The following is a 141044-nucleotide window of genomic DNA, read 5'->3' on the forward strand; positions in this document are numbered from 1 at the left end:
AAGGTAGACCTAGGGTAAGGGATACAACTGCTGAAATCAGTGATGTTTGTATCATATTCAATTTCACCAAAGCCTATTCATTTGAAACGGAATTAAATCAATCCAAGCTACCCTAGGTCTACCTCCTTAAATGTACATTATGTAGAGAACATCAAACTGCAAATTTAAGTAAATCCACTTAAATTCTTTTGTTTGCCATAAGCATACACGCGTATCAGCAATAACGATTTCGTCCGCTATATGAATGTTCACTAATCAGCGTTTACGACTTACTCTCTACTGGCTAGCCTATTTTTGTCTTCAATAGTCTTTTTTCGTATTTATCAGTCATTTAAGCATGTTTTAAAAGAGACGTCACCAGCCACCACACAACATCCTTACTGGCGGCCTTATTGGGGAAAGGAAAAACAGTAAAGAATTTCTTACAACCTTAAACTATTTTACTTTCAGTAAGGACCTACATGGTTTACTCACCGCAGATCCAATAAATCTGATATTTAAATTTGAAGTCCATTGTTGTCTATTTTTCTAAAGGGACAGTTAACTAGTCTGCTAAAATATATAAAAACTGAAATCAAACTTGGGAATTTGAAACAGGATTTTTCAATGATTAAATTATTTTTACTGAAAATAGTTACATCACAATATATTTTTGGCATATACTGATATTTTCGAAAATGGATAAAAGTCCAATCTCCAATCGGTGTATTACTTCATATTAAGCATGACAAATGACTACCTGGGTGCATTGTCATTAGTCATGTCAACTAAATATTCTTACTAGAAGAGAGTTTCAGAATTGCGACCAACAACATATTTGCCTATTGTGATGGACGTGTTTTCCAACAGACCGTGGGCATTCTAAGGGAAACATTGTCCTCCGTTACTCGCTGACGTATTTCGTAACTGATATAAGGCTGAGTATATAGCTGATCTTTTACAAAAGAAGAAATCGTTTACGTTTAGCCAGATTTTCTGTTATCTCCGTTTCCATCATGAGATGACGTTTTGTCCATAAACAACCATACTTTCGGGGTTTTACATCGTATCTACTCAGAAGAATTGGAGATAAAGGACACTACAGACACTATGAAGTCAGCCTCATATCTTGACATACACTTAGAGATCGATAAAAAGAGAAAACTTATTTCCAAACTATACAACAAACTTAATGACTTCTCATTCCGTATTGTCTTTTCTTTCATCTGTGGCAATATCCTTTCAGCAACTGTGTATGGAGTTTTTATTTTGCCAGAACTTGCCGAAACTTAGTGGACGTTTGTAGGCTTCTTTTTACAATTAGGCTTCATGAACAGGGTTATGTTACTATAAGATAAGAGTCATTACTACAGAAGTTTAATGACCGTCATCATGAACTCGTGAATCGTTACGGTGTATTCATCTACCAATTTAATGACCATGTCATAGTTTTAGATGACATTAGTAACTATTCGTTTCCAGACATGCAGACAAGCAGAGGACGTTTTCCCTATCTAGTCTGTACCTTGGGTTATATTCTTCTGAATTCCGCTCGAAACTTGGTTCCCTTGATTACTCATTATAAATCTGTAACAACTAGGGATTGAAAAATGCAAACCGAAATTTAGATATTTATAAAATTGGCATTTTTCGTTTTCCATTTTCTTACAAAAACACCGTCCTTTTTGTGTAAAGGGATGAGTGCATAAATATGATCTGAAAAATAAAAATCAAACTCTCTTTTGATTGAATGTGACAGTTGTCTGTACATTTGTATAACATGTGGTTAATTGGTTAATCCATGGAAATGGATTTAAATGTATGATGTGTTTACAATCAACTTTTCCATTAGAATACTGAACTTTGCTATTATGATATCGGCAATATGTTGCGAAATACTACGTAAAATTATGTCAAATATTCATTCCAATTTCACGTATTTTGCGTTTTCATAAATCACATGCATCGATATTTCAAAAAGATCCATCTTTTTATCAATTAATAATAATAACATATATTTTTTTAGTTTTTATACATCAGTAGTGATCTTTAAACCTATTAAGAGAAAAAGTTCGCGTTCACCGACCATAAATTTTTAAAGCAGGGAATTGTATCATACTCGGTCTATAAGCAGTCATGGCAGAAATCATAAGTGCAATATCCTTATATTCAAGTCACAACGTTTTAAAATGTTGGTTCTGATGTTGAGATATACAATTATCTCAGTTTTTAAATACTGTTAGCATATATCGATATTACTTCTTTAAAAAGTCAAAAAGGAGGTTAAATCATAATAAGAATATTGTAATATATGTTTTAATTCTAACAGTTATTGCTGAATACAGGTGGTGACTACGACATGTTTGACTGTACAAGTAAAGTCAATTTAAAAAAATGTTTAAATGTCTGATATTTTCTTCGGAATCTGTAGAAAAACCTCATTCTTTAAAAAAAGAAATGCACATTTCTGAAAAATTAGAAAGAGGAATAGTACAAAAATTGGCAACGAGACTGTTGAAAATGCATTTGTGACATTTTTTTATCCAAATTAAATAATTTGAATCGAGAATTTACAAAGAAGCACATTTGCAACCATTACGATGTACTTTGTTTTGTGTTTAGCATTTAAGAAAAATACAGCGTCTATAAGTGTAAGATGATTGGCAATGTGCTTTCAGTGGGAAATGTAACTTTTTGATAAGAAAATAAAACACATAAAATTTTAAATAGCTAATTACGAAGAAGTTTGTGTGTAGTGTTCGTGACCCAACTGACTTTAACATTGTGTTATTCAGTAACTCATAACTTAAATGAACAATTGTTAGTTCGAGCCTGACCCTAGCAATTTTGTTTTTATTTTCTGTGTGTTATTCCAGGTTAGAGTAATCACAGGAACCACGGTTATAGTGGTAATCAAAAGAATGTAATCAAGGGACAAACTCAAGACATGGAAAACAGAAATACACAACAAAGAACATAAAGTAACTAAAATCATACATACAAGGTAACAAAAGCAAAATGTTTCTGAATTAGAAATTTTCCGACAATACTTATTGAATTCGATAAATTGTTAGGAATTGAAACATTCAAAAACAGCTTCTGCTACCCTTGAGAAACTTTATACAACTTTCATTGTTTGCTTTACAAATACTGAATTTGCTGACAAAGCTTTCATTATGAAATTATTTCTTCGCATAACAAATTTTACGCGTTAGGATTTACCTCTATCTAAAAGACACTGCCAATGTAAATCATACTCTTAAAAGAACTGTTTGTTTCTTTGTTGGTTTTTAACGTCCGAGCAGCAATATCTCAGCTATATTCAGACGACTTAAAAGAACTAAAATTAGACATTTTCCGTGACAAAAAATCAGACAGCAGGCGTTGCATGCATGTAAAAATACCAAACTTTTTTTCTAATTCAAAAACATTTACAGAACACATAACCAATCTTTTATTATCATTCAATTGTTGCATTTCGAGATAAAAACTACCTTTACTGTTCCTTTACTCAACTGAAACTTTATGTTTATAAAATCGTTGTTATATTAATAGTCAATAAAATGTGACTGTTACTTGTGCTGCTTGTTACATTTACACATTGTCATATCGATTACAAATTTGTTGAATATATTATCTAGCACGCGAAAAATGTCATATTAGTAATATACTTATTCGAAAAACCATCCACTTTTCTGAATCTTAATTATACCGACATTACTTATTGAGTTCGATAAATTAGTTTCGGAAATCAGAAGGATCTTACCCTATCGGAGCAACTGGATAATTTCCAACGAGTCTAAGTAGTATGAAGTTTGCTTATTTCTTTAGTTATTTCTTCCTTTGGGGGAGTGGTCATTATTTTTTTTCTTTCATTTTATAGTTTGTGACTTTAATTGTTTTAGAACTGGTTTGTTAAGATGCAGATTAAATTGATTGAGATATAATTGATGATATATCTGGATTTGGGGTATTAAAAAACAATGATTCGTTTGTTTCTTTTTATATTTGTTCGTTCACAAATCTATAAGGTATTTCGTGTTCTTCTTCTCATACAATATCATTTAGGTCTGATTGTTTATTTTGCTAATTTTGATTGTTTTTGTCGTGTTTGTTTGTTTTTGGTTTGTTTTTGGTTTGTATTATTTTTAGTTTTTTCTCGTTTTGTTTTACTTGGTTTTGTATTGTTGTTACAGTTTTTGTATGTTTGTCTCATTGCAACTTTTATAGATTGTTAAAAGAATTCATGTACTATTCAGAAGAAATGATCGCAAGCGGACGGATAAAATTTATCATCAAAGGTATTGTTTTACTTGCCTTGGGAACACAGATCATTTTACTTGTATATCAACCATATCGCCAACATCGTCAACATCGGATTCCAAATGCATCAATTAATGAGCGATACCGGTGTGTTACACATGACATTGAACGGGCAAATATCGTAACGTCAATTGATGGAAAATTCTTCCTGTTCTCGGCAATTTTCGTTAATATATCAGACGAAGCCTTAAATACGTATCAGTGCAAACAAGGTATTTCAGTGCAACTTTGGGAGTATAACGTTCCTAAGGAAGAAAATGCTTTCTGCTGTTACGTATTACAAAACAGTTCTGAATATTGCGATGAGGTACAGCACCGGATCGTAGACTATGCATTTGATATACCACTGCATTCAGCCCATTATATATGTCGGACTTCTGAGCCTGAGTCAAATATCAGAAGTCTAACAATTATATCGAATGCGACATTACGTAAGAAAAAGAAGGTAAATAGCTTGTTCCACAAACAGTACAGAGAGAATTATATTTCCATTTCTCCGTCTTTAATTGGACATAAAGAAGGATTAGCTATTTGCAGCCAGATCACATACAGGGATACAAAGGCTGCAACTTTAATCGAATGGTTTGAGGCACAAAAATTACTCGGTGTGGACAAAATAATGACACACTCCTACAATTTAAACTCAGATGCCATGCGAGTACTGGAATACTACGAACAGGAAGGGTTTTTAGTTCTGATCAGAGGTTTCGCTTTTCCATTGAAAGGTAATTAATACTTATAATATCTAACATTATGAAATAAATCACAGAAAGTCCCTTTTATAATTTTTTTTCCACGGGCTGACCATTAATGTTGCAATAATTTAAAATATCGGCAAAAATGGTCAGCCCGTGGTAAAACAATGATAAAATGGAGCTATCGTGATTCCTGTCGATGCTAAAAGGACAATTACGAGACTTTTGTACATTTTCGTGACCTATTATGGTAGCCTTATATTCACCATATTTGTCCATATTTGGCTGTACACTTTACGCTATTGTAGTTGAAATTCTCGTTAGTAATCCTTTGCTTGGTATTTTTTATAATGAAGGAAAGGGTAAATAAAGTAGAACGATGTTAAATATGGCAATAGTTGTTGGCATTATAAGGTCACACTGTTACAACATTGACAGATACAATGTTTCTTTCATTGAAGATTGTTATCGTTTGTTTTGCACATGTCAAGTGCTACTGTGTACGTGTGTAAGTGCTTTTTACGTAATATAATATTACGTTTCTAAAACATAAAGTTTTATATTTTTATTAAATATGAATTTGATGTTCATTGGCTCTACTGAAGTGATTGAAAACAGGTGATACATATTGCAATGTTGCGTGTCTTTGCTCATATGATTAAGGTGGGCAGTAATTTAAAACACACACAAGCTAGGTCGCGTTCTTCTATTATAGCGATAAATATTATTCACTGTTGTGGTCTCAAAGCCTTTTAATGACGTCATTTTAGAATAAGGGTAAGGCTTTGTCCAACAAAGGTGAAATTCAATTTTTCCACAGCAAAAATACGAAGTGATCTAATCTTTATTTTTTTCTGAATTAAAGGCATTAAACTAACGACTTTAATTTGATTTAATGAGAGATAAATAACTAGATAAAAATATTTTTGAGGTTTTAATTTTCATGTTCCAAAACACAAATGATTAAACTGAATGAATAATTATGCAGTCACAGTTTTTCCAGTAAAAGCAGTAAATATTTCCTTGGAGTACAGTTTAGTGTTTTTTTTTTTTCAAGGTCGTTTACAAATTGTACTCAAAACTTTTGTATATTTTCTGTTGATTAAACTCCATTAGAATGGAAGAGTAATCAAGGGAACCAAGTCAGTTTCATTATATAGTGTTTGAATAAATATGTATAAATTATGTAGAGAATATAAAAAATAGGACACACCTCTAGCAAAGTTTTTTAATACTTTAATTTATTACTTCAAATTAAATAAAGCTTCATTACTGCAATGCACTGAATTGTGTATACTTCATCAACATTTTATTTTAACAAATTGAATATTCAAACTTATCTTTCTTTGTTTTATGTACCAACCAATATAAATTCAGACACTTCCGATTGTAGAGGTTATTCGTGGTATACAAAAACTCAACGAACAATGGATGCTTTTTTCGATTTACATATGTTATGTCTTTTCTGCATTCATGTTTTAGATCAGATTTTAGAAAAAGAATATATCGTCTCCCACTTAAACCAACCAAAGGAACCTAAATCAAGGACGATAATTCTTGCAAGTGCCAATTTCATACATAGTCTATAAATTGTTATCTCGAAAGTGCAACAACTAAAAGACAAGCTTAGACATGTTTTACGGTGTGTAACGATTTCTGAATTAGCCCCAAAGGTGAATTGTTGGGTTTTTTGACATGCATGAATTACGAGTTATCATTATGAGTTTACCGCTATAAACGTGGTTCCCTTGATTACTGTCTGATATAAATAAAGACTGATACTTCAGTTTATGAACGGGCATTGTACTAATAAGCATCAATAAAACTTTTTTCTTTAGATAAATATAAAAGAGACGTTGGTGACGCAAACCCATATGCTTGGACTGACAAACATCACGTCATCCAACATTGCCAGTCAAGGTTCTACGGTTACAAATACATAGCTCTGTTGGATAAGGACGAATTCTGGATGCCTAATCCAGATAAGTTTAAGTTTTCCATGAAATCATACCTGGTATTCATTTATGTCATTAAGTGATTTTAAAGTTTGCACGGTGAAGTCTTTTGTAGTCAGTACATATGCCGTTAGGATGGCGTCCATGCGAAACAAAAACAGGCAGGGGTGGCACATGGCAAAGTTTATTTAAACAAATCATCTACATATGTATTTCATATCGCAAATGCATCCGTTCTCAAAGTTGAATGTTGGTTTTTGATTAACTGTAACGGTTAAAGAGAAATAAATTACATAGAAAAAGTAAGATAACTCTTTCAATTTGTGCAAAATATGGTTGTTTTCTTATGGAACCGTGAAATAATTTCAGAGCCATCCATTGTCGATTAAAGGCATCTTTGTACTACTGGGGATATCTTTGATATAAACATTAAATTGGAACATAATATACCGTGGGATAAAACTTACCATGTGCTATCCATATCAAGGGAACTACTATGTTTCTGAATGGACAATCTCTTTAATTAATACTACTGTGAACAAACTTATGTAATATATTTGTAAATCGATGTTTTGGTTGCAAACATCTATAGATATAAGGCAACTTTCAATAGTATTAATAATGTTAATGTTATCACCCGATTTAATCATCACCAAAAAATCATGTTTTATTGGGAATGAATATGTCCTTCAAAATCATCAATGCGACCAGTTTCTATGTGTGTCTAAAATCAAATGAGAGCAACATTTATTCAAATTTAGAAATATGACACCCGGGATGCCGAATTCGATCAAGCAAGCTGATTCTTTATGTGCACACAGAAGAAACTTGAAAGGACGATAAAAAAAAACAGATAGAAAATCATGTTCATTAATAGAACAAAGTATTCATAATCATAAGTCAAAAACTAGATCAGGAAAATAGATTCAATGCCATAAAAAACACAAATAAATGCAAAAATAATACAAACACAGAAACTAAAGAATAAATGAGATGCCCAGTCTCTGCAAGAAGTGGATTTTGGTCCATGTACACAGAAAGGGCGAATGTTCCTTGTTATTTTTTAAATGTCCGTCAAACATCGCGAATAATCGAATATTAGAAACTCGCGAAAATGCCCCGCTATACTGTATAATAATAGTTATTTGTATAATGTAAATACATGAAAACAAATCAGCTTAATAATAATAAATCTATACGTAATTATTATACCTGAACTAGACTGGAAGACTATTGTGTTTACTGCATTATAAGTGTAAAATTATTTTTAGGATGCCAAATTTGGAGAGAAAACGGTTGGTATTAGGCTAAATGTAAGACTTCATATCACGAATTGGGGAATGACGAATAAATCTAGTTCGCTGTTTGTAGAGCAGTACATAAATGGAACCGTAGCCGTACCCGATCGAACCAAATATATCATCATGCCCAATCGAGCTAAACTTGGAACTATGGACAGTCACTATTATAAATCACTAGACGGATTTGTTGAGTACGTTTTGGTATTAGTGATAACATATTTCAAACATAGTGCCTGCAGTTGAGGGTGGTTTACTTGATGACCATACAAAAGAAGAATATTTATCGAGAAGAAGTTGGGGGTAATATTTTTTTCCAATTGTGGTGATCTAGTATACCTCCTTTAACTAAAGGCAGGATGTATTATATTGTACTGAATATCATTAAGTTCGTGTTTTGATAAATTAGCAAAACGATCTGATGCACCGTTCTTCAAAAGAAACTGAAACTTTTGCACAACTCGTTGTGATCCCATTGCGTCCTTATTTGCCAAATAATTTTCGAAAATTTCTTTAAGTACATTAGCATAATCCATTTTTGAAAATTTACATCTGATGCTTTTGTGTATTGGCGGAAGTATAATTAAACGGAGAACCGACCGGAAAAGATACGAAAGATTTCTAGTTGGAGTGGATGGTATACAGATGTTTGTTTGTTTGTTTGTTTGTTGGGGTTTAACGTCCGAGCAGCAATATTTCAGCTATATTCAGACGATGAACATGAAAGTGATGATAAAATGAACATGAAATGATGATGAAATGAAAAAGGGATGGGACACAAGGACAATGGGGTCAACAAATTTTGATTGCCACTGTAAATAGGGAGAGTTGGGTAGGGTCGGGCAATTTAGCCTCCTGTGGCGGAGCCCTATGGTTCCTACTCCAGGAGAATACCACAGTAGGGTTCTTTCACGTGCGAGGAACGTGGCATCTTTCCCAACACGTTGCACCACTATGGTTTGCGGTCAGGTTTTCCGTATTATAGCCTGACAACCCCAGCATGTAATACGCCAGGGGTACCCCATTCCACCACCTGGGGCACACATTCCAGTTGCTCTGTGGGCAGAGCGCCCTAGCCCCCGGCTAGGGTTCTGAGCACTATTTAGTCGCCTGTTACGACAAGCTTAGCGCTGCTGCAGGCTTATTCTTTTAACACCCGGACCTGCACGGGGCTATGGTATACAGAATAATTTCAATTGTTTATATAATGATACAACTCATCATTCATTTATGGTATCCAGTTTGGATGCCTTTGTTTTAGTTATTAAACAATCATTTTCTTTTTTTTTTTCAAAAATAATACTTTCTTACAAAATTAAAACTTGATTTAAGAACAAAATTTCTTTTCGTTTTGGTCAAATATTTGACATCTCAGAACGAGTTTTTTTATGTTTATGTTTAAAATTCTAAAAAGAAAATGTATGTCATTTTTTTGGATAGTAAACATAAATTAAATAAAGGTACAAACAAATATCGAAACAGAACATGCTTAAGATTGACAAAACAAATATTCATAGTTTTCGTTTCCTCTTCCGTCTACCCAGGACTTGACTTTTTATGTGCAACTCGGCGGGTGTTTCTAGAAAAGCAGAGGACGCTTACCTACCGGTGCACCTTGTCCATGTTCCCAGTTTTTAGTGGAGTCCGAGTTGCTCATTTGCTTTTGTTACTTTGTATGTATGATTTTAATTGCTTGATGTTTTTTGTTGTGTATGCTGTTTTCCATGTCTGGTCTTTGTCCCTGGATTACATTCTTTTGATTGCCGCTCTAACCTTGGTTCCCTTGATTACTCTTCCACAAGAACGCAAAGTATGAAACAATCAGCTTCCGAATGGATTTGTTGAAATATTCCCATATTGCCATTTGTCTTTTATGTAAAACACTACAAATATATACCTGTCATAAAAGCGACAGTGGATCCTAATTTTTTGCTTGATTTTTTAAGACGATGGCAGCAGAAATTCTGATGGTTTGAGTTTATGTAGGTTATAAAGTTGAATTTTACTAGTGTCCCCTTGAAAGAAGACATCACTGAAACAAAATGGAACAAGATAACACGATTACCCTTGTTCCGTCCAAAACAGTCATAAAGGATGTTCAAGTATACTAAGTGCAAATATTTCAATCGGACCAAATCAGTCATAGTATAAAACATAATTGGAAAATTGACATATCTAATATTTTGTCACCTGTTCGTTCTCCACTAGAAACAGGCATACATATAAGTATGACGATGTAACATGATCAATCTAACTGGAAATACAATCTTTGATAGCATGAATTAACTTGTTAATATAAACGAAGACTATATATAATGGTATCAGTCTTTCCTTTCTTCATTACGCAGAGGAGTAACAATCTGTTACCTGTTTCATCCCCTTCACCATTGAATAAAATTTAATTAAACTTATGCAGAATTTTATTTCATATTAATATTGTACAATTTCATTTTTTTTAATTTGATCTAAAAGGTGCATCAAGTAAGTAAGCATTGACTACAGTTTTCAAGTTTTAAATTGACTTTCTAGATTAAAATTAGTTTAATTGTACTTATCAGAGATCAAAAACAATATTTATAGTATCAATATATATATTTCTTAAATGCAAAACATACACATTCAATAGCAACTTTCATTATAATCGATATGTAATAGACATAACATATAGCAAATATAAAATTGGTTACAAAAGGGTAAATAATCAACATAAACTATATGCTGGTAATTAATGAACAACTGCTTGATTTTCCAGTAATTGTAAGAAAAAATTGATAACGTTTCTATACGTTTTAAAATTCTTTCTAAAAAATGATGAAAATTTGGACAAGGAAACTTTTCCTTTAATCTTTTCTTGCATTTATTATTCTGCTTTATTATGATAAATTGAGCATATCGTATTTATACATTGCAGGATAACAGTTGATCCGAATGATTTGGTGATACATCATTATAGGAGATGCCGACCTTCATTTACAATAGGCAGTACCAAAGACTTTTTCTTTAATAAAACAATGCCCAACTGTAAGGGCATTAAACGATCTTACCAGCAAAATATGAAAAAATTGATCGATAAAATCAGGGATAAAGTCTTCGAGGTACGAAAACGTCTCAACATACAATAATTTATATACTGTATATATTGTTAATATACAATTTAAATTATATGTTATAATATATTTATATATGTTAATAAATATGTAATTTCCTGTGGCCCTGTTATAGGTTTGAGGTCTGTTATATTGGTCGTGTCGGTCGTATATGGTCCCGAGGTAGCGCCGAAGGTCAATACGGCTGTCGAGGCCAATATGATTGATATAAAACTAAAATTCTAGCGAAAGATATTTTATGCATGCAGAAATCGTTAAATTTGTATGTTTGGATATGTTCAAATGTTACAGCACTTCTATATATGGCAATTAATGTCATTTTTTCATATGCTACAGTACGTGTATGGAGAAAACTTCCAATTCTATGGTATATGGGGGAGATAGGGAATGTGGATGATGTATGGATGAATGGGTATTTTGAATGGGGAGTATGGGGAAATAGTTTTAGAATATTTATAGGTATAAAACAATACAAAAATATATTAAATTTAATTAAATGATGAAGAATTAAAAATGCAAAATTTAATCTGATAATGAAAATATTTGATCAGAAATATGAATCATATGGGGGATGGATATTTTCTATGGGTAATTGGGAATGGTAAATGGGAAATTTATACCATTTAAGTGCTGTAGTAATGCTGAGTCTACAAAATTTGTATACTGTGTTCTTATTTACTGTTCATGGCTGGACATGTAGACATAAAATGAACTTAAATAAACAGGAGCAAGCAATTAAAAAATGTTCAAATATAAAATGCTTTTCTAATTTCCAATAGGAAACGTTCTCCTGAAGTCTAAAGGAAATTGAAGTAAAGTAATTTCACAAATGACTGAGCTTATTAGATATATCCTTATTATCTTTGTATTCAATCGATGATTTATTTGTTAAGCTGTGGCATTGCAAATAAAGCAAAAAAGGAGTGACATTTCATACAAGTAATTAAAATCCTCCAATCGTCAATAATAAAAAAAAAAGTTTGACTTTGCACTGTATAGTTAAGATTCACAGTGTGGATAGATGTCCTTTGATAAGCCGTTTGTTTACGATGATTTATTCTGTTTTTGTCTATTGATTCTAGTTTTTCGCCGATTATGTTTTGCATTACATATCATACATGCAACAGTCATGTTAAATTATTGTTTTATAATTTGCCAATGATTACTTCAGTGTGTTACGAAAGAAAATCATTATTATTTGTTCTTGGTTTTCTCCGATGAAGCAAAGAGTAATCAAGGGAACCAAGGTTATAGCGGTAATCAAAAGAATGTAATCCAGGGACAAAGACCAGACATGGAAAACAGACATACACAACAAAGAACAGAAAGTAACTAAAATCATACATACAAAGTAACAAAAGCAAATGAGCAACTCGGACTCCACTAAAAACTGGGAGCATGGACCAGGTGCACCGGTAGGGTAAGCGTCCTCTGCTTTTCTAGAAACACCCACCGAGTTGCTCATAAAAATTTTGTTGTTTTTATCTGATTTGTTCTTATTTTAGTTAAAAGTCTTACAATACACTAAAATCAATAATTTCGAAATGTCTTCGGTTTACTGTTATTATTATTATTATTATAATCATTATCATTATTTTAGTTGTTTGGAAATCACAATACTTCTTCGTAAGTATTTATCGAAAAAAATGGAACTGAAAATGTACATTTAAAATTTGCGAACTCTTTTAAATTTGACCTCTTACTCTGAGAGAAACTTGATTAAGATCTATAGGTTTAATTTCAAAACAAAATGTTGGTTCATTCTAATCAATACACCTTTCAGCAACAATATTTTTCATTTCTGAATATAAAATAATATTATATGCATATTGGCGGTACAATTTGTCTAGTGTGTAGCAATTAACATAAATGGGAAAAGGAAATATGTTATTTTGCTCCAAAATATACATCCTTGGATTTTTCATATTTAGTTACACAATACAAAGATATTTTCTACATCATACAACATAATTAAAAGCATAAAGTTCGGTACATGCACTGATAAGTTTCAGTTGACGTCAGATGGCTAGTATTTATATAGTAGCACTTGTAGGTTCTTAATGAAATGATGTTTGCTCACCACATTTTTACGGAAATATAGTCTTTCAAACAAATTCCGATGGGTTTATCCCTGTCTATTCTTTGAACCTTGTTTTCACAAAAAGAGATATTTGATCGCTGATTGCAACCCCATACAAAAAAATTGTTAGGCTAATGACAAGCATACTGGGTGTAACAATTCCCTTAAAATTTGGGATGAATATTTTTGTCTTTCAATCCATCAATCTTGATTATGAAAATTAAAAGGTATATTTTTGTAGTACCTTTAAAAATGAATATTTATTTAAGACGTTCTTAAAGTTCGCAAGACAAAAGGTCATGGTATCTTAGAATTAAAGCTCTTAACGTTCGCAAAACAAAAGGTCATAGTATCTTAGAATTAGAGTGACAAATTAAAGTGAGGAATAGTTTGTGATGCATTCTATCGACACATTTAAAACTAACGTTATGTTGAATAAATGTGTAATTTTCAATTTCTTGATCCGAAAAAATGAACACTTTTTCTACGACAAATCGAATGCAAATTTGATTTGTTTTGTCTGTAATGCATCTTCAAACTGTTTTCACAGTTTTCATTTTCTACAAAAAACCTTTCCTCTTATTATCAAGGTCTACTAAAACAATTGTGGAGTTTTTGATATGGTTTCTTGTGCATTTCTACAAACTAAATACATGTCAACTTTTTTTTTTTTGTTTTTTTTGTTGTTTTTTGTTTTGTTTTTTGTTTTGTTTTTTGTTTGTTTTTTTTTTGTTTTTTTGTTGTTTTTTTTTTCGATTATTTTTTTATTTTTGTTTTTGTCAATTTTTCGTTGGTTGCTTTTTTTACCCAAAATGAAACAACAAATGTTAAATGACCCCTATCATTATTTGTGGGAAAAACATATTACATCCCCAGATTCATCATAACTCATTTTGGATTGAATATTAATGGAAATGACTATAATAAACTATATTATAGCTCAGTTGCTCACACTCAGATGAATAGTCAGCCCTCATTTCGTGTCAGATTTCTATCAATCTTCATCTAATCTCATTTCTACTTTGGTATATTTTCCAATGTTGCATGACTAGAGAGTTCGTCTTTTAGACGACCCTGGAACAGACTTTGTCGATCCTTTAGACGACCCTGGAACAGACTGTATCGATCTGGTTGTGACACGTACATTTAATTCACTTAATTTCTGGTTTTGCACGGATTCCATTCTATTTCCTGTAGTAGTACGTCTTTGTTGATGTATATGTTTCAGAACTTTTCGCTGTGTAATATACATGTTGATTCTAATAGCCACTGTGACAAAAATAAGCCACTGGCTGTACCAGCAAGTATGTATGCCAAAAATATCTTAAGAGTCTAAAAATGTATTTAAAAGTGTTATCTAATGTCAAGGTAATGGTTTCCGGAACATCTTTCTCGCAAAATATATCGTATGTTAAAAGTCAATATTTCCGTTTTAACGTCTTTTTGTACATATGACGCCCCATGATAATGCGGAATTTCGCATAATCATCACTTGTTTCCCAAAATGAATGTTCCGCTTTGGTTATAATAAAAGTTATGCCATTTATAAGGTATTTCATAAAATGTATACATGCATTAAGATGCTCATTAATGATAACAATTTAACTTGGCAGGTCACTGTCAACTGGTCTTAAGACATGTCACAAGATAGGACTACAAAATGTATTTTGAAGCGGTTAATTAGCTATTGATTTCACCTGAAAAATATTTTGATCAGTTAGATTTCTTTGGGCAACATGAGTTACATAAACTAACTGGTGTCATTTGCTTGAATGAGTCTGCAGTACACTAATTCCTAATGGCATAACGTATTGATTTAGAATCCAATCTTAATTTGGAGTTATTACACTACCTAATAAAGGCTTTATTGTTCTGTAAGCATGGACCTCTCCAAAAATGCAAAAATGGTTCAATCTAATGAATAAGATCTCGCACTTGCTCCCCGTTAGTTGATATGTCGCTTGACATATCAATTAACGGGGAGCAAGTGCGAGATCTAATTTTAATTAAATTGAAAATGATTTTAACATGGTAAAACATATTATGATCGCGTATTTTAAAATTTAATGTTAAATCAATTTTCCAATATGACGTCCTTAAGAGTCTTTAAGACCAGAACTGTAGTCGATTTTCGATTGCTATGTGAGCAGCACGCGACTTATTGGGCGTGGCTTGGGTGTATAAATCACTGCCCACCTTTATCATGTAAACAAACACACGTTACACTTCGATGTGTATCAGCTGTTTTCATTCATTTCAGTAGTGTGAATGAAAATCAAATTCATATTTAATATAGATATTAAACGCTATGATTTAGCCGTAACAGGTCACGAAAATGTTAAAAAAAAAGTACCGTTTTTGTCCATTCAGAATCGAAATAAATCAACAGTAAAATGATAATTATCTATAATATAAAAATATTTCAATGGACCAACGATGAGTAATGTAAAATTGCTAGGATCATCCATCTTTCAAACTAATACCAAGACTTTACTTATCAAACTTTTACCACCTCTTGGTATATGAACAAACTATCAGAGAAATATTTTCAACATCTTTTGCAAAAATTCAATTTAACAAGTTATATGACTTGTATATCGTTCATTGTTAAATTTTTAAGATTTTCAAATACTAACGTTTAAAGAGATAGACCTAGGGTAAGGGACACAACTCTTACAAATCATTGGAACGTTTGCATTCACCTTTTTACATCAATCTCATGTAAGCATCAAAGTAACAAGGACTGATTTCATGCTGATTCAAATGAAAGCTTGAAAGGCTATGGTGAAATTGAATATGATACAAACATATCACTGATTTCAAGAGTGATGTCCCTTACCCTAGGTCTACCTCCTTAATCCAAAAGGAAAGTACATTGAAAAAACAAACGGAAATACAAAACCTTTATCTAAATACACTCGTGATTGCATAATTTGGAAGCCACATGAAATATATATATATATATATATATATATATATATAGAAAGGTCTGAAAAATTCCCAACGATGTTAGAACTGTCAAATTTGCGATGCAAATTTTTGGTCGTTCCCTCCGCGGGACTCGAACTCGTACCGCTGTGACATCTATGGCAACACCGCCTGCACTAAGTCCAGCGCCCTAGGCCAGTCGACCAGCTAGGCTATATAAAAAATATAGCTTTCGCTGGCCGGGTCATTTCTCCTCGTATGATTAATCTAGGGCTGTAACTTAGTACACGATGTATGGTAGTACGGGACAGTTCATTTAGATGTTATTATGTAGGATACAGGATCAAATTAATGATACACGTCACAACAAATCAATATTATACAACGTCTCAGAATGTGACGACTCGTTTCGCTACGCTGCTCCATCGGATCAAATTGATACAGGGAAGATATGTAAACGTATAGAAAGGTCTGAAAAATTCCCAACGATGTTAGAACTGTCAAATTTGCGAGATATAAATTTGATATATAGATATGTGTTTGTTTATACGAGTTTTATTTTATTTTATTTTTTTTAACAGAAGACAAGGTATGAAAGGAATCAGTAACGATAAAAAGACCGATGTAGTTTCATCAGATATGAATAACGGAGTGTGAATACATTTGACCTATAGTCGTACGACAAATATTGTGAAAGTACGCCATGTTATTTAGTGGAAATTGAGATGGAAAAAAGACATGGTTTACATTACTCGTCTTAAAATAATATCAACTACGTGAGAGATTTAAAATATTTTTTGACCAATGCGAAAGCAACGTAATTGTTACAGCCAAAAAAAAATACTTCGAAATTAAAATCAATTTACCTGCATTTGAAAGCCGCAATAATTCAACAATTACCGAAACTTGTATCATAGCATCTATACCCATGATGTTGAATGAATTGGTGTAGTTTTTATTTTCAAAATAAACTGTTCTTTATGTTAACAAGGGCTTTCAATTTAGTATAAATGAACTTATTAAGTATAAATGAAACTTAGTTACAACTTCCCGTTGATAAATCAAGGAACTTTTATCATTATTTGAGTATATCAAAATAGTACTGTCACTTGAATTAATCAATTAAAAAAAATACCTTTTGTCAAATTTGCAAAGCCAAGCGACAAATTCTAATTGAGTGTTTTGCAACTTATGTTGCAATTTCTATGTTGCAAAAATGTAGAATTAAATAGAAAACTAGGTGACACACACGTATTTTGGATCGTTATGTTGCACCATGAAGACTGATTTATTCAAAGGGTCATAGTTTTCCTTTCCTCGTTGGCTACCCCGGACTTGACTTTTTATGAGCAACTCAGCGGGTGTTTCTAGAAAAGCAGAGGACGCTTACCCTACCAATGCACCTGCTCCCAGTTTTTAGTGGAGTCCGAGTTGCTCATTTGCTTTTGTTACTTTGTATGTATGATTTTAGTTACTTTTATGTTCTTTGTTGTGTATGTCTGTTTTCCATGTCGGGTCTTTGTCCCTGGATTACAGTCTTTTGATTACCGCTATAACCTTGGTTCCCATGATTACTCTTGAAACAGCGAAAACACCCGCATTTATGTTTACTTGGCAGAAACCCGTGAAAATTAATACGTTTACAGTATTATTATTATTAACATTGTCATTTATATTTGTTATGTCTCAGAGACAAAATATATTAAAGACATTTACTATGTCCAAGCTGTGCATTGTTTCAGTTAAAAATTGCAGATATGTTGTACAGACGCTGACTCTAAAGAGAGAGGTACGAAGAGGAGACAACTCCCATGAATGAACACGTTTAAGTTAACACTATATTATGTGCTGACTTGTAATCGAATATATTTAAACATGGAAATGACCAGCTGAAAAGCATTTATAGTAGTATAAGGATACCTAATTACTGTCCGATATCTGCAAGGAAGATAATTTAACGTAACGGTTTTATATGCCCAGACGTTGTACGTTTATTTTCTTCAAAACTATTCAATGGGTTTCAATTATGTTTTATGTGAAATAGGCATCGTATGAATGCGTTCATGAATGAAGTATTAAGAAAATAATTTTCTTGAGCCTCTAAAGGGTGATGGTATAATGTAAATAAAAGATTTTCATGTTTAAACCTCGTAAGCAGACCTGCGTAATAACACCTGATTGGGTGGCATCGAAATTATCTTATAGAATGATAGGCATCATATAAGTATGGGATCCGTCCCTGTCACATTGGTTGCTCTAAAATATTATTTAGCAATAATTAAAATCAAACTGCATACATTAACTAAACAAATTTTATTAAAAATATAAATTCAATATAACAAAAATAAATCATGGTGACCAGCACCAACAGTCAAACTTATTTTAGTATACAAAATGTAGCACTAAACATTACTGTTAAAATAATAAGTACCAGTCAATGTAAAAGTCAGACACTAAATGATAGACATGAATCATGGCGCAAAAGATAAAAAATGAACAAAGACATTTTTAATCCTATATAAACCATTTGTTTACTATACGCCATTCTGTGTACAGATCTGTACTTAAGAGAAAACGAACGTTATCACCAAAAACATGAACACTAACTCCTGCAAAGTGTCAATTTCATATACAACGTGCAACAACCAAATGACAAGCTGAGACTCAGGCTTTTACCTTTCTAAGCTACTGAAAAGATGCCTCCTGGATTTTAAATTTCATATGTTTATAAAAGAAAATGATGAAAAGTACCTCCTACAAAACCTAAGGTCCCTGTATTGCAAAAATATAATGAAACCCCGGATTAGACTGGTTATCTGGTCAGTAACATTTTTTAAATTAAGATATATCATTTAATTGTGTGGATATTTTTATATGCATGTATTAAGTAGTGTCTGGTATTTATAAAAAACTGATATTTAAATAATTTAAGCATTATCTTATCACATCAGTACACTACAGTACAGATTAATATATCCCAGGCATTCATTTCGGGATGTTTAATACCAATATATCACAACTATCCAAATATCAGTAATATTTATAGTTTACCATAAAGGTGTGTTATTTTGGCAGGTGTTAAATTTAGCTATTTTAAGACAAAAAGGTTCACGAAAAATTTTGGCTGATGCCATAACTGCTTTGTTATATATTTTTTTAATTGGAATGCACTGCTACTAACCAATGAAAGGGCAGGTAGCTCTTCTAAAGAGCACAAGTTTCTGACAATTTTTAAATTTCATCAGGCTTACAGAGATATCAATTAAGAATGTGATTACTTTACAAGTATTTTGTCATCATGAACTGGTGGACATCACCAAATTTACCAGAACTGTAGTGTAATAAACATTGTGTAATTCTTGTTACATTGTATTTAAATTATATTTGTTGTGTGTTGCCTTCTGACTCCCATAGATTAATAATAGATTAAGTTTTTAAAAAGCATTTTTGAACATATCGTAAGTGTAATGTATTGAATAATTGTCAAATTATGATATTTTTAGCAGCATCTTGGGTGTATGATGGGTGTACACTGTATATAGTTTCAGACAGAGGTGAGTAGCTGCCAAATCTAGTACCCCACCCTTATTACCAAAACTTGTACCTCATTATATATATATTAAAATATGGAAATTAAGCTCACCCATAACAATAAAGACTTGTTGATGCTTGTTTAAATAAATTCTACAAGACAATTATCATGCATTCACACCACTATTATATGCATGGTGAATTGACTAAGGCCTGATACACACTTCAGATATGTAAATTACAAATTCCTATCCCAATACTTCAGCCTTATCATATATATTAAGAGTCAGATTTTGCCTATAGGAAGCATGAAAAGGTGACAAATTCCAGAGACTCATCCCTATCACACTGTATATTGGAAGTGATTCCCTGAGGTCAGTATAGTATGAAATATTTCACTAGTAAAAGTAGTTTTTTTTTTTTTTTTTTAACTTTTACCTTCTTGTATTCTAAATTCAAAACTTCACATAATGCTAACACTGACCTCAAAAATCAAATTTCTTTAACAATATAAGATATTCTGATTAGGTGCAATTTCAAATGGCACAATGGCAACACCTCACATTTTTTTGGTTTTATTTTCAGCTTCTTTATTGGTGGAGTTAAAAAAAAAACAGGGTTTAAATGGTAAATTCATAGCCACATTAGTTTTACAGCAGAAACATCATTTTAGTCGCCAAGAAATGAAATATTTGTGTTATAGTACCCTGACACTAGAAACTAATACAAAATAAATCCTGATTTTGAAATTCTTGCCCAAATTTTTTTTAAATTTTTGTCAATTTTTTAGGGGTGACAGCGGATGACAATCTACTAATTAACTTTATTTGGCCTTTATCATGCAGATGTTCTGATGCAACACAAGTATTTAGTTGTAATGCAAGTTGTATCTGGAATAATCAACTGTACTCTGAAATAGAAAAAAAAAATAAATACTAGACTTGGTTATAAGCTACTTACTGAGATCTTTTTAGTGATTTTTAACATAGGTACCACAAAATTCAGATTCAACTGGCGGCTGCAAAATTCAAACAAGAAAATATCTTAGAAAAGCTATACTTTGATTTGGATAATATAACCAGTTATATTTTTTCAAGGCAGGTTAGGTTCTTGACAACAGCAACAGTGGAACAGCAGAGATACACGTACCTACTTCCACATGTTTTCCGAACTTTTTAAAAACATCATATTCACTTCATCTAATAAGTAAAAAGATAGAGAAAGACTCGAAAACTATCAGAAAAGATTAATTTATTTTTACTGAAACCCTGAAACCCTGTAACCTATATATTTTTATTTGTTTGATTTAAGGAAGCAATGAATTTTCTCCGTACGGACTGTCACTTTTTGTTACTTCAGGGAAATTATTTTATTTCATTAGTATTTTGGGGAACCTTATGGGTAATTTATATAGTAGATGTAATAACCGTAAATCTCACACTGCTAATAATGGTGCTCGCTAATAATGTTTAGAATGAAGTAAAAGCAGTTTGTATAAAGTGTTTTAAATGCATTTTTAACATAAGAATTGGTATGGTAAAACTACAAACGTTAATAGTAAAAAGACTCTTTCAATGGAAAATAATTGGTGGGAAAATTTTGCAAACGGGGTAAAAATTGTCGGAAAATGTCCTACAGACTAAAATGTAAAGGGAATTTTTTTTTTTTTTTTAATATTACAAAGAAAAGTTTTCAGTGATCCCCAATTTTCTTTTTGAAATATGACATAGTTCTTTACATACATGTAAGAAATTCTACATACTATTTTTATAATAGTGAAAATTTCTTACTGAATTCATGTAAAATGTTGTAAAAAATTTTATTGGCTCAATTATCTAAAATAAAGTTTGGTGACCTATAATTCAAAAGTATATTCATTAAAGGTCTTTGTTGAAAAAACTATATAAATCTATATACTAGAAATATCAAGTATGATCTACCTTAAATATTTTATACGTGAATAATTTTTTTTATGAAATAATAATGTTTTTATTTATTAAATATATCTCTGAAAATTTACAAGGAAACATAAGCTAAGACCAACATCTATTCTATATACTGATAATTAAGAGAAGTCCACGCAAAAATCAGGCAAGTCCTATGAACATAACTTTTTTTCCAGTGCTTTTTTTGTGATGAAAATTTTCTCTTCACACAAAAGTCTCAAAAATCTAAACTTGGGCCGTAGGCAAGTTGTCCCAACTAAAGATAAATGACATGTATACATGTATAGGATCTGTTAATAAAGGGAGTCTTAGAAATTGGAACCAGCCCACCAGCCCATGCAAGTAAAAATAGAAGCAGGCATGCAGAAATTTTGCTTCCAAGCCAATGTAGCCTTTTCAGATTAAGGGTAAGGGCTTGTTGTCTGAAATTTAGATGGCAAAGGTTGTACAAAGGCCTATTATATAAGAAAAACCTGTCACATATTAATCGATAATAAAGTATAAATGAAGTTTAAGTATACCTCAACGAATGATGGAGATCCACCCATTACCATATCCAGGTTGTTAGGTCCTAAATCCATTACTATAGAAGCTGAAAAATATCAAAGAGCTGAGATTGGTACAACTAATAGAATAAATTGTCACCATTTATAGATACAGTTAAACCTGTCTAAACAACCACTTGTATTCAGCAATAACCTGTCTTAAAAGACAATGATTTGTATCCCTATGTAGCTATGTGAAATTAACCTGCATACTGAGACCACCTGTCTTATGTGACCAGGGTTTTGTATTATAATCTGACATAGGAAGTGCACAATGAAAATATTTAATAAAGATTCTATGAATGTTTCATTAAATTCCATTTAGTGGTGTTGAAATAGTAACAAATAAGAGATCGGTACCGCTCTTTGTAACAGAAGGAAGTACAGATATGAGAATTGACTACCCTATGTCACAATACACTCCACATTCCAAGTATGTGAGGGGATAATAAGCAACTTTTCATGACAATAATAAATTTTCTCAAGATTTCCACTTTTCTGACACTAGTTTACTACATTCAGAAAGTACTGTTTGCATGCAGTTTTATTCTAATTTTAAACATTTTGGACAAAAATATGAATTAAATATTGCAATATAATTTCACACTGATTTGTTATAAGCCTTTTGATTGGTTGAGTCTCATTGGGCAACATAGATTATTTTGTATAACATACTACTTTGATATTGTAATAGACCGTAGATTGGTCTAAGGTTCAAATAAATCCAATGTAAATACCATTTTGATTTTGGATCAATTTTGGACTGGAATCAATTAAACAGTAAATTATAAGGCATGTTTTCAACACATTTTTGACCATGTATAAAAAAAAATCTACAAAAATTCAAGTTTTTACCTACAAATATACATTCTCCATTCCAAAATTTAAAAGGGGTATTACTCCTACAAATTTCAATTATCCCAAATTCCTGGTAATATGCAAAACTATAAATCATGGCCTAACTACAAATGACATTTCATTAACATTTGGTGCAGTAGTTTAGGAGGAGCTACCCTTACAAAGTGTGACAGACAGGTCGATAGATAGCCAGACAGACAGAAGGACAGAGCAAAAACAATACCTTTCCCCACCAAAAGTCAGTGGAGATAATTATACCTACCATCAGTCTGATTATTCATGTTGTAATGGGCTGACAGCACCATCTTATAGTTTTCTCTCTCCAGATTTACATTTTGCCATTGTCCATCTAAATCAGTTCCTGGAACTTGTACATTATATATTCTTACCTGAAAAAAAAATTAAATTAATCAATATCTTGTAATTGCAGGCTTCATCAAATTTAGAATATCCAAGTTTCAAATATTTCTGCCAAATTAAGTTGTACGGTGCATTTAAGAAGATAAGCAAGGGACCTTTTAAGGTGGGGCATGATGCAAGTCATCAAGTGAAAACAATATGTCAAATAGTTTATTCTGGCTATTCCAACATTTTTAATTTACGATAAAAACTTAAAAAAATCTATGCTGGAATAGCCTGAATTCTTGTGAAAACAAACCATTAACTTTGCTTGTACATTGACAACATGTTTAATTGGTATGAGGAAAATACGGGTGATTCTCTATCCATAAAGAAAAAATCAAAACTGTTTCTTGAAATATATAATTTATTAAGTACCAGTCCATATAAAATTCAGACACTGCCTAAAGTAAAGGTGATTCATAGTGTATAAAATAAATACCCTTCAAATGATGCTTTTTTTTGGTCTACATATACTTTCGAGTAACAATAATCATTTCTGTATTCAGATCTGTACTTTTGAGATATGATGAATCACACCCTGCCTGGTGTTCAGGCAGAACCATACTTAAGATCAACAAATTTAAAATGATTTAAATCAGATTAAATTTCCATGTTTCAATAACTTAATTCAGTACTGGTAGATTTCCTTACATTATACCAATCTATTTCAATGAAAATTTTGCATTTCTATTGGGATTTGTTTTCAGGGTTTGACCTGAAAACTAAAACTTCATTAGAATGAGTTCTTTCACATTAAAAAGCCTCAAAAAGATAGGAAATTTCTGTAATTTTTAAGCCGAAAGAGATCCCACAGTGTAATGAAAGTGGCATTATCAACTAACAATGGCCTAAGGTTTTCATTAAAAAAACTCTCTACTCCCAGAAATCATAACTGAATGCCCTAATAGTTAAACATACATACATCATCAACTTTAACATTCAGCATATAATTGGTCAAGTCTGTACCTAAATAAAGAGTTATGCTGCCATCCTGTAAAAAAAAGCTCATTTTTAACACATGATCACAGCCTGTTAACCTATTATTCCTTAACAAAACCCAGAATTTAAAAAAAGCAACCCCAAGAGCTATGTGTTCAGAGCTTAAAGACAAGATCAGTGGAATTTGAAAGATCTTTCTGAGTATAAATACTGAGAAATGTTGGTGTGTTTTCAAATTTAAGGAAACCTGCCTCAAACCCCTTTGGACTGAAAGATTTGTTCAGTTACAAATTGTACTATTGTTCATGGTGTTCCAATTTTTGTGGTTTTCGTGGTAAGGCCAAACCATGAAATTTAGTTCCCAATGAAAAGGAGATTTCCATTGATGAGTATACTAAACACTTAAAACCACAAATTCAAGAATCCACAAACTTGTGTTTTTTCCCTAATCCACGAAAATTGGTATCCACAAAATCAAGTAATCAATCACAGTATGGCAGTTTTTTTGTTCAAAATATATTGAATCTGATATGAGGGAACGTCAGAAGATGCCTGGTAAACATATAAGTTCTCCCTCAGCAATGAGTGGTTTTACTTATTTCTCCACTTATGAAGGTAAAATTTAAATTTTTAATGCATTAGCTGTAGTGAGCATTTTTTTACCATAGAGAGTGGAAAAATGATTCAAATCAAGAATAAACTTAAGGAGAATGGCTTACTCCCATGAAATCTGTAGAGACCCTTGAAAATGTGAAATGGCAGGAAAACTGTCACAGAATTTTTGACAACGCCCTCTGGTTAAAAAGTTGCATGCACTTTTAACCACTGGCTTAGAATTGGAGAAAGGGATTTCTAGTTTATCCAGAGTTCTGCTTGTAGACAAATTTCACTGTAGGCAGAATGATGAGCATGGATATAGGAGTAATGTAACATATTGTCATTAAAACAGTTTTTCAATTTAGAATATTTATACAGCTTTCTGTACGAAAGAAATCAATACCAAGAGTTATGTTAAATTCAAGTGGAGTCATTACTCATGGGTTCAAATTTACTTTCAAGAGTGGAAAGTCTAGAAATTTTCAAAGTTTCAAATCAATGGTAACCTCGAGGAAAACTAAAATTCCTAAATTTACAGTAAATAAAGGGGTTGAAGGTCAGGACTTTATAAATTAAATGAAACTACTAAGGTCCTCTACTTGAGGTTAAACAGTGAGGGCCCTTGATCTCAGACCCACACTTAAATGAAAACATTGAAAAAAAATGAAAAAAAAATAACAAAATCTGAAGTTAGTTTTTGCCTATAAAAGCATACATCTTTCACTGTTGCAAAGTTCAAAGAGGTAAAACTCCCACAAAATTCAGTGGATAAAAATTTGACAGTATTATCAACAACTACAGAAGTACATATCATGTCTTAAAACTAACAAAGATTAATTAGTTTAGGAAGACATGCTCTTACAAAAGTGTGACAGACAGACAGGTGCACAGGGCAAAAATAATGTCTCATTTACTTGCAGGATTTGTATAAATGAGGGGCCTGATGAGTAATTTTAGTTCTTCGTGATCGGCACATTTTTGCTATCGTGATCCGTTTTTCTACAGATTTATTTTTCATTATTCTTGATGAAAGCATTGTTCATAAATCGTTTTCATTAGAGCTTTATGTTTGTTCTTCATGATTGAGACATATACTTCGTTCTCGTGGTATTTTTTCCATTACGGAAATAAAGAGTTCCATTCAGTTGTCTTTCTTGGCTTAAAAAGTTGAAGTGGCGCAATATTTTTAAAAGTGCAATTAGAACCTGGGAGAATTCAACACGTAAACAAGTAATGAGCCAGTAATGTATTTGATTGTACCTTAATTGAACCAATCTACAACACAAACAACCAGCTTCTGAATCTTTATTACAGAGATTGATCGGGGATACTCTTTTTATATTTTCATGATCCGTGATCATGGAAATTTATTTTCTGTGAATTGTGACTGACAAAAAAATCAACTTGTGAATCGTGATGAGACCCCCCCCCACCCCCCATCAGGCCCCTCATCAATGAGGTCTATGATATTACCAAAGTGATTTCTGTGGCATCAGTAACCTGTACATCCAATCCAGCTACACCATTTACATACAATGTTACAGTGGTTTCTAAAATATAAGCACAATACACATGTAGTTATTTTTTTGTGAATTTTTGTCAAGTATAATGACATTTTTGAGCAATACTGTAAGAACATTACCACAAATTAAATTTTTGTTATTTTAAAAGAAAAAGAAGTAGAAAAAATTTACACAGCACAAATGTGTACATTTAAAATGGCAACATATTGAACACGAGTTTTATTCACGAAATTATAATAACAAGAAATCTGTGAGTGATGATCTGTGATTGATGACTCACTATTGATAACCCAGCTTTTAAGGCAAACAGGAAGCAGATATTATCCGAGTAAGAAAATGCACCCAAGGATTCAGTATATGCATATAAAACTTTGTATGAAATATCAACAGCCTGTGATTTACATAAGGTGAAACAGACCACCTAATAATTATATAACTCCATTTCTAAGCAGGGCCATAATAGGGTACCAATAAAAGCTAATTGAAAATTAAGGAGGTAGACCTAGGGTAAGGGACACAACTCTTAAAAATCATTGGAATATTTGTACGCAGCATTTCCCATCAATCTTATGTAAGCATCTAATTAACTTGGATTCATTTTATTCTGCTTCAAACAAATGCTTGAGAGCCTTTGGTGAAATTGAATATAATACAAACATATAACTGATTCCATGAGTTATGTCCCTTACCCTAGGTCTACCTCCTTAAATCTTAAATTAAAATATCTTACCCTGAGCATTATACACACTGGCAATGTGTGTCCATGTATCTGCTGCTATAGAAGTAGTCCCTCCAACCACCTTGCTTCCTACCTGGGTGAACAAGTTTCCATTTTCTATGTAAACACACAACTCACTAGAGTTAGAGCACACAAATGGTGTCTTAGTTGAAGGATAACCAGATGGAAGATTGATCCATCCTTCTACTGTGAAACTGTAAATTTAAATAAAAATTTTAAAATTTGACCAAGTTACAGTCTCATGCCAGTATTCACGGAAAATGGCGGATCAGGTTTACGAGTTGTCGCGCTTCCATCGGAAAAATGAAAATTGTAGGGAAATTATCAAACAAAATTCTACTTTGAGACTATCCCCGGAAACAGTGATAAAAAAGTTTTTTTCCCATTTATTCAGAATTCAGATTAGACAGGATTCACTCTTATATTATATACAACTTGAAGGTAGTTGAAAATAATTATTTGGATGGGTATAGACCATGGATGTATAACCAGCTAGTACATGAAAATAAAATCTTCATTAACACTAGAATTGATTATAAATTAACGGCTTGCCTCTTTTCTATTCCAAGAGCTGACAAATTTCCAATGGTGCCATACGTTGTCCCATCGAAATATATGGCCTTGTTTTGTCTTAAAAAAAAAAAACATCAATTTTAATATAACTAATGAGACAACAGCACAATGTTTTTAATCTTTGCAATGAAATGAATTAAGAATTATCCATCACAGTCCTTGAACCAATCCGCACAACGATTTGATGGATCGATAACCGGTGATAGATCTGATCAGTTTTGTTATGTAAAATGACGCAAGATGTGTTTGAAATAAAAGAAATGTAAAATAAAAGTATAAATTGAAGTTTAAATGTAAATATGTGTAAAATTCACAAAGAAAACAACAAAAACCATAAAATACAGTGACCACTCCGTGGTAATGTGATGCAACCACCGGTTTAATGCATCGGTTTGAGAGATCAATGACTGACCAGAAACTGATCAGTGATCAATGACCGATCACAATTTTTGTTGCACAGACCAGTTCAGGTACTGTATCATGCATTGATAGGGTTTGCCTCTGTTTTCGCTGTCTCAAATGAACAACAGAAAAAGGCTAGAGTCTAGAAAGCAGAGGAAAAAAATATCATAAAACCTAAAATTCAAACCTGAATTATGTGTAATTTTTCTACAAAATTTCTTTAAAATCTATTAAGCAGTATAGGAGGAGTTGGGTTTATGAGGTTTCAACATAGAAAGCCCTTAAGAAAGATTATATCTTTTTGAAGGTAGCACACAGTAATGATATTTCAAGCAATACCTACATGTAAATTGTGTTCCTAACCAACCTCCACAATTTCAAAAAGCGCTCTTAAGGGAGTTGTTTTTACAAGACAAACAGACAGACAGACAGACAGACAGACAGGCTGATTCCTTTACACTCCCTAATATTTTTGTGGGGATATATAACTGTATATAGGGTAATTTTAGCAGGGTGCTATTTTGGCATATTTTAGCAGTCAGTCTAAAAAGCCAAAATAAATTTTGACAAAAGGCTCTGGACTTAAGTACTTAGTGCACCACATATCTGCCAAAATTAGAAATGAAAAATTTTTTTTTATACCTTTTTGCTTCAAAATCACCAAATTTTACACCTGAAAATTACCCGCTATATGGTAACATTCTAACATGTGCATCAACATATAAAGTTCCATCATGATTAATAAAACGTAATAGGATTATACTGACAAGGTTATATGGATGGATGGTATGATTATGGGAGTAACAGATTCCTGTATACCCCTGCGTTATAAGTGAGATTATGGAGGGTATAACTTAAAAGCTGACCTTACCTTTCAGTACATTTGTATTGTAGATTTGACCAGATGGCACCCGTCTGGTTGTAAGCAAACACTCCTAGTCTTCCACCATTGATGGCTGTGTTATACACATATCCTGAGTCAACTATCAGTGTCTCCTGCTGTTCTATCTTCACCCTTTAAAATATACCAATAGGTTTTTTTAGACCACAGCTGTGGTAAAATGGTGATAAACATTAGGTTTTCATCCATTAAACCATGACATTTCTATTTTAGGGAGAACTATCACATGTACCCTAAAGAAGGGAAAGACAGACGTTACATAAATAATTGGCATTCCATTAGTTTAATACTGACATAAAAATAGCTTCAGCAGTTATAGTGCATCGTAATAAAAGGGTAATACCCCTCATTATAAGTGACACTCAAGAAGGATTTAATACCAATGAAAGGCCCATGTGAGGAATAGTGATACAAATATACAAATATAATTAAAAAATTAAAGAGATGTGTTTCATGCCTAAAACAGTTACGAACTTTACTTCAAAATTAAAGTCATATTTCAATGGAAAAAACTGTGCAAAGCTTTGTATGTGATACCACTGCTCCCCTCCAAGACCGTTTTATTGGTGATAAACATGCCCTTTATATGACTTAATGAACTATGAACTATGAACTATGTGGAAGATAACAATCAATTGGACTGTTGTTAATGATTGATTTTGAAAAGGCCTTTGATTCTATTGAATGGTATTGTTAAGAAAAAGCTTTGGAAAGTTTTATTTTTGGTCCATATTTTTGTAAATGGTTTGAAATTTTTATAGTGAAGCATCAGGCTGTGTGATAAATAATGGATTTAGTATCTGTCCGGCATTCGTTTTAAATACACACTATTACCATTTGTCTATTGCGTATTTATTTGCACACGAGGAGCGTTTATCTTGTATTTAAACAAATAAGTGGAGTGTTCATTTATAGCATGTTTAGAACACGTTCGAAGTGGTCATTTATCAAACCTTTTTGCGTGTATTTGAAGAACATTGAGTCTAGGTCTAGATATCGTGCATGACTGAAACCTAAACGTTTCAGAGAGTGCACATTGTCACTTTTATATATTAAGCAGGGAACAAATAGGCCCAATTAATGAGAAAATCATAAGAATATTCCTTTTGTTTGAGGGGATCTTAGACTCATAATATGTATGTGTACTGAGATAATCCAGATCATCCATCCCCCCAAAAAAAGAGGATTTATATAATGATCATACTGTATATCAGTTCCCACGGCCAGTTCCATCCCAAAACTCCTCTAGAAATGCAAAGTGGAATTTTATAAAACTTTCACGCATCACATACAAAGCTTTGCACAGTTTTTTCCATTGAAAAAATTGAAGTAAAATTCTTAACTGTTTTAGGCATGAAACACATCTCTTTAATTTTTTAATTATATTTGTATATTTGTATCACTATTCCTCACATGGGCCTTTCATTGGTAATAAAGCATTCTCCCTATTATTATTTCATTTTGTACAAAAACTACAAACCTCAGTAGACCAAGAGATGGTTGGTGCTCAATGAACCACCTATAACTGGTCCTACAATTCCAGCCTGCTAATTCTGGATCCTGCCAGATCAGAGTGGTGTAATCTGTTACAGTGTTACTATGGTACAAGGCCTCAGCTGTGTTGTTGCTAGGTAAATGGGTGGAATCAACCAACTGTTCAAAATAGATTTAAGTAAATTACAGCACAGACAATGATGATGTTCAGAGTTCACAGGTATAGATGAACTCCTTTAGGTTAAGTTAACTGGACAAAGGATCCAGCTGACTACCCAAAGAGGTTAATCAAATTTTAACTTTAGTCATTATGATAAATTTAATCACAATCCATTGAGAAATGTAGAGGTACGAGCACTTACAAAATAAATTCAAAATATATATATATATATATATATAATTTTTTAGGGGGGAGGGGAGGTTAGGAAAATACATCTCAATGCATTTTCTTGCCATTGCTAATGCATTCATTCTAAAAATATCTGTGGAATTCAGGGTAGTATCTGTTGAGAAATGTAGGCACGAGAGAACCTACTGAGGTTTGACAGATTGACACAAGAATGCATAGAATTTCAAGTCTTTATGTAATATTATAGCAAGAGATTCTTGTCATATAATGGAAACTTTTGTATTTCTTGTCCTTTTGAGAATTTTTACCTCTTTCCAGGTCAAACAAATTTTATGTTTGCTTAAGGAGGTAGACCTAAGGTAAGGGACAAAACTCTTACAAATTATTGGAACGTTTGTATTCACCATTTTACAACAATCTCATGTAAGCATCAAAGTAACAGATTAATTGCATTCTGTTTCAAAGGAAAGCTTGAAAGACTTTGCTGATATTGAATATAATACAAACATTTCACTGATTTCAAGAGTTATGTCCCTCATCCAAGGTCTACCTCCTTAACTGATTGTTTTTGAGCTAAAGGTTAAAGATCAGTGTAAATATTGATGCGATTTCTATTGTTTGTATGTTTTTAATATAGCACTCTAGTTAAGAATCATGCAAAATGTGATGCATGTTTGGAAAGCCTACATATTTTCATTTTTGGTGTTTTGTTTTAAAGGCTCAAGTAAACAGAAAGTAACATGTGGCTTTTCATATATATTACCCTTGTTCATAAGAGATTTAATTATATAGAAGGTACTATAGAATTCAAAATTAAGGATTTAATTCTGTAAATGACACTGAAATACAATAGAAACAGTTGGATTTTCAAATGTGAATTATCTCCTAAGAGCAGAATATATTGGAATGGATTATTATGCATTTCATCATACAGACCTACACAGCAACTTATTAACAAAAATAAAAATATTTAGCCTTTTTTGGGGTGTACCACCTATTACAGAATTTGCCTGATTCTTCCTAAGACTGTGACTTAATGTTATAGATTTTTAATATTTTAGTAAAAATATCGCAATTTCATTAGTATTAGCTTTTTGTATACCCTCATTTAAGCTGAAAGAGGCTGGCATAAATAAAATGGAAACTTTTGAAAATCAGAAAAAAATAAAGTATAGTTATAAGTTTACCCTTATCTGAGCCCCCTTGGTGCCTCCTCTGTCATCTAAGTTAGTGTAACGATGTCTCCAAAGAGCCAAGTAGTATTTCTGTGTCGACTGGTACCCAAAAATAAACCCCATATATCCATAGCAACCATCATCTTGGACATAAGTGGTACCGGAATACTCCACATGATCAAAATAGTTGCTCCCTACAATAAAAAAATAATGCTAATGGAATGTAGTTTGAATCCCATTTCATGTCCACTCCTATTAATACCAACAACATTCCATCAAAGGTCAAAGGTTCACCAGATTACATTATAAACTGACAAATCATATGATTGTTTTATTTAATTATCAAACAATTGCACTTTAACTATACTATATCATAAGTCAAAACTTTTATAACAATCAGGTTTTGTTTCAAACTTCACTGGAAGTCAAAGTCAATAATGAACCCGTTTTCAAATCTGTGGCCCATATTCCATATTAGTTGGGCCTTTTTCCAGTTTTGGGCCTGTCGTTTTTTAATGGAGCCTGTAAGCTATATTTGTCCCGTAATTTATTTTCATTGGCTCTTATTGCTTAGTATAGAACAAGGTACCAAATACATACAGTCCCTATATCGGATAAATTTCCCACTTGCCCCATACCCCATTCCCCATAGCCCTATCCCCCATTGCCCCATATCCTATTCCCTATAGCCAAATTCCCCATTGCTCCATCCCCCCATTTCATCGACTTATTTCCTGTTGTCCAATGCCTTTTCCTATTCCGGAAAGAAAAAGTAAAGTAAATGTTTTATCAAACACATATAATGCATTAGGATGTAGAAAGTTTTGTGCAATCAGTATTGATTTTAGAATCTTGCCAGCGAGTTCGAGAATTACCAAAATCAAGCGATATTTGCATTGTTTACATGCATTATCGCCACTCCAAGCTGCATGAGAAATAATCATGCAAAATATTCTTAAAACTATAGACATATGTATAAAATGTGAATGAATTTGATTTCTAAAATCATTCTTAAAAATGTTAAAATTGTCCAGATATGATTTTTGTTGATACATATATTTCAAACCAAATACTTGAAAATAAGAAATTTTTTTGCAAATTACATGAGTGCAAACACTTGAAATTACCCTAATGGTCCTATATAATTGTTTAAAATGCTAAAATTGTCATAATAAGCATCATATGTGTGGCTGTTGTACATTTATTTCAATCAGATTTCTCAAAAATGACAGATTTCTTCAGATTGTAAGGGTGCGAACAATTTTAATTTCAATAATGTTCCCAAATTATTGTTAAAAATATTAAAAATGGCAATATTAGTATCCGGTTGGTGGCTCCGGCATTCATATTTCAGTCAAAAATCTTCAAAATGACATATTTTTGCAAAGTGTATGTGTGCAAACACTTTTAATATACCTATTAGTCTAAAATTATTGTAAAAAATGTTAAAATTGTCCATATGTTGATGGCTGTGATACATATACTTGAGACCAAATTCTTGAAAATGAGATATTTTTGCAAATTAAATGAGTGTGAACACTTGAAATTACCTTAATGGTCTTATATTATTGTTTAAAACGTTAAAATTGTCAAAATAAGCATCATATGTTTGGCTGTGACATATTGATTTCAGTTAAATTACTCAAAAATGACATATTTCTACAGATTGTAAGGATGCTAACAATTTTACTTTCAATAATGGTCTAAAATTCTTGTATAAAATATTAAAAATGGCAATAGTATTATCCTTTTTGAGGTTGTGACAATTGACATATTTCTGCCAATCGTAAGGGAATCAGCATTTTATGTTTTTAAATGGTCTTATTATTATTACTCAATGTGTTTAGTTTGTCAATATTAAAATCATACGAGTGTCTTCGACATTTATTTCAGTATAAATTTTCAAAAATGATTTTTGTGTGAGTGCGAACATTTTCAATCTATAACAACCAGAAATTAAATATTGTATAAATGTATTTCCGGTTGATATTTAAAAATATTTTTTTAAAATGTCAATGAATAATGAACTGTGACACCTGTAATTATTAAAAAACACTCTAAAACAAGCTAAAACAAGAGTGTCTTCGGCATTTATTTCAGTATAAATTTTCAAAAATGATTTTCGTGTGAGTGCGAACATTTTCAATCTATAACGACCAGAAATTAAATATTGTACAAATGTACTCCTGGTTGATATTTAAAAATATTTTTAAAAATGTCAATGAATAATGAACTGCGACACCTGTAATTATTAAAAATCACTCTAAAACAAGCTTGTTTAAAAATTATTTTAAATGCTGTCATAGAATTATGATAGGTACATTGCTAGTGGAAAAAGGCAGAACAATTTGTTTCATTGACCAATCAAAATTATTCCCTCTCCCCATTCCCACTGCCCTATTCATTTACCTCATTCCCAATTGCCCATTGCCCCATACCCCATAAAATGGGAAGTTTATCCCATACAGGTACTGTAAGTCTGACTACTGGGTTGATGAATACCCCTCGGGAACCTTCTGTCCACCTAAGCATCAACACAATGGTTTCTTTAAATTAAGAAAAAAAAAACAATCATAAAGATCATGCAGATATTTCAAATTTTGGTATAGTGCACATATGTTCCAAGGAGTAACCTCTCATCAACACATCTGGTCAGTAACTACTGATAATGAAAGAACCTTAGTTATCACGCTCCCATACCCAACACCGTCCATGTCAAAAAGTTTCAGAGGAGATACCCTCACAAGGTGTTAGGCCAAAATGAACTGCTGAAAAAAGTCTATTCCCATAATTATTACAATTTTGTTGAACCAAAAGGACAGTAAAGTATGCACATTTTCACTCCATTATAAAGTTACATCTGACCAAATTTTGAAGGAATCTGTCAAGCATTTTAGAGAAGTTGCCCTCACAAAGTCTTTAGCCATTATGAACAAGTGAAAATAGTCTAACTCTGATAACTCCTACAAAATTTGTCAACTCAAAATGGAGTTACAGTTACTACAATGCACATCTTCATCTTCTTACAAGACATCTCACAAAATATGGAAGGAATCATGCAAGTTGTTTCAGAGGATTTGCGCTCACAAGGCCTTTTCCCATTATGAACTGCTGAAAATAGTATACTAATTTACATACCAACATAAGCCACTGGTTTAGCTGTGTTAGCCACTTGTCGTATTTCCTTGCCACCATGAAGTACCATCCAGCTCGGAGCAGGTTGAAGAGTCAGTTCTGGATTAAGGTCTAATGATGTGTAGGTACCAAAATCTGACTCATTGATGTTCTTGTTATTAGGACAATTGTCAAGTGTGTCTACTGTTCCATCTTTATCATAATCACTCTCACAAACATCTCCTCTATGGTTACCTGAAGGCATATTGAAACATGTATACCCCTTACAGGAAGTTGATACTGGACAACACTCAAAATTGCTAAAAACATATGCCACACACCAAATTTTAAATTCATCCCTCCATTGAAAGCTAAGATAAATGCAATGAAATTCAGACAGTAAAATTTTACATCTCATACATCAGAATCTTAAAATTTGTTAATGATAGAAGCGAGAGCTTCCTACCTTCCATGATAACAGAAGTTGTAACAAAAAAATTTCAGATAGGCATTGTAGAAAGGGTATACCATCCACACCTACAGCACAGGGGTATAATCAAAAAGCTGATAGCACTGGAGGTTTTTGATTCTTATGAAAACTGTAGCATGAAAAAAATTTCCAAGATTATATGATGTTAAATAAAATAGTGATCATAAATTGCACTTTTAAATACTATTAAGAACTGCCATTTTTTATATGTATAAACTGAAAGTCAATCTATACTACTGATCGAACTTCACACACATTTACATATTTTGTTCCATTTCACCTCTTTCCCCAATTTTAAATCTATCAAAAAGTTAATGTGCATTTACATTCCAAAGCTATATTACCATTTTTACAATTTTAAATCTATCACAAAGTTAATGAACATGTACGTTCCAAAGCTATATTAAAAGAGTATTTATCCTACATAACAATTATACTCAAATAAAACCAATATCAGCCTAAGAAAATAATTTCCTTAACACAAGATTTTCAAAAACCAGACACTTTTATCAATTTGAATTGTCCCGCCAAATTTACTTCGTTAAAATCACTGCTCTTCACTTCCTGTTTATAAATGGTATAATATTAATGATGGGATGGATAATTTGACTTACAAGTGTGTTAAAATGAAAATATTGAACACATTTTATCCTTCCAGACTCATTACTACAAGAAATTCCCTAAATGTAAATTTATTACTAAATATTTTTCAAGGCCAAAAAGGGGGTCCCTCAAATCCTGAGTCGATATGAAAACTAGATCTTAGTTTTATTTGCATAAATAATAGAACATTATTGAGCTGATAAATTGCAAGAAACATATTTACTTGTTATAAAAGAGGTATTGAATGATACAAAAGGAATACATTTGGACTATATTTTTGTTTAGTGTTCAGAAATGGTAAGGAAGTTCCAGTGATAGACCAGTGACAAAAGGTATTTTGATCCTGAAGGAACAAGGATTAATTTGCTTTATTGTGCATTGTGCAGATTAATTATCAACAGTCATTTCTATAGAATTTTAAGCCTAAATGAAACAAAACTATTTCATGAAAATTGTTAGCTAAAGAAAATGTATTAATGCTCTTATAACTGATACATAGACGACATTAATAGGCCTTTCAAAATTGATTTCTTGGCTCTTGGGCCAATTCTATGGAAATCAATGAAAAGAGACATTTCTATTGACCTCTTTACTGCCCTCAAAGAGTGATAAGCAGACTTTTTATAGATGATGAGATGTGTTTTTCTATTTTTATTTTATTGATACAGCAATAACAATAGGTAATGAAGCACCCTAATATCAGTTGAGAAAAGACCTACCAACCAATTAATGAACTTTTAATTAAGTTAAAGTCCCTCTAAACTTTTTATCATTGTGGTCGTTACAGTCTAGATTTGAGATGTACACATTCATGATGTGAGTGACAGTAGTGATGATATAAACTTGGAAATTCCTCTCCAAAATATTCAGCTCTACTAGCCCTTTCAATAAAAGAAGTTATATGGAACTAACCCAGGCTTAATGATGACTGAAAAATAGAATAGAGCCTTGATCCAGGCTAAACTTTCTTAGACCAAATATTTACCATCTAAGTCAGTCTGTGATGGGTTAGAGTAGTACACACAGTTATCTTGATCGTTCTGTACTCCATCTCCATCTATATCACTGTCACATACATCACCTACAGTAATATAATAGGATAATTAATCACAAGTTCAATAAAGTATTAATCATGCATGGGGGTGATTGGAAACAAGTACTATCTTTTAAAAAAATAGATAGCCGATGCAGTAAAATTTTGTTCTTTTTCTAAGTTTCTACATTTCTTTCAAGAAAATAACACATGGCACGCAATGTCAAATTTTCGATACAGTTTTTTCTAACACGATTTCAAATTTTCGATACAGTTTTTTCAAAGGCCACTAAATTAGCAGTATCTGACCAATCGGGAATCATTATTACGATCAGGTGATTTGCCATAGAAGAGCATCCTTAAGGTCAAAGGGTATAAAGCGAAACTATACCGACTGCGTCAGAAAAAAGACCACAAATTATCTCCGTTCTATCTGCATGTCAGTGCCAATAAAAAGATCCCCATTTATCTCACTTTACTAAAGGTACAATCTCTCTACACAGCAATTCCAATAATAGACCCCCTGAATTACCTCCCTTATAAAAAGTACATTCTCTCTTCATACCTGTGCCATCTCCATCAGAATCAGCCTGTTCTCCATTGGCTAGTTCTGGACAGTTGTCATCAGCATCCATAATACCATCACCATCCCTAAATGGAACAAAAAGTTATCAAATTTATTCTTATGAAAGATCGAAATATTATAAACTGAGCAAGCAGTTCATTTAAGATTCAAACTTTTTGGGCTGGTGTCAGAATATTAAAATTTTACTAATGAAACAACAGAAATATAATAATTAACTACTTTAATGAAAGACTGTCATTCTTTACAAATAAAATACTTGAAAAATTTGTAAAATTGTAAGATTCTTTTCCTCATCAATATGGCATAATTCAACGGCCAAAATCAGATGACTTTTGCAAAAATAGTAAGGGATGGCAGCTTAGCTAATGTGACACACTTAGTAATAGAAAAGACGGCTTGTTTAAAGTAGACAGGTGATACCCCTAACACTTTAAGGTCAAAACATAAACAGTCCTCAAAGAGAAAAGTGCTGTCACTCAAGACAGAAATAGAATTCTGCTACAAAGCAAACATATCTGGTTGTTTTGTTCATATTTTAATAATTTTTATACTAAAAACAAAAAGAAAGCTGTGAGCCATGATTCACTAGTAATGCCCCCGCTTTCAATCACCGAATAAAGAAAATGAAAGTCCTTGGTAAACAGGAAGTTGTCAAATTTTTCCCGAAAAAATGAATCCTACCATATGGCATACCCAAATTGTATGTGTTAAAATTTCAAGCCCCTGTGATGAGTAGTTGCTCAGAAAACTGACAGAAAAAATTGTGAGGGACAGAAACACGAACAAGGGTAAAAGAGTAAACCCCCTCTCCTTAGAAGTGGGGGTATAAATACACCATACAAATTGACCACATAACACCCAGTCTGTCTCTCTGTCTGTCTGACAGTCCAACTCTTCACAACTACCAACACATACTTATCATTGCCATCACAACTATCTCCTATCCCGTTTTCATTAACATCTGTCTGGGCTGCATTGGATACTGAGGGACAGTTGTCACATACATCACCGATATTGTCACCATCTGTGTCTGCTTGATCTAGAGTGAAAGGGAAAATAAAGGACATAAATTAATTTTAATCTCCTACATGATACACAGACAACAAAATTTGTGCTACATGTAAATTTGATAATCATATGTTCTTCCATTTATATGATAATCATATGATCATATGATTCTCAAATGTAAATATTGATTTGTTAAGTAGCTGTCTTTGTAAGAATCATGCAAATTCTGAAAAATGTGATACACCCTAAAAAAGGCTATATATTTTTATTTTTGTAATTAAGTTATTTTATGGGTCTATACTATGAAATATGTAATTATTCATTCCAATCTGCCTGCTTTTAGAAGATAATCAACATTGAAAATCCAGTAGATTCTATTGTATTTGAGCGTCAATTACAGAGTTATCTCCCTTAATTTTGAAATCTTCAGTGCATTCTATACAATTTTTATCTCCTAAGAGCACAGGTTATATGAAAAACCACATGTTAATTTCTGTTAACTATGACATTTCAAACAAAATATCAAAAATAAAAACATGTAGGCTTTTTACCCATGAATCACATTTTGCATGATCCTTAGCTGGAGTGCTACTTAACATGATTATCATATGTTTCTCCATTTATAAGACAAACCATACAATCACAAATCGTTTGCAAATATAAATACTGATTTGATAACATATCATTATTATATGTGATAATTATTTATAAAGTGTAACAAATGTTAATCATAGGACACTCAATAATACGATAATATGATGATAATATATCACACATGTGTGGCACTTTAGCAAGTGTAGACAGCAGTTAAAAAAGACAATACAAACTGTATTATAATTACATTTTTTATAATTTGGGCTTTCTAAAAGGTGGTCATAATATAGACCAGATTGGGTATTGATTCCACAATATTTAGATATAATCTTTACCTAAATTGTAAACATATGGACAGTTGTCTGATCCCGTAGCTATCCCATCACCATCTGGGTCTGTGTCACACACATCTCCCATTCCATCGCTGTCTGCATCAGCTTGGTCAGTGTTCACATCATTCACACAGTTGTCACAGGCGTCACCAACACCATCACCATCAGTGTCTGTTTGTTGGACGTTACTTATCAACACACAATTATCCTAGATTGATAGAGAAAAAATGCATTATATTTTGAAAAAAATCTGATGGCTTGATATGTATTTATGCTGAGGGGTGGTGTTGGTTGTAGTCAAGGCATTCACAGGCAGTCCAGCAATCAGAACACTGAGGCATCGTAATCATTTGTTTGTTTTCTGATATCAACATTGTACTTTCAGAACCAGTCTTTATACATGACAAATAGAATATGCCAAAATCTGCTGACATTATCTAATTCAGAAACACTCACAGATCACATAACCAGTCTCTCCAAATATACATGTTTTTTTTTTTTTTAATTAGCATTTTTGTCATGAAAGAAGGTAATTTTTGTCATACCAAGATATACCTTAAACACATCAGGAGGAAAAAACTTTACAATTGTTTGAGGTAGTCCTTGAACTGATCTGCGCAACAATATGACGGATCAATGACTGGTGACCGATCTGATCGGAGTTTGGTTATGTAAAATGAAGTAAGATCTGTTTTATTTAAAAGAAATGTAAAATAAAAGTATATATTGATGTTTAAATCTGTAACATTTTGTAAATATGTGTAAAATTGACAAAGAAAACCAAAAAATCCGTAAAATACATTGACCGCTCCGTGTTCACATGATGCGATTACCAGTTAAGGGACCAGTTTAACAGATTGATGACTGACGGGAAACTGATCAGTGATCAATGACCAATCACAATTTTTGTTGCATGGATCGGTTCAGGTACTGTAATCATTTGGGTGTGTTTATTTTTGCATCACCTGATTTAGTGTTAATCTAGAATTAATCAGCCATCAAGTTGAACCACATCTTCCTGTTTTATTATTTGTTTTAACAACAGTGGTTTATAAAATAATTATATTATTTCAATACAAATATAGCTCTGTCCCTTATATCTCCAATTCATCAAAACATTTTGTGGGGTAAAAACAACTTAAAATCGCTTTAACTTTTTTTGTAAATAATTTGATTCAACAGAAATTAACAACCAATTTGTATTTTATGATACTTAATAACTGTGCAGTTTTAAAAAGATCCTTTGATGTTTTCTACTGTTATCTTCTGGAAACTGGTGGGGAATGGACAGAGGGACACTCAACAACAAATTTGTTTTAGGATATCACAAAATACCTCATCACTTCCTGGGTCAGGTACAATAAAACCATTGTTCAATATTCAGACTATGCATATTTTGATATTTTTTGTAAGCTTATGATAAGTGTAATGATAGACTAGTGTCGGTAGTGATTTGTAAAATATTGGAAATATTTCAACAAGTATGTGTTTACAAAAGAGTTATTCAGTTCAAAGAAACATAAAGAATTTTTCATTTGACTTCACAAATCTTAAAACCACAGAAAGGAGATCTAAAATTACTTTCTCAGAAGCAACCAAGGCATTGAGGTATTTGACTATATCCCCTCCCCCTTTTTTCAAACTTACATCAACATCACCAATTACATCATTATCATCATCTGAATCACAGGCATCTCCCATACTGTCAGAGTCATTGTCCTCTTGCCCACTGTTAGGGTCATTAGGACAGTTGTCCTGGAATAAAATAAACAAAGGGATTCTAATTTTACACATAAAAAAAACTGTTATCCTTCTGGTCTCAGCACTGTAAAACTTGGAAAATATACTCAAAGATGGAGAACATTCTTATTCTCCATGATAACACAAATATCAGATTTTGTAACAGTTTATGGTATATTTATGTTATTTTTCAATTTTTCTGGGGCCCCGGCCTGGCCTATCGGAAATGAATTCCTTGCCCTTCAGATATTTTCTAATAGTTGACAAATGGACATGATATTTTAATATTGCCTTTTTACTATGACTGAAACAAATTATGAAGATATGCTATGGAAGCCACAATTTCAAATCATCTATCAGCTTTGGAATAATGTTTTTATTTGTTAATTCAAAAACTCCATATTTCCTTCTGCAACTTTTTTAAACCTGGCAATTTCAATTTAATCAAAATTTTAGTACTACATTTGTAATTAAATATCTGATATTATCAGGCATGAGATAAAAAATGTTTGAGAACAGCAAATTTTATCAAGACAGATATGTAATAAGCCATCAATATTCTGTAAAAACTGTTAAAAATTTTAGGTGCTTCAGTTCACTGAAGTCAGTGGCAGATCCAGGGGAGGATTTCAAGGATCAAATCCCCCTTCTTTAACTTGTGTAAATTTTGTGCAAAAAGTTTGCAGAAATTATTTAAACACCAAGCCACCTGTCTTTGTAATTTTCTGGACCAGATTCCTTTCTGCCTTTATGAATGCCTGGATCTGCTCCTGGAAGATATCAATTTTATTGAAAAATTTCTTATAAATTGACAGTCTCTATACTTACCCTCATACAAGGGGATCCTGTACATGATATAGTCAGTGTAGGCACACCATCCTGGTCAGCATCTTCTCCACATATATATCCATTTCCTGCCCATCCTGTCTTGCACTACAAAATGAATTAAAATAGAAAAACTGAGCAGAGCTCACTAAAGCACACCACCTGCCCACATCACAGCAAAGCTCACTAAAGGATACCACCTGCTCCCATCACAGCAAAGCTCACTAAAGGATGCCACCTGCTCCCATCACAGCAAAGCTCACTGAAGGATACCACCTGCTCACAGCAAAGCTCACTAAAGGATACCACCTGCTCCCATCACAGCACAGCTCACTAAAGGATACCACCTGCTCCCATCACAGCAAAGCTCACTAAAGGATACCATCTGCTCCCATCACAGAAACCATATAATCAAAATTTTTAAAAATTCTCAAACAGAAAAGTGGGGTGTCGTTTCAGTCTGAAACCCAGTACCACTATAAGGCATACCTATAAAAAGCTTCTGTCCAAATATCAAGTTGATTTGATAAGTAATTGTGGAGATTTAAATCAACGGACAGACAGAAAACATGACCAGTATACGGAAGAAACCAACAAAACTGGACTTAAAAGCAAAAGTTGCACTCAGGGTTTGACACTAATTTTTTAGCTAGGTAGCCCAAAGGACTTTCTGATCAATAAATTAGGTAGTCCTCAAAATAATCTTGTGGTCCTGTATTTAGGTAAAGTAAGATTTTAAGAATAAATTTAGGTAGCCCAAAGGACTATCCATTAAAATTTCTAGGTAGTCCTCTCTCAAATTAGGGTAGCACAGGACTACTGTTAGTGTCGAACCCTGATACTGTTGGGTCCTACAATCACTTAATGTAGATCATACCTATTAAACAAAACATTTCTTTCTCTCATCTTGAAATCTGTATGTATTTTCAAAGAGATAATAGAATCAAATAAAATTATTTTCAAATCATCTAAAAAGTAGTCCCGCCATGAAACAGTGAATGGTAAAATTAAAACAATTGGTTTTAAAAAGTCTTCCAAGGTGAGATAATTGGCAGGTAAATGTGTTTTAGAAATTTAATGGAATTCTAGGTTTTTGAATATTGCAAGAAAAATAGTTTTGCAATCCCAAACTTTCTTTTTTAAATATGAAAGAATATTAGATAAGCAGTCCTTATACTAATTTTGAAAAGAAATTCTTTCAATCATTTTTTCTCAATACTTAGCAAATTCATGAAAATAGTGTAAATACTATGCAGAATTATTATGTTATAACATAAAACACGCCTTCATTAAGGCCTGGAAATCAAGTTCGAGGATCTATGTTTTTTTTATATTCAAGTTTTACAGTATGTCCATTCAAGGTCACCTTTGAGAACAAAATTGTGAAAATTTATAGAAAAAATTATTTTTCCAAGCATTTTCCCATCAAAAACAGATAAAGTTGTTTTTTCTTTTTAATTAAGACAAGACATAATTCAAAGTTGAAATACAACAGCCAGCTATAAAATCTTATTGCAAATGAGTTAAATATTTATTACACCCCTGAAGAAGTTGTGTAATTATATAACTCAATAAAATGCACTGGTTTTATTATTGATTCCATTACAAGTTCATACCTCACATTTATATTCTTCAGGACCAGTATATACACAGTCAGCATTGACATCACATGTGTGGACTCCAGAAAGACAAAAATCAGCTAGTGTGCAGCCTGTTCTAGAATTCCCAACATATCCTTCCTGACAAAATCCACAATAATAACTTCCCTGGGAAAAAATACAGCAGAACTTGTTATTTATTAAGATACAGATTCAATACAACAAACTAGCACAAGTTTTACAACAAACTAATAGTTGTATTATAAAAAAAAACTTACATGTGTCCTATGAAAAACTTACTGCTGTATTAAGACAAGCTTACATGTGTCCTATGAAACTTATAGGTGTATAATGAAAAGCTTACATGTATCCAATGAAAAAAATACAGTTGTATTATGATAAGCTTATATGTGTCCTATGAAAAACATACAAGTTTATTATGACAAACTTACAGGTGTCTTATTAAATATTTACAGGGGAACTTTGTCAAGCTTACACATGTCCCATGAAAAACTTTCAGGTGTGATATGACAAACTCACATGTATCAATGTAAAATTTACAGCTGTATTATGACAAGCTCACATGTGTCCTATGTAAAATTAACAGTTGTAATATGACAAGCTTACATGTGTCCTATGTAAAATTTACAGTTGTAATATGACAAGCTCACATGTGTCCTATGTAAAATTAACAGTTGTATTATGACAAGCTGACATGTGTCCTATGTAAAATTTACAGTTGTGTTATGACAAGCTCAAATGTGTCCCATGTAAAATTAACAGTTGTATTATGACAAGCTTACATGTATCCTAAGAAAGACTTATGGTGGTATTAGGACATTCTAGTATATGTGAAAAACTTTCAAAAATATTATGACAAACTTACACCGTGTATTATGACATTCTTTACATGTGTCAAATGAAAAAAATCATGGGTGTATTTAGGCAAACTTACAGGTGTATTATGACAATACGAGTTAGAATCACATCCTCCATGATTTGTAGCACATTCATCAATATCAATACAAGTCTGGTAGTAAAGTGGATCATGAACAGCATTGTAGAGCTGGAAAATTCTCCTAGTATTGTTCCAAGCTAATGCATCTTCAAATGTACCTACATAACCATAGGGACAGGCCCTACACTGGTATCCAGGTTCAGTATTAATACACGCTGAGGTATTCCAGCAGGGGTTCCCAACATAGCACTGCAAAAAAAAATTTTGATATTCAACTTAGTCAAATAACATTAGCATATTTAAGTAACAATTTTTAAATATTAATTAAGTTAACTATAACATTATACATACATATATATACCTTTATTGTATAGCAAAATATTTTCCCTGTATAAAATAAGGTAAATTTAGGCTGCAATGTTCCTATATCATGAGTATGATATAGCTTTAAAATTATGACTACAAACTACAATACCCCATTTCACACAATTTTGTAGCATGCGCTATACGATAAAAAGGTTGATACATTAATATTTAGAAATATCATCCCTCATAGAATACATATTGAACTTGTAAAATAACCCTATATATGTACCATTATTGCTTATACACAAGTGATTTCTTCAAAATACTAGGTCTAAAGAGAATATTAACTTTGTTTTTATACAAAAACATTCTGAAAAAACGAAATTTTAACCTCATCAATATCAGTACATGTGACCCCATTGCCTTGGTAACCATCAGGACAGGGGAGACAACCATAAGAACCATCCATGTTATAACACAATTCTTCAAGATGACACAGAGTTGATGATCCAAGACAGGGACACTGTGTTGTGTCAGCACATCCTTGGCATCCACTACCATCAGCAGCAGCATAAGTTCCTGCCTCACAAACATTGCAGCGATCCTTCATTTTGGAACTGAAGTAGCCAGCTGGACAATTCACACAAGCAGATTGACCAGTCTGGTCTTGGTAGGTGCCTGGTGGGCACATTTCACAATATTCTACAAAAATGAAAATTATTTACTGCTAATCAATGGTGAATGAAGCTGATAATGATGTTAGGGTATGGTTTTGGCTCACAGATACCAACTGTGTATTTCACAATTTGAAAGTAATCAGGAGAAAACATAGCAAAGAGAGAACATGCCATGAATAGACCACAAAGCTAAAGCAAATATTTTCAGCATCCTAGGTCTGGCTCCCAATACTTTCTTACAATATCTGTTCTTCCTTTTATGAACTATAATATCATGGCTGTTCTCTCGAAATCCTAATTCAAGTATCATATGTCTTATATACAGGCAATCATGATTGGCTTTATTTTGTTTATCTTATATCCTTCATTTTTTTCATAATTCTGTTAAACTTATATGGGAGACAAGAACTCATCAATTTCCATGTGCAGACAATTATGTTGCATCATCAACATTTCCCGGCAATTTTACGCTCCTTGAAACATTCACATTTCCCATTTTAGCTTTCATACATCATTTATCGCATTTTTACACATTGTTTTGCATTAAATTAAACGCACAATAGAAGCATTCGTATAAACGCACAATACTAGTGTTAGTTTAAACGCACGATACGTGGGTTCGTTTAAATGAACGATAGAAGCGTTTGTTTATTTTTTGTACTTTGATTATTTCATTGATTTAACTGTTATTTTTATATTTTTTGTATTTTTTATATTTTCATGAATTCCGTTTTTTATATTTCTTTGGTCATTATTTGGTAATATAATTATTTTTCATCACTCGCTTATTTTGCATTTGAGAGCACACTTTGAGCATTCATTAATCGTGGTTTTAAATGCATGCTGTGAGCGTTTGTGTATCTTGTGTTTAAATGCACAATAGGAGCATTCGATTAAAAATGCAGGATAGAAGCGTTTGTTTATGGTCCGTTTGGTGACAGTTTAGGTATCGTGCATGTGAAACCTGAGCGTCTCAAGCAGTGTACCTGCATAATGGGCAATTTCCAAAAAACATTACGTTATGGGCAATTTCTAAACAATATTTAATACATACATGTATAAATTGGTTAAACAGTAATGTAACATAATACCATCAGCTTTGAAAACTTCAATACAAAATCACATCTTACCCTATCAGGCTTAATTTCCATGATACTCTACAAGACATTCTATATTTATTGTACCTGCTGACAGAAAACATACCCAAATTGCCATCAGAGAAGGTGCCTACTTGACAGAGATACTTTTGTCCTCCTCGGCAGGCATATCCACTCTCACACTGGGTACAAGTGTCTGGACAATATGTGTCATTACACTCTACATAATGGAAGTCTTCACATGGTGTGGCATACCCATCTTTGCATATCTACAGAATAATTGTTTTATTGATGAATGTATTATATCAAGACTTTGCTATTTTAGCTGTTATCCAAGACATTATTATCAATGAACATTTTCAGGGTCCCAACAATTATACAATAAAAACTGTCTAAACCAAACCACTGTTAAACTTTCAAATTTGACCTTTTTAGACAGGTGTCCTCACCTGTATACAGAGCTTCAAAACACATTTTAATTGATGTAAAAGGACTTTAAAAGTGTTTGGCACATTTTAATTGATGTAAAAGGACTTTAAAAGTGTTTGGCTTTGACAGGTTTTCTGATTATTAAAAGTTAAGTTCAGACAAATTTTGGATTATTCAGGATTTGGTTCAGCCAATTTTCTGATTAATAAATTTTTTATTCCAGGTCAAAACTATGCTTTAACTTACCCATCCTAGTGGACAAGTTGTACACTCTGTAGCCAAGCCAAAAGAATGTTCAGTTTTAGACCGACCACACGTTGAATTGTCCTGGGGAGGATCACAGCGTCCACAGGGGCGTTGTACACTATCACCTGTGCAGTACCAAGATGTCAGACATCTCTGACAGGTTGTCCTGTCTGCCAATTAAAAAGAAACATTTTAAAGAATTCCTAAATTCTCATCCACCTTTGTTCAACATTTCGGGAGGATGGGCTAATGTTGTTTTTTTTCAATTTATGTGAAAAGTGCTGTCAATTTGAAAGAAAGTGAGCTAAATTGGACAAAAAATTCAAATAATTTTTTTGTGGGGTTGAAAATAAACTGGACAAAAGAAGATGAGAATCTAGGACAATTTTTTACTTTTTGGCCTAATGAAACTTCGTAAAGTTTAAAAGCATATAAATGAAGAATCAATCAAGCAAGAACTAAAATCAAAGATAGACATAAACCTCACACCATGCATCTTTCAATGTTATCACAGTGAAACTTGTCTAAATCAAACTCCCTTCTGAACTGAAGAATTGGTTTGGTATAACAGGTATTTGATTAATCAAGGTTCAAAATACATTTAAACTAAAATATGAAGGACTTTAAAAAAATGTCTGGTTTAGACAGATTTCAGGCTATTCAAGGCTGTGTTTAGACAGGTTTCAGGCTATTCAAGGCTGTGTTTAGACAGGTTTCAGGCCATTCAAGGCTGTGTTTACACAGGTTTCAGGTCATTCAGGCTGCGTTTACACAGGTTTCTGGTCATTCAAGGCTGTGTTTAGACAGGTTTCAGGCCATTTAAGGCTGTGTTTAGACAGGTTTCAGGCTATTCAAGGCTGTGTTTAGACAGGTTTCTTGAATCCAGCAACCCCTACTACCCCATATGTTATTATTATTATTATTTTCTCACCATTTTTTCATAGAGCATTTTAACTAAATTTGACCTATCAATATCTTAAAAAGGCAAACTTTACAAACACTTTGACAGTAATTTCTAGAGGTTACCAGATATAAATACTTGGATAATGCAATAAAGTATCTGTGTATTTTTTCTTCATGTGCCACACCTTATACACATTTTGCATGATTCTTAGATTGAGGAGTACTTAATTATACATATTTCATAAAGTCCCATGAATAAGGATAACTTACAATACATGAGCTGTGCATGAGAACATCCGACAAGTTCAAATCTAAGACCAATATTATTGTTCCATGTTTGTGGTTGAATCCTAATGTACACGGCAAATACAGGTGGGTCGAGGGTAACATTCACTACACTATTCTGGTCATAAGTTCCCTCGAATATCTGTTGAATAATAATAATTGAATTAGAATAGATGGAATGATGGACAGAGAATGGTAGACAGATGGATGGATGGGTGGGTGGGTGGACAAGTTGATTCCAGAATACCCTTCACTTGTTGAGTGGAGGTACAAGTATATTTTGCCATGTTGTGACTGGTGTTGCTATTTTTGTCATGGTAGTTCAGAATTCTCTGTACAATAATAAATAAGTTCCTCATCATATTACAAACTAGACCAATTATATAGAAACTTTGTTTTTATTTCTATCAAATCTTTCATTTGGACCATTATAAATTGCTTAAAAAAATAAATTTGAGAAAATGGTAATGAACTTTGATGTAAAACTTCAATGTGAGACTTTTTTTTACACAATCAGTGCCTGGTTTCATAAACTGTCTCAAATTGAGATTTTCCTCAAATGTTTCCTCAACTCAAATTTCACCCAATCAGATCACTTGAAATTGAAGATTTGAAGAAATTCTCAACTTAAAATATTTTTATGAAGCCCAAGCCAGGCCTTGTAATGGATATCAACTTACCGCGTGACCAGTTCCGTTAGTATATGCTGCCCATGTGACACTATCGTTACTACTAGATACTGAGAAGGATGTAACCCAGTTAGCCTGGTCCTCCTGTCCTTGTATCTGTATTGTATGTATCCAATGCTCCTGAGTTAAGTATACCTGTATCCACTGACTGGTATCCTGCACAGATGGTACCCATCCTCCGGTCAGTCCACCAAAGTTGACTAAAATTGAAATTTTGAAATGAATAATCTTTAAATGAGGAATGAAGTACCTTTTCTTTCATTAAATATACTACATCACACATCTAAAATTATTTCTACATTTTTATAGGGATATCTTGACAGTCTATTCCATTAAAAACATGACGCTGAATGCATTGGCATGCTAGGTATACCCCCACTCATACAGGATAACAAGTTAAGCTCAAATGTTGACAATTTAAATATGATCATTAAAAGGATATCTTGAATAGAATGTACAAAACTCCAAGCTGAGAAGTAGGATAAGTCTACATCTAATAACCAAATTAATATTTTTCCATCAATTTTGAAATTAATCTAAAAATTGTCTTTCACTTAACTACTGTGGAAGGACGGCCTGCCTGCGTTGTAGTAGGTAGTGAGATTTAAATAGCCAGTTAATTCTTTAGCCGAAACGGTTTGTCGCTGGATTGTCACCGAGCGGTCTAGGATTCGATTCTCGGTGGCGGAGTATAATTTTGGAAGTCAAATCATGCTCTTCTGTTACACTACATTTAATTCATTTTGATGTTTTCATCTGTAGACAGCTGTCTATTTGAAAACTGATATGTACAAGACAAAGTAATATTCATTATGGGGTGTGTTTGAAAATCTCATATCCCGACCGAGTAATATTCATTATGGGTTGTATTTGAAAATCTCCAATCACGACCAGTAATATTCAATCCTGGGTCTATTTAAGAACTTACTATCCAGACTAGTAGCATTCAATCTTGGACCTATTTGAGAACTTACAATCCAGACCAGTAATACTCAACCTTGGGTCTATTTGAGAACTTACAATCCAGACCAGTAATACTCAACCTTGGGTCTATTTGAGAACTAACTACCAGTAATACTCAACCTTGGGTCTATTTGAGAACTTACAATCCAGACCAGTAATACTCAACCTTGGGTCTATTTGAGAATTTACTACCAGTAATACTGGACCCTGGGTCTATTTGAGAACTTACAATCCAGACCAGTAATACTCAACCTTGGGTCTATTTGAGAATTTACTACCAGAAATACTCGACCCTGGGTCTATTTGAGAACTTACAATCCAGACCAGTAATACTCAACCTTGGGTCTATTTGAGAATTTACTACCAGAAATACTCGACCCTGGGTCTATTTGAGAACTTACAATCCAGACCAGTAATACTCAACCTTGGGTCTATTTGAGAATTTACTACCAGTAATACTGGACCCTGGGTCTATTTGAGAACTTACAATCCAGACCAGTAATACTCAACCTTGGGTCTATTTGAGAATTTACTACCAGTAATACTGGACCCTGGGTCTATTTGAGAACTTACAATCCAGACCAGTAATATTCAACCTGGGGTCTAGTTGAGAACTTACTTGGTATTCTGTATGTTTTTCTTCTGATGTTTTTTGAGAGAATAATTATCATTTCCAATTTTCCCTCATGTGTTCATTGAGATTTTCCACATGATACTGTCAGTATCATAATCGAAAGTCGAAACTATTATTCTTTATATCCAGACCAAGTAATATTCAGCCTGAGGTCTGGCTCAGAACTAACAATCCAGACCAGCTATATTCAATCTTGGGTGTATTTGAGAACTTACTATCCAGACAAATGTTATTAAACCTGACGTGTATTTGAGAACTTACTATCTAGACCAGTAAGATTCAATCTAGCTCTATCTCCGCCACTTATATAATTGGCTGATGATGTGGTCATCCATTCATCTAATATTGCCCCACTCTGTATTCCTAGAGCATCTCTACAACCTTAAAAATAAAAACCATATGGTATTAGATGATTTTTCTGAATTTAGGCATTACAGCACATACAATGATGCCGTTCAAGGATATAGATGGTCTCCTTTTTATTAATTCACATTCATTTGATGAACTTCTTCAGGTAGTTAACTGGATTCAATGAAGAATAATAGACATTTTAAATTTCCTTCTTAATTGTCCCAAATAACCAAAAGAAGTTCATCAGATGATTGTCATTTAAACGAAGAAAGACCAACTCTATTACCTGAACATCATCAATGTATGTGCTGTAGGACTATGCAAGTAGGCAATATTTATAAGTACTGTCTGAGTAAGTCGAAGCTTTGATTCATTCTATCAAAAAAAAATTTAGAAAATTTTATTAAAGTAGGATTTAATTGCAAAATATGAACATAAATAAATGATAAAGAAAACTTAAATAATGGAAATGCAATTTGGATATCAAATTTGTGGGATGGCTTCATAAAAAGCCTTCAAAAGGGAGGATTCAATCTTATTGTGAAACCTTAATTCAATCAATTCTTTTCAAAAAGTAAAAAATTGAAATACCATATTCAAAGTAGTAGTAGCCAGGAACTCTGAAGAAAACTTCACCAGTTGTGTTATCTATACTCATGGCATATGGTGTCAATCCAAACTCCACATCTACAAGGCATGAGTTATCCACCAGGAATGTTACACTAGCTGTGGCGCCACGTACAGGGTTACCATGGTCTGTCACTATGGCAGTGAAGGATAAGGTTGTGTTGGCTGCATAAACTTCATTGTAGAGGTCGTGTGTGGCATTGTAATCCAAAGGTGGACTAAAATATTCAGAAAATATACTTTGTATCTCTATAAATAATGGCCATTCAAAGTTTTTCATGAAAACTATGATGGAGGCATTTCTTCTCACTGCTTGATTAAACACCCTCCCACCCAACACCCCACCGCCCCTCCAAAAAAAAAATTATGAGGGTGCTTTTTATAAGGTTCACAGCCAGAAAAATGATGTGGTACATATATATGTGACAATAAGAAGGAGATGATGGAAGACATGAGGACTACAAAATCAATTTCAATTGGCTTAAAACATGTTTAATACTATTACTAGCTCCAATCATTTCATTGGACATATAAGAACATCAGAGCTGTAAGCCAGGATATTTTTTTTGTTAAAAAAAATACAAAAAACAAAAGAAAAAAATAGTAACCAAGCCTGAAATCCTAAATCTAGGTTTTTTAAGTTGATATTTTTGCTCTAGAAATTTTCAGGGTGAATTAAATTTGCATGATTATTTTCCTAAAATGCCTCCATGAAATTAAGAAATTTCCTCTTAAAAAGAAAGTTACTTGCATTTACTGCCTCAGAATGTTTAACATATTCAGAAAGAACACTTTGTCATTCCATAAATATCTCATAGGTTACATTATATTTTAAATGTATGTGCAATGTCACTGCATTACGTCAATGACAATTTTAATGATTTCTGGAAGTGTATAAGTTCACCTTAGGTTCTGACAAGAGTAGTGATAGAATTCTAAAAGTTACCAGATAAAGTGAAAAAAAAACAAGAGAAAAGTATCAATAGGGCACAGCTTCCTAAACCATCAATAAGGTATAAAGGTACAATCCACTAAGCTTAAGCTCCATTACAAGTTTCAAATGGTTCCAATGAATAGTTTTTGAGATTCATGCAATGAGATTGTAAGGAACAGACACACATAATAACTGAAGTAAAAACTTGAGGCAAGGGAAACAAATTAACACCATACAAATACAGTGGAACCTGTATAAACCAAACCAGTTTTGAACTATAAAATTTGTATAGTTTAGACATGTATTCAGTATACCCAGGTACAAGATTGATGATAAAAGGAGTTTCAAAAGTGTCTGATTTAAACAGATTTCTGTTTTTTTTAGGGTTAAGTTAAGACAGGTTTTGGTTTATTCGAGCCTGGTTTAGACAGGAATTGTGTTATTTAGGGTTTGGTTTAGACAGGTTTAGGGCCTAATTTAGACAGGAATTAGTTAACCAGGGCCTGGTCTGGACAGGTATTTGTTTATTTAGGGCCTGATTTAGACAGGTATTGGATTATTCAGGGTTTAGTTTAAACAGGTTTACTGTAAATTGGTCAACTTTTACAGTAAAGAACAACATTCCTTACTTGACAGATATAGATGACAGAGAATATACAAGTAGACTGTTATAACTGCTGTCAGCATCAGCAGCAAAGAGCTGGGCTACAGGATCAACCTGTAAGGATGGAATAGCAGTCAGGTCAAAGGTCGTCTGTGTCAGTTCTGGACAGTTGTCATTCACATCTTTGACCTTGATCTATAAAGAAATAATGATTCAATAAGCATTTGATGTTGCAAAATAGTAAATCAATAATTTTAATGAATGAGTTTTATTGATTGATTTTATGAATATATCAAATTTAAAATCAATCCATCCAATGGTAAGCAATATTTTTGTGATGAGAATTCTATTATCATTCCATATATGAAAAAAGTTCAACAAAGCAGGATGTTATATCAGATTACAAGTTGAATCATTTACAACATATGCCCTATCTTTATAAATCTGCATACCAAATTTGAAATCAATCCATCAACTGGGACTCAATATAATAGCAAAGAAATTCAGATTCCTGGCCAACAAATTGATTAGTTCCTATGAATTTTACATGTACTCACTCATTGACTGGGAATATAAAAATAAATGATTAAAAGTTAAGCAAATTAATTTTTATAATCATTTTGAATTACATGGAATCTAGAACCAACCTTTCCAGAAGTATTCAAACTCACCTTTATTGTAATGATTCCAGTAGTAGGGGGAGTTTTTATATTATCTTCAACTTGTACCACTACTGTATACAGTGCTGCCACCTCATAATCAACATTTAGATCTAATGTAAACAATGCTGTCTGCGTTCCAAGGGTAAAGGTCTCTACTGCTGGGTTGTTACCTTCTGGCGTAACTGTTGATGGTGAACCACATTCTGAAAAAAAAAAAAATTAATGATATTACAGAAAAGCCTATCCATTTGAATCATAGGAAGAACCAGTAATCTCTTTTAACCAAACATAAGAAGACCCTTTATGTCAGTCTCAATTCATTGTTAACTTGACTCATCTTTAATCACATACTTCAACTGAACAAATCCACCGGTCCAAAAGCAGTTATGTTTATCATTATCAAGGTTTCACTGTCAAAGACATTGTAATTGCCAAACTTGGACATGCTCTACATTTCTAGTATTGTGTAGGAACATCCTCCATTTTACAGTTTAACTAAAGCTCAGATGGGACTGCCAGTAAAATCAAACTCCTTATAAGGCTTCACTTATAGAGCTATCCATTTTCAAGTTTTTGAAGTTTATTCTGAAAATTAATTTCATTTTTCGAATAATTTAACTTATAAAATGCTAAAAAAACTGTCATCTTTCTACATTTTCAATGCTGCTGGAGACTGTAATGGATGCTCAAAGGTAACTTATATCGACTCACCAACAAATGAAAGACCATCAATGGTAGTATATGTGGGCGTAACAGGAGCTGGGGCAATAGCAGCTGTCCTGGCTGCTGTCGTGTCGTCCTTCAAAGTGAAATGTCGAGCCTCATTTCCTATTAAGATAATGTTTCAGTGACGCATAAAAATAATAATGAAATTATATAAATATTACATATATATAGTAACAATACTCTCAGTTTCAACTTTTTAAAAGAGCAAAATAAGAAAAATTTTAATGTCTTGATATCTTGTGATTCAATCCTGCATAAAAAATGGAATAATTTTCCAATTTACCTACATACAGGTACCTTCAGTTTATAGGATTATTTTGATAAACAAACTGAATCTCAGAAACTTCATAGGAACCATTTGAACCCTTTAAGAGGGCGTCAATGAAAAATACCAGAAGTGGGTGGTACATTTGTGCAAAACAATTTTTTTTTCAAAAATTTCTCAAAATTATATGTTGTTTTTTGACTAACTGCAATGTTCAAAGAGAAAAAAAACATACATAGAAATCATTGAAATTCTTCGTAACAATTGAACTCTTTATTTTTTGTGCGAAATTTGTTGCTTTGTTTTAAAATCATTTTCCGAGCCATTCATTGTTGCTTTAAAAAAAAAAATTTTACCATTTGACATACATATGACATCAACACCTCTATTCTATATTCAAATTCAGCATCAGTTATTACACTCTCAAGAAAAAAAAATATTTCAGATTGTGATGACATTGGCACTTTGCAAGTATTATCATTCTTGATTTTGTTAGATTTTGTTGATCTAAGTGGAAGACAAATGATTGTATGCTTCTCTCAAAAACACAGATCTAAATACAGTAAAGACTATTGCTACATGAAAATATAGCACATATGCAGACTGAAAAAGCTTCGATTTCTACACTATGAATAGCCTCTGGCATTGGTAGTGTCTGAATTTTATTTTATTGGAATTCAATGGTTTTTCCACTGTTCTTACTGCCTGATTGTATTTTTTTATCTCAAGCTAATATGCCTTGATAAAAAAAAAAAAAAAAATATATCAGTATTTTTCCACGACAATACATTAAATCCACCAATTTTTGGCATCGCTGATAAGCAGAATAATATCAGTCATTTAAATATTGTGAAACAAACCTTATATACAGCGCTGTATTCATGAAAATGATATATAACTTCAGTAAAACATGGTATGCTCCAAGATTTGGACCTTTAAAAAATCTCAAGCCGTTAAATGCTTATCTTCCAAACTTAAGTAAAACGTCAACAACAAAAAAAACAGCTCATTTTTTTCGATATCAGCTCTTAAACCAATTTGTGTGAATATTGTTCATACCTCTGAGAATGCTAACATCAAAAGGAGGGCCTTGGGAGAAAATATCAGAGAGAGCAAGCTCTGCTACAATTCCATTTAGATGGAAATCCTCATCAATGGATACAACATAATCCCTTGGTGGCTCATCAGCAGGGTTGGTTATGAATTGGAAGTTGGTTGTCTCTATGAACAGGCTGGAGGCACATGCCAACCTTTCTACATGAAATATACTAAAATGATATCTTTCTCCCACCTGAAAAGTAATACCGATACATCTTAGTAGAAAAATATCAAGTTATGGTACTGTGAAACCAGCCTATACCAAACCCTCTTTAGAGTTTGCACAGTTTAAAAAATATGTTTGGTTTTCCCAGGTTTAAAATACATTTAAACTGATACGAAGGAACTTTAAACACAAGTGGTGGTTTTATTTATGTTTGGTTTTAACAGGTTTAACCATAGTATGACAGTTGTTCATAATGATCTAAGCTTCCAGTTTTTTAGGGGTTTATTTTCTGTGTGCATGTTACTTTGTTACGTATAGCTTTCTATGTTGTTGTTTTTTTTTTCTTATATGCCTTGTCCATTCAAAGGAGAAGGTGCGATAAAGGGTCATACTGGCCTAAAATTCAATTTAATGATTAATCATGAAGTGATGAATAATTTAATTGTTAATTTGGAAACTTGAATCCATCACAAATGAAAAAAACATGAAGATTGAAAAAAATTGCTTCAAATTTACCAATGTTCACATATTTTGTCAAAATTTGTACTTTTTAGTCACTTCTTCATATTTTTGGCAAGGAAATGGTGTCCACAACAAAGAAACAACTTCATATTTAATGAATACATTCATTATTACATAGTTTTGTCATTTGTGAAAATATAAGGTTGTTTCTGGGGTGTGGACACAGATTTCTGGATGTAAATATGTCCGAAAAAAAAAACAACAAAATTTACAATTCTCAGCAGTTTTTGAGAAATGACATAAAATTATAGCACCATTATGAAGTCATTACAAAGAACTAAGCCACAAATTATATTTTTTTTCTTATATTTACATTTTTTACTATGTTATGAACAACTTTCATGTTATTACATAATTTTCAGGCAATATTTATAGCTTAATGCTCCTACACCTTTGAGTTGCAGTTCATATCAGGTTATCTGGTTAAACCTAATTTGGTATTCATATAAAACTGTCCAGAAATTCCTGAAATTATAAGCATTATAAGGTTGAAAATGATTATAGTACCTATATACAGTCTGATAAACCTCCATTGCAAGCAGTATTCCTGATTTTTTTATTTTTGTTTTTTTTCTGCAAGGTGTTTTACCAGCTTGTCATATGCATGCACAATTTATATGCAATTCTTTCAGATATCCTAAAATTTAAAATATGAAGACAGACTACTAATACTAATACTACACAGTGAAGCCAATCTAAAACAAGCCTTGATTAATTGGAAACCAAACACTTTTAAAAGCCCTTTTACCGGTATATTAGTTAAGTGTCAGTCCCTGTAAGAATCAGGCAGTAGGTGAAAACTGGTATAAAAAACCCACTATTTTGATAGTTTAATTTGACTATTTTTACCATCAGAATCAAGGAAAAGGAACAATATTTTCCATATCATGCTGGACCAACGAGTTACAATTCTACTGAACTGCACTGAAAATTTCAAGGGCAGATAACTCTGTCAAAAATCTCATTTTTCTAAGAATCTATTGAAAAATTTCTGCACAAATCCAGTGATGTAGAGATCAAATAATGGTCTTTTCAAATACAGAAATTATTCTAGAGTGATATTACATTGTCAGATTGGTGGGGTTTTCACATGCATGTTTCTGATTTTTCCCATTCTGCCTGATTCTTACAAATACTTACTTTAAATGTATCTTGAACAGAACCATTTTTAGAGTCTTAAAAGTGTTTGGTTCAGACAGTGTTTCACTGTGATTTACTAACCTCTAATTCCAGTGAAAAAGCATCAGAAGGAACAGTGTTAGATATGACGCAGGTACTCCCTGATACAATACCATACTGTGGAGTAATTGTGGCACCACCTGAAATTTTAATAAATCTTTTTACTTATTGCTGTAGGCTGTATTATTTAATTATGTTATAGTCTTATTGGCATGAGCATAATGAAAAAAATCCTAATCAGGATCTGAAGGAAGAAATTAATACTACAGCATTTCACCTTTAGAACAAAAAAAATGATAATCTCTATACGTTACCCATTAAGGTACCAATAAAAAAAATTTGTCACTGCGATTGGTTGTTCTGTGACTAGGTTGCATTATCTACAAAATCTGATTGATCAAAAGCGATTTTGTGACATTGGTGTATATTGTTCTCATATAACAACTGGTGGTGTCATGGATGGACAATTGGTAGAATTTCTGCCACAATAGATATTAAATGTGGAGTGTCAAAATATTCTAAAAGAATCATAAAGAAAAAAATTTTAATAGTCACGAAACTTGACTATTACAACATATCAACTTGCTTTATTTAAATTTCAACGTCATAACAAAATCACCATGGCTTGTTTGTAATGATGTTGACACTAAATAACATGAGTTGATATTTTGTGATATTTAATTTTGAATACATTCTTGATGAAACTTATAAATATTCTCACCTGTTGTAGAAGCAGGAGAGATGTCTATCTTTTTACATGGTACAGAGGTTCCTGCATCTCTGGTTATCAACTCTAACACCAGTACACCATTCAAGTATACCCAAACATCATCCCCTCCCCCAATTGTTAATGTCTCCGTTCCCTGGTATACAAAGCCTGACCTTATGGCTGTTGTAAATCTAGAATTAAAAAAATACATTTACTTGTATAAAATTATCATTAGATTCAAGCCGTGATGCCATGATATTTAGGTCTGCAATAAATCTGAAAAGTTTGTGATAGTATCAAATCTTTAAACCATTATTGGAGCTACCATGGAACTAACTATCTGAGACTAATGCATTATTCAAGTGCATAATGGTACCATGTCCATTTTAGTTACAATGATGGGCTTTGTCACAGTAATATTCATAATTTAAAGAAATTGACAAGAAATCTGTAAGCAATCCCTCACTAGTGATATCCCTGCTTCCAATCACATTATTAAGAAAAAAACAAGCTAGACCAATAGATGTCCATCATACTGCAGCTGTAATTTATGGTTGATGAGGAAAATGTGACGAGAAAGCGTTATGGACAGATATACAGAACTACAGAACATAATTCCAATAAAAATAACAGAATCAAAACTTAATGATAATATGCACAACTACACAGGCAAAATTATTTCACATGATTTTCACACAAATTTCACATGGTTTTCACCTGAATTGAGCAAATAGACTAAGTGACAGAGTTCACGTGAAATTCAAGTGAATGGAGCCTTCACGTGAAATTCGCATGAAATGTTCACATGAAATTTATGTTTAGTGAATTTCTCATGAAAATCATGTTAATTTCATGTTAATTTCACATGAATTTCACGTGAAAAATATTTGCCTGTGTACAAATAGTGTTCCTGCTAAAAACCAAGTTTCATGAAATTTTGTTGGGTAGTTTCAGAAGAGTTGCTATGACAAGTTGATACATGATGATTGTCAGTGAATATCTAAGTTCAAAGGGAATTAACTCCCATAAAAATTAGAGAATCAAAATATCCAAACAATATGCACATTTACATAAAAAGTTCTTGCTAAATACAAAGTTTTATCAAATTTTGTTCGGTAGTTTCAGAGGAGTCGTGATGACAAGCTGGTAAAGGATGATCTATGGTAAGTTTGTAAGTTCAAAGGGCCATAACTCTCATCAAAATTAGAGAATAAAAATTTCCTGATTATATGCGCAACTATATATATGGTCTTCTTGCTAAATATCAAATTTCATGAAATTCTGTAGTTTCAGAGGAGTTGCAATGGCAAGCTGAAGTTTTAAGGATGGTCAGAGGGATGGAATGACCCAACTCCAAGTAGTGCTTGCCACCTTTGACAACACAGGTGAAAATCCTCTGTAAACAGGAATTTGTGGTCAAATTCTTACAAAAATTGATTCCACCATACAACAAACCTACAGGAAGCATGTTTAAAAATTCAAGCCTGACTGTGAAAAGAAGTTGCTAAGCAAAACTGACAGAAAATATCGTCAAGAACAGAAACACGGACTGCGGTAAATCAGAAAATACCCCTCTCCCTTGAAGTGGAGGTGTAATTAATTTTAGTAATTAATTTGAGTATTGTTGTTTACCCACTACAAGATATTTTTGTGTGCCCTGGTATATATGTTCAGTTTACTGAGTACAAGATATTTTTGTGTGCCCTGGTATATATGTTCAGTTTACCTAGTACAAGATATTTTTGTGTACCCTAGTATATATGTTCAGTTTACCGAGTACAAGATATTTTTGCATGCCCTGGTATATATATGTTCAGTTTACCGAGTACAAGATATTTTTGTGTGCCCTGGTATATATGTTCAGTTTACCGAGTACAAGACATTTTTGTGTGCCCTGGTATATATGTTCAGTTTACCGAGTGCAAGAAATTTTTGCGTGCCCTGGTATATATGTTCAGTTTACCGAGTGCAAGAAATTTTTGTGTGCCCTGGTATATATGTTCAGTTTACCGAGTGCAAGAAATTTTTGCGTGCCCTGGTATATATGTTCAATATAGCATGTCTTAACTAAACCCTTTTTGAGCTGAGAATTGTTCAACTTAGGCAGGAAAATGCATTGAAACTGATTAAATAGTTTTGGTTAAGACTGGTTTCACAGTATTTATAGAATTTCCATTGAGCTGCAGTGAAACCAGTTTCTACCAAACCCCATTTAAAATTAAAAATTGGTTTGGTTTAGACAGATGTTTCATTTACTAAGATTTAAAATACATGAAATACATTTTAATTGATATATGGGGCCTTATATATCTGGTTCAGACAGATTTTTGGATTATTTCAGGCTTCATTTTAGACAGGTTTATGAAGTATTCAGGGTTCAGTTTAGACAGGTTTTGATATTATTCAGGGCTCTGTTTAGACAGTTTTTTTGATTATTCAGGCTTCATTTTAGACAGGTTTATGAAGTATTCAGGGTTCAGTTTAGACAGGTATTGATATTATTCAGGGCTCTGTTTAGACATATTTTTGGATTATTCAGGGTTGCGTTTAGACAAGTTTTTGGATTATCCAGGGTTCAATTTAAACAGATTTTTGGAATATTCAGGGTTCTGTTTAGACAGATTTTGGGATTATTCAGGGTTCAAATTTAGAAGGTTTTGAGATTATTAAGGGTTCAGTTTAGACAGGTTTTGAGAATATTCAGGATTCAGTTTAGACAGGATTTTAAGATTTTCAGGGTTCAGTTTAGACAAGTTTTTGGGATTATTCAGGGTTAAATTTAGACAGAATTTTGGATTATTAAGGCTTCAGTTTAGACAGGTTTTTGACATTTTCAGGGTTCAATTTAGAAAAGTTTTGAGATTATTCATGGTAAAATTTAGACAGGTTTTTGGATTATTCACGCTTCAGTTTAGACAGATTTTTGGATTATTCAGGGTTCAGTATAGACAGGTTTTGAGATAATTCAGGGTTTTGGATTATTCAGGGTCCAGTTTCGACAGATTTTAGGATTATTCAGGGTTCAGTTTAGACAGGCTTTGAGATTATTCAGGGTTCAGTTTAGACACGTTTTGAGATTAGTCAGGGTTCAGTTTAGACAGGTTTTGAGATTATTCAGGGTTTGGTTTAAACATGTTTTTGGATTATTCAGAGTTTGGTTTAGACATGTTTTCAGATTATTCAGGGTTCAGTTTACACAGTTTTTTTGATTATTCAGGGTTCAGTTTAAATAGGTTTTTTGGATTATTCAGGGTTCAGTTTACACAGGTTTTTGGATTATTCAGGGTTCAGTTGACAGGTTTTATTGTATAAATTTTTATGTAGTTTCAAAGGAGGAGCTCAGCAAATACAAATTTAATCATATCAAGAAAACAATTTTCATATTTTTTTTAATCCTTACCCAAAATTGTGCCAATTGCCATAGCAATCTTTGTCCTGGTTACCATATCCTGTATCATCCAAGGGGAAGTAACTGTTGGTGGCATATCTGAATTAAAATACATACAGCTAAATAATAGTTTTAACATCCAGTATAAAAACCATCATATATTGACCATTTCTAAATGCCAACTTTAGACTGAATCAAAATCATTTAGGACACAAACATTATACTTTATTTTTAAAGTATCACCTGTCCTAAAGATTGCATATAAAAATGATGCGAGTTTCTTCAGAGGCATTATTCTTAAAAACAGTTTAAGCTAGGAAAGAACCCTCTGTCCCACCCCTTTCACTATTCATTTTAACTGTCTCATAACTAACTATCAGGGAATGTAAGGGGAACTAACCCTTCAAATGTGCATAGATTTTCCTAAGACTTTCCCCTTACCTGTGTGTAGGAACTGCTGCTCCAGTGTCCACTGCCAATATAATGGTATCATTATAAGCCATATTTGTCCCTGGATTGTCAACAAACCAGCCAGAAAATGTATCTGAACTTGGATTGGTTGATCTTTTCAGCCATGCACCATATGGGCTTGGTACATAGTCTGGTTTACTGATGGTGGTATCAACATATCCTGTGAAGTCAGAGCTTGTCACACTGGAAATAAAATAGAATAAGGCATTTTTAAAGCAATAAGTTATTCCTGGAATAATTCTGGGCTTTTGGAAAGGACTGAAAAAAATGTGTTCTGATCAACCTTTACACAAGAAGTTTTATGGTTAAAGTTGTCACTAATTTTGCTTCTTTATTTGTCAATTTAAAGACCTTAGAATATACCATTTGTCTCACATGCAAGTCTCGACCATCCCCTTATAAGAAATTAGAAAAATGTTCTCTTCACTCAAAATCCAAAATCTATTGATTAAAACAATATTTTATTTTAATAATAAGTAATATTCACGATCTCCCTGTACTTTCTGCCATATAAATGTTGACCTTAAACTTCTCATTTTTACCTGAAGTCATAATATATTATCGGCAAGACCCAATCACTGACTCCAGCGGTTCCTCCTGGGGTAACTATAAATATAACGTAATAATAAACATTAACCCTTATAACGAGAACAGGTATGGTGTATATGTAGAGACAACAACCCCAACCAGGATGAAAATGTCAGCCATAGATCTTCACTGAATGACAAGGAAATCCTCATACCCAAGTGCAGGCTGGAGCTTGCTCCAAAAACATCATTATACACAGGTACAACGAAAGAGCTGCCCCTAATTTATACTCAAGTAATGCAAAAACAAAATAAAAGTGAAAACGAAACAAGACGTAGAGAGGACAGAAATTCCTGACTTGGGACAGGTGTAAAAATATGGCGCCATTAAATTAAAGTACTTTGGCATTTGTTCATTTTTGTGCATACCATGAAACCTGTCTTAACCAAACCCATTTTGAACTTTAAAATGTGTTTGTTGTAGAAAAATGTTTGGTTTACCAAGATTCAACAACATTTACATTGATATATATTAGGATTTTTAAAAGTGTCTGCTTTAGACAGGTTTTCAGATTTATCAGGGTTCTGTTTCAACAGATTTCACTGTAATTAATCCAACATTGCGACAATTAATAAAAATTCTGCAATTATTTCTATCCTTGTATTATTCTGATAAATGTATGTATGTAAGTTGTTACAACAAAATAACTAGAAATACTGTGAGTAAGCTCAAAAAGAGAATACCCTGTGCTTTTCAATTGAGTTAAATGATAAATCCTAAGATGGCTTTTCTCCCTTTGACATGATCCAACAAAGAATCATACGCTTTCATGCACATACCAATCCAAAGATTCCAATAAAATTTCAACAAAATTCATTCAGCATATCAAGGAGTTGCACTGAATAGAAATGTGGACAGACAGACAGAAGGGTTAAGTTCTATTTAACCTATAAACAAGAATTTAACAATAGAAATAAATTGACTGTATATAAATCTATACATACTAGCACCAACTTGTGTAGTCACTAAGGAGGGGGAGCTGTAAGCACTGAGATCGGAGCCAGGGTTAACAGCTACAGAACAGGTGTATTCTGTCTCTGCCTTTATACCATCTGCTGATGTAAATGTGTAGGTGTAAGCTCCAGTAACTGTTCCAGTAGCTGGAGTGGTGCCATCAGTACATAGAACATGGTATACCCTGAAATATAGCACAAACGTATGGATTTCATTTTAACCACAAAAAATTGGCAAGACATGGAAATACACAAAAAATGCAGGGTTCTCACTAAAACACAAGCTTTTATGTATTGTTTGATTTGAAGAAAAAATGAACCACAATTGAAAAGGACAACCGTAGAAGGAATAAACAGCCACATCAACACATGATATATTATTTTCTCATTTTATCTATCAAGTGCCATAACTCTGAAACAACAAATCAGAAAAACAATTTAAAAAAAACCAACAGAAGCATTCCATAAACAATGACAAACCAATACCCAACTAAACTTTTTGGGATACTGCACCTTGTGCAGAGTGACAGACTGGCAGCAGTATTCAAAAGTATTCAAAAGTACATTTTCTTAAAGACAGACATATACAAAAGTCATGTGAAAATCAGATGTCCTTTGTTCACCAATAGATACAGATATATGCACGTATTACATTAAAGTATATCTAGTTTTTTGCTGCTTCAATATAAGCATGTTTAAATGAACCTTTTGAATAGACAATCAAAAGGACCAATTTGATTGACAAAAATTTCAGACAAGGTAAATAATATGATTAAGGCTTTGCCTATGAGGGATAGAGTTCTTTTGTACTCAAACATCTTTGAAAAATGTTGACGATGCACATCAACATTATTATATTTCAATCAACGACAATTTGCAAGACTTCCAATAACATGTGCTGTGCATCTGTGTTAAGTGTCAGTATCTGTAAGAATCAGGCAGTGGGTGAAACATGGTATGAAAAAACGCAACATTTTGATAGTTTAATTTGACTATTTTCACCATCAGAATCTTAGTAAAAGAGCAAGATTTTCAATATCACTTTGGTAAATTGAGATATAATTTCACTGAAATGCACTGTAAATGAACATATCAAGGGCAGATAACTCTGTCAAAAACCTCATTTTTCTAAAATTCTTTGAAAAAATTTCTGAGTAAATCAATTGTTGCAGAGACAAATAAAGAAATCAGCCTTGAGTGAAATTAAATTGTCAGATTGGTGCATTGTATCAGATTTTTCCATTTTGCCTGTTTCTTACAAATACTTACACAAAAGTTAAAACAATCACAGCCTAACTGCATACATCATTTCTAAATTACTTCACTTCCAACAGTACAATTTTGAGCCAATTATGTTTCATGCCATCGCTGACACTCCATCCCTATCATTAACCATACCTACCATGTTGTAGTAGCAGAGTCTGGCAGATAAGCAGTAGATGATACAGTATTGTTTGGTCTGACCCATGTCACTTGTATGCTGGTATCAGATAGTGCTACAGCATTCACATTTAATGGTGCTGAAAGAGAGCAAGAAAATATAAAAGTTCTGATCGATGCAACATTACACTTTGAACTGTTATTTGCCAGACAAGTGTGTGTGGTCTCTATGCTGATGGAATAGTGATACCCTTAAAATCAGACAATGATGACAATTTTTGCTGTCCTTAATTTTACTTTTGACTTTGTTAATGCCATGACTACAACATGCTAAAATTAGACTGCTAAATGTAGCAATCCTATTTCAGAGGTAGACCTAGAGTAAGGGAAACAACTCTAACAAATCATTAAAACGTTTGTATTCATCATTTTACATCAATCTCATGCAAGGATCAAAGTAACTTGGACTGATTTCATTCTGTTTCCAATGAAATTGAATATGATACAAACACATCACCGATTTAAGAGTTATGTATGTCCCTTACCCTAGGTCCACCTCCTTAAGTATAGCAAAAATCCAATAAACTGTTTCAGCGGAGATGCCTCCATGATGTCTTCAGTGATTTGGAAATGTTGAAAAAGTCTAAGCCCCATTGCTTTTATAGAAGAGTGGTATAATGTAAAACACTTAATCTTACTACCAAATTTTGAAAGAATCTAACAAATAGTTTTAGAGAGATGATTGAGGGATGAGCAGACTTATGCAGACCATTACTAATAAAATGTATGTGTATGTCTCTTGGAAATGACATGGGAAAATAAGTATCACACAAATTCATCTTGTTTTATTGCAAATTTTTTTCAAAATATATTTCTACACTTACAGCACAAAAACATTGAGGGATCTGCACTAAGGAAGTGAGGCAGTGATCCTGAAGCTCCAGAATCCAATACTATCCCAGCCGCAGCCACTGTCGTAGGTGGACTACCACACTCCCCTCCCGTGATGAGTTTCTTTACAATGGTCATGGTATCCAATAGGTAACAGTCACATCCTATATCATTATTACCAGTAAGAGTTCTGAAATATTTTTTTTAAGTCTTCAAAATCTTGTAATTTAAAGCATTTTGACAATTAGGTCTGCATATCTATTTTCAATTCAACATACACAAGCAATTATATATATTGTTCATGTGGAATTCATGTGATTAAAATGCATGTGAACTTCACATAAAATTATCATGATTTCTCAATGAAATTCACTTCACAAGAACTTCATGGGAACATTTTATGTGAAACAATTTTGCTTGTGTAGCAACCGGTAAGTTACGAACTCATTTCAAAATTAGATACATAAAAAAAACTGAAAAATAAAAAAACAAGGGCAAAACAGTTTACCCCTATCCTTCAGAGTGGATGTATTATAGGTCTTTACTATGATTTACCATTCATTTTACATAAAGACTTCTTCATATTTTCACATGTTTCATAGTACATGTATTGAAGTTCCCAGTTTAAGATTTCTGACTTTCTAGTTTTATTATTCATTGCATATTAAAGATGTTAATACAATAATTAATTTAAAGGTTTCATTTTCTGTGATTTGTTTCAATCTCAAATAAATTTAGTCAAAATAAATTAGTTTGAGATTGACAATTATCAAACATGAACTTGTACCATCTGAACAATTCAAACAAAACAAGTACCACATAAAATTCAGACACTGTCAATGGTAATGTGATTCATGGTGTAGAGAAAAACCCACCAAAAAAATGAAAATTTTTCAATCTATAAATTCCATACTTTCACATAATAATAATAATTTCTGCATTTTTTAGAAAAGCTTACATTTGTCTACCAGTAACTCAACCAAATGAAACCAAATCAAGAACAATAACTCTTTCAAAGTGTCAATTTCATGTACAATCTATATAATTTTAATCTCAAAAACACAGCAACCAAATGAAAAACTAAAAATAGTTGTGTGATCTATAACTGTTTCTAAACGAATAAAAGTGAGTTCAGTGGGTTTTTGACATGCATGAATCACTTTCTGTCTGATTTTTAGAAAGATTGTTACTTAAAACATCTACAAGTCAAGTTCTAAAATATTCGAAGTTGTACCTTAAATTACACAATACAATTTTACTTACAGAGTTTTGAATTTCTTACTGCCACCAAACTCTGTAAAGGCTTCAACTTCAAATGAAGCAATAAGATTATTACTAAGATCAAGCGACTTCAATTTCGTCATGTTAGGTAGTTTTGGGAAGAATATCAGTTCATTGTCTGCCAAGTCAAGTGTCTGTAGATTTCCCAGCATGGCGAAGGTCAGAGGCTCTATGTAGGTTAGGTTGTTATTACCGAGATCCCTATAATCAGTCATTAAAATGTATATTTTTTCCACACTCTTTGAAGGTTTTTATTTTGGAGAACAAATATCAATATTGTGGTTATAAATGATTGGGATACTGATAAATACAGAAGATTACTGAATATATAATGGAAGAAGCAAAACAAGTGCATCATGAAGTGTGTTCATTGTGTAATTAAGAAGTAAATGACTAAATATGTACATCCATATAAAGTAAAATGTAAATATCAAGTTAGAAAAAATAAATTCAATAAGCAATGTAAAAATTTTTAAAATACCAGTATTGTTACTGTTTGAAAATGACAAATTCAATTGATACACTTATGAAGTAAAAATAGAAATACTTACAGAAAAGTTAAATCTTGCAGAGCATCGAGTGTTCCTTTCTGTAGTTGTTTAACTCCATTACCAGACAGATCCAATATCTGGACATTACCATGGTTAAGGAAGGTAGTACTTGTTATCTCTGTCACTTTATTATTCTCCATGTATCTGGTAAAAAAATGATATTCTCAATGTAGTGGCATCTATGGTAGCTAGTGTACAGAATAAGTTGTCTTTCCTTTTACTTGCCAAAAAATTAAAGGGAAACAACTCTGGCCAAAAAAGAAAACGGACACAGACACAACCATGGACATCACCATGGCTCAGGAAGAAGGTGCTTGTTGTTTCTGTTACTTTGTTACTCTCCATGTATCTGGTAAAAAAATATATTTGCAAAGCAGTAGACAGAAACAATTTTTTGTCCCCCACTAACCAAAATTATGAAAGGGGAAACAACTCTGATAAAAAAAATGACAGGAAGGTGGTACTCTGTTATACTCCATGTATCTGATACAAACATGAACATTTTCAATGTAGTAGACAGAAATACTTTTCTGTTCCCCACTAACCAAAAAAAAAAGGGGGCAACAACTCTGGCAAAGAAATGACTGACACCATGGTTCAGGAAGGTGGTGGTCTGTTATACTCTGTGTATCTGATATAAAAATCAATATTCTTGAGGTAGTGGGCAGAAATAATTGTCTGTTCCCTGTTAGCCAAAAAAATTAAAAGGCAACAGCTCCGGGCAAAAAAAAAAAAAGAAATACAAACGTAACATGTATATGTACTTATACACCAAAAATATTGTTAACTTGTTGCTCAATGTTTCTCTTTTGTATTTAAACCTATCTTCATCTTTCTCAGGCTCTGCACATTAAGCTTCATAGTTACAGCTACAAATTAAAGAGTTTTATTGATGTGCAGCAACTTTCTTTCAATTTTTCTTATTAAGTACTTACATAGCAACCAGTCCTTTGTTTCCTAGAGCTACAGATGGATACTGGTCAATAGAATTATCACTCAAATATCTGAATTTAAAAAAAAAGAAAAAAAAAACAAGTGATATATCAAGGCGGCAACATGCTATGATGTACAGACGGACAGACTTATGGGTCAAAATTATTAATGCAATTTGTGTGGGTATAATAATTTAATAATAGGACATCGTTTATTCACTTTTTGAATATACCATAGTTCTTTGGAAATGAAACTTTTGAAGTTTAATGCCCATAAATTTTTATTTTGGTTGAATGTTGTGGGTTTTTTGTGATTTTTTTTTATTGCTGACAGCAGCAAACCTTAAATAATATATTTTTTTTAATTTTGAGATACTTATGGTAAAAATAAACTGATATTATATTTTAATGGTTATGCATCTCAGCTGCACGTAGTTGTGTTAGACATGAAAAAAAAATATTTTAAATGAAATTTGCAATTGCTCTTCTATAACTAGAGATTCTAATTGAACAGAAATTTCTTAGCATTTGTCTGCTAAATTTCTCTAAGATATCTTCTTAGATGCAATTAATTGTAACGGTACGTATAGAGATTAACTTCAGGGCAATTCATCACATGCAAATCTATAACAGAATGCTTCATGATGTGTTGAGCAGTAAAAAAAATGTATGTACTTACATTTGGTTAACCCAATTTGAGACATCCAATGCTGTTATTGGTATCTATCTATGAACTTACATTTGGTTAACCCTAGTGAGGACATCAAATGCTGTTGTTGGTATCTATCTATGAACTTACATTTGGTTAACCCTAGTGAGGACATCAAATGCTGTTGTTGGTATCTATCTATGAACTTACATTTGGTTAACCCTAGTGAGGGCATCAAATGCTTCATTGGTATCAATCTACCTTTGAACTTACATTTGGTTAAACCCAGTTAACAATCCAATGTTGTTATTGGTATCTATCTATGTACTTACATTTGGTTAACCCCAGCGAGGGCATCACAAGCTATTAATGGTATCAATCTATGTACTTACATTTGGTTAACCCTAGTGAGGGCACCACAAGCTGTTAATGGTATCCATCTATGAACTTACATTTGGTTAACCCTAGTGAGGGCATCAAATGCTGTTATTGGTATCTATTTATGTACTTACATTTGGTTAACCCTAGTGAGGGCATCAAATGCTGTCATTGGTATCAATCTACCTTTGAACTTACATTTGGTTAAACCCAGTTAACAATCCAATGTTGTTATTGGCATCCATCTATGTACTTACCTTTGGTTAACCCGAGTTGAGACATCCAGTGCTGTTATTGGTATCTATGTATTTACATTTGGTTAACCTCAGTGAGGGCATCAAATTCTGTTATTTGTACCTAGCTTAGAACTTATATTAGGTTAACCTGAGTTGAGCCATCCAATGCTGTTATAAGTATCTATCTATGTACTTACATTTGGTTAACCCGAATTGAGACATCCAGTGCTGTTATTGGTATCCATGTATTTACATTTGGTTAACCTCAGTGAGGGCATCAAATTCTGTTATTTGTACCTAGCTTAGAACTTATATTAGGTTAACCTGAGTTGAGCCATCCAATGCTGTTATTAGTATCCATCTATGTACTTACAATTGGTTAACCCCAGTGAGATCATCACATGCTGTTATTGGTATCTATCTATGTACTTACATTTGGTTAACCCCAGCGAGGGCATCACAAGCTATTAATGGTATCAATCTATGTACTTACATTTGGTTAACCCCAGTGAGAGCATCAAATGCTGTTATTGGTATAAACTGCATACTGTTAGACTCCATAAATAAAGTACCAGCTATAGAGGAACTGTTGGCAAAGATAGAACCATGAAGGGTCTTCAAACCATTGTTATTAAGATATCTGAAATAGATTGAAGATGGCATAAGTAGCCTTAAAACTGAATGCTTAAGTCAACATAAACATATCATGAAAAATGAAGCACAGAATGTAAATATGGTGTATTTTTTTGTGTATTACTTCCAATCATTGTATTAAGTAGCTGTCTTTTTAAGATTCATGCAAAATCTGAAAAATATGATACACCCCAAAAAAGGCTACATATTTTTATTTTTTGTAATTATGTTGTTTTGTGGGTCTATATTATGAAATGTGTAATTATTCATTCAAATCTGCCTGCTCTTAGGAGATAATCAACATTGAAAATCCAATAGATTCTTTTGTATTTGAGTGTCATTTACAGAGTTATCTCCCTTTCTTTTGAATTCTACAGTGCATTCTATACAATTTTTATCTCCCAAGAGCATGGGTTATATGAAAAACCACATATTTATTTCAGTTTACTATGACATTTCAAACAAAATATCAAAAATTAAAATATGTAGGCTTTTTACCCATGAATCACATTTTTCATGATTCTTATCTGTAGTGCTACTTAAAAAGATAGCAATGAAATAAGAAAAGGAGCTTCTATCTATGACGACAAACATACTTGTACCAAAACAAAAAATAAATTCCACTAAGCAATTTTTGAGTAAGGATTGAATAAAGAATGTTTACTCTAGAAAAGAGCAATAAAAAACAATAAACACATCAAAGAACGGCAAATAAATCATTCTATTGTGACGAATATGTCTGCCAAGTTTCATGATGTGACCTAGCTCCTATTTATTTAACAAACACTGTATATATATGACCAACTTTGAGACAGTTCAAACTTTGAGAACTGTGAAGCGGTTTATGAACAAGCAATAATTGTCTCTAAACTAAATTGTTCTTTGTGCTGATGTGACCGCTGATTTACTGATAATGACGCAATAGCATGCAAATGCTATTCAATCACCACTGGTATATTCATGCTGCAATGGAAGAGGAAGGTTTAACACTTGTAAAAAAATATGCCAAATATTAAAGCATTCCTAACAGTAGAAGCTGTAAAATCTATTACAGAAAAGTGTAAAGGATGAATGATAGCTCCAATGCTAACGAGTGGAGGTAAATGATAAACCCATCATCTCAGGGGTTTCATCATCAGTTTGCAATGCAGGTACCTTTGGTTTTCTAGGAAGTCCTTTTCATCATTTTGTTTCATAAAAATGTATGAAATTTTGAAATTCAGGAGGTACCTTTCAGTAGTTTAAAAGTGTAAAAGTATCTGGTACCGCCTCTTAATGAAAGGCCTGTCATCTACAGATAACTTACAGATCATCAGAAAGTACTACTTTATCAAAAGCATTCTCTTCTATATATTCTATCTTGTTGTTCTGTAAGTATAAATCTCTAGCTTGGATATCAACAAAAGCTGATGCAGGTATATGTGTGATCTCTAAATTACTCAACGTACTGAAAAAAAATATAGAGAGAGAAACTGAATTAACTGTAATGAACAAATCTGTTTAATATTGTTTTGTGGACTAGCAACTACAGTACCTGAACCGATCCATGCAACAAAATTGCGATTGGTCATCGATCATCGATCAGTTTCCGATCAGTCATCGATCTATCAACCGGTGATCGCATCACGTGACCACAGAGCGGTCACTCTAATTTTACGGTTTTTGTTGTTTTCTTTGTTAATTTTACACATATTTACATAATGTAATAGATTTAAACATCAATTTATACATTTATTTAACATTTCCATAATTTGAAACAGATCATTCCTCATACAGAACAAAACTGCGATCAGATCGGTCACCGATCATCGGTAATCGATCTGTCATCAATCAATCAGTCAGTGGTCATTGATTCATCAAATCTTTGCTTGGATCGATTCAAGGAGTCTATAAGAATACAGTGGAAAAAGAGTCAGGGTGCATTGCTCAGATTTGACCCTAAAACAGGAAACATTAAAGAACTGCACAGAAAAAAAAGGAGGCATAATATTGACAAATTATAATCAAGAAATGAGTCCTTTTTCATTGCAAATTTAATGAGTTGGCAGACAGATAAACGGGAAGATGAACAGATGGCCAGACAGACAAGCAAATTTTCTAAGTGTATCACATAAAACCTCTCCACTTCATGTTGTGGGTATAAGAAGCAACAAAAAAAATCTCTTGATAATAAAACCAAGTTTCATATTTAAAAAGTGTCTGGTTTAAAGATTTCAGATAATTTAGGTTCCACTGTACTAATACTTACAAATCTTTGCTTAATGAGATACCAACAAATGATCTACTTTCTAATGTCTTCAACGGGTTGTTAGCTAACGTGATCGACTCATAATTTACATTGTCAAATGCTCCACTACGGATCACTGAAATCTGGTTGTTGGATAAATCACTAAAAAGAATTCATGGTATGATTTTTTTTTCATGATATTACGGTAAATAAGTTGCATACTTTGTAATACTGTGAAAATACTACTGTTCATGGGGTACCAATGTTCATGGTTTTCGTAGGTAGACCAATCCACGAAATTTGGTTCCCAACGAAAAGTAGATTTCCACTGATGTGTATACTAACCACCTCAAAACCACGAATTCAAGAATTCTAGAACTTGTGTCTCGTCCAAAAACCACGAAAATTGGTATCCACGAATAAAAGTACTTTCACAGTAGGTTTACCCCCACTATCATTCTGTATAGTTGAAAAAAGGAATGTCCAATCAAACAGGAAGTAGATATTGGAGAGCAACTAAAAATAGCTTACAATCTTTGTCCTATCTATCTAAAGCCACATACCAAATTTTAAATCAAAATGTCCAGTGGGAGCCAAGATTTTTTTTTTTTTTTTTACAAAAAATTTGGATGGACAGAAGGATGGACATGGTGAATCCAATATATGACTAATTGGTTGAGTGGGGATATAAAATTTATTGTGTGAAACTGAGATAAATCAATGATTAATCCAAATATATACTTAATGATTATAAAAAGTTGTGTTGGTTATAAATAAGCATTGATGTGTAAAAAACCAGCTAGATAAAATAAATGTAACACTTACAAATATTGACCATTCATATTTTTAAAGGTATTAGACTTTATCTCTGTTACTCTGTTGTTTCTGGTATAATAGTATAATGCTGTTAGGTCAGAAAAGTCACCAACAGAGGGCAACACTGTCAACTTGTTGTTTTGCAAATAGCTGAAAAAAGACAAGTACATTGTACAAGCTGCGTCTATGTCATGTAATCACAAAAACAGGGCATCAAATAAGACATCAAATGACAGCTCTCTACTGTGTTGAATTTAATATCAATGATAGGAACATCAGATCCAACTCAAATCATTTAATATTCAAAGAAAGATAACTCCAATTCATTAAAATATTTTGGGGGTTAAAAACAACTTATAATGACCTTAACTTTTGTGTAAATAATTCAACCAAACTGAAATTCAAACTTGATCAGTACCTTATGACACCCAATAAGTACACAAACCACAAGTTCTTATTTCCAACAAAATGTAAACGATGTTCAAATGAAATCCAAAAATTTTAAAATTCCAAACAAAAAATGTGAGATTTAGACAAAACTCATAAAATATATAAAAGTGTCTTCACAGAACATGCAACTATTTAAGTGCAAATCCATAAAATGTTCTGACACAGTCAATGGTGCAGCTGATACAAAGTGTCGAAAAACCATCAAACAAGCAATGCTTAATCAGTCAATATATGCCATTTTTTTACCAAAATATTGTTATTTTATACACAGATAGATCTGTACTATAAAGAAGGCCATACATTCATCACACTCTCAAATCTACTTAATCAAGAACAACAAAATGCAAATTTGAAATACGATTTACAATTGTTATTTCAAAAGTACATCATTTACATGACAAATAAAGTACCAGAACTGATTCGTGCAACAAAAAATGTAATTGGTCATCGTTCACTGATTTCTGATCAATCATTGATCCATCAAACCAATCTATTAACCCAGTGATGGCATTACTTACCACAAAGCAGTCAGTATATTTTAAGGATTCCGTTGTTTTATTTGTCCATTTAACACATTTAATTCACACAATACAATAGATTTAAACATCAAATAATGCTTTTATTTTACATTTGCTATATTTTTAACGGATCATCTGTCATTTAACTTATCAATACTGCAATCAGATCTGTCACTGGTCATCAGTTATCGATTCGTCAGCGATCAATCAGTCACTAGTTATCGTTCCTTCAAATCATTGTGCAGATCAGTTCTGGGACTATATCACTCCAGCCAAGAATCATGCAAAATGTGATTCACGGTTGGAAAGCCTACATATTTTTATTTTTGATATTTTGTTTAAACCGTAAGAAACACAAAGTAACATGTGGCTTTTCATATAACCCTTCTTCTTAGAAGATACAAATTATATAGAAAAATTTACTGAAGAATTCAAAATTCAGGGAGATAACTCTACAAACGACACTAAAATACGATATCAACTGTTGGATTTTCAATGTGAATTATCTCCTAAAATCAGACAAATCGGAATGAATAATTATATATTTTATCATATAGACCTACAGAGCAACTTAATAACAAAAATAAAAATGTGTAGCCTTTTTTCAGGTGTATCACATGTTACAGAATTCGCATGACTCTTACAAAGACTACTACTCAAATTAAGTGTTTGTACCTGTTACTGCATCAGTTAAAGTCAAGTTGGTAATTATTGACAGCCTTATCTTTCAAAAGACTACTAAGTAACTATCTAACTTACAAATACTCCAGATTAGTGAAATGATCAAATGTTCCGTTTTCAATATAAGCAAGATCATTGTTCTGAATAAAGAACCAGTAAATATTAGGACTGTCTTCAAACATCTTCTTCGTTAACCATCCAATGTTGTTACCATTTAGTGAACTGTAAAATCAACATGAAACCTGTTAGCCAATGCCAACAAATGATAGGCACACATTCCAACTTCAGTGTATGGTCAAATTATTCACTGATTACTGTATGGCAGATAATCTTCTCTGGGTGCTTATTATAGAAGTCTAGATCTGTCTAAAAACGGCAAAATAAATTCCAAGAAATATTTTATATTGGTTTAAGTACATTTTACACCAAAAACTTCAAAATTTTTGGTATACCTTTTTCCCTAAAAGTTGTGAATTTTACACCCGCTAAAAATAACCAGCCATATGGTAATCAAACTGAATTTGTCTGAAATCAAATTCAACAATATGGTACACCTATATAAAGCTCGAGTCTAACTACCACCTGGCTGCATGCCTGTGACAGGCAGTTACAGCAACAACTAATATTTCAAAAAAGTGTGATGGCTTGTATGACAAACTGATAATGTTTAAACAATACAACTCCCTTCCCTTCTTCTGAGAAGGGGTATAAAAACAGTCTGAATGATAGTCAGCAAAAAAACACCATCAATATTCACTTTTCACAATAACGTGAAAGTTGATTACTTCCTTATACTCGCATTGTTTTAAGTTAGTCGGAGGAGAGGGGTGACACATATAAATACTTACAGCTCTCTTAAGCTAACACAGTTATCAAAGGCATCTTCTGGTATGACATCTATATCATTATTTGCCAGGTTCAGAATTCTCAGAGCTGTCAAGTTAGTGAAGGGGTTCTGATGGGTAAATCTAAACTCATTGTTGTGTAGTTTTCTGCAATAAAATTTGAGCTTTTGTTAATCTGACCTCGTTAAGTCATTTGTTTATACTTTGTCTTACCTTTGCCTTGCCTTATGTGTCATTATTTGTTTTTTGTTAAATAATGCGTGATCGTAATTTGCTTTGAAGTCCTGACAATTAGATATTAATTGTTAGCATAATGGCATGTCAGAATAACATGTAACTTTCATTTACTTTTGTTGCATTGTACGTATTATTTTGCTTATTTTATGATCTTGTTGTGTGTCTGTCTTCCATGACTGGTATTTGTCCCTGGATTACCTTCCTTTGATTTCCGCTAGAATCTTGGTTTCCTTTGATTACTCCCTCAAATAAAGTTTGATTAAAATCCATTGAACAGTTTAAGGGAGGTTGCACATACAAAGTACCTGAAGGAGGAAAAGTTTGTTACAAGGCACTTCAGAATTTAATAGATCAATATTTTAATATAAAGACAAAATAGTGTACTTACAGTTCCCTCAGAGTATCTGGAAAAGCTCCATTTTCCACAACTAATATTTTGTTTGAATTTAAATTCCTGAAAATCAATGCAAAAAAACATTACTGAAGTTAAATAAGCTTTTTTTTTCATGCCAAAAAATATCTGTGTTATATGTTTAAGTAAATCTCTGCACTATATTATTTCAAGTCCATAAATAATGCTGAAATTTGAAACATTGTTTTAAAGCCACACTTCAATATAAAATTGGAAAATCAAGCAAGGCAAACATCATTAGCCAAATTTCACAGTAAAACATCAATATATGAAGTCTTTAAATACATCAATATTCACTTACAGACTAGTAAAATTGACAGTTTTGAATGTGCCTTCTGGAATGGCTGTTAACTTGTTGCCTGCCATATTAAGTAGCCTGAAGTCCTGTAAGGCAATTGTCTTGGCAGCTTTGGGAACATATTTGAAGAAATTGTAAGCAATATTTCTGCAAAATAAATAGGAAAAATGGTTCAAAGACAGAAATGGCAGAATTTTTTTTTTTTTTTCAAGAAGTTGATGTCAAACAAACCTATTCAGATCTCATAATATGGGACCCATAACTAATGCTGGATACCAAATATCAAGAGGCTGCAATAAGTACAGTACCTGAACCGATCCGTGCAACAAAAACTGTGATCAGTTATCTATCACCGATCAGTTTTCGATCGGTCATCAATCGTTCAAACCGAACCATTAAACCGGTAATCGCATCACGTTGCATAGATCGGTTCAAGGACTGTACTTGTTGAGAAAATTGTTACAAAAGTAATTTCCATGCCCTCAATCCACTGCCTGCCAGACCAACATTTACCATACGATAACCTAATTTTCGCATGAGAAATTCAGCTAAATATAATCTACTCAAGTATTTAAAAACTGTACCTTTAAAAGAGGACCATGCAAAAAAGTTTGAGTTATCCAAGGTTCGAGTAATCTGAGGTCGAGGATAGACCGGAAATACTAGTAGTATGGGCCATGATTGTTTCTGTATTTACATCATTTGTTATGCTTGTACATGTACATGTACTTCACTTTACCTAAACTGTTTCCTTTACTTTTTCTTATGGCCTTTGCAATTCGATTAAGCCTTTTTAAGGTGACCATTTAGATTACACTGAAAAAATTTTAAAAAATGGTCTACAATTTTGGCTAACAATTTGAACCAAAGGACATCTGGCCATTTCTGATTTCCAGACAGATCTATTGGATTCATAAGTCAAAGATGTACAGAATGTGCTTTAAGATCAATAATAGTAAAGTTTCATCAACCTTCTTAAAATTCAAATACAATGCTATATTTTAGAAGTGACAGATCAATAATCAATAGCTCACAGACCAATAAACTTTAAATCCCTACATGTATTTATAAACAAGGCAAAATTAAAAACTTACAATTCAACAAGACTAGTAAGACAATCAAAAGCATTATCAGGGACCACATCATCATCCAGCAGGTTACTGGGCAAGTGAAGCACAGTCAAAGACGTCAAGTTACAGAACTCTTCTGCATCTACAGCCGGTATCAAGTTGTATCCAAGGTATCTATAAATAAAAAGAGATTAAGATGTGGCAATAAATATTTTTGAATTTTTTATTAAGGCATTAAATCCTTCTAAATTTTTTTACCTAATTTTCAACTGGATATTTATTATTATCTTCTTATAATCATCTTATTCATGTATTTCTTTATTATTTTGAAAATACTATCCAGAGTTCAAGAGAATGCAACCCCTCATTTTTTTTTATTTGTCAATTATAGTAAAAGAGTAATCAAGGGAACCCAGGTTATAGCAGTAATCAAAAGAATGTAATCCAGGGACAAAGACCAGACATGGAAAACAAACATACACAACAAAGAACATAAAGAAACTAAAATCACACATACAAAGTAACAAAAGCAAATGAGCAACTCGGACTCCACTAAAAACTGGGAGCATGGACCAGGTGCACTTGTAGGGTAAGCGTCTTCTGTTTTTCTAAATACACCCGCTGAATTGCTCAAAATTAGGGCAAAAATAGTAAATAACAACATGAAAAAACCCTTATGAAATTCTATGGATCCACGCCTGCACTTGAACTTATGTCACAGTGAAATATTTTAAACTTTGTGGTTAGCCCAATGCCATTATCTTTAATCAAAATAAACTTTTGTGCTAAAACAGATGAAAGCCCATCTCCATTTTTTGGTGATCAACTTCCTATACCTATGAAGCAATATCACTGTAGTTCTTAAGCAGAAATGGAAGGGAACTTCCTTCAATGAAGACAAATATTGCTATCAAAATAAATCAAAATCCCTAAAAAATTATTTATTTATTTATTATACAATACTTATAAAGTGCCTTTCTAATACTAAAATTACTCTAAATAAAAATAAGTTACAAATAAACACAATTTCCCCTTAAATAAAAATAATTATATTAAAAAAAATTGCAAGATTAAAACAAAGAAAAGTGCATGTGAATCTAAATTATTTAAAGAAAAAAAAATCACATACATTTACAAGTTAATACACACAAGTAAAATTTGGAATTTATGAAAAAAATATCTATAAGATTAATAAAATAGGAAAGGCAGCAAACGACATAAAATATTTAAGGGTTAATTTATACCTTTAAAAAATTTATAAAACCGAGATTCAAAAAAAAAATTATTTGCATTATTGTAAAATTAAAAATGAAAAACAGAAAGACAGACAGTGGTATTCCATAATGTGATTGTCACTGAGACAGGCATATAAAAGCATCAAGGAAAGTTTAAATTTCATCCATTTCTGTCAAAATTCAAAGGGGAATAACTCCCACAATAGTTCAGGGAATCAAAACTTTCTTGTAATTTACACAATTAAATATCAGGTCCTCACTACCTTAAAAAATTATGAATTTCAATGCAATAGTTTCCGAAAAGTTGCCCATAAAAAAGTGTGATGAACAAACAGACAGGCGGATGGTTATACAGACAGCCAGACAGGACAAAAACAACATGTTCCCCCCCAAAGTTCGGGAGACATAACAATATCATACAAGGTACAATTTTGTACATATAAATTACAAAATCAACCACTTTAACCCCTAAATTTTTATTATATCTTAATGTCAGTATCAAGTCTTAGGTAATGAACCAAACTCCTCAAGACATCAATCATCATTTCTGATTTAATATGCAGTTGCAAGTGTTGTCGTACTAGGCATAATCCCACTATATGATTGCAAACAAGTCCTTTACAATGTATGCCCCAAGTATAACCCCACTATCTGATGGCAAACAAGTCCTTTACAATGTATACCCTATCTATACAAAATGGTACAAGGTATAACCCCACTATCTGATGACAAACAAGTCCTTTACAATGTATGCCCAAAGTATAACCCCAAAATCTAATGGCAAATAGGTCCTACCTATATAATGTGGCAAAAGGGACAACCCACTATCTGATGGTAAACAGGCCCTTTACAATTTATGCCCTATTTATATAATGTGGTACAAGGAACAACCCCACTATCTGATGGTAAACAGGCCCTTTACAATGTATGCCCAATCTATACAATGTGGTACAAGGGACAACCCAACTACCTGATGGTAAACAGGCCCTTTACAATGTCTGCCCTAAGTATAACCCCAATATCTGATGGTAAACAGGCCCTTTACAATGTATGCCCTATCTATATAATGTGGTACAAGGTATAACCCCACTATCTGATGGCAAACAGGTCCTTTACAATGTATGCCCTATCTATATAATGTGTACAAGGGACAACTCAACTATCTGATGGCAAACAGGCCCTTTACAATTTATGCCCTATTTATATAATGTGGTACAAGGAACAACCCCACTATCTGATGGTAAACAGGCCCTTCACAATGTATGTCCTATCTATACAATCTGGTACAAGGGAACAACCTGATGGTAAACAGGCCCTTTACAATGTATGCCCTAAGTATAACCCCAATATCTGATGGTAAACAGGCCCTTTACAATGTATGCCCTATCTATATAATGTGGTACAAGGTATAACCCAACTATCTGATGGCAAACAAGTCCTTTACAATGTATGACCTATCTATATAATGTGATACAAGATATAACCCCACTATCTGATGGCAAACAGGCCCTTAACAATGCATGCCATATCTATATAATGTGTACAAGGTACAACCCCACTACCTGATGGATAACAGGTCCTTTACAATTTATGCCCTATCTATATAATGTGGTACAAGGTATAACCCCACTATCGGATGGTTAACAAGCCCTTTATAATGTATGCCTTATCAATATAATGTGTACAAAGGACATCCCCACTATCTGATGGCAAGCAGGTCCTTTACAATGTATGCCCTAGGTGTAACCCCACTATTTGATGGCAAACAAGTTCTTTACGATGTATGCCCTATCTATATAATGTGGTACAAGGTATAATCCCACTATCTGATGGTTAACAGGCCCTTTATAATTTATGCCCTATCTATATATGGTGGTACAAGGTATAACCCCATTATCTGATGGCAAACAGGTCCTTAACAATGCATGCCCTATCTATATAATGTGGTACAAGGTATAATCCCACCATCTGATGGCAAACAGGTCCTTTACAATGTAAGCACTATCTATATATTGTGGTACAAGGCACTATCTGATGGCAAACAGGCCCTTTACAATGTATGCCCTACCTATATAATGTGGTACAAGGGACAACCCCACTATCTGATGGCAAACAGGTCCTTTACAATGCCTTTATCTACAGTCGAACCTCGTTAAGTCAAAGTTGAAGGGACCATGCAAAAAAGTTTGAGTTATCCGAGGTTCGAGTAATCTGAGGTCGAGGATAGACCGGAAATACTAGTAGTATGGGCCATGATTGTTTCTGTATTTACATCATTTGTTATGCTTGTACATGTACATGTACTTCACTTTACGCGGTACTTCGTAATGTCATGCGTTTCATATCGGAAGATATTTTTTGTATGTTGTAATCATGTTTGAAATACTGAACAGCACCGAATGTTATAGCGAAATTTCCTTTTTATTTTTTCTATATCAAAAATGTCATATTTCATAACATGCTACTTTGTTTAATGCACAATCAGGAGTATCATCAAACCATGTGCTCTACATTATTACGATAAAATTTCAGATTCACTAGCAAAACGAACGTAGTCATTGAAATATCCTTACTATCGCCCATTTGAAGTTTCATTAAATAGTCAGATACCATTACAATTCATCTGTATTTTTTAAATTTTTTTTTCAAAATATCAAAATATCTGATATCACTGTTAGTGTAAATTCGGACGTGTTATTAATACAATTCGTTTCTTTTAACAACACATGCAATTTTAAATTAATTAAATAAACAAATCAAACCATAAAGAGTGTCAACAAATTAATTTTAAAAGCCACACTAATTGTTGTTAAAACACACTTTGATCATGGTTTGTAATAAAGCAATCAGTTTTCCACTAATTAGTTCACTTCAAGACATCAGGTTTAATTAACCTCGAACTCCTATCGAGGGGACTGATTGATTACCTCGAGTTATCCGAGGTTTCGATTCATCCGAGTTCGAGTCATCCGAGGTAAAATTGTATTGGAGGGGAGTTTTGCTGGGATTTTCTAATTAGTTCGAGTTATCTGAGATTTGACTAATCCGAGTTCCACACATCGAGGTTCGACTGTATATAATGTGGTACAAGGTATAACCCCAATATCTAATGGTAAACAGGTCCTTTACAATGTATGCCCTATCTATATAATGTGGTACAAGGGACAACCCCACTATCTGATGGCAAACAAGTCCTTTACAATGTATGCCTTATATATATAATGTGTACAAGGGAAGACCTACTATATGATGGCAAACATGCCCTTTAAAATGTATGCCCTATCTATATAATGTGGTACAAGGTATAACCCCATTATCTGAGGGTTAGCAGGTCCTTCACAATGCATGTCCTATCTATATAATGTGGTACAAGGTATAACCCCACTACCTGATGGTTAACAGGTCCTTTACAATGTATGCCCTATCTATATAATGGGGTACCAGGTATAACCCCATTACCTGATGGTTAACAGGTCCTTAACAATGTTTGCCCTATCTTTATGTGGTACAAGGTATAACCCCATTACCTGATGGCTAACAGGTCCTTTACAATGTATGCCCTAAGTATAACCCCATTACCTGATGGTTAACAGGCCCTTAACAATGTATGCCCTATCTATATAATGTGGTACAAGGTATATCCCCACTACCTGATGGTAAACAGGCCATTTACAATGTATGCCCTAAGTATAACCCCACTACCTGATGGTTAACAGGCCCTTAACAATTTATGCCCTATCTATATAATGTGGTACAAGGTATATCCCCACTACCTGATGGTTAGCAGGTCCTTTACAATGTATGCCCTATCTATATAATGTGGTACAAGGTATAACCCCACTATCTGATTGCAAACAAGTCCTTTACAATGTATGCCTTATCTTTATAATGTGGTACAAGGTATAACCCCATTATCTGATGGTTAACAGGCCCTTTATAATTTATGCCCTATCTATATAATGTGGTACAAGGTATAACCCCACTATCTGATGGTTAACAGGCCCTTTACCATGTATGCCCTAAGTATAACCCCACTACCTGATGGTAAACAGGCCCTTTGCCATGCATGCCCTATCTATATAAAACAACATATCAACTAATTGAAATAAATCCATCCATTGGGAGTCAAGATGTAATGTGACAAATATTGGATGAACAGAATGACAGACAGAGAAACAGACATGGTCAGCCTTTTCTTTCCAAATCCTCAACAACCAGACAAAATAATAGAGGACTGTAAAGGATTCAACTATCCAAAAAATAAATGTACACATCATTTCACTAGCCTAAATCAATTTTTACCAGCAGTGGGCTTCGTGCTATTTGCTGAAGACGAGCAGTGCAAGGTGATTCAAATAAACCATCGAGTCACTGAGTGGGGAAATAATACAGATTTATGGACTACTTACAGCTTGTTAAGGTATCTAAGTGTATACCAGGACTTGTAAGCTAGTTTTTTATTGGTGTAGGCATGCTGCATTGTCACTGGGAAGCCATCTTGAGTGTATTCCGTAGCATTCACTATCTTATTGTGATCAGCATATCTGTAAACATGACAATATGTCCTTTAATAATACATAATGCAAAAACTATCAGATCAATTTCCAATACTACTTTTCAGCTACAAACCAAATGAATCACAGATAAGCATCTACCAGTGAAGAGCTTCCTTAGAATGAATTTCAATATACATATGAATATTTAAATAAAACTTTAACTTTAGAAATGAAAGTTTCAGAACTGTTGTTGATAATACTTAATGTCATTTTTTTTTACATGCATACTGACTGTTCTTATCAGACTGGTATTATAATTTATTTCAAACTGATTTATTTGTAAACACTCATGGTGCTTTCCCATTTATATCGCCTGAACATAGCTGAAATATTGCTGCTCGAGCGTTAAACCCCAACAATCAATCAATCAATCAATCCGATTTATAACATAACATCACGCTGACTGTGACATCAAAGTAGTACATGAACTACAACTCCCCATATTAGGGTTAGTATAATACTAGAAAGAAAGTATGTCGTAATTTTTTAAACTGATGTTATTCTTTCAACATTTATACCATACCTTCTCTACCCTATTTATAAAGCATGCCAGTAGTAGTAATCAATACAGTGAGAACTGTGATCAGGAACATCCCAAGACCATACAGAAAATCATGACAAATAGGACAGGTAGTTGGAATTCACAGGTTAAAAAATGTAATTGCAAATTTTGGTATCAGGTGCCGCTGGCAGAGCAGGACATGCTTACCCTTCTGGAGCACTTGATGACACTCTCGGTCTTTTTGTACTAGTTCATATTGGTAATGCTAGTTTTTTGGCATGACGTTTAGTTTTTAAGTGTAATTTTTTTTTTATTCGGTTTGTTACATTATGAATGTAGATCATCTCTGTTACGTGTGTTCATGTTTAGGCAATGTTTTTTACGTTTACATATTTGAATCATCCCACTGCTTATGCTTCTGTATTTTTTGCCCATATTAACAGAGTAATAGATAACACTTTAGATATGACTATAATTCCTACCATGTAAGGTAATCCCTAATACAAATTTCAGCAAAAGAATAGACTTACATTTCTCTCATGGCTAAGTACTCCTGTTCTGAAAGTACTTGGTGTGGAAAGTAAGGCAATTCATTATCACTTATCCATCTGAAATTATTACAGATACGGTAGTAATATCATTAAAACATTGTCTAGTTTTCATTATTATCTGCTTCCTATTGTGTTAAAAAGTATTACCATCACATGTTTTACCTGAACAAAGTTTCCAATTAAACTCTCAATTCAATAGTGATAGTGAATTTTGTCAGACATTGAGACCAGGGGAGCAGAGAAACTATACACATTGTTAAAATAAATTGGGAAATTTTGTATGTATCTCTTTATTTTGGCATGTCTTAAAGATGCCAAAATTTAACACCCCAAAAAATCGTGAGTGCTAAAATTGTCAATGAAAAGGTTTTGGTAACCACCAAAATTAAAACACCAAAATAAAACACCCATATTTTGGGAGAAAACCACAAAAATGACCAGACACCAAAATATCCTGATTTAGAGTTTCCAGCACAGCAGGAGATTATAAAATTATCAATATCTGAAACATATTAATAATATTTGATATTTTGTGACAATAAAAAATGTTGTCATAATATATGAAATTGAACTGTAAAATCATGAGTTATGTGATTTTTAACATATGTATAATAGAAAAATTCACAATTAGTAGTGTTATTTGCAGTCAACATTGGTAGAAAGTATGGCAAATCCATAAAGGTTAAGACCTTTGACAATATGATGGTGATGAGATTATCTCCAAGAGAGACAGTATACTTACAGATTGGTGAGGTTCCCATTAATATTATAGAAAGCATCATAATAGATAAACTTCATGGGTGTATCCTGACTGTGTAATCTGAGGGTTATCAGTGTGTTCATATTGGTAAAACTAAGACTTGTTACTGTTTCTATATGGTTATGTATTAAATCCCTGAAAAAAAATCTTCCATAAAAATTTGGCCATGCATTTAACAATAATCAGGATGTAAAAGGATTCACACTTTACTACACTTAACTATAGGCAATTTGTTACTTTTCTTTAGCACTGGAGTCAATGGAAAGAAAAAAAAAAGATCAAAATCACTCTGTTCATCTATCAATACTTTTGCTTTTTCAAAACTTTATATTGGCCTTGTATTTTTCGTCATCTCAAGCTACAAATATAATTATTTAGTTTCTTTGTTAAATTTAATAACTCTACAACAATTCAGCTATAAAATTCTATGTTTTAAAGCTGTAACAAATAAAGTATATATTTTGATAAATTTACTTTTGGTATTTTTTGCACATGGAGCTGTAGATTTTTTAGTTACTATACTTTTACTTATGCATAAGGTATGTTTTGCACTTGCATCTGTAGGAAATTGTGTCCTCAATTTATGATGGTTAACAGAACTAAAGAACCAATAATTTGTACAGGTCAATGTAACATTTGTACTTAAACTAGGACAATTATTACGCCTGGTTTTTTAAATACTTACAAATGAATTATACTTGGAAGACGATCAAATGTATTTTGATCAATTCTTGATAACTGGTTGTTATGAAGCTCTCTGAAAAATATATGGTCAATAAAAATAAATTCTGAGACTTTTTTTATATTCATCTTTATTAATACAGGAAACAAAAAAAAACATTTAAACTGAACAATTACCGGTAATTTGTTGACCTTAGTTGTTACATGTACCAGCTCTTTTGTGGAGAGCAAAATAAGGACCCCTTAGGTCCTTCCTGCTTTACTCAATTCAGGTATGCATCTAAACATAATTTTCGAGGTGTACTAATTTTTGGTTATTTTCATTGTGGACAGAAAAGGACAAAACAAGTACCTGCAAAATTGATTTTCAACACTATAAAACGCTGATCATTTTCTGAAACCAAGAAAAATTATACCCTCAAAATTCACTTGACAGAATCCATAAAATTTAACAATTGCGAAAATTAATCCATTTGCAGTTACTCATAAGTGTATAAGATTTTCAAAAGCTAGATTCAACAAAACTGGCTGTGTCCTGCTACACTCCATGTACATGATGTAAGAATGATGCAAATTTTAAAAAAAAGAAACAGACTCGTACATGCACAGATGCCAACCCCTTTTGAAAAGCCCCGTGCAGGTCCGGGTGTTAAAAGAATAGGCCTGCAGCAGCGCTAAGCTTGTCGTAAAAGGCGACTAAATAGTGCTCAGAACACTAGCTGGGGGCTAGGGCGCTTTGCCCACAGAGCAACTGGGATGTGTGCCCCAGGTGGTGGAATGGGGTACCCCTGGCGTGTTACATGCAGGGGTTGTCAAGCTATAATACGGAAAACCTGACCGCAAACCATAGTGGTGCACCGTGTTGGGAAAGATGCCACGTTCCTCCCACGTTAAAGAACCCTACTGTGGTATTCTCCCGGAGTAGGAACCATATGGCTCCGCCACCGGAGGCTAAATTACCCGACCTTACCCACCTCTCCCTATTTACAGTGGCAATCAAAATTTATCAACCCCATTGTCCTTGTGTCCCATCCCTTTTTTATTTCATCATTTCATGTTCATTTTAACATCAATTTCATGTTCATCGTCTGAATATAGCTGAAATATTGCTGCTCGGACATTAAACCCCAACAAACAAACAAACCTTTTGAAAAAATCTGTAACAATCCAACAAATTTTCAGTAATTTTGAACACTTTTCAGTAATCATTCAAAAATGTTCAGATTAAAGAATAAGAAAAGGTCCTGCATGGTTACTGACTGCAATGGGTACATTATGTTCAATAAGAAAATTGGTAAATAAAGTTTCGGGATTTATCACTTGAAGTTCCATAGGGGATTCTTTCTTTTCAAAAAATGATGAAAGTTTTTGGTTTTCACATCGTAACTTTGCTTTGTATTAATATTTTTTGGACCCAACATGCCATTAACAGTCGTCATGGCCCATGTAAAACACTGACATCTTGTTTATAATATGTGAAATACATGTACTTTTTCCTTGATGATTTAGTTTGTCCGAGGATATTTCAACATCTGGTCTAAAACGTTGCCCTGCCTCCTTTTTTTAGGCACAGACGGTCCCGATTCAGACATTATTGTTAGGTTTTGACTGAAAATTGTCAGGGTAGTAGATAATGGGGCTTTTCATTACAGAACACAGTACAAATCCCAAAGATGAATTGGTAACTCCTGAGAAAACCCAAAGCATAAGGCGTTTCCTTAAAACCAGATCGGACCAGAGTGCCAACAATAAAAATCCACGTTTTACAATTTTGAACAGCAACTACCAGGAATCTGTAAATATAAGACTATTGACCATGATAGCATAATTTTGAACCCAAAATCATAAAATTTACAGAAAATTTGTAATGGTCGGCATGTATGATACATGCATAAGTTTTCACAGTCTTCATTTTTAACTTATTTCAGAACCTATAGTTTTTATTATACATACTATAATTTTTTGTCATGTGGTAAAATACTTACAATATCTTTAGTGAAGACAGCTGCTTTAATCCGTACGGTTCAATGTAATCTATAACATTATTACTTAAATTTCTGAAACAAAAAAAGTGTTCATTTAGATACCGATTATAAATTAGAGAGATTTTGTGAAGATAATTTTGCAATTTTATCAACAAGTGCTATCAGGTATGACAAGTAGTAAAGTCGTGTACATGGTATTTCAGTACCAGACCTGCTTAGGCTATTTTATTACAATCCTTTGACAATTTTTTTGCTGTATTTTATAAAAGTAATCTGTAAAATACTGAATTTCCTGATTTTAACCATAGCTATTATATAAACATTCACAATCTGTAATTTGCAGTCAAAATTTGTAGAAAATATCGAGGGAGAATGCACGTAGAAAATACATATACATTTCTAATTGATTTCCAAAGCATAATGAAAAACACAGCATACAAATATTGTGGGATTCATTTTGTTTTTTTTTTCTTTATATTAAGATATTTAAAAATTTAAGCTTAAAAACATTAAAATTTCTCACGTGGAAAAGAGGGAGTGTGTATTTTTGCTACATTCATGAAATTCTGCAAAAAAAGAACCCAAATCTAAAAATTGCTTTTTTTTTTAATTTGTTATTCAGGTCATTCAGATGTCTGACCACTAAATTTACAACCATGCAAAATATCTGACCTATCCAATGTGTACTATGTGTAATGATTGCAGTATTATACTTGACATACAGATGTATAAGTGGTGAATTGACTACAGATGCCAAATGTCTTTTTGATATCTTCTGTATTAAATTATTCTCAAGTCCTCTGAAATATACAAAATAATGATTGAAGGTAAAACAGAAAAGTATCAGAAATTAAGTCTTGCATCTCTGGCAGTGATTGATTTTATTTCTCACCTATAAAATCAATTTTATGATAAACTATGAATTCCTTGCTGAAAACTGCTAGAATTCCTCTGTATATTGAAGTATTCATAATACGTTAAGTAAAGAAGTCATAAAAGTTACATGTTTTCTTTTTTACAATATCCCTATCTAAACAGTGGAACAGACAGACAGACAACTATCAAACAATGGCAATACATCAAAAGTATATTTTGATACTTACAAATATATAAGGTCTGATATTCCTTTTAATGCTAGTTGTGGAAAGTATCTTATATTGTTTCTGGCAAATGATCTGTAACAGAAGAATATCTCAGTGTCATAAAATTTAGGAAAGAGCCAATGAGGATATATATATATATATATATATATCTTTTGTGGACTTTTGGTCCAGCTGGCCATCCTACCAAAATGTTTCAAATTTATTTCATGGATGTTCAGTTTACTGCAACATAACATCAGTTATAGTAAGCTTTTTTTATTTTATTTATTTCTGGTGAAAATAAGATATAGTACGCAGTGTTCTAGGATTTTTCAGAAATTGAGGTTTCCTCTGGAAAAATCCATATAAAATCAACTTTCCCAGTCAATGACTGCTTTCCTAACAAAACAAATCCTTACAGGGTATGAAGTTTTCCATGTGGTCCAAGTGGTCCATGCTCCCAGTTTTTAGTGGAGTCCGAATTGCTCATTCGCTTTTGTTACTTTGTATGTATGATTTTAGTTACTTTATGTTCTTTGTTGTGTATGTCTGTTTTCCATGTCGGGTCTTTGTCCCTGGATTACATTCTTTTGATTACTGCTATAACCTTGGTTCCCTTGATTACTCTTTCAACTTGCCACGGGAAAGTGTAACCAAGTACCTAACTTTCCCTTACCCAAATTTCAATTGCCCGTGGTAACGGGAAATGGGAATCCTAGAACACTGGTACTTTTAAAATCATTTACGCTGTAACAGAAATTAGAGATTCTAAAGAGTCTAATTGGTCAAGTAGTGTCAGAGGAGGAGAGTTTTGAAAAATTATTAATAATGACAACAAATATTTCATATATATATATATGTACTCACACATATTCAATTTTACTGTTGGTCAGAAAATTATCTGGAACCCATTCTATGTCGTTCTCTATAAGCGTTCTATAAAATTTGAAAAAAAAAAAACATTAAGTCGTGCTAGGTACCAGTATACCCTTCACATTGAGGAAGGTAATATCAGACAGCTATCAAAATCACTAACAACAAATGTCATGTCTATATAAGAAACATATCAAACTAGAAACCAGACAAGCCAAAATAATTGTGACAATTTATCCAGACTGACAGGTGAACAAACAAGCTGATTCAAATATACCACTCATTTATTGCCGCATACGCAAGAATTATTTTTTAAGTAATGAAAGCAATCTTGAACATGAAGATTGGAATCTTTTCTAAAATGGTTGATTTTATAGCAGGTATTTTCGCAAATGATTTATCGTTTTACTTTCCAAAAAGGCCTAGCAGTTCAATGTCGGTGGTTTTATTTTGGGTGCATGTCTTTCTTCTTATACACTCCTTGAGACGTTCAGGTTTCCCGCACGCAACGATACCCAAACCCACCCTAAACGCTCAACAAACGCACAATAAACAAACCCTTCCATTGGGCATTTAAGTGAACACTCCTATCGTGCATTTAAACACAGGAAAAACGAACACTCCCATTGTGCGTTTAAAGGCACAATAAATAAATGACCCTAACGTGTGTTTAAACGCACGATAGACAAATGCTCATGATGTTTGTTAAAACCAACGATAGAAGAACAATAAAAAGTAATAATATTAACAAATAATGAAGAAGAAAAAATTAATGAAATTATATAAATTAATAACAGCAAAAAAAATTAAAAAATAACAGTTGAATAAAAAATAATCAAAGTACAAAAATAAAAGAAGGCTTCTATCATGTGTTTAAATGAACACTTGTATTTTGCTTTTAAATGAATGCTTCTATTGTGGTTCAAATGAATGCTCCTAGCGACGGCTAGGAGACATTTTAAAAGACGGCTTCTATTGTGCATTAATCCTGCAATTGACCGAATGCAAAACGTTGTGCAAACGCACAATACACAATGGACGAACGCTAAAAATGGAAAAGGTGAACGTTTCAAGGAGAATATAAAATCTATCTTAATTTTAAAAAAGGTAATTACCTTGAAATTACAGCAAGTACACAGGAAAAATTGCAACAAATGTGTTTCATATGTTAAAAACCACCATGGAAAATATATATTTCTAAATAAGGTACATTTGTATTAAGTGCAGCTCTGCCTTAGAACCAGGCAGAAGCTTATGATTAGTGATTCATGCATTTCTTAATCACATATATTGCTTGCTTAGAAATCATTCACTAGGCCTCATAGAAACTGCATTCAAAAATATAAGTGCAAATGTAAGTTGCACACTGGAGATATTAACACTGAAAATTTGATAATAATTAATCACCCCCTGCCTGGTTTTAAGTCAGAGCTGCACTTTAAAATTCAGTAAATAAAAATTATAAGGTTTCTTATTATTTTCAAAAATGTACGTACCCCTTATCAATTTACTAAATTTATAAAAAAAAAAAAAAACATAATTTCTAGTGTAAATGCACGGATTCAAATATGTCTGTTTCACAAGGACTTTTTTGTGGGCCCCTTGATGGGCCCCTCCCTAGGTGATTATCTGGATCCACCAATGTTAGTTATTATGACTATTCTGGTGAAGAGGATAACAGATATACATGTATACATATGGATTACAATAAGTATTTCCAATTCCATTAAGACACAATTCTTAACCATTTTTTTAATAAAACATATACGGAATACTTACAATCTCTTTAATGAAGTCGGCCATGTCGGGTTGGTGTGGTTATGATTGAAAAACTTTATCTTATTATCACAAAGCATCCTGAAAAAAAGCAAAATCTAAATATATCTCTCAATAAATGATTTAACAATCATATAACAGCCTAGAATTATTAAGAGGTCCAACACTTTGTCATTCTAGGCATTATTCAGAATTCACTCTTAAGCAAATATAAAAATTTCAAAAGCACTGAAAAAGCTTGAAACTCAGAATGAACATGATTAAAGGTCGCCAAGTTAAGAGTACCACCTTGAATTGTTAACCCAAATCATATATATCTATTAAAGCCAGCCCCGTGCATGTCCGGGTGTCAAAAGAATAGGCCTGCAACAGCGCTAAGCTTGTCGTAAAAGGCCACTAAATAGTGCTCAGAAACCTAGCCGGGAGCTAGATGCTCTGCCCACAGAGCAACTGGGATGTGTGCCCCAGGTGGTGGAATGGGGTACCCCTGGCGTGTTACACGCTGGGGTTGTCAGGCTATAATACGGAAAACCTGACCGCAAACCATAGTGGTGCATCGTGTTGGGGAAGATGCCACGTTCCTCGCATGTTAAAGAACCCTGCTGTGGTATTCGATAGGAGTAGGAATCTTTGCGCTCCACCACAGGAGGCTAAATTGCCCAACCTTATCCATCCCCCCTTTTTTCCAATGGCAGTCAAAATTTGTCGACCCTATTATCCTTGTGACCCATCCTTTTTTTCATTTCATGTTCATCGTCTGAATATAGCTGAAATATTGCTGCTCGGACGTTAAACCCCAACAAACAAACAAACAAACATCTATTAAAGCTCTGTTTCATTCAGTCTAACTTAGCTTTGAAATCAAAAGGAACAGACAGATGGACAGGGTGATTGTACTGCAGTCCACACTGATATAATAAAGGGCAAATTATCAAGTAATACTACCGTAGTTTAAAGTCAAATGTCATGATGAGTCACTTATTTTTGTCACTTCCTCTGGCAGTTTTTTTTTTTTCCCTCACTTCCGGTATTTTGGTTACACATAGTCAATTCAAATGCAGCGATGAGTCATTCATGTAATCACTAGCATTTAGCGTCTCAAATTTTTTTGGTCAGAATTGTGGTTTCACTTCAAATTGTTAGTCTACAGTGAAACCTGTCTAAAGCAGAACCTCTTTTTCGTAACAGGAAGTTTAAGTCTGTTTAGGCAGGTGTTTGGTTTACAAAGGTTCAAACACATTGACATTGACACAAAGTGATTTCAAATGTCTGGTTTAGACAGGTGTTTGATTTATTCAGGGTTCAGTTTATACATGTATCTCTGTACTTAAAAATTCTACTATGCAAAATAAACTTAATAAATAATTACCTTGGTGTGTTAGTAAGTACCATGTTACGCAGAAAAAAAAATTATATTTTAACAAAATATGTATTTTAAACTTACATTTCTTCCATCTGAGTATAAGATATATCAGGGAACTGAATCAAAGCTGTTTTATGAATTGTTCTACAAAATAAGAAGGCAGAGTTTGATAGCTGATAAGTTTTGGTTGTATCCATGTATTTAAGAGGAAATGTTTCCATAGGTTCAAGAAGGTGACAGATGTCTCCTGATTTCATCATTTTAGTTAAGACAGTGAAACCAGTATGAACAGGAATTTAAACAAAATGTATAACCCAGCATGCTGAGGTAAATACATGTACATGAAAATTATTTCCTTTGTGCATGTTGAGGGTAAAACAAATCCACAGAGAAGCAGACATTTGTACCATCTCTTAATAACTAACCATCGCAGACGAACATTTTAAAATTCTTGGAACGGTATTCATTCTCATCAAACATCTCTAAAATTCAGATAATGTCATATAAAATCAATCAGTTTTTCCAGACATGCTAGATACTTGCATTTTCTGAAAAGACTGTCTGCAGTGTCTAGAGTGAGTACACTGTACAGAGCTTGAGGGTCAATACAAAGTTTTACCAGGCAAAGTATCAATCTGGGACAGACAATATACATACCCAATTACAGTGGTTAACCTACAGTTTGCTATAAAGATAGCAGTAAATTAAGAAATGTTTCCTGTGTTAAAGGATGATTCACATGTGACATAAATTCTGCATTAAATTTCATTCACAGATTTTCTCCTTCTAAAAAAACAAATAAGAGGGACACATTCACACCATGTGATAAAGAATGTTTGAAATTGTCATCAAATTCCATTCCAGCAGTTTGATACAAATAAATGAAGATTAATGGGGTCTTACACGAGTCTCTATTAAAGATCTGGGATTTCCCACACAAGGGGAAAAAATTCCAGGTCTTCAATAGGAGATGAGTGTAATTCTTCTGTTCTACAGCCAAAAACTGTTGAATAACAATAAAGGTCTTTTACTTTGCATGTTACAATTGGCTATTTTACCCATGACAGACCTGTCTGTCATAGAAATACAAGAAAATTGAAATCGCTAAAATGCCTGCATATAATAAGCTTTTTCAGCTATAAAATAAAACAATCAATACATACAAAGTTCTGAGGTTTGTCAGGTGATCAAAGGTTGCATTCCCAAAATATTTAAAGTTTGGCATCTCTAACAGTGTTCTGAAAAAAAAAAAGAGAATGAATGCTTGTAACAATAACTTAAAACTAGAATAGATAGTTCTAATATAAACCCTGTTTTCCAATAAATAATTTTTGGTTTGAAATTAATTTACTTTACTTTCTGTACTGTTCATAGAATTCACTGAAAATTTTCACCAGTACCTTTCCTTTAATGACAAAATTGACTTTTTTGCATTCTGAGGGATTTCATTTTACACAGCCAAATGTGCCACATATGAAAATCATTTGGTACTTAATTCATATGATAACCATATGGTAATCATATGACAATTGTATGATTATTTACATATGATAGTCATTTGATTATCACATGACTTTCATATGTTAAATTTGGCTTGAAAATATATGATAACCATACATATATGTATGATTATATCATATCATAGTCATGTGAGTAATCATATGAAAACCTAAACATATGATTATCATATGACTCTTATTTCATATAATTACCAAATGTTGCAAACCATATTATTCTCATGTGAGGCATATATGGCTGTGTAAAGATTGTGCAAATTAATGATGCATGAATTGATATCACTTATTGTGCACTTGCTTGGTAGAACATATACAGCTTGATGCAGGATTTGACTTCCTATTTCAATATTTGTTTGTCTTATGTATTTCTTGTACACATTTTTTTTTATTTGGATCTTCCTTTATGTTCATTCTATTTGAATCTAATGTTGTTGATAAGATATTACTCCTAAAAACATGTGTAAAGCATACTGAAATTTGAAATATCAGTATGAAGAGAATGTAGTATTTTGCATTATACTTAGGTGGAGCTGTACTTAAATGATAAAAATGTATTACTTGATTTATAAATCTAAACCTTACTCTCCATACTTACATACTGGTAACACTACTCTGGAAAGAATCCATTGTCACATTTTCAAAGGCATATCCCTGGATTTTTCTGGAAAAGGAACAAAATGTTTCAATTACAACTTTATCATTTTTTTCTATGTTCTTTTCTCCTGATATTTTTTTTTATATCAGGCTACTGCCACGATACTAAAAAAAATATTCAATTGGAATTTTCAGTGCAGTTGTACAAAGGATGTACACCTAGCTAAGATGGAGAAGGAATGAGGGACAAAGGATGTACACCTAGCTAAGATGGAGAAGGAATGAGGGACAGAGTCCATCAGCTATATATATATTGTACTAAATCTGCTTTCACTGTTGATCAGTAGGTATGTAGGTAAAAAATATAATACCATAAACACCATGCAGCCATCACAGGTAGCAGATGCTTTACATGTAAAGCCACAGCTAGGGTCACATTTCAATTATTTCAGTTAATTGTTATCAGAGTCAATGTGCCCAAAAAAAATAAATTAACATAATTAATTGCAAATACAGATATCCAATAGTGATTCACAAGAAGCAGCTAAGTATGTATTTTAAATATGATCAACAGAATGTACAAATCCTATTAGCCAACAGAATAATCATTGGTTAATTTAGGTCTGTCAATAATAAAATTATGAAGATAAGATTTTGTCAATACATTGTTAGTAACTTAAATATGGATATGATCAGATATGTCAAGATTGACAGTAGATTTAACATAAGCTTGTGCATACAGAAATTTTCCTTCACATATTTCTGATATCTATGTTATCTTTATTACTGTCCAAAATTTATGGTTTACAAATCTTTTAACTATATGTACAAATTTTGTCATACTTTTTTCATTTACATGCACTTACACTTTTAATGGACACGGGCCCTACCAGTGCACCTGGTCCAATCTCCAGGTTTTTGGATACATGCACGTACATTTGTAGTCAGGCTAACTTATCTACATCAGCATTTGCACGAAGTACCAACAGAATTAATGGTCAGTTACCCTACCAGTGTACCTGATCCATGCTCAAGGGTTTTTGGAGTACATACATGTATTTAGGGTTAGCAAATACTAATACATGGAGTACTAAAATATGAGTTCACCCACGGTAATAATAAATAGTACTTTCATGTGTTGATCCATAGATTATCAAATGGGGGCTCCTGAGGCTACTTTTGCTTATTTCTGCCAACTGAATGCAGTTTTTGCTTAGATATTATGTTATCTTACTTACACAGTGGAACAAGAACAGCCTGTTACTATGTTATCTTTCTTACACAGTGGGACCAGAACAGTCTGTTACTGTGTCATCTGACTTACACAGTGGGACCAGAACGGCCTCTTACTGTGTCATCTGACTTACACAGTGGGACCAGAACGGCCTCTTACTGTGTCATCTGACTTACACAGTGGGACCAGAACAGTCTGTAACTACGTTATTTTACTTGCACAGTGGGACCAGAATACCCTCTTACCAGGTCATCTGACTTACACAGTGGGACCAGAACACCCTGTTACCATGTAATCTGACTTACACAGAACAGCCAGTTACCATGTCATCTGACTTACACGGTGTGACCAGAACAACTCGTTACCATGTCATCGGACTAACATGGTGGGACCAGAACACTCTGTTCCCATGTCATCGGACTTACACGGTGGGACCAAAACACCCCATTGCCATGTCATCTTACTTACACAGTTGGTCCAGGACAGCCAGTTACCATGTCATATTACTTACACAGTAGGACCAGAACAGCCTGTTACCATGTCATCTTACTTTCCAGAGCAGCCTATTACTATGTCATCTTACTTACACAGTTGGACCAGAACACCCTGTTACTATGTCATCTTACTTACACAGTGGGACCAGAACAGCCTGTTACTATGTCATCTTACTTACACGGTGGGACCAGAACAGCCTGTTACTATGTTATCTTTTTCGTTACAGTTACATCCACCACTACATATCTTGTAACCATAAGTGGATGGATGGAAGTAGTAGTTGTTTTGGATATTTATCCCATCATCTGACCACAGGCCTTTGAACATACTTGAACCTGCTGAAATATAAAGACAAAAATTTAGCTATACGTAAACTTGAATCTCTACCACGCACATGTACATTGAAAAAAGCAAAAATGCCCATTGTATCTTGCAAGTATGGAAATTATCATACATACAGTAAAAAGGGAAGAGATTGGGAAAGTTATAGTGATAATTATTAAAAACTCATCTCAAGCATAATGGTGGTCGGAAAAAAAACTACACTGCTACAACTAGTTAATACATTCCCTTCTTGGTTAAGTCCAGAGATAACTCTTAAAATTTTCTCATATTGGGCAACTGGGTCAATGACCCATTCTTGCTAAATGCAATGGGTGATTTCAAATATCACACTGGGCCTATAATATGAATAATGCATTAATATTTTCACCAAAAAATGGGCTGTTGACCCATACTTCGTTATCTTTTTGGGTAATTTAGGTCATTTATAGGACCAATACCACAAAAAGTGATCTTGAAGTCACAGTTGCTAATCCTATTTTAATATTTGGTGCTGCATGTTTCTTCCTTTGTATTTTGGACTAGATTGAATTGATAATGGTCTCCCTTGTATTGAATCTTTCATTTTACCCATCGTAGCTAGTTTATTTATATACATTTGTACTGACATTGATACAGATTTAAATTTCTCTTTTTCTTTAGTGGGATTGAAGTCTTAAGGTGGAGGGTATGTATTTCATTCAGTCATATACTTAGGCCCCAAAAAATAATGTCTGTTTCTTGCTACCTTACATATCCTACTTTTTTGGGCCAACCTAAACATTCCATGACCATGCATTTTGGCTCAAGAACTGTTAAAGTGTAGATTGATTTCCCATTAACTTAATGTAAAATGTTTTTGAAAAATTAAATAATTTCCTAATTACCTACCTAACCTATTATTTTCTTGCTGGGAGCAGGAAACAAGACTTTTCTTTTTTTGGCCTAACCAATGCAAGACAGTTATTTTCAGATTTTTAGCCAAGATGTAATTTTGAAGAAAAAAATTTCCACCCACTCCATTTCTCCCTTAATAATCAAAATGGTGACCACCAAAAATTTATAGTTATCTCAATGCATTCAATATAGCATGCACACACAGTGCTGACTGGCATGTACCTTCAAGAACTCTTTCTTTAAACCCAAGAAGGACAAGTAATATTTGTGAATTTTAGATTAGACCGACATTATTTCTTGGAGGACCATATGGTTAATATAAGATTTCACACCAACTCTGATAGGATAAAAATGTGGTATAACAAGTACATCAAGATATATTATGATTACTAAGAAAAAACATAAAAAACTAATTAAAAGTGATGCTAAAAAGAACATGCGTCATATATAACATTGTATCTGAAGAGGCTACATATTAATCCATAAGTTTTCAATTCATTTTTGAAAGTAGATAACTTAAATACATTTATATTTGAGAAATATGAAATAGTTAAATTACTCAGTGTCACCGCTTTTCTCATTTTTCAGATGTCAAAATCAATCAAACAAAGCATTTCTTCATAACTATTGCAAAGTACCCATAATGCATTCCAACTGGAATTAATTTCATAAAGCACAGTGCTTTGAAGTTTTAGTGCTACAAAGCAGAGCACAACATTGGCCTGAGGTGAGCAAGGACACAATATTCATGTAAAGTACTGATAATGCATCAAATTATTTATTTCATACATACATATATGTAACCATTCTTTGTAGCTCTAAGTTACAATGATACCTTTTTTTCAGAATTACGTAAACTAAATTGACAGTTTTAAGCTATAGGCTTTGGATTTCTCACTTATAATGAGTGATTTTATCACATAACAAACAAATCATACAAGATACTATGCTAACAAGTGTAAATCAATGATATATATCATAGATTATTTTGTCACTACCAGTATTTGTTTATTTGAACTTACTGACTGTATATAAATGTAACTACTTTTTATATGACTGCAAAAAATTGTAATGTATAATTGTATGGCACTGTCCATGTCATCCATAATGTTGTCGTCCATATAGGATAAGTAAGTGTCATCATGTGACTACATGATTTCACGAGAATGGGTCCTAGTCTATCATTCAAATCCATTGAGACTTGTCATTTTCCGAGCGTTGAGTTCAGTATTAAAAAAAGCAAAAACATATTTTCGTGTGAAAATGCCAATAAAATGACAAACATTATTTCCATATGATAAAAGTGATAAGAAAAAAAAACATAAAATAGAAGATTTTGCATTGTAATACAGTGTTTCGAAATCCCGGAAGTAAACAATAAAATGCAGATCAGTCTTCGGATTTCAAAACAATCTACACCGGAAATTCCGGTCAGGAAAATAAAACTAGAATAGGACTTACAGCCCATATGTATAGACACTTGGTTTTCGTGTGAAAACTTATAATGTATTAGAGATACCTATAATGTTAACAATGAAACCTGTCTAAACCAGACTTTTTAAAGTCCCCTTCAAATCAAACACCTGTCTATTCCAAACCAGTTTTTAAGTTGAAAAAAGGTTTAGTTTACACCACATTTACTGTACTTCTATGCATTGGGGATGAAGAAAAGTGGATTACTTTTCAAGTCCACGGTATTCTACTACAGATGTTCTTGAACCAACATGCAAAACATTTAGTAAACTGTTTTTTGTCACCACAATTTAAAAACTGTAGACAGTTTAAGATAAATTTGAATTTGTTTGTAATTTGAAAGTAGCAATGACAACAACTGTTACAGCTTAAGTTACTAATAGGATCTAGGCATATTTTTATGGTAAACACAGTCTTCACGGTTAACTTTTTAAGACAGAAAATCATTCGGACTTCCAAAGTTACAAATATTGGAAGTCCGAATGATTTTTCAGTGGCCTGTAAAAAAATTTCCTAAATCATATGAATCTATGGTATGTCTAGTAATAAAAATATCCTGTTATAATGAAATTACATAACAACAAACACTCATTCAATTCAGACTATTTAGAATTATCTTCAATTACCAAAAAATAAACAGAACACTACAACACCCCAAAATTTTAGGAAGTCTGTGGAGCTTCCTAAGAACATAATTTTAGGGGCCCAGAGGCAGATTTTAGGGGCCTGAGGGCCACTGGGTTCCTGGCTAAATTCGAAGACTGTTAAAGCATGTTTTAACCAAATGCAGAACTTCTTCACACAATTCAACAAATGACATACACATGTACTTGTATCTTTAAGAACAAAAATGTCAGTGGCGGATCCAGGGGGGGCCAGGGGGCTCGCTCTCCTCTAAAAAAATTGCAATTTCTAAAATTTGTTGAAAAATTGTTCAAAATACCCTGAGAATGCAAGATTTGAGGTTTCATATTTCAAAATTTTCTGGGGGCATGCCCCCAAAACCCCCTAAAAAATTCAGATCACTTCGCAATCCTCACCGGTGATTCTGTCAAGAAATGTTTTAAAACTCTGGTGACTGCCACTGAATGTGGTTCTGCAATTTTAAACAATTAACAACTGTTGGTATAGCAATATTCGAATCCATCTGTTTTTTTCCCTTCCAGGAATTCACACTTAGGTTTAGGCACTGAGCACAGCTCCCAATAATTAGAGCAGGGGCAGTTTCAGGCAGGGGCGTGGCAGGCGTGTACCCCTCTAAAATTTGCAAAGCATGGGTTGTCAGGGGTAGATTTAGGCGGTTTTAGGTTGAAACATTAATTTCTCGCTAATTTTACCACAAAAGATATCCACATTGCAACCACTCTAGAATACTTCAAAAATTTAACCTCAAAATTTTTTTACTGTGCCCCCCCCCAATCTAAATTCCTGGATCCACCCCTGTAGAGTATGCAAGTCCCCAGGAGTAGTCAAGGTTGTTAAAAATAATTTTTAGTTTTGTGTATATTATTTCAGTTAATTTGTTTCATGAATGGTGTTTGTTTACTTGGTCTTGTCTTTGTTTTCAGGAGCGGATACAGGATCTCTGGTTGGAAAGGGGGGGTGTAAATAGAATTAAAGAAAATTATTTTGGGTTAAATTTATGAAAAATCAAGATTTTATGAAAAAAATATATTTATCTTTTTTTAATTCTGGGGTGTGCGTACGTCCGGCACGCCCGTCCTTGGCTCCACGCCTGGTTTTCCGGATTATTGATTGATGGATTCTTCTTCAGAAATGTGAGGTTTTATTTCTCCACTCAAGATGGAATTAAAATTTGAAATATGCCAGCCGAACAATCAATTTAATTTTACCACAGAAAGTGGAGAAATTGTAAAAATCAAGAATGGGCTAAGCCTAAGGAGAATCCATTTCTCCTATGAAATCTGTAAAAATTTGGAAAATGTCAAATGGCGGGAAATCTCTCTAAGAAATTGTTTTGTTTTGTTTTGTTTTTTTTAGAGAGAGATAATGTTAGTCATCAGATGAGTTTTCTAATAATAGTGATTATAGTTGGGAAGAAAGGTGTTGGGGAAAGTAACACGGTAAAATGCGCCCGCATTGTACGTACTGTAGTGTTATTCATCTCAGCTACACTGTCTCCGTACGTACGCTTCCAACCGTGGATTACAAGTGATGGGGGATACACTTATTCCCAAAGCCACCATGAACGTATATTTTTATGATAGGCTTATTCATGAAAAATATATATTATTACCCTAATGACGGATCCAAGAGGGAGGGGTCTGATACGCCGGTTCTCGTCGAACACTTTATTGCAGTTAATCTCCACTACAAACCTTATGAATTATAGGCAGCCAAGCTAGATTTATCTTAATACTGTTATAGACATGTAATTAAGCCAGGTCTATGATACTGCACTGCAAGACACCCAGGCCAAAAATAGACTGAGTGAAAACAGGGACTTTCTACAGGAACTCTATATTACACTCCCAGGTATAAAAAATATATCCCTAACACTAAATTAGCACAGTCGTGGCTCTAGAGTGAGTGCAGAGGGTTTGGCAGTGCCCTTTTGTTGGAAAATTTGTCATTTTCATGTGTAAAATTGATAAAAAAAAATAAATACCCCTTTTTCTAAGAAACCCCGGCTGGCACCCCTCCTTTACAAAGTGTCTGGATTCGCCCCTGTAGCGTCAGGTTAGATTAGCATAGTACTATGATGCAACACACTAGTTTTATTACCCTACCCTAGAAATATATCCAAATAGCCAACCCTTAAAACATTTATTATAAACTTTTCATACTATATACACCCCCTTTGGAATCGGACCCAATCGCTAAGTAGCACCTATCCGTGATTACTTAAAGATTTTAGCTGAAAACCCCATATTTGGCAAAAAGTAATTTCAGTAACTGTAACTCAGAACTATAGGCGCATATGTCCGTCTTTCAAAAGCACAACTGGCTGTTGCTCCTCATCTAATCCATGGTAAATTAAATACCGTTTATCAAGAGATATATAGACATCAGCCAGAGAGATCAAATATTAGTTGAAAATACAATCAAATATTTTTTTTCTGTGGAACAACGTAACATTTGATATAAATCTTATTATTTGAAGTTTAATTGTTTCATTCATGTACGTGTACTATGGTATACATTTACTTACTGTCATAGTTAATTCCATAGGCAGAATATCTGTTGTTCCAATAATTGGCACCTTGCCAAGGTTGAGAATATACTAATCCATACACACTCAGAACTATTGCAAATCCTAAATTTCCCATTTTTGGCGTTATAGACGCCATTCTTAGGCCTTGTAGGTATTTTTTTTACTTGTATTAATTTATGTTTGCAATGTCACATATTGTCTTGTCCTAGTTCAAATCATGATTTGTTGACCTGAAGAAAAAAGATTAAACTGACTAAACACACATGTACTAAAAACTGCACTAGTAAGACGTATCACCTCAAAACTATCTTTAATATACTTCACTACTAGTAGAAAAGATAAAGTAATCTGTTCTTATGTATGAATTTAACGAGAGCCCAATAAGATGACAACTACGAGTATACATACTTTGTAAATTAGATACCTGTTTGAGGTATTTGCTTTTTTAATGTATTTTACATGTACATGTAATCAAAAATTTAATTTGATTTGTCTATGTAGAAACATGACTGTAAAATATGAACACAAAAATCCCAAAAACTCAGTAAAAATACATGTGGCTATGATACCTATAGTGGAAAAGTCGCGGAGATATGAACAGACGTATTGACAGTAGTACATGCATATGTATATATACATTGTACTACATGTATATGACCCCAACGCTGCAAGTGAGAGTATTAAAAAAAACAATTAGCTAATATCGAACGAGCTTTGGCATGCCTAAAAGGATTAATCAGTTTCAAAATTCTAACGACATAAAATAAAAGAGTACACATGCCTCGGTCGTTTAAAGGAAATTAACCAGCATGATACGCAATTAAAAATGCTTCGTTTCACTCCTCAAATGTGCAATTCGAATTTAAAGGTCCGGAAAAGGAGAAGTTTGAATCTCTACGTTTTTATCATAAAAGACAGGTTTCAAAGACACTATGTACTTTCTTATAGTATTTGTTGATTAAAAGCTTTAAAATGAATATAATTTCAATAAAAAAAATTCTTAATTCAGTATAAATACCATATTCTAAGTCGTAAAAGTATCTCTGGCATTGATAATAGAGGAATGTTATACAATTTGAGTATACTACTTGTTCTGTCAATCGAAACGCCTCGAATAATAAAATTATTTCCTGACTACCTATGGACAGTTTTTGATATAGACCGGCTTTGAAATGATATTAAAGTGTTTAATGAATTTTTCTGTTTACATTTTCCTTTGATAAAATGATAAAAGTTTTGTCTAAATAGCCAGGTCAATATCTATCCCTTTTCATTTAAAATTAATAGATAAATTCATAAATCTTAATATTTGTAGTCGTGGACAGCTAGCGGATGAATTTATATCACGACACACGGAGTTTTTATAATGATTTGGTTAATAAATATTCTTCTATTCCAATGATTTTCCGTTATAATTGCTTATATTATCATTAACCAATTAAGGGTCCGAGTATGTATATTACTAACCAACCAGCGTAAATCATTACGATTTAATTCAATGTTATAAAGAACTGTCTGTCTGTCTGTTATTTATGATAATGTGAATGGGGTTACAGACTACTGTAAAACTGAAAATCTTTTTTTCTTTTTTTTTGTTTGAAAAAAATGTAAAACAAATGAACCCTTCGTTTTTTTTCGACGCAGTCGGTATACTTTCGCTTTCCACCCTTTGACCTTAAGGACGCTCTTCTATGGAAACGCAAATCACCTGATCGCAATTGTGTTTCCCGAATTGACCAGATACTGCTAACTTAGTGGCGTTCGAAAATTTTGAAATTGCGTTCGAAAAAAACAATCGAAAATTTGACATTGCGAGCCATGTGTTATTTTCTTGAAAGAAATGTAAAAACTTAGAAAAAAATTACTGCGTCGGCTATATTTTTTAAAAGATAGTACTTGTTTTATTTTAGCTTTTTAGCTTGCGAGTTGATTGTCAGTGTTAGATTCACATGCATGTCTGTATCGGTGTCCCTTTACAAGTCAGACCGCAGCAAAACTAAATACGCGGATGAATATGATATCCCCTTTCATAACCACCCCTCAATCCACACCAAAAAGTTCAAACAAAAAGAAAAACAGCTTCTGTAATTTTAATCTGCAGCCTTTTTTCAAAGCACGAGTTTATGATCTAGACCATTTAAGTAATGCCTTGAAAGATATAAACATTAAAATTGTCTTAAACTGTATGTATTACAACTTTAGCCTATCACAGCACAAGAGCGCACAACTGGTTTGTGCTGCTTCATAGTTTGATTCACCACGTACGAAAAATATTCTCTTTTATGATTAGTGTGATATCATCTGCTTACGTTGTCATTTAAGTGTTTTTCTTTTTCTTTTTTTCTTTTTTCTTCTTTTTTTTCTTGTTTGCTTTGTGTTTTTATTTCAATCCATGGGGTTTACAATCGTTTGATACCTCGTTTTACCTACTTTTCTTTCTATAAGCAAGGTCTGTATTTAATTCCTTTCTATAACCTGTAAATTTTGACCAAGATTTATTGTCCCGTGTTATGACAGATTAAACAAGTCCCAATGACTTAAAATGTCGTGAGATTACTAAGAATTTTAAAATAATTATAGAAGTTCTTAATATAATGGGAAAATTGGTCAAGAACGACACAAGTACAATTTCAAGCAAAATATTTTATTTTTCATTGTAATATTTCTATGGAATCCGTATTGAATTAAACACCCGTCATATTATTTGTTAGGGCCCTTTCACGTCTATGTTAATGCCTAAGAAAAACAACTTCCTGTGTACTCTTTGAGCTATAACTATATCAAGTGTTTAAGTAAACGTTTGTTTATTTTGTGGATAAAAGGGCCTTAATATTGGAACGATACCTTGAGGACGTGTTGATTATGATGTAGGCGACAATATTTTCTAAATATTCTAGACCCTCTGATTACTAGAAAATTAAGCCCTTGCAATTGGTTAGGGTAAAGGTACATGTATGTATTGGGAAACAATACTTGCACGTGCAACTCGCCTTACGGTATAAACATGCCATTACGTATATACATGTATAACCAAAGTGTTTTCTGTATTAATCTTCTTTCCATTTCTTGACAATATTCGATAAATTTTATGTGTTTGCGAATTTTTTAAAATTCTGCAATTCCAGTTTTTGATCATAATTTCGATTCTTTCACCTTGCTTTTTTATTGCTATTGCTTATAATTTAAAAAAAAAAATAAAGAAAAATGAATTTTCAGTATTTCTGCATATGTAAAGGTTTGTGGGTATTCAGTTAATTACACATTTTTTCGAATAGGACAACTGTTTGAAAAATTGTCTTATCAATAAATTAGAACGCATCCTGAGTACCAATATATTAGGACGGATATGACTGAAGGTAAATTGAAGTCAGAGGTGGATCAATTTTAAAAGGGACAAAGACCAGACATGGAAAACAGACATACACAACAAAGAACATGAAGTAACTAAAATCATACATACAAAGTAACAAAAGTAAATGAGCAACTCGGACTTAAAGGATTTCCTTGAACAAACTTACACATTTCCAGATTGCTTCTTACATTGACGTTTAAGAGTGCTATTATTCCTTGTATACCCCTAAACATCTTTATTTGTTCTGACAGTTTTATAACAAATCTCATTTTCTTCTACTCTAGAAATGCTTTTAATAGCGACGCTATTCCCAGTGTCAACTTATAAACAATGTATGTAACTGTAGTCATAACAACGTCAATCAAAAATACCATGTGAACGTCGTCAATGGTGTTTTCACTGCGTTTTTCGATGTCGCTTAAATTCGTCTTAGTGTGTTTCAACCAAAAAATACAAATTATTGTACATATTTAAAAAAAAATATTCAGAAACAAGAACCAAACGTAGAAGAAACTACAAACCAGGTCATAGGTCAGATAATTTTTACTTTAACTCCTCTACCCATTTCCATAACTGGCCTAAATAATTAATTTAATTAATAGTTACTTACTCACCGTTTTTATCAGAAATAGAAATTCCACCTATCCACAAATTATTCTATCTTTTCCAAGTCCTACCGTTACCTTAAATGTCCCAACTTTAACTCTTCAGTGAAATAAGTTTAAACGAACCATTTAATTTCGGCAAAAGAAAGTTAAGTTAAAAACAAGTAATCAATTTATTCCTATTGAAATGAGATATCCATCAACACAACAAAAATCTTATGTTACTTGTGATTGTATTTAATATTATCACATGGATAAGGGAAGTCAAATTTGGTTTAACGCCTTTTTATGAAATAACGCTAGGTGTTTATTTTACGCTGTTAAAAAGATGTCAATTGCGGTCAAAACAAAGGTATCTCGATAATGGGTTACTTATACATGTATAAGCTATTGTTTATGTATTTTTATCCTGCTTTCTACTATACAAATAGGGGGTGTCGAATAAGGCAAAGCTTTATAATATTCCTCCACAGCATAATAACGTCCCCTGGTTTCCTTATCAGTGATGTGCAATGTGAAAAACAGGAAACAGGTTTTAAAGGTGTCCTCAGATCGCTGAAAAAAATAAACTATTTTAGACATATTTTGCATGTTTTATTTAGAAAACGTGATTACAGGATATTAACAATACAATACACATGTAATCAAGGATGCTATGTATAAATCCCTCATGTAATGTATATATACCATTCCTTGAACCGTAAAATTGGTTTCCTGTAGTCGTAGCATAAAATAAAGTGGAAACCGGGGATTTGTGGAAGGGACAACATTCCTATAAAACAGTTTAAAAAATCAAAGGCAATCTATGGGCTTTCAATTAATGATGTGAATTTTTTTTCACACCGGAGATTACATATTAACTGTCCCTTCAAATTACACAAGATTCAAAAGACTAGATGATCCTGCATTCGAGATTCAGTGACCTCAACTGAATTGACCACATTAGAGATTATGCATCTCCACATAGCACATCAATCATTTTCCATCCTATATATATTTTAGAGTTTAGTATATATACTGAATATTACATGTCAAAATCTGTATCATATTCTGTATCAACCCGAGACTTCTATATCAGCCCAAGGGCCATCAGCCCGCGGGGTGATATAGGCCGACGGTTTATACGGCACGTGATACAGATTTTGACATGTCACGTTCATTATTTCGAAATATAAGGCATGCACTCGTTTGTGGAGATTTTTCACTTACAAATGTTCGTAATGCGTTAATTTCAAGGTCAATTGTAAAATCAGAATCTTGTAAAGTGGGGTCCAGGTTATAATTTTCCCACTTTCCCATAGTTTTGTACGAAATTACCCCAAACAAAAACCAAAAGAAAAGGCGGGGTTCACCCCTAGATTCACACTGATGGGGATATACACGTTGTTGTACAATCTGCAGTGACTACGGAGTTTTCTCCTTTTTCATAAAACACTCTTAAGAGAAAAACCTCGAGCTCTATCTATCTCATGCCTTTTAAAATCAAACTTGACCAGTATTTTATGCATAGGCCAGAGCATTATGAAAACGTCTAAACAGATTTGGTCGAGTGTTTCTTTTATACAGACGGACGGACGGATAAACCGTCCCCCGACTCTTCAGGGCGGTTGTAAATACACTGGTTTAATGTTTCATATTTAATGTACGAAGACTTTAAAGACGTCTAATTGGAGGAAATAATTTCCTTGACATATCTGTTGATAAAATATGCCAAGGTGCCTTAGTTGCAAAATCCATTAGAAGGCCTTCACTTCAAATATCAGTATAATTGAAGTATTTACTACGCAACGCAAATAGTTTTCCCCAATTTAAAGTTACACTCCTTATTTTCAAATAGTTTAAAAAATGACCTCAAGTATAAAAAAAAGTATTCATTTTTTATAAATAAAAGTTCAAAGTAATTATCAGTAATATTTACTCTTCAAAATGAATTTATAAGACGGACTTCGGTAAATGGGTCCGTGTTGCAATTAAAATTTAAAGTAGGTCTTTTCAGAAGTATAGTCCAAACGATTAAATTAATTATATTATTTTATGATTCACTAAACAAATTGCATACTTCTTGACACTATCCTTAATGATACTAGTATGTAGATGTTTTATACATTCACTTTGAAGATTAAGCATTAAGAAAGTTTGAATATGTCTAAAACTTCTAGAAATGCATGTAGAATCTCAAACGTTAAACACGTTCAAAAATGGGCGGATCCAGAATCTTTTTTTAAGAGGAGTTCATATGCAGAATTTTATTAGAAAGCGGAGTTTAGGCAATATATTTTTTTTTTCATTTTTATCCACATTTTTCATAAAATTATGAATAACATAAAAGTGTTAAAGTGAGTTGGTTAAAACCACCGGACCCACTGAGCTACATCTTTTACAAAATTGAAAGATATATGAAACTGGCAAATTATACAAACAGAGGAAAATATGAAGTACATGTTAGTGTCGTATTTTCAATTTCTGCTTTTTGTATTGAACTCGAGTCTATACACAAGTTTTTTTATCACATTCATTTGAGAAGCTTAACTATGCATGGTTCCTTTCCCTAAAACCAGTGTAATCTAAACAAAATTTCGTAATTCTTTAAAAATCCATATATGCCATCTATATGAAATATCTAACTGGAAACTCTCTAGATGCTTTAGCCAATGAATATAGTTCCATGGAGTTTTTTTTACACGCTATATAGCTAATTCAACATGTAACTATGGTTTACAATACAGGAGACTACACTACTTTGCGGTAGGCATAAAACGATTTATGCCATCGATAATTCAGTGTTCATTTATGTTTGAAAAATCCTTGTCTAAAATTGTTTCTATAACTATTCCACCAAGACGTCAATCTTCGTTTTGATAATTGCTAAAATGTCACTTTAAAGACCCGTTTAACCATTGTCCAATATCAACGGCGTATATTTCAATTAATGCCACGACAAATTAAAACTTAATCTATTTTCACGTTCTTATTATGCAACACACTATTTTTTCATTTAAATGGGTAATTGGAGAAAGAAGTTATTATGTGTTTACCTTATACCAGATTGACCTTTGAACTATACAGTTAATTATTTTTTTTTTATCAAATATTCACATCTTAAATTTCTACATGCGATATAATGCGTAATTTCTCTGTAATTACATCCACTGCTTGTGGTAATTTAACAAATATACCTTTTTTTATATAATATGCCCACAACAAGTGTTAACAAATCATATGATATATAACGGACTTAAGGATTATGTAAGCCAAGTAGTAATTATAGCCTTAATTCATATTTTCCTAAAGTATCTGGTACATCATGTAAAGTACATTTGTAACTGTAACAGGGTTGGTTGGATATAAACCAAACTCTGTATGGTTCTTAATTTATTCAGCACCGTAATCGCATACATTGTTCTGAACAGATCGAAGATCGGAATTGATATAACAGTCGCCAGAGCCTTTAGAATTGTAAAGCCTGTTAGCATCTGCAAGTATCTTACACTAACGCAGGAAAATACTCCGATTGTCATTTGGAATGCAGATAGGTCCACTTTATAGGTATTTCTAATACATCAAATTGATGTTTACTATCTAGAAATGAAAACGAGATTATATGTAGTCATCAATCATAAAAATGAAGTACGGGTATAAAAGAGGAATGCTAAGTATCAATTGGAAGAGGTGTCGATGGACATTTCATGCAGCCCCTGGTGGATCCAAATATTTAAAAAAGGGGGCAGTGGTTCCGACCATGAGCCTCATATAAAGGAAGAGGGTCAAGGCTATTATTTGCCGCTCATTCTTTGCCAAATTTGTAACAGAATAGTAGCATAACCCTCGAAACTACCCTGATGTATCACCCACCGTATCATGTATTTTTATTACGGATGTCGCTCGTGTCATTGGAAGCCGCGAGATGACTAATAAAAAAAACTTTGCTTCCTAGACGATAGCAGGGGAAATTCAATAATGCAGTGTCAATATGTCGTCGTGTTTGTAAATTCATTCTATTTGGCAATATGTTTTGATGATAGAGCTGTAGGTGGTCAAGGGCCTTAAAAGTTCATTACCATAAATTGTTTCCTGCATCAGCTATCAGTTGAAATTATATTCTAAGACTTTGGCGTTTATTTTCATGTACGTGTCTCTGGAACTAGATGCCAAGAAACTAAGTGCTCTTACGCATAGGTGACTAAGCGATAGCATGTACCACTTGAGCAATATCTTTAGCTTATCAACTAGGAACCGCGGCTAGTTAATAAGGAAATGTATCTTAGGACATGATTCATTTCAATAATTGTGGCTTAACTTTGAATGAATCGACAATTTGGACCCGGACGTCGATAATTTAAATTTCGACTTGAAAATTTAGAAAATGGGAAAGACCATCTAGTAGTTCGTAGTTAAATTATGCAGTATGTATTCATTCATCTAAGTATTCCATGTAAACCGACATCGAATTCTATTCCCGTTCTTTCCTTTCATTTTACCCCCCCCCCCCCCATTTTTACAATTTGACTAATTTGATCGATCGACATAAATTGATTCAGTACACGAAAGCTTTGATTAATGATTGGGCGCACGACTAGCACCTGCAACGACAGGAAAATAAGTAAAATGTTGATATCATTTTTTTTAATTATCATAATGTAATTTGTTTTCGTTGTTTTGTTTTTAAAGGGTGGATCTGTAAATTCATTAAGAGGATTATTGAACCAGAAATTTATAAAAAGGATGTAGGTTATCACTTAATCTAGAAATTCTGCAAAAATAACATAATTTTCCTTAAAAAAAGAGAGGGTTCCAATTCTAGACCCCAGTCCTCCACTCATGGAACATTCAAGTTATTTTGATATAGCAATAAGAGATGTGATATAATTGCCAATAAGACAGTCAACCACAAAAAGTCAAGCAACGCACAATTGAACTTTTACAGGTCACCACACGGTATTCAATGGTAGGCAAAACCCATACCATAAAGCAAGCTGTAAAAGGCCCCCAAAAAATGAAGTAAAACTACTCATAAAGGAGAAAATCGACCATATCTATAATAAAAGCAAAAACAAAACAAAACAAACAAACAAAAAAACGTAAAATGAATAACAAAAAATATAAAAAAAACAACAACTACAGTTTTCTGGCTTGGGACAGGCACATATGAATTATGTGGTTAAAACATGTTTGTGAGCATTTCAGCACTAGAAATAGAAATAGAAATATAGATGTTTTATTAGCATACTCACAGGGCCCTTTTGAGCATATATAATAAACATATATTATATAGGACGTTACGCACGCTATTGCGGCACATTCGGTAACATCAGAATTCGACGTTTGTCGACACTTTTCGTTTCTTGCTTGCTTGTTTATTGAAACACGTGTATAGTAAAGCAAAATATACAATATTTTTTTATTGGTAGCAATTAAAACATCTTGAACATTTCTTGAAAAAAATGGAAAAGATTAATTAATTTGATCATCAGTACTACCGGTAAATTAAATTTGCAAATGCGTGGAATGCAACCGCAACATATACGCACACTATGTCTGTCTAGAGAGGGAACATAACAACTTTCTCCTGCGATAAGTTAAAATGCGCATTTTGATATACATATATGATTTTATGTTACATGTACAAATAGCAGAATTTGGACCTTTCACAACTTAGTATTTCGATTGAAAGAGTTTTCTATCCATCAGAAAATCGGGCTTTCATCAACACCCATCAGATAGCCGCTCATTGATTTTATTTTCATTTGCTCATTTGTGTTTTCCAAAATAAAAAATGTTTATGACTCCCTTTTCTGCATTCATTTTATCTATTAGCATTCTGCGTTTCTATCCATTTTTAAAGTTCTGTCAACACTATTTTACGTTTCAGTCATTCTACCCCGATCGAATTCTTATAAACTATAAGAATTTATTCTATTCTTTTTTTTTTGTTTATTCTTTCGTTTGTTAATAACACAAAATACAGATATTCTTAGTCTTTTTATATCCCTTTGATTTCGATTTTTTTATTGTCTCTTTCAGTTGCATATTTTCTATACTTGTGATTGCAGAGACAAGTATAAGTATAATTGTCTAGGTCTTGTTATCTAAAGCGAAAATTATTTCCGTTTCATTTCCCCATTTAATTTTGCCGATCGACGAAAAACGCTCCAAACGTTCAAAAAGTGAAAGTTCGACAAATCGCTAGACATTTGTTTTGTTCGAATTTTATCCGTTTTAAACGGTTTAAACCATAAAAATGAAATATGTGTATTCCTAAGTGTATGTACAATTACAAAGTATAATATTTCATAGAATGAATTGCCAAGTGATTGTAGAATTGCGTTGGAGCATGAAATTTTCTCAACGAACCCAGAAAATATTGACATCTGACATTTCGCTATAGACATTTTCAAAAAGACGTAACTTTTTTGTTTGTAATGAAAATATTATCAAATGTCGACGTATAATTGCTGAAAGTATGTGTAAATAAGTTCTTACATTAATAACAGAATTTGATTACTGAACACTTTTAGAAATCTGACCATTTACCAACACTTTCATTTTTGCATTGAACATTTTTTTTGCCTAAAATTAACGCAATTTCGATAGTTATCTCAAAAGGAACATATTATTATTCCATGCAAAATGTGGCGAATTCCGTACCCTCTGTAATAGCGCAATTCACTATTTTAGCTTTTATTAACCTTCACTGTGTTACACCTGACATGCGGAATTTTGACGTTTTTACGGGTTTTTGGAAAGTTTAATGGATTATAAAGAATTAGAAGTACCATTTGTGACACATATTCAGAACTTTTTATTTGTCCTGATTCCAACAGTATACAGCTTCCACACAATCACTTTTTGATTGTTTACAATAGTCATTTATAGTTTAGATAGGTGTGTTTTTACAACACAGCCGCAATAGCGTGCTCAACGTCATAGGTTCACATATTTAAGCAGCAGCACAACTTTCAGTGCATCAACAATCTAACAAAGAAGGATAACTCTATTTCAGAGTTATTAATAATCTCTTTCTTACAGTTCATACAGAGATCGAAAGTATAATCTCTTGGTTCTTATCTGTCATAAGCCATCATGCAAAAAAATTATCATGGCAATGGCTTAAATGCTTTAAGTTACGAAATTTAATCAATATTTGAAGTTAAAGCATTGAAGTTAAAAAATGAAGCGCAACTTCTACGACAGATTCTTCACGATTCTGACAGTCTCTCACACCGAGGAAGTTGTTCAGCTTTTCCAATGTAATTTATCTTCCACTCATATCTTACTGTTTCTGTTCTCAATTTCTGATTGCCAATTCTTAAGTTTGTGAGAACAGATCGATGATTTTTGCTGACCAGCGATATATATGGTTCATTTACATGTAAAATATGTGTCTAGTTTTCCTTGTTGTTCGGGTGGTAAATCTCTGACTGATCTCCAATATCTAAGAAGTTATCTTTCAGACATTTCTTTATCATAACTTTAAATTTTGATTTGCTTAGTTTTGCATAATCTGAGAGGTTTATATTTATTTTTTACCCAAAAAAGTATGCATGCAGGAGTACCACGAGTTATCTCCCCCAACTTATATTCATTATAAGCACTTTAAAATAATTGTGTACTCTAGTCTTTATACAAATACATAAGCGTTTGCGTCTGGATGTCTATGTATATCTACTTCTCTGTCTCATCCTCCCAAGTCAGGGTTTTGAGTTCACCTTCGATCCCTCAAACCTATGAGTGACTGAAGGTTTTTTTAACGTCCTTGACTACCCTGTCGGTTCTTGCACGGAGGCCCAATTTTGTGGGCTTTAAATAAATATTATATTTATTTTGATTGTATTTGTAATAAAATAAAAGAAATAAATAAGTAAATAAATAAATAGTAATAAATGAAATAAATAAATATTAAGTAGAAAATAGTAATTGGAAAAAAAATGATAATAAGGAAATGTGATTGGGTGATTTATTGAAATGTTGATTAATAAATACAAAATGACTGAATAATTACATTTTGAAAAGTAAAAATAAAAATGAAATAGGACCAGGTAAATAGGTAAATGCCAAGTTTGATGGAGAAGAGCCAAGGACAACCAGCCGGACCCAGAAGACGGAAGAACTGCGTGATTTAGATTGCCAAATAGTATACACGTTTTAGAGTCAAATGGGTGTGGTTTAGTGAATATCCAAAGGTGAAGTGCAAATTTAATAATTGATTCTGTGAGAAATTTAGTTACTAAAGGAGTACGCTTATTTTGAATAAGGAAGAGTTTATGCCGAGCCAAAAAGTGTATGTAAATTTTGATTGCCTTGTCTAGCCCGGCGTAGTTCCCGGATTTTACAGTGCTACATGTAGTGTGCAGTTTTACTGTCACCGCACGAGATCGTTCCAGCCCGTGCCTCTGGTGAATGGGTTGACCAATATTTTTTTAAAGTTTGGAAACTGGATTGGTTATTATTGGTTAGAATGGTCAACAAGTCTAAATATAAATGAAAAATTTAGACGTTAACTTAACAGCCAAATTATAGCCAAAGAAGCAAAGTAGAAATGTATTTATAAGCCAAAGTTCTAAAATAAAATATGCTATAAAGAGAGTAGAAAAAGAAATAAAAAAATATTTTTTTTTTAAGAAGAACGCGTGTGACATTAAACTACACGCCGCTGGAGCTATCGGCGCGGTAGATAGATTTTTTTAGCATATGTGTACATAATTAATAACAAAAAATAAATAAATGAAATGAGATACTAAGTGTATAAACATATTTCATTGTGGAACCCCAGATCAGGTGATTATTATTACTTTTCTTAAATTCAATTATTTATTATTTTGATTTTATTGAAAAATGATTCTAAACCTTATTGTTACCAGAGCGCTGAATGACCAACTGAAACTGCTCGGCTGAATTCAACGCAACTGACCTGAAGATTACACTACAATGAAATAAGCACACTTTTATATAACTATTATAGAACCATGTACGTCGCAGTACTATATAAAAAACGTCGAAATTTTGCCGATTTTGACGTTATCAAAATGACACCAACACTGTACGCAACGTCAGACGTTTTAAGGAGTGTACACTAAGATATTTTGACATTAACTAATAATACTTAATAAATCTAGACACATGTATGTCAACAGCAGTGCTTAAGAACGGTGATTTTAAAATGATGAAACCGTCTTTTTTCTCTAAAACAATTAAAAAAATACTGCTCAGCTGTTCTTTGTTTAATTTTAAATACATGTGTACATTGCATTACAGAAAAGTAACTATCGTGGTTAAAGGTAAAAAAAAAAATATTTTAATGATAAATTTCATTAAAAGCCAAAGGACCAGATAGAAATAAGAACTAGTATGCCAATATTTGTTAAACAATTGAAAGGTCTTTCCCTTGAAAAAAAACTATCTCTTTGTAATATACACGTTAAGACATTTATTTTGGTTTCATACATAACATGCTACCTTCTATAAAAGCTTTTTATTTTTTGCACTTGGTAACCTAGTCAAATGGAACTGTCGATGTTTCCATCATGATTTTTGTAATGTAAACTTGACACCTTTCATTTGATATACAAGAACCCTACTTCCCGTGAACTTAAGCATTTTGCACTTTTTAACCTCAACCTCTTTCGTTTTTCGTATAACAGAATTGATATTTGTGATGTACACGTTATGACCTTTAATTTGATATTCGACAACCTGTCTATATAAAATACTTTAGTTTATGCACTCATTGACCTCATCCAATTAACTCATTTCTTTCGGTACAAATAATCAATATTTCGGTTGTACTCTTTAAGACCCTCATTTGATATGCAACAACCTTATCCTCTAAGAACTTTAAATATTTGCATTTAATGACCCTACTCTTCGAACATGTATGACTTATCGAGAATGAAACTCTGCTTTTTGAAATGCGCTCATTTAGACCTTCAAAATGATATATCACATGATCCCCTCCCACGAAATTGAAACAAAAATGTGCAATATCAAATCTATAAATAGATATTGTTGAAACATACGAAACCATTGGAAAATATGCAAATTTTAAGTTGTAGTATCGTTTTTTTTATTGATCGTTGGTATTTTGTCAAACAGATGTACTTGAGCAGATCTTTCATTCTGTGTAATGATCATTGAAGATTTTAAAATACATACTCCCGCTCTGAAAAACTAAAATTTCAATAGATTCAAAACAAAACAAGATATAAATCTGAAAACAGTATGATTATCTACAGAACATATGCAACAAAATTCCAAAATAATTTGGGCAATTCCAGAGCTCATTTTGAACACAATGATTATCAAAATATGATGCAATACGTAACTCCAGAACCAGAAGTCGTAGAGACATGAAACTACCACCATACATCTTAGGACAACTTGACCTTGAAAAAACTTACAAGGTCAAGGTCATACAATTATGTCAAGGTCACAAACCGGATTCTGCAAAACATTCAAATAGTCATAACTCTTGAACAGACTGTAAGACAGCTCAAAATGTAGGGCTGATCGAGAGGTTCATTTCATACCTGTATGTATGCACTAATCTCTTATAGTTTTTTTAATATCAAGGCTTGTGGTTTGCAGTGGGAAGGCTTCCCAGCATTCTATGGCCTTTGACCTTGGATGCAAATAAAAGGTCAAACGGACCAAAGATCATTGATGAAGGTCCCATGCCTCTACAACTTCAGTTTCTCGAAATATAAATTTTCAAAAGTTTAGTATGATATTTCAAGGGATATAACTCCCGTATGGTTTGATATGTCTATGCATATTCATTAAGTCTTCTCTTGTGTACATGAAACAGTTTTCAGATTAATTCTTTCTATTATGGTTTTCAAAATATAAGCGATTGAATGAAATTGTTTTACAGGAACATTATTCTTAAAGATGATAATGAAATCCTTAACAGGTTTATTTTCTAATAGAATATGTCGACATCTATATGTTCACCAAGTATGATCATGAAATCCTGAAAAATGAGTTCGGGGGACTATGTTGAGAAACACCAATAAAGGGAAAATTACTTCTTCGATGGATGACAAAATTCTTCACCGAGTCATCTTTTTAAGTCCTATAGGAGCTCCATTGACGGTCCAAATTTGTTAATGATATCTTGAAAGATGACGAAACAGGGCCATGTAAAAGTAAATGTTGGAAGAAAAAAAACATCAGAAAAACAAAAAGGTCTTTCCAATGTAGGGAATGATCTTCAAAATCTTGTTAATACATTTGAAGGGGGATTTCCAACAGCCAAAACATTGCCTCTATTCGTTCTCTTCGTCATCTTACTTTTCGTTTTAGTGTTAAAGACTTAAACCTCCTTTTTGGGAATGTAGGTGTGTAGCGTGTACTTAAGAGCCCGGGCCTTTCGATTTAATATTGTGATCAATGACAATTATGTATAATCGAGAACACTAAATGCATGCATTTTAGCATAATTATGTTAAGTTTAGCGCAATTTATTGCAAAAGCAACTGGGTAAATTTATAAAGCTAATGAATCTAAAGGAGAATAAAATGCTTCTTAGGGCTAAACTTTATACATATTCAAGTGTAGCGTCCACTGATGAGCAGTTTGGGCAAATATAAACACTTTATACATTTTTATGCACCCGGTTTTTTGACGGACCGCAGCGAGTCCGTCAACATGCATGCTGGGCGACACCTTAATGATTTAGGTGATTTTGATAATTTTGTGTTGTGTTTTAGGTATTGAACAAAGCCTCCTCTCTTTTTCATTATTTTTCCCGATTTGTAATTTCCGGGAAAAGAGGGCAGAGACGAGAGAATAATTTGATTTAGTATCTATAATGATGATGTCAACAAACAAAATACAAACGACGGATGTGTATTCGTGTCCGCCATTTTGTTCTTTTGTGAGAGATAATATCATATGTTTTTTGCCATATCCGTTGATTGATTGATTAATTGATTGAATGAATATAACGAAAATGGATATGATAAATATATATAAGAGACAACAACCCCACCGGGATGAAAAATGTTAGCTCAAGGCCACCCAATTAATGACGAGGAAATCCTCACACCACAGGCTGCAACATACCCCAAGACATTTTACTCAAGTACAGCGAAACAGTAGCCCCATTTACTCCAGCAAATTAAAAGTAAACTGAAAGTGAAAACGAAACATTACAATCATATTCCTGACCTGGGACAGGCGCACAACTTTTACATCATATGGCATGATATACATTGTGTCTAACGCACGATTAATCGAATAGCTAGTCCGAGGCACTAAATCGGGTCATTTACTTCTATGAGCTACTTGTACCTCACAAAATCGAAAGCCAGCAGGCAGGCACATTGACACATTTTTACCGATCGTCACTATTTATGACGCGTGCTTAGCGGAGAAAGCGCCAATTCAATGTCTACTACTACTACATGTAAGTCTTATGCACAGGCACTTGGTTCACGGATGGTTTCGACCACCCCTCCCCCCGAAGAACCAATATTTCAGTCCGATTTATTAATGTGATTAACATTTTGTCAGTTTCTGGGCCCATTTATTAGATAGTGGTAAAAGGCATTTCTTTATTATTTACATTGAATGGGCCAAAAAAGCGACCAAAAAAATTGAATTTAGGTTACAGACCACCAATTCAACCAATGAGCATTTGGAACGTACGCAAAAATAGTCCTACGCAGAAATTACCCCTGTTCCTCATAGTGCTGAGAAAAAAGTTCTCATCTTATTTAAAAAATTTAAATAGCTTCTGAAAGGAAAAACATTTCTGTACATTTTATAGTGCATTTTGCTTCTTGTGATGTGAAGCCTAATCTCCATAATGATTTTTAAATATACCCCTATCTTGTGAAAACACTGGGATTTCCCATGCTATTTATAGACCCTTCACTTCCGGTGACCAGTACTGCACTGCAAGTCTGCTAACCCCACATGCCATTCTGAGGATTGTGAGCTGACATATGTAGAATCATGCTGATATATAGTCCTCTGCAGGTTAAAGTTAAGGTAAAGTCCAGAGAAGCCATTGAATATTGTGAAATTAGCATAGAAGCCTATGGAAAGTGGAATTAGTGGTTTTTAGCCTTTAATCAAATTAACGAATTGGGCGGAAATATTGGTTATCGAGAAAAATGGGGAATAGTCGAAACATGTGCTTGTGGTCTTGCGTACATTTTGTAAGTACGATTTGGGAATGAAACCCCGACCTTCGTAACCAAGGCGATCACGAAATCACGGAGGCGGTGTGTTATGCCTCACATTTGATATAATTATCATCTTTAATCCGGGCACATTATGATTTTCCAAACGTACAGTGTCTGCATTGATTGATTGTTTAGAAGTACAATTATTTACGAAAGCATAATTATGTTTTTTTTTCTTTTCTTTTTTCTTGTTATTTTGTTGTTGATATTATTCAAATTACAGTATGAAAGGGTTTCCGGAAAATTGGTGTATGATAAATTCTTCTGTGAATGCTTCTTGTGTACACTAATATTAATGTATGGAAAATCAACTTTAATAGAGCAGTTTTGATTTGTTGTAAACCACTAAACTACATTTATGCTCATATTATACTATCGGGACACACACGTTGCAATTTGGGCAAAGATTTAGTCTTTGTTTTAATTCCCCAACTTTTTCTGCTATTTTTGATTGAAATTGTCCATATTTCATCATGCGATATGTAAATATAACGAAAACGGATATCGTGAATATGCCAAAGAGACAGACAATCACACTGGGATGAAAAGTATAAATGTATGAACTCATTTTCCATGCTCCAGACCCGGTGGGAGCATCAAGTGTAGGCAGAACTCATTTTATTTTTTTTTAAAGGCTTTTGAAGGTATTTCCAGCATTTTACATGACCTTTAGTATTCAGTTTATATAATTTACAACTAATATTAATATATCAATTTAGTTTATAGAACATTGTCAGAGTAGGCACATGTACTCATGAAATATGATATTTCAGAAGACACCTTCATTCACGTGGAATTTAAATATCTATTTAAAAAGAAGCGAAAGTAACACCCATTTACCATACATAGTATTGAAATATAACAAACCGAAGGGGAAGACGCTCTATTTTCCTTGTTACGTAAAGCTTTCGATTGTATCTGTTAAATGATATAAAAACCAGTCACTATATCGGATTTTATTGCCCAACAAAGTAACTAGTTTTTTTTTGTTTTTTGTTGTTTTTTTTTTGTTTTAAAGTTTAAAACTTAAATGACAATTTATTATACCAGAATAAATAATAAGCCTTGCTATATCAGCGTCCTGGTCATGATCAGGCGGCTAAAAGCCGAGTTAGCAACAATGCTTCCTGTTTTCTAAATACGTGTAAATATTAAAATGCTTAGGAGTTTCATTTTTATGATTATAAATAATGGATATTAAAGTTCTGAACAGTATTAAATTTTAATTAATATATTCGTAACATTTAATTCCATTTTTAGGTGGGGAAAATCAGGATTACAGGGTCTTAGACATTGTACGAGGAAGAAATCCTTACGTGATATATATATATTTTTCAGACCCTTCTATGCTTACATTATCTACTCTGTATCAATTTGATCCGATGGAGCAGTGTAGTGAATAGAGTCGTCACATTCTGAGCGTTTTTATGATATTGATTTGTTGTGACATGTATCGTAAATTTGATCTTCTATCCTACATAATAACACTTAGATGAACTGTCCCATACTAACATACATCGTGTACTAAGTTACAGAAATATATTAATCTTACCAGGAGAATGACACAGCCAGCAATAGCTATATTTTTTATAGCCTAGCTTCCCGAGTGGTCTAGGGCGCTGGACTTTCCTGGAAACATTTCTCAAACGTACGAAAAACTGTATACGAAACAAACAAATCTCATACAGAGAAACATCTCGCCCTTTCAGAAATCGCAAAAATCATAATCCCAGAATTTACACGGAAGCTGACACGAAAACAATAGCTAAAAAGAAAAGTAATTTAAAACCGATTGGTTGCCAATGAATAATGTTGAAATACCAAAAAATTAAAAGTTAAATATTTATTTAGAAAATTCATGATTTCAGTTACAATCGTGTACATTGGTACATGTAGGAACATGAAGATGTATAGGGGAATAAAACTATCACACATTACCAAATTCAATATTTCTGATTATACGTGTAGCATATTCCTGTTAATTGCATAATTTTTTCCGACAAAGTGGGTATGCGATTAAGACGAATGCAACCATATTTGATATTGTCACTGGAGACTATTAGGGTGTTGTATAAAAGTTGTGGAGAATTTAAACATTACTGTATACGTTTCTAATTGTAATATGAAACTGTGGCGACCGTAGCGAGCCAAATATTTTTAAAGGTTTTGGGCAGGTCAGAATATTTATTTTCAATTTAATAGCCAAGATCAGAATATTTATTTTCTGGCAATGTGCAAAGTCAGACTATTTATTTTCTTGTATGAAGAGGCCAGATTATTTATTATGAACACATAACTCATTACTAAGCATCTACTACTTGCACTCTGAGACAGAAAAGTATAAACAAAAACAAAAAAAAAAAAAAAAAGAAAAAAAGAAAAAAAAGAAAAAAAGAAAAATAAAAATATACAAAAAAGAAAGAAAAATGGGCCTTGGTTATTGTTGGGTAAAGAGAGTACACAATGTTAGGTGTTAAGTAGCTGTCTTTCTAAGAATCATGCAAAATCTGAAAAATGTGATGCACTCCAAAAAGGCTACAGTTATTTTATTTTTTTTTTTAGTTAAGTTCTTTTATGGGTCTTTATTATGTAATGTGTAACTATTCATTCAAATTTGTCTGCTCTTAGGAGGTAAATGTAATCAACATTGAATATCCAATAAATTCTATTGTATTTGATTGTCATTTACAGAGTTATCTCCCTTAATTTTGAACTCTACATTCTATATAATTTTTAACTCCTAAGAACACGGTTTATATGAAAACCTGAATGATAATTTCTGTTTACTATAATGCCATTTAAAACGAAATATCAAAAGTAAAAATATGGAGGCTTTTTACCTATGAATCACAATTGCACAATTTTTACCTGGAGTGCTACTTAATGATTCAGATAGTTTTTGATGTGACGTTAGTATCCAGGTTGTTTTTAGATATCAATTAGTATCGTTGATATTTTGATAAGTATCCAGAATATTATTTCATGGAATGTTTTATGCATAGTTTTTTTTTTATGCATGATATTATTTAATGGTTAAATAGCATCCTGGAAAATATTTACTTACACGTACATGACTTGTATATTTAAAAAAAAAGGAATTCCCTCAATATTATTGAACAATAAAATTTAATCAAGGATAACATTTACTAACAAAACATTACACTAATCGTATTGTTAAAGCTGGACCGAAACAATCCGCCTTTGACTAATATAACGAATATAGGAATGGTGTATATGTCAAAGAGACTACAACCACACTGGGATGAAATTGCCAGCCCAAGGCCACCCATTGGTCTTCAATGAACGAAGAGGAAACCGTCATACCACAGTAGGCTGCAGCTGCCACGAGAACAACATTATACACAGGTACAGCAAAAAGAGTTGCCCCTATATACTCAAGTAACATAGCATTTCAGATTAAGCTGTTTATTCCTTCCATTGAACAATTACAAAACATTCCTTTGTAACACGTGGACAACAAATGAAATACAAAAGTCATGTCATTTCTTGATAACAGGAACACGAAGGAATGTGTTATCAGAACCCAGTAAAATGACCTTATCGGAGTCTCATGACATTATTTATGGTGACCGGAAGGATGGTCTTAATTTTTGTTCTTGCCATACTTGCTAATGGCTTAGTTGCCGGTAAGGGTTTTGCTCCAGATGTCTTTTAAGATAGAGAAAACATAATACAGAGAGCATTCTTTTCTGTGATCTTACAAAATCATACAGACATATATATTTTCAATGAAGTAACAATGCTTAAAATGATGTAAAGTAGTATGTTTAAAATTATTTCAAAAGAATTTTTGACATGAAATTTGTATGGTAAAATTGCAAACATAAATTTACTAATTTTGTTTGGGGGGCGGGGGTGGGGGGGGGGGGTGGAATATTTTACAAGAAATAAAGTTCGGTAACTCAATTTAAAAAAATAAAAGAATGTCAGTTAAATGTTTTTTTTTTAAATAAATTTAGAAGAAATTATATTTGCCAGTTTTTCATAGTTTGCGTTCAATGTAATAGTGAAATTTCACACAGAATCCATATACTCAATATTTCCTTCATTATCTTGAAATCAAATTCGGCGACCTATGTTTTATATTTGAATTCTCAAGTATTTTCTTCAAGAAAAACTAGGAAATTTATCGACTAGAAATATTAGATATGTCCAACCTTAAATAATCAATTTCTTTACCATCATAGTTTTTTTTATGATGTTTCATGTTTTTTTGTTTTTTTTTTACACTTGGAAATTATTTTAATTGAATAAAAATAGTAAAAAGGACACATATTTTGTATGCAAAAATATTAAACTTCTAACAACGGAAAGTCTGTAATGTTGTCGAAATACATGTATAGATATAGGGTAATTTAAGTCTCGTCACGTGACTCCGTGATTTTATGAGAATGTGTTCTCGTCTACCATTCAAATGCATGGAGATTCGTCATTAACACATCTATTGGTTCATTATTAAAAGCAACATTTTTTGTGTGTAAAAATACTGATAAAAATGACAAATATATAGTTCTACATAATAAAAATGTTAAGAAAAACATAAAATAGAAGATTTTGCATTGTGATTGCAGCGTTTTGATTTCTCATTAGTAAATAATAAAATGCAAATCGGTCTTCGGATTTCAATACGTTCTACATTCCAGAAAGGAAACTGAAACCAGAACGAGACTTTCAAACCCTATTAGGACAATATTAATACATTTCGGACCATGTCTTACACATTGCATACTGTTTTATTTAAACAAAGTTAATTCTTTGTAATAAACTGAAAGTCTCTGAACACAATGTATCTTATCTAGGACTGCTAATTTTCTGAGCATGCCCACTTGTTACTTCCGCGAGGTAAATGCCACACTTTCCCGCAAATAATGTCACAGTTTCCAACTAATTTTCCATGAGTATGGTGCAACTACACGTATCTCGTGGAATAACATGTAACAACCTGAGCCTGCCCAGAAAATTAGCTATTATAGGGTCTACTAGTAATTATCAGACTGTTTAAGAGTTATTTGATCGATTGTCAAACTTAGTATACAATGAATTGCATTAATTAATAAATGAGTAAACAGCCTTCTCTTAAGTGTCAGTCCCTGTAATAATCAGGCAGTTGGTGAAACATGGTATGAAAAAAACCATCATTTTGATTAGTGTAATTTGACTATTTACACCATCAGAATCAAGGAAAACGGACGAGATTGTCCATATCATGCTGGACCATTGAGTAACAATTTCATTGAAATACACTGAAAATGAACATTTAAAGGGCATATAACTCTGTCAAAAATCTCATTTTTCTAAGATTCTAAAGCCAGTGATGTAGAGATCAAATAGTAGTCTTTTCAAATAGAGAAAGTATCCTTGAGTTTTATTTTATTGTCTGATCGGTGGTGTTTTAACATGCATGTTACTGATTTTTCCCATTTTGCCCGATTTTTACAAAAACTTACACTTAATTTATTTTTTTACTGTATGTATACCTGTTCTTAGACTGTTGTCTACTGAGACTTTAATTTCTGATTTGCAGAATACCATCATCACCCATTTACAATGATAATATAGTGCAAAATTGAAATTTTGCTACTCACAGGTAAAACACGAAAGCCTTTACTTGATACCTGCTATAATAAAATCGAAAAAAAATGTTGTGAACTGGAACTGAGAATGCCGATTGGCATTTAGTTATTTTGTTGGTAGAAAGATTCATTTACATTTTTGATATTTCAAGACGATGATAGCGCTTCATATCAAATGTGAAATATTTCTTTTTTGGTTTGTTTTAGGAAAGCGTCAACTTTCCGGAAGCGGAAGTCTTGATCTAGGAAGTGTTGGTAATGTCGGTGTCAATTATCAAAATGGTCAAGTTTCTGGGAGTGCCAATCTGAATTTACCCGGTGGATCAAATGTGAATGTAGGAGTTGATCCAAATGGTCAATTTTCTGGAAGTGCAAATGTTCAGCTACCGGGCGGATCAAGTATCAGCGCAAATCTCCAGAACGGGCAACTTTCTGGCGGTGCAAATGTTCAATTGCCTGGAGGATCAAGTGTTAGTGCCAATCTGCAAAATGGGCAGGTTTTGGGGAATGCAAACATAAATCTTCCTGGTGGATCTAGCGTCAATGCAAATTTGCAAAATGGTCAAATTTCTGGAGGTGCTAACATCAACCTTCCAGGTGGTTCCAATGTAAATGCAAACCTTCAAAACGGTCAAATTTCAGGAGGGGCAAACATCAACTTAGGAAATGGTGGTTCAATAAATACTAATCTTCAGAATGGTCAAGTATCTGGTGGACTCAATTTACCTGGAGGGGAAAGCGGGAGTAGCGGAAGCACCAGCGGTGGGGGTTCAGGTATGTGATTTCCTTTCATCATAATATATATGTAATTTGCAGTATGGAAATAGTGTATGAAATACAGTTTTCAAAAGTCAAATAAGAATTAAGATTATTTAGATACAATTAGAGTTCATTATCAAGGTATGTAAGTCAGACTAATATTACGGACGTCGCTCTTACTCTGCTTAGAATGAAAGTAGAAGACATTTACCAGGCGCATACAAATAGAAATTTTGAAAAAAAGGTGTGTGTGTGTGTGTGTGTGTGCGTGTGTGTGGTTTCCAGGCTGTTTTTGGCCAATGCATGTACATATATTTCCCTCATCCTGGACTTGCCAATGCTTACATGTAATTTATACTTAATATTTATTTTTTTCCATTCTTTCTTTAAAGGAACGGGATATAATCCAATGACATTTGTCAAACAAGCGGGACTAGACCAATTTCAACAATTTTCACAAAGTAAGTACCTACTCGTAAATGTAGAGAGTTACATGTTCGACGCTATATATCATATCAATATCATATATAATTCGTATATGCAAACTTGTTGCTCACTTCGTCTTTGTACATAATGTATGAATAATCATACTATCTTTACACTTTGAAATTAACTCCATAAATAATAAATTTATTTATTTGACCCACTAGTTCTGATCATTCATATTGTCGTAATTTGTCTATCACAATTATAAGAAGTTTCTTCTAACCAAATCCTACATAATTTCAAAGATATGATGGGATCAGTAAATTTCCAGCCGGGAGGTCTTGGAGGAGGAATGCCCAACTTTAACCCAGGTCAACTTCCTGGAATGGGAAGTCTAGGAGGAAGTGGCTCTGGGTCATCTGGATCAGGGTCAAGTGGTATGGGATCTGGAATGGGAAGTTTCGGTATGGGATCCGGAAGTAGTGGAGGATTAAGTTCAGGAAGCGGTAGTGGAACAGGCTTTGGAACTGGCAGTGGATCAGGATTTGGAACGGGACAAAATACTGGACCTGGAGGTGGATTTGGGTTTGGCTCCGGGACAGGACAAAACACGGGTGGCGGATCAGGGTCAGGAAGTAGCTTGGGGTCTGGAACAGGACTAAATACTGGTACAGGGTCCAGCCTATCGGTTACTGGAGGCCAGATCACCGGTAGTTCTTCTGGTAAGTTAACTTTGATTCGAGCTACATACAATAATATCTACAGACTTGAATTCAATCGTTCTCTAGGAACAATATCATTTATTCAAATTATGAGTAGAAAAAAAGAGTGCAAATGTGTGACCATATATAATGATATGCAAATAGCCGAAAGCATAAATTAAATACTATAAGTAGTCAAGCTATTTGTATTTTATTGTACTACCATCAAGAAAGTATACAATAATAATGCTTTACGTTTTTCAGGTCAAAGTTCATCTGATTCATGTTCGCCAAGTGGTAAGCCATAAAGTTTCGTAACAAAAAGATATCTCAAATTTTTGAATTTTTAGATCAGTGACATCCTGGTACATTGTAAATGTATATTTTATTATAGACCTTTGTTTTGTTACATAATTTTTTTAACATTCGTAATGTCATTAGATACTAGAAGTAATATACATTATAGAATAGGAATGATTAGGGAAATCCAAAATTTTCTATCTCCCTGGTCAATTTTGATCTGGCAATAATTTTCTACTATACAAAAATGTATACCATTACTTGTATTCGCAATATGATTAGCGTTAAGTGGCATTTGTTGTTTGTTTATGAGTTAATTTGCAGTAATAAAAATCCATCGTATAATCATTCGATATTTTAAAAGCCAAAATGATGGTCCATTAAGCCTGGAATGTTGCATTTTATCCATTGCTTTTTTTGGGGAAAAATATTTCACATGTATAACAGAATTGCGTTCTACGGAGACTGACCAATAGTTAATATATAGCATCAATTTTATTAAGTATTGTTTTCGCGGTTTATGTCATGCGAAAATTGAACCAAACAAAGTTCTTTATACAAGATAATATATTCAGATATTAAGATATTAGTTACATTCCTTATAATTTTATAAAAAAAAATGACATGATTATTTCATTGATAAAAGTAGTCCGGTAAAAAGGGGCGCGGATTGATCAGGTGATAGGGAAAATTTGTATCCAAGACAAAATAAAACATCGGCATCCTTTCTATCAGTAAAATTTCATATCAAATTATTCGCTTATGTAATTTGTTTTTCATCCTGCAATCAAGTAACGTATAGCATGTGGATTTGGGCTTGTCCGTCTGTTTCTTCTAGGATCGCGTTTGAAGCCGTTTACGACGTCTATTCGACTTTTTCGCATCGATGGATGTTAATTTTTTTATTTTTGATTTCGAATTTTTTTGTTTTGTTTTGTTTTAGTTGTAGTATTATTTGGAATGTGCTTGTTTTTACCGGAAAATGGATAGGGAAACAGCATTGTCTTAACGTTTCCAATTCTCTTTAGCTTGTTGCGCTTTATAATAGAATTAAAAGCTAACCACAGAAACAACCATTTCAGCTGGAATATCGGCACAGAACCCAACATCTGGCAGTTGTCTTTGTGTAACAGCAAGTGATGTTATAGTGCATGGCAGTGGTAAGAAAATCATTGTCATTACAATCAAACTTAAATTGAATTAAAGATGTCATTCTTAAGCAGAAGCCATTTGATGTTTTGGGGGGGGCTATTAATTTTAAAATTTTTTTCTGAGACATTTTTTTACCTTGAGCAAAAATAACATTTATTTTTTTACAGTGCCAGTCAAAAACATTTTTTTCTAGTGAAAACAACCCTTTTTTGTCATCGCACTACTTTTTTGTCATGTTTTATATTAGGCAACAATTATTTTTTTTGATTATTTGTTTAAAACAAACTTTTTTTCCTTTCAAGTGATAAGTCAAATTATTTTTTTCCACATTTTCCAGAAACAAACTTTTTCCCTAAATAATCCATAGCCCTCTCCAGAAAATCAAATCGTTACTGCCTTATGGGGAGCAAAATGTAAGACAAGCAATCTTTATGAAATGTTGATGGAGCTAGTAACTGAATTCATTTGTGAGCTACAAATGTAGCTCCCTAGTCTGCTAATAATAGTTTGCGTCATTTTGTCTTTACAACAAAATGGTAATTGCTACATGATTGCGTTTTACAGGAAGCATCAGTGGGCAGAAGTTGGGAACTTTATCATCTCCAAACTGCGTGACTTACACCGGAAGTAAAATTACTCCATGTCTACATGATCCAAATACCCAAGATAAACACGCTTGGTTTCGTATATCTCTTAATGGAAAGGTATTTATCGACCAGAAGAGCGTTTCCCAATGTAACCATAAATCGAACAAATGACATCTGACCTTAGTATAAGACGCCTTAATCGTCTCCGCAATTAAGGGTACATGGTAATTCCGTCTTTCTGTAAACGGGATAGAAGCACTTCAGTCTTCAATAAATTTAGTGTATTTGTAGATGGTTTCCCATAGAACCCATTTTCGAGTGTTAAAATGAAAACTTTTAATTTTGACCGATATCAGGTACATGTATGCCTTTTTATGACAAACATGTACATGTATCTCACTGGGATATATAATGTATTTTCACATGAGCTACACTATAACAATAGAACATGGGCTGAAACTAAAGCAAGACTTTGATGTAATAATAGGATCATTAATTGGAAAGAGTGAATAACCAAAAGTTAAAATATGTTCACGAGTGAGGAAGAACGCCTAGATATTACGAGTGTACAGAACTTGAATGTTCCCGCACGATTTAAATCTAGGTGCATTTAAGTGATTATAATTTGGTCATTCACGATAATCAATTGATTATCATATTTATTATATTTTTCTTCATTATTCGTTACTATATATTTTCAATATAATATTTAATTTTGTGAATTGGGCATTGATATTATACACATTGTGACGTTTTGTGACGGTTTTGCGGCATAAAGTCCGAGAGTGAAAATGTTTTAGACAGGGATCATTCGGTAAATCACTGCTATCTATTCCCGACTTGCGGACCAACATTTTGTCAACATTTATTTCCCTTAGGAGTAGGTATCTATTCGGAACATGTAAGGTTTTCCATCCGATATCGACGATACTTTAGAAAATCTCGAAAGTCAAAAGGGAATTTGTTGTTCTACTGACCCTGCCATAAATTTTCTTTACCCGGGATACAAATGAGAATCATCCTTATGTAACCAACCAACAAAAGGAAACACCCTGTAAATTTTAGAAACACCCTTGTGTTTGTCTGCTGGGGATTCCATTTTCATTCGAGTTACCTCTTGTTTTCTGCACCCGAATCCGAACATCGATTCGAGAGACTTCGAAATTATACCTGCTCTTACGGGAGGTAACTCTGCAAAAACAGGATAAAATATGGCCGTATCTCGAGCTCCGCAAGCAGGGAATGTAATAACATATTTCATGCCACCCACTTCAAAGTTTATAGTTTGTACATGTATATAGTGATATGTTTTTGTTACAGAGTGGCTGGATGGCTGGTGATTATTTATCAATCGGTGATAAATCTAAGTGTAATTCTGGTGGAAGTTCAAGCAGCGGCGGGTCTACAAATGGCGGAAGCAGCGGCAGCGGAAGCGGAAGTAAATCGAGTGGATCACAGCAGTCATCATCATCAGGTAAGATGACTAACTTGTCAAATTTTAATGATATATCAAAATATGAATAAATTACAAAAAGTTAAGAAAATTAATGAAATATCCGTACAACAAAGTGCTACATTGTAAAAAGCAGAGTAAGATATATCTTTGAACCTGGTATATTTTGAAAAATAAACATTAGGACAAAAAACATGATTTGTATGAGACATCAGACCAGCCTTTTGTTCAGCCAGTCTGTAATGTGATTCATGATGTTCTGTGGACATTATTGAGTTGGCCAATATTCCTCTTGATGCATTTCTTTGAAGAGTTAATTTGAGTTTTATGACAACTTGTTTTTGAAATGTGACTCAAATTTAATGATTCATTTTCAGGTACTTTGTCCAATTGTTTCCCTGGACAAGAGATGCAACAACTCATGACTAAGATAAGGAACTACGAAAATTTGATAAAGACACCATACGACGCACAACCACACTCATCCTATGTAGACTGGACAGTGTGTAAGTCTTAACTACCTTAATTTCTTGATGATCAACTACTTCATTCACTAAAACATTAACGCAATCTCAAGGGCAGACGGTATATTCGCTATTTCAAAGCTTAACACCTCTGTCACACTCAGTGCTAGACTTCACACCTTTATGCTTCGCTTATGTCATGTGATTTTTTCACATCCTGTATAGCAGAGCATATGAGCTAGCGGCGTGATACGTAGTTAATCAGAAAGTAGTTATAATTGACATAAGCGGCACATATAAGATCGAATTTGTACCGACCATATCCATGCATTTGTCAGAAATCTAGTTGTTTTATGGGATGAATACATTTAGTTACAGATGTATCGTAAATTAAATAAATTTCAGATTTTCAGAACATCTGTCGAACACAACAAGCATGCGCAATCTGAACAATATTCTAGTCATGTTTTTATACAGTAAAAAAGAAAATAACTTTGAATTAAAGAATGGAAATCTCATGCAAGGCCCTGATCAACCTTTTAGTCTTTTCTTGTTACATTTTAAGAAAAACGGTTAGTATATGTGTATTTGTAAGCAGATTGTATCTCATGATAGGTGTTGGTTTCAATCTCAAACGAGGTAATGCTAGACAGGTGTTTGCCAAAGCACTTCCGGGTGTGAGCTTTGATGCTGTATATAAAGGACAGTCATTGACAGAAGATCAGTGTATGAAATTATTTGCTGTAAGTTCTTGCTTATTATTTCATTACATACTGATTCCTCCCACTATTATATATCTTTTTTTTGTCAACAAACTTTGTTTTTGGTATAGACAATATACAGGCATAAGAGGTATTTGCGATTTCCTTCAATAACGGACCTTTTCCGCCCCTCCTAATGTTATTTTTTTATTTTTTTATCCACATGTTATTTTGTTTTTCTAAATACATTGTATAGTTCGACTTAGATGCCAACTACGTATCACAACCAAAGAACAGATTTGGTGCTTCATTCTGTAAACTCCCCGTCAACGTTAAAATTGCCATAGTCAATGCTTACTACAGAGGCGACATGGGCCCCAAAACGGAAGGCCTAATAGCAAATGGTGATTGGTGTCATGTAAAAGCCGAATACCTCAACCATGGTGATTATATCAACTGTGTATCCAGAGGTATTCCTGGTGTCTGTACTCGAATGGACTGGAATGCTGCTCAGTTTCAATCTATGTGTAAGCATCAACTAATTTCAAATTTCTGTGAACCATATTCCGTTAACTAAAGGATACATGTTTAAAACTGTATCGTTTACTTTCATCTTTGTACAGTTTGTTGGTTTGCCGTTGATTTCAAACGTGTTTTATTAAAAGGCATAATATGGACAAAAAATAACGCATTAGAGGTATCAAAATACAAGGGGCTAGCCTACAAATGTATTGTGATAAATTTTAAGTGGAAACTACGCAAGCAAAATAACCCGATTGCTACCATTCAGATCATCACAAGTCACTAAAATGTTTTAGGTCATAGCAGTCCATCACAAACATCAAGTTCGTCTGGATCTTCAACATCCAGTCAGACGTCCGGTTCCGAGTCATGTGGTTCTGTTGCCAAGGAGTATGCATGTAAGGTCTTGCAGCTACATAATCAGGGAAAGATAAACCTTTGGGATGCACATTCTTCTAAACGTCAGGACAATGCCTATGCCATCAATAATGTACGGGATACTTGCAATGGAAAACCTGCTTCGAGATCATCGTAAGTTGGGGGAATTTTGAATTGGGATATACAACATGTGCATGTATCTCTCTTATCCTTGCAATTTGGGTATGAAATTGCTTAAAAAGTGAGAGGAAATTTAGGAGAAATACACATTGTACATGTACAATATTTCACTTTTGATATCTATTTATTGACATATCAATATGAAAGCTGTAAAATAAAGTGATACCTACTTAAACCGAAAACCTGAATAATCTGAACACCTGTCTAAAGCAGAAATTTTTATCAATTTAAATACCAGTCCATGTCAAATACAATAACCAAATGAAAAACTAAGACTGGTTACGTGATCAGTAATTGTCTCTGAACAAGTAATAAAATTGAAGTCGGTGGGTTTTTTACATGCATGAATCACCTTCTGTCTGATTATTATAAAGACTGATACTTAAATATATTTCAACCATTGTAAACCGTACATCTGTCAAAACTGAACCATGTTCAAATTCCATAAAGGGGTTCTTTTAAGACATGCTTCACTGTATCTAATCTCTTTGTTTCCTAGAAGTAAATAAAAGATGATTGGAAGTGTCAACTAGACAACCTCTAAAAAATCATGGACTTACACAAAACGAAGGCTGCATGAAAAAACTGTCTAGATTTCATCCCTGCTATCACTATTGATTTATACCCATTAAACAAATACAGAATTTGATTAAATAAAATCTGAGCCCAATGAGTAAAGCCATAGTAAAAATATAAAAAAGCAAAAAAAAAAAAAAAAACAAAAATAAAAAAAAACAAAAAAAAAACAAAAAACAAAAAAATAAAAATAAAAAGAATATAAAAAAAACCGGTTATTTATATATTAAGTCTATTTTCCTTCAGGTATAGTTGCCCGGAATGTTCCCAGGGTCCTGCACCTGGAGGGACACATTGTATTAATCCAACAATTCTGAAGTACATCTATGATTTAGGAAGTCGTGGATCAGAAAAAGTTTTGGTAGGTGCTAATATATAAAAAAACGTTTATAATATTATAGCTTCAGATTCGAGGGCTAATACATAAATTAAACAAAAGTGTGATTTTTGTTATATTAATCGATGTTTTTTTTTTTCGATACATTAAAAACTAATGCTCATTATCAGTTAGGTCAACGTCGACAAGAACAAAGTTATGTTGTCAACGAAAATCTTCAATAGTATTCAAAATTGTAGTTAGCTAGAAAGGACCATCAATACGAACGCAAATATGTTTGAATCATTTGCAAAAACATTGTAGATAGTGTAAGGCAGATGTACATTACACATTTTATAAGGATAAAGAAAGGAACGGATATGGAGAAACGCAATAAATGCACCAGGATACAACCAAATTACAAAATAGTAAACACTTTCAGGGATCACCATAAGGTCTTTAACAAGTGTAAGCGCACAATTAAGTAAGCTATAAAGGGCCACAACAATATAAGTGTAAAAATCCACAGTATAAAAACAATGCCACTTCTTCAAAATAAAATAGGAGTCAAGTGACGAGAGTTTTAAACGTTCAGAACACTAGAACGATCGAACAAAGCACAATACTGAAAACTAGTGAAATGTAAATAAGTAACCTGGAGGTCACGAAGAGATTTGTACTTTTGTTTTAGTGGAAGGATGATAGGCTATCATTTGTAAGATTTTCTGCATGTAACAAGATGATGCGTGTCTACAATATGTCGCATGTCTGTTTAAATATTAAAAATAGTACTTACCAGTTGATAGAATTTTTAAAAAAGTGAAAAAATGTACAAAGAGAATAATGTGTTTGGTTTTTTACTATTATATTTCAGATCAATGAAATAGCAGGTGCATGTCACGGTTGTGGATCCTATCATTACTATGGTCAAGCCGTTGATATACAGACTAGTACCGGTAGAAACCAAGATTACATGGATACTTGTAGAAAATTTGGAGGATCTCCTCTAGACGAACACCACCATATTCACTGCACTATTAAAGTGTAGATAATTAAATTGTTTTAAAATAGAAAATTGTTATAGAACTTGTCGCTTAGCATTCTGATATGTGCTTTAAAAGATGAAACATTTCGTAGCTCATCGCTTCACTAGCACACGTGGGAGGATCGTTAAATATTAGTTTATTCTGATACATGCTATATTTGTAGGACTAAAAGAGCTGTTTTTGAATGTGATGAGGTTTCCAACTTTTTCGGTAGTTGTTTTCCTGGTCATCGTTGTTTTCTATATTCACATTCTGATGTTTTACACAAATATTTCGTCATATTGGCCAGTTCTAACTGCCAGAGTTTCATTATAGCTTCATACACAATTTAGCTGTGCAGGGATTGTAACTGACATTGACAATAAAAAAAACAATATCACGCAATAACACACTAAACACACACATATACAGGTACGTGTGCATAAACGAAAACACTTAAATAAGAACAAACGTAAATACATATACATGTAGCATGCAGATAAAAAGATAACCCAAATGAAATATAAAGCACGGTTTCAAAAGCACTGAAACAGTTACCAGAAGCGGATACATGTATACAGCAAGTATAGTTTTTACTATTAGTGCAGAAAAGGTAAAATGTAAAACACATCTTGAGATCTGCAGGAGCTGCATCTGCATGAGCCGCTGGCTTGCTTTAATTTTTAACTGGTTAAAGTTTGCGCACGTGTCGCGTCCGTTACACCATTCAAGAGTGTGGCCCATCATTTCTAAAAGAGTAAAGATCAAAATTTGTTGTTCTCACCTCTGGAACTTACAAAATGTATGTCGTGTTTCCCTTTTCAAACAACAGTTAGGTTAATAATTGCATGTAAGTATACAGGATATTGTTTGTGAAGAATTTTAAAAACCTCAATGGTCATTGTCCGTAATATCCAAATGTATAAAGTTGGTAACAAGACTAATAAGACAATTTTCATGAGATACAGAGACAAATCGCAAGGCACGTTTTATTACATTATTAATAATTTTAAAGTAAAACATTAATGAATAATAGATAGATAGACTCCATAATTTTGATAAATGTTTTCTATTCTTATCAGAATATTGAGCTGCCTTGTCGCTTTTTTTAACATATATCTGAAGTGTGACTTTCAAATATAAGTTATTTTCTATTGTTCCGCCGAGTAATTCGACATTTCAAAAAAAAAAAAATAATTTCATTTCCATCTAAATTAAATGGTAAAATTTTCATGTTTTGTTTTTTCTAAATGGTAATTCTGGTTATTAATGGTGCACATTCTTTTTCCAAAGTTTGCTAATTGTGACAAAGTATTATGAACATCATAATTACTATCTTTAACGAAGTTGAAAACAGCATTTAAATACTTCAGAATCTGGGATAGAACCTTGCATAACCCCTTTATATATTTTTTTTTGCCAAAAACTAAGATCAATTACAATTTTTATTCATTGCTTCCTGTCAGTATGTTAATTATTAATTAGATCTAAAGATTTGTTGATAGACCACAAGTCTTTAAGTTCAATAAAGATAAGTCGTGAGGTAAGTAGTCAAAGCATTCGAGAGGTCCATAAGCACAGCTGCTACATTTTGATTTTGGTGAACAGCCTTTTTCCAGTCTTTTTTTTATTCTGTTAGTGCTGTATTACAGCCATATCTCGGGCTAAATGCCGATAATCACGGACAATATATATAAATTCCCTACCAATTACTGATATATGGCCCTCTCAAGCGACTTCAATACCATAGACAGTCTGGTAATACCCAAAGTTTGCTCTAATGTTTTACCACTCTCTTTATTTAGTTGATTGATATATATATATTTTTGTTTGTACCCTTCTTTAGAAAGTTCTTAAAATTCAATTCAAACTCCTTGATGTTTGAAGGAAATATATCTCCCAACTAGTCCACGAACTTCATAAGTTACAAGGAATAAGATAGTTCTGATTAACTTAGTCTAACTCATTACATAATTACTCTTGATAAGAAAAATTATGCAATTTAAGGTCAAACATGTGACTCTATTTAGTACTGATGTGTCATGGAGCTTTAGCAACGACGATGAAAGGGCTGTGTTTGGTATTTGTACTTCTCATATCAGCTGTAAACTCGCGTATGTGTAGTAACAATTATTGTAGTATTCACTTACAAACATGACTTTTTAAACCATATACTACGAAATGCTATTTTAAAAAAAATTTGATGAAAACCTAGATTATGTGCTGTCAACATTATACAGTCGATACTCAAGTAAACTGGCAATGAAGTTGGAAAGCGTCATTTTTTAGTATTCTAATTTAGTACATTTATTTTTCCACTAAAAATAATTCTTAAAAAATAAAACGTTCATTTGTTCATTGGAAGGTTGCGCTATGTAAAGACGTATTTATGTACATAACCTTACCCTAACTAGTAAAGATGTCACACAGTGGGTTATAATTGTTTTGCTAATTCAAAAATTACTTCCTCAATGATTTTTAGTATTTGTATTATGCAATTTTAATCAGGAAAGAGAAAAGATCTTGGCAGTAGTGGAACAAGTACTCTTAGTGTACAGAATGGACAGGTGTCGGGCGGCTCAGGTGAGATCACTTTACCACATTTGCCCGACTGCAACTTATACCGTAAACAATAACCGTAACGGAAGTGAGAGGTTTACCACGATATAAAACTTAGTTCCATCAGAAATTCCCGTATTTTGATTATTTCCACATTTCTGTTTTTTTCTTTGATATTGTTAAGCGTTATATGTATGACTTTCCTTATTCTGATTAATATTATTTTATTTGATTTAGGTACCGGATTCAATCCACTGACTTTCTACAGTCAAGCAGGTGTAGGGAGCCAATCACAACAAGGCATGAATAATAATAACAAAATACATTAAAGTTTGAATAAAAGAACAGAAGCAGTATTAAGAAACGTAAATTATATGTACCTCTCAGAGAATAGCGGTAAAAACCGTTTTACATTGTCTGTAAAAATAATTAATCCTTGGATCAGAACAAAATTTCAATGAAACCTATGATCGTAAATATGTTCTATAATTCTTTATTCAATTTTGATTTTGATCAAGTCCTAATTTGCCACCTTGCGAAATTTACTCAAATTGACTTTCAAAGACGGTCCAAAACATAATGATACTTTAGTAATGTACTTATTTTACATTTTCTTAAATACAGTATTTGGAATATTGTTTTAGCAGCTACTGGAAATACAGGGAGTTCTAGCATAAGTACTAGTTTTCAGCCTGGTCAATTTATACCAGTTGGATCTGGTGCAGGTGGGGGAGGATTTTTGCCGTCCGGTTCTGGTTCGTCTGGTACCAGCACTGGACTGACTAGTGGGACTGGTGGTACATTATCTAGTGGAACAACACATGGAGGCTTCAAACAAGGTTCGGCAATGAACACAGGACTTGCATTGTCATCTGGAACCAGTGGAAGCAGCATGACTTCGGGAGGGGGTTCAACAATACAATCTACTAGTGGAAGTTCATCTGTAGGATCTAGTTTGTCCTTTACTCCAGGTTCCGGGGGCTTAAACATGGGTTCTGTTTCACAATCCCAAGCGACCAGTTCTGGTGGAAACTTGGGGTCAATGGGTTCAGCAAATAGTTCAAGTATGGGTGGAATGTCATTTACTCCTGGATCTGGTGGCTTTAACATGGGTTCTGTTTCACAATTCCTAGGAACAAGTTCTGGTGAAAACTCAGGGTCGATGGGTTCAGCAAATAGTTCAAGTATGGCCGGAATGTCATTTACTCCTGGGTCTGGTGGGTTTAACAAGGGAAGTGTAAGTCAAGTTTTAGGGGTTGGTTCTACTGGAGGACAATTAGCCGGTGGAGTGAACCCCATGGGAAGTGGTTTCAATACTGGTGGTAGTTCTGGCGGTGCAGGTGCAATAAATACTGGAGGGAGCGGAGTCATTACTAGTGGAAGTGGATTAAATATGGGACCCATTGGTGGTAACTCTGGCGGAAGTCAATTGAATTCTGGAACATCCACTGGTGGTAGCTCCGGTGGTAGTGGATTTAATATGGGAACATCAACTGGCGGTAACTCCGGTGGTAGTGGATTTAATATAGGAACACCCACTGGTGGTAGCTCTGGTGGAAGTGTATTTAATATGGGATCCACTGGTGGTAGCTCCAGTGGAAGTGGATTTAATATGGGAACATCAACTGGCGGTAACTCCGGTGGTAGTGGATTTAATATAGGAACACCCACTGGTGGTAGCTCTGGTGGAAGTGGATTTAATATGGGATCCACTGGTGGTAGCTCCAGTGGAAGTGGATTTAATATGGGAACATCAACTGGCGGTAGCTCCGGTGGTAGTGGATTTAATATGGGATCCACCGGTGGTAGCTCCGGTGGAAGTGGATTTAATATGGGAACGTCCACTTATTCCGTTGGTTCAAGTGGATCTAATACTGGAGGGAATGGATTAGGTACGGAACAAATATTGTAGGTTCTCAAGCTTGAGATGGAACTGCATTAAGTCTTTCAAGTGTGCTTG

The 141044-nt window shown here is 33.0% G+C and overlaps 2 protein-coding genes across 4 annotated transcripts; one reads left to right on the forward strand and one right to left on the reverse strand.

Moving 5' to 3' along the window:
- The first annotated feature begins 3604 nt into the window (after positions 1–3604).
- LOC148610317 (uncharacterized) lies at positions 3605–12476 on the forward strand. Of its 2 annotated transcripts, none has more exons than XM_088542728.1 (5): positions 3605–3785; positions 4239–5027; positions 6836–7011; positions 8224–8444; positions 11162–12476. In XM_088542728.1, exons 2-5 carry the CDS (start codon positions 4244–4246, stop codon positions 11370–11372), a joined length of 1392 nt encoding a protein of 463 aa, XP_088398854.1. In that variant the 5' UTR covers positions 3605–3785; positions 4239–4243; the 3' UTR covers positions 11373–12476. The 2 variants fall into 2 exon arrangements, with proteins under 2 accessions (XP_088398854.1, XP_088398853.1); XM_088542727.1 differs by having other exon boundaries at positions 4210–5027; positions 11162–12475.
- A 6187-nt stretch (positions 12477–18663) lies between these two features.
- Positions 18664–108491, reverse strand: LOC148610318 (uncharacterized). 2 transcript variants are annotated; one of them, XM_088542729.1, is made up of 65 exons: positions 108214–108491; positions 104245–104477; positions 98560–98719; positions 96654–96719; positions 95705–95779; positions 94623–94685; positions 93182–93259; positions 91397–91465; positions 90551–90622; positions 90170–90247; positions 89448–89519; positions 87467–87538; positions 86764–86916; positions 86001–86078; positions 84822–84956; positions 79202–79351; positions 78111–78254; positions 77786–77851; positions 77164–77307; positions 76394–76537; positions 74676–74816; positions 73872–74012; positions 72930–73070; positions 71484–71630; positions 69731–69799; positions 68796–68939; positions 68227–68445; positions 66957–67153; positions 66095–66212; positions 64684–64877; positions 63694–63757; positions 63122–63334; positions 62693–62779; positions 59305–59483; positions 58626–58723; positions 56678–56909; positions 55339–55455; positions 54637–54830; positions 53991–54160; positions 52392–52645; positions 51711–51830; positions 49844–50052; positions 49149–49305; positions 47976–48145; positions 47407–47569; positions 45918–46228; positions 45218–45469; positions 44281–44430; positions 42668–42772; positions 41747–41854; positions 40103–40307; positions 39081–39204; positions 38145–38230; positions 37532–37627; positions 35478–35708; positions 32352–32533; positions 30802–30974; positions 29292–29435; positions 27998–28075; positions 27437–27639; positions 26657–26733; positions 24570–24638; positions 23508–23634; positions 22364–22434; positions 18664–20806 (listed from the first exon to the last, which is right to left on the reverse strand). In XM_088542729.1, the coding sequence occupies exons 2-65, from the start codon at positions 104381–104383 to the stop codon at positions 20765–20767; spliced, it is 8730 nt and encodes a 2909-aa protein (XP_088398855.1). In that variant the 5' UTR covers positions 104384–104477; positions 108214–108491; the 3' UTR covers positions 18664–20764. The 2 variants fall into 2 exon arrangements, with proteins under 2 accessions (XP_088398855.1, XP_088398856.1); XM_088542730.1 differs by having other exon boundaries at positions 108210–108491.
- Positions 108492–141044: the final 32553 nt, after the last annotated feature.

The sequence above is a fragment of the Perna viridis genome, chromosome 8 (genome assembly GCF_037379345.1).
Source record: "Perna viridis isolate PV_CMFRI_1.1 ecotype Kerala chromosome 8, ASM3737934v1, whole genome shotgun sequence".
NCBI lineage: Eukaryota > Metazoa > Mollusca > Bivalvia > Mytilida > Mytilidae > Perna > Perna viridis.

Coding starts and splice junctions, on each gene's coding strand:
- LOC148610317 (XM_088542727.1), top strand. CDS start 4,226: ATGTACTATTCAGAAGAAATGATCGCAAGCGGACGGATAAAATTTATC. Junction 5,028..6,835: donor TTTCGCTTTTCCATTGAAAG/GTAATTAATACT, acceptor TTTTTTCTTTAG/ATAAATATAAAAGAGACGTT. Junction 7,012..8,223: donor TTTCCATGAAATCATACCTG/GTATTCATTTAT, acceptor AATTATTTTTAG/GATGCCAAATTTGGAGAGAA.
- LOC148610318 (XM_088542729.1), bottom strand. CDS start 104,383: ATGGCGTCTATAACGCCAAAAATGGGAAATTTAGGATTTGCAATAGTT. Junction 87,539..89,447: donor CTGTCTTCACTAAAGATATT/GTAAGTATTTTA, acceptor TATATTTTTCAG/AGAGCTTCATAACAACCAGT. Junction 67,154..68,226: donor AGTAAGAAATTCAAAACTCT/GTAAGTAAAATT, acceptor AAAATATTTCAG/AACTCTTACTGGTAATAATG.